This window comes from Phacochoerus africanus, chromosome 10, assembly GCF_016906955.1.
Source record: "Phacochoerus africanus isolate WHEZ1 chromosome 10, ROS_Pafr_v1, whole genome shotgun sequence".
NCBI lineage: Eukaryota > Metazoa > Chordata > Mammalia > Artiodactyla > Suidae > Phacochoerus > Phacochoerus africanus.
The window spans coordinates 130,910,016-131,012,594 of record NC_062553.1 but is presented as its reverse complement, the minus strand read 5'-3'; the positions used below and the strand labels follow the sequence as shown (position 1 = coordinate 131,012,594).

At 46.8% G+C, this 102,579-nt stretch overlaps 2 protein-coding genes across 2 annotated transcripts in view; both read right to left on the bottom strand.

Annotated features, from left to right (window-relative positions):
• LOC125137496 (broad substrate specificity ATP-binding cassette transporter ABCG2-like) overlaps nucleotides 1-30,383 on the bottom strand; it is a 62,067-nt gene extending 31,684 nt beyond the window's left edge. Inside the window, exons 1-9 of the mRNA XM_047798154.1 lie at nucleotides 30,094-30,383; nucleotides 20,753-20,974; nucleotides 17,939-17,998; nucleotides 16,902-17,016; nucleotides 15,931-16,083; nucleotides 12,591-12,748; nucleotides 6,482-6,633; nucleotides 3,417-3,521; nucleotides 1,823-2,073 (exon numbers count right to left, since the gene is read on the bottom strand). Coding sequence (XP_047654110.1) covers nucleotides 1,823-2,073; nucleotides 3,417-3,521; nucleotides 6,482-6,633; nucleotides 12,591-12,748; nucleotides 15,931-16,083; nucleotides 16,902-17,016; nucleotides 17,939-17,998; nucleotides 20,753-20,955 — 1,197 coding nt within the window. The 5' untranslated portion in view covers nucleotides 20,956-20,974; nucleotides 30,094-30,383. The remainder of the gene's footprint in view (nucleotides 1-1,822; nucleotides 2,074-3,416; nucleotides 3,522-6,481; nucleotides 6,634-12,590; nucleotides 12,749-15,930; nucleotides 16,084-16,901; nucleotides 17,017-17,938; nucleotides 17,999-20,752; nucleotides 20,975-30,093) is intronic.
• A 9,557-nt stretch (nucleotides 30,384-39,940) lies between these two features.
• LOC125137308 (broad substrate specificity ATP-binding cassette transporter ABCG2-like) lies at nucleotides 39,941-100,992 on the bottom strand. The gene is given in 17 exon segments (XM_047797954.1): nucleotides 39,941-40,144; nucleotides 42,174-42,256; nucleotides 43,122-43,211; nucleotides 45,566-45,720; nucleotides 47,481-47,605; nucleotides 48,909-48,998; nucleotides 50,649-50,731; nucleotides 55,547-55,674; nucleotides 55,677-55,796; nucleotides 57,138-57,242; nucleotides 60,199-60,350; nucleotides 66,312-66,469; nucleotides 69,649-69,801; nucleotides 70,621-70,735; nucleotides 71,658-71,717; nucleotides 78,195-78,416; nucleotides 100,974-100,992. Coding segments are annotated over 16 exon segments (1,968 nt in total). The 5' UTR covers nucleotides 78,398-78,416; nucleotides 100,974-100,992; the 3' UTR covers nucleotides 39,941-39,996.
• Between the last annotated feature and the right edge of the window lie 1,587 nt (nucleotides 100,993-102,579).

Below are 102,579 nucleotides of genomic sequence, written 5' to 3'. Positions count from 1 at the left end.
AAAGAGAGAAGAGTAATTTGCTTGCCACATGAAACTCATATTGCAGCATCCATGAATAAAGTTTCATCGGAACACAGCTATGCTCATTTTTTAATCAATTATTTACAGGCTGCTTTCTTGCCACAACTGCAGAAGCGACTACTTGAATCAAAGACCACATGACATGCAAAGCCTCAAGTATTTACTCTCTGACCCTTTGGAAAAGAGGTCTGCCCTCTCCTGCCTTAGCTGATTAAACCTTGTATCTCCCTGAGCGTCTGCCTGTGGGGGACACCTCTTCAGATGTGTCAGTACTGGAATGCCAGCTTAAGGCAGGAGTCCACTCTGCTGACCGCTGTTGCGGACTCCTCCTCAAGGTAGGTCTCTTGGCATTAAGACTTAAAAGGCAGCAGCACTGAGATGGGAAAACGACAGCATGTGCTGGTAAGAAGTCAGTAATATTTCCTTAGAGCCAACACCATGCCATCTTTTAGTACTGGGCAGAAATTCAATGCTAAGAAGATCAGGGGTGCCCTTCGTGGCTCATTGGTGAAGGAACCCAACTAGGATCCATGAGGATGTGGCGTTTGAGTCCCTGGCCTCGCCCAGTGGGTTAAGGATCTGGTGCTGCTGGTGAGGCCATGAACTCTGGTGTAGGCTGCAGATTCGGCTCAGATCTGGCGTGGCTGTGACGTAGGCCAGTGGCTACGGCTCTGATTCGACCCCTAGCCCAGGAACCTCCATATGCCGCGTGGGTGCAGCCCTAAAAAGCAAAACAAACAAAAAACCCAACAAATTAAAACCACCCCTCCCCCAAAATAACTGGCTACACCGATTTTTTTTTTTTTTTGGAAAGGATGGTCCAATGACGTGGGAGTACAAGGGTTCTGAATGGCCGAGGGCTTGAGAAAAATGGGAAAATCATAAAAGAGTCATCACCAACAACTATGAACAGAATCTACCAAAAAGACAAAGGACAGCACTTTTTCATCTTAGGAGAAGAGAACTCAAGTCTGCTTATCACCGTTGTGCTAACTCTACACCGTGCCAGGGGTCTAGTGCTCTCCCACGATTAGAGCCCCTCCCTGAGAAAGGTCCACTTTTCTAAGGAACAGCATGCCCAGGCAGGCTTTTCCTGCAGACGGTGGCTGCCTCTCCTGCCTTCGGGAGCGCCCAGTGGACCCCGAGCTGAACGCTTTGCTGCCTACGTGATGCAAGACGCAAACCAATCCCTTTCCCTTCTCTCGCTCTCCCTCTTCCTTCCTTTCTCTCTTCCTTTCTCCACCTTGCGGGTTATACTCTCTTCCTAGCCCCTTGACCATCTGACTTGCCCTGAATTTTATGCCTGTGGGAATCTGTCATCCGTCTCTCCTCATAAGGAACCACACTCCACAAGAACAGGGATCTTGCTTCCTCCCACTCATTCACTGCTGTACACAAGCTCCAAAATGCGGCATAAGATCGAGGACAACTTGGTGAACGCATCGGGAAATGAACGTGTGTAGAAAACCCACAATGTGGCTGAACAGTAACTAAATGCGTCAACATTTTTGAAAAAAACTTTTTTCTACAAAAACTATCTATTACACCATGTCTAAATCAACAACAACTCTGAATGAGAACTCAGACTTGAGTTCTCTTCTCCTAAGATGAAAAACCCACTCAGAAAAAAGTTCTCTGCAAGTGAAAACTAGGTGGGTTCCCCTTGTTTCTACATCCCCAGTGGAATGGGCATAACGAAGGAGCGTGGGTGGGAGGTAACCGCCCTCCTAAGATAGATGGCATCGGAACCTGGGTCCCACATGCACAGGTCACAGCATAACCGGAAGACCCCGCCGGGTACCTGGGCTACGGACGCCTGGGGATTACCCAGTAAGTTTTTGAATGAACGCCTGGAAATCCATCGGAGCTGATGACAGAAGGAGGTGGTGTAGGTGATCTCCTTGTACACCGAACTCTTCTTCTTTTTCCGACCCCCTGAGAACTGATCTAACTCAACTTTCGTGTCCTTGAAGAAGGAGGAGTTGGTATAAGACGCAGCAAGTTTTCCTATGAGGGGAGTATCTTTCTCGGCAGGCTCTTCGGGCTCTTGGGCTGCGGAACAGAAGTGGATGAAGAAGGGAAACGTCATTCACAACATAACGACTGATTTTGTCCATTTTTCTGTAACCCTCTTCTTAGATTCCTCCCTAGCACCATCATTCTAGGGCTTGAGCTATAAACTATTAGGAGAGCTGTGGCTCACTGCTTTACAAATCAGAAAAATACATTGGCTTACTTGCATAAGCTTGCACATACAGTAAACCCAGTGACCTTTGCCTAACTACACCATTTGAACCCTGATTCTTGTTTTTGGCCCGTGGCCCCCACAGCATGTATGGAAGTCCCTGGGCCAGAGACTGAATCTCAGCCGGAGCTCTGACCACCGATGCAGTTGCAGCAACACCAGATCCTTAACCCACTGCACCAGGCTGGGGATTGAACCGGTGCCTCCACAGACACGAGCCAGATCCACAGTGGGAACTCCAGACCCTAGTTCTTTTCAAATACACTTCTCATCATATGCAGTTATAACTCATAAGTAAAACCAAGACGACTCCAAAAAAATCTGGTCTTTGCTTTTCCAGCACGCAAATGCTCGACTGCCAACTTGCTCATTTCAGACCATTATACAGGTGGCCCTCTGTATCTGCGGGCATGGAACCCATGGATACCAAGGCCCTACTGGAAGGGACTTGGGCATCCTTGAAGTTTCTATCTGCAAGGAGGGTCCTAGGACCAATCCCCTGAGGATATCGTGGGGCCTCTGGGTAAATGAGGGACGTTTTTAAAAATGGCAACTCCCCTTGGAACTTGGAACTGACACTGTCACACAAATGCTCACTGACCAGTTAAATGAAAAACACGGCTCTCCCGGGGATGACAAGTTCTGTGGTGCCTGATGCCATGAGACTGAATGTTGGTGTGCCTCCAAAATGCACATGCTCAAACCCACTCCCCACTGGGACCGTATCTGAAAGCAAGGCCAGGCCTTGGAGGGATGATCAGGTCACGAGGGGGGAGCCCTCATGAGCTGGGTTAGTGCCCTTACGAAAGCGGAACCAGAGAGCGCCCTCCCCGCGCCCCCACGGGAGGAGGCAAAGAGACGGCTGCCCATCGATGACTCACAAGCAGGTCCCCAAAAGACACAGAATCTGCTGGACCTTGATCCTTGATCTTAGACCTCCAGCCTACAGAACTGTAAGAAATGCTTGCTGCTGAAACCAGCCAGTCCACGGTATTTTTGCAGTAGAGGCTGAATACAGGAGGACACGTGGGGCCAGAGGACGGCCGGCACTAACACAAATTCACGCAGCCTCGTCGGCAGGAGCTACCACGTTGCTAAACTTCAGCCAAAGCAACCGGGCAATACGCTGCGATTCACCCAACGGGCTCACCTCCATCGTCTCTGTCCGCTCTGTTTAACACCACAGCGGAGGAGTCGCCGTTAATGACGTCCAGGAAGAAGTCTGCGGGGTTGTTGTAGGGCTCACAGCTGTAACCTACAAAAGAAAGGAAGGCAGCTACACACACTTGACAGTCTTGGGCAGTACAGAGTCCGGAGGTGAGGGAGGTGTGCCCGGGAGAGACGGCATCCAACAGTTTCCCCCTCACCTTCCGGCCCTCGTCTCCCCTCACTAATTTACTTTGTCCTTTGATATAGTCCGTCATCAAATATTTCCACACTGCTCTGCCCTGGCAAAACAACAGACGCTGAGCCAACCTCGGACTCTCAGAAAGTCTTCCTCTGGTGCTTGGTCCTCACGCATCATAATCCGTGAGACCCGAAACAGCTGTCAGTACGCTCTGGTGCTTATCAGAAAGAACGTCTCCAAAATCGAAAGACAGGTCCAAGGAAAAAAGCAAGCTGAGGAGTTCCCATCGCGGTACAGCGGAAACAAATCGGACTAGGACCATGAGGTTGCCCGCTGGATCCCTGCCCTGGTTCAGACGGTTAAGGATCCGGCGTTGCCATGAGCTGTGCTGAAGGTCGCAGACTCGCCTTGGATCCCACGTTGCTGTGGCCGTGGCAGCAACAGCTCCGATTAGACCCCTAGCCTGGGAACCTCCACATGCCGTGGGTGCAGCTCTAAATAGGACAGAAGACCAAAAAGAAAAAAAAAAAGTTCGTTGGGGAAAAAAAAAAAAAAAAACTATAGCAAGACTACTGCTCCTTAAAGCAAGGCGATAAGCAGATCCGGCTAAGGCACAGCAGGACTGTGTTCGGGGGAGGCCTGGGCTAGTTCTGCTCTCCAAGTTCACCTGGGGACTGCCAGAATGCCAATACCCACTTTAGAATGACTGCTTCTGCCCCTACGAAATTCAGGTCCCAAATGATCATCTGCTGTTATGCTGCCCTAATTCCAACACAGTGAACACATCACCAGAACAGCCTTCTCAGGAGGACGGGGCTGGCCCAGCACAGCACAGCTGAATGCTTACTGGACTTGCTGCGGCGAGGTCACAGGGAAGGACAAATCTGACTCCCTGTTGGATCGGCTCCTTCTGTTTTACCCTTTCTGTTCTGCTGCATCTGCTACCAGTTAGGAATGTTGCCTCTAGCCTGCAATACACAGGACAGCCCTTCTCAGGGCTCTGACCTTTAAAGGTGTACCGTTTGCGATACAAGGTTGCAGAACCGAGAATAAATTCCTCTTGTCCCAGGTTTACGGGAACATCGTGCCCTGACCTAGTGGACAGCTGTAAGAACAGAGGATTCCAAAACCAAGACGTCGGCAACAGTTAACTAACCCCTCTCCTGCTAAAATCAGAGAAGCTTGAATCCCAGGCTGGGGAAGGTGGTTGCTCGGGACAGCCGGTGCACCATCCTCTCCTTCTGCTGGCTTTCCGAACAAAGCCACTCTTCCTTGCCTCGCCAACTCAGCTCTCAGTTTACTGGCCTGGCGTACGGCCAGGAGTATGAGCTGGGACTCAGCGACAACACGATCAGCTTGGCCTGACGTCTGACCTCCCCTGAACTCCCTAGACTCACGTGTACTTCGTAAATGAAGAAGTTTCATCTTAAATGATGGGGGAGAAAGCAATTGTTTTAAGATAAGGCACAAGTCTAAAGAAAGTTTTGTATTTCCTTTTGCTGTTGTTGTTTTGTTTTTGTTTTTGTTTCGCTTTTTAGGGCTGCACCTGCAGCATGTGGAAGTTCCCAGGCTAGGGGTCAAAGTGCAGCTACAGCTGCAGGCCTTCACCCCAAACACAGCAACATCAGATCCGAGCCGAGTCTGTGACCACAGATCATGGCAACACCGGATGCCCTGACCCACCGAGCGAGGTCCGGATCAAACTCACATCCTCATGGATACTAGTTGGGTTTGTTTCTGCGGCACCACAATGGGAACTCCCATTGCCGTTTAAATAGAATCAGGCAGAAGTTCCCATCGGGGCTCAGCAGAAACAAATCCAACTAGTATCCATGAGGATGTGAGTTCAATCCCTGGCCTTGCTCAGGATCCAAATTGCCATGAGCTTGTGGTGTAGGCCCGCTGCCACAGCTCCAATTTAAAACCTTGCCTGGGAACTTCCAAATGCGGCAGTTTCGAGTTAAAAAAGCAATAAGTAGGGAGTTCCCGTCGAGGCACAGTGGTTATGGAATCCAACTAAGAACCATGAGGTTACGGGTTCGATCCTTGGCCTTGCTCAGTGGGTTAAGGATCCGGCGCTGCCATGAGCTGCGGTGTGGGTCGCAGACACGACTCGGATCCTGTGTTGCTGTGGCTGTGGTGTAGGCTGGCGGCTACAGCTCTGATTCGACCCCTAGCGAGGGAACCTCCATATGCTGCGGGAGCGGCTCAAGAAAAGGCAAAAAGACCAAAAAAAAAAGGGGCAAAAAATAATACCAGTACTACTAATAAAATAATCCATAGAACCAGGCAGTCCGGAACTGACAGAAATGTTGGCCCATTGAAGTCAGACTTAGGACTAGCCACTATGTTGACAGGTAAATCACACACATCCTATGTCTGCAATCTAATTTTACTGGAAAATCAAGCAGCATCTTCTTGAACCCCCAACCAAGGTGGATCAACATCCCATGTAAGGGAAGAACCTGATAAAGCCTGATGGGTGTGGTCAAGAAGACAGAGAACTTGGGAACATTAGGCCTTTCTCAAAATATTCAACTGACAGATAACTGGCTCTGAGGCTAATATATGCACTGAACTGTTCCAGAAAGGTCACCAGAACCAGCAGCAGGGACAACGGATACAGACCCAGAAGAAACACACACACACACACACACACACACACACACACGCAGAAAAAGAGACCAAAATACCAAGCTGGCAGGGCAAGGTGAAGAACGACCCTAGCACCAAACCAGCCAAAGACATGCTGAAGTGGTGGAACCAAGCCCATCACTTCAAAGATAAACAGCACCTCCGTCGACCCCTTGTTCTCTCTCAGGAGCCTACGAAAGAAGGCTGCTACCGCACGAAAAAGTCAACCGTACCGATGGAGGCAAAGTATCCCAAGGCCTCCCGAGCAGGTCCATGGAACATGAGTCTTCCTGAGGCCAACAAGGTGAGGCTATCAAACAACTTAAAGATGGAGTAACGAGGCTGGTGAATGGAGAAGATGATGGTCCGTCCTTGTTTAGACATCCTACGTCAAACGTAAGAAGACGACAAGGCATTAAACCGCTGAAGCTTGCATTTCTCGGCAACACACTTAGTGGCCCTGCCTGTAGAGCATCGAGTGAGAAAAAATCGCTTTGCTTTTCCCACACTTCTCATCTCATGTGATCTCTCTGATAGTTAGGGAACCTTAAAATCAATGCTCTCATGAAAAGCTAGGGTTTCTAAAGTGAGTTCTATGGGCAGTCTACAATCAGCCAGAATATTCATCGGACATGCAGATCTGGAGTTCCCGTTGTGGCACAGCAGGAATGAACCCGACTAGTACCCATGAGGATGCAGGTTCAATCCCTGGCCTTGCTCGGTGGGTCAAGAATCTGGCATAAGCTGTGGTGTAGATTACAGTTACAGCTCGGGTCCGGTGTTGCTGTGGCTGGGGTGTAGGCTGGTAGCTGTGGCTCCCATTAGACCCCTAGCCTGGGAACCTCCATGTGCTGCAGGCACAACCCAAGAAAAACATAATTATAATTTTCTTATAATGCAGGAGTTCCCGTCGTGGCACAAAGGAAAAGAATCCGACTAGGACCCATGAGGTTGCACATTTGATCCCTGGCCTCGCTCAGTGGGTTAAGGATCTGGCGTTGCTGTGGCTGCGGTGTAGGCTGGCAGCTATAGCTTTGAATAGACCCCTAGCCTGGGAACCTCCATATGCTGCGGGTGCGACCCTAAAAAGAAAAAAAAAGTGCAGCTCCCTGGACAGTTTTCTCATACCTATTGGGTCGAGGGAATCCCTATATCTTTAACAAGCACCCAGGTCATTTGCAAGTACACTCAAGTTTGAAAACTTACTACGGATTAAATTGAAAATACGAGTCATATGTCCCATCCCCACTGATCATTTACTTAACTCTTCTGGATCTTTAGGAACTATTTTTCATTCTTCTGCCCTAATAATATAGTGAACATTACTTGGTACTCACTATATCTTTGCTAAATACTTTATAGAAAATTTATCGTGAAATAAATTTTCACCATATTGTTATAAGGCAGGGCCAATTATTATTACTTTTATATAACACGTAAGGCTTAGATAATGAAGCAGTGGCCCAAAGTATCAGAATTAGAAGGGGCAGGGCTGGGATTGGATCCCTGGGCTATTTCCATGGCCAAAATTACCTGCACACGGGAGTTACTACTTAATGGGGAGAAGAAACAAAGGCCGAAACTCACCGTTCAAAAGCTGTTATTTATGAAAACAGTTTATGAGAAGAATCACTTAAGCATTTTCTAATCACTTACTGTATCATGACCCTGGGTACACATTTGTTCTGTCTCCAAGATGACAGGCCAGTCGATCAATCATTTCCAAACAACGTGGAACAGAAGTAGCAATGTGGAACAGAATGTGCAAGCCAAACAGGACCTTATAACCCAGTCTGAAGATGATATAAGCAGCGTAGTAAGAGGCCAACAGGACTAAGCCAGGAAGAGAAAGGGCAGTGAAGGCGGGGGAAGATGGCAAAAACCGTGCGACCCAAGCTCGGCTCCCGAAACCACAGGTATTTCAGTGTCACTGCAGAGCTGAGGTGACATATAGAGGCAGGCACTGAGGGACTGCATCAAAAAACAGCCCCATCAGACTTCCCGTCGTGGCTTAGCAAAAAGGAATATGACTAGCATCCTGGAGGACGCAGGTTCAATCCCTGGCCTCGCTCAGTGGGTTAAGTATCCAGCGTTGCCGTGAGCTGTGCTGTAGGTGGCAGACTCGGCTCGGATCTTGCGTTGCTGTGGCCCTGACAAAGGCCAGAAGCTGTAGCTCTGATTCAACCCCTAGCCTGCGAACCTCCATATGCCACAGGTGCAGCCCTAAAATGCCAAAAAAAACCCAAAATATATGATGGATGTATTCTCTAACTGAAACTGAACCCCAGACTGATTACTTGACATCTTCACTTATACACGTGTACAACTGACATCTCAAGCATCTTCCCGTTTCTTCTTATCTGAGCAAACAGACTTGCTTGTGAGGGCAGGGCATCAGGGGATGCACGGTAATGATAAGGCCGGGGTGCCACATGGTTTGTCTGGCAGCTTTTTTTTTTTTTTTTTTCTTATGGTCGCAGCCCTGACATATGAAGTTCCCTGGTCAGGGATTGAATCTGAGCCACAGCTGCAGCAATGCCAGATCCCTTAACCTACAAAGGATCAAACCCCTGCCTCCACAGCAACCCGAGCCACTGCAGTCAAGATTCTTAACCCACAGTGTCACAGCAGGAACTCCATGTGGCAGCTTTTAAGAAATGGAAACAGGGGGTTACCCCAGAGGTGGTAGGCAGAGGGAATGGCCAGAGTGACTAGAGATTGATTACACTGAAGGATCATGTTATTTGACTCAGCAAGTAAGTAAACATATTGCGATAATGGGAGCCAAGTTTCTCACTATCTGAAAATTTAAAAACTTGCAGGGAGTGCCTATCAAGGCTCAGCGGTAACGAACCTGAGGATGCAGATTCAATCCCTTGCCCTGACCAGTGGGTTAAGTATTCAGCACTGCGATGAGCTGTGGTGTAGGTCGCAGACATAGCTCTGATCTGGAATTGCTGGCGCTGTCATGGTGGCTAGCAGCTGCAGCTACAATTCCACCCCTAGCCTGGGAACGTCCATATGCTGTGGATGTGGCCCAAAAAAGGGAAAAAAGAAAAGAAAAGAAAAGAAAAACATGGAAAGGATGAAGACTAAAAAAATCTCAAGTATTAGATCAGAATTGGAAATAGTATGACGTCACGAGCTCATGATTTTTATTTATTTATTTATTTTTTGTCTTTTTGCCATTTCTTGGGCCACTCCCACGGCATATGGAGGTTCCCAGGTTAAGGGTAGAATCAGAGCTGTAGCCACTGGCCTATGCCAGAGCCACAGAAACACGGGATCTGAGCCTCATCTGCAAACTACACCACAGCTCAAAGAAACACCGGATCCTTAACCCACTGAGCGAGGCCAGGGATCGAACCCGAAATCTCATGGTTCCTCGTCAGATTTGCTAACCACTCACGGAAACTCCCCATGTTTTTGTAATATATGTACTAACACAGCAATAGTTACAAATCCATTTACTTGTATCATTCTAGTCATATGCTATATATACACACACACACAAAATATATATTTATAGCAAACACATATTTCCAAATAAAATATAGATATGTATTTCTGTTATTTATGGTCACATACACATGTACTTCTTAGCTCTGTCTGCTGAGCGGCTCTAGAAGCACTGACACTCCTGTAGCAGTGAGCACACTTGAGTAACCAGATTTTGGTTTCTAAATCCTAACTACACCAGAAGGAACCAGGGGGCTCTGAGGAGAACATCTGACACAGGAAAAGCACAAAATGAGTCTGAATCATCTTGCTCACCATAAAGTAAAGACATGCCTGAGGAATAATTCCAAGCACGTCAAAAGGACACAAAAGCAGACCAAAGGGACACACGTGCTCTGTGCTCTGGCCAGATCGGGGTGAATTTAGTCATAAAAATAAATAACAACAACCCAAATTATAACCCTTGGAATAAAAGAAAAATACGAACAAATACAAATGAACAGAGAAGGAGGAGAACTCCTTTCCCCTAATACGGGTAGAAAGAATGACGTCAAGAGACAATCACCCCTTGGCAAGCAACACACGAGCAGCTGACAGTGGCCGGAGCTGTGAGTACCGGCCACCACTGGTGCATGGAGACTTGACAGGGAACAGGAGGTCTGATCATCTTCCCTGACAAACCACTGACCAACGACAAAGGGGACAACACTTATGTCACCGCAGACAAAGGCACCACACACCAACAGGACCGCTGATGAAGGTTCCCATCCGCCACGACGGGAGACGCCCGAATCAGGCAGCCCCTCGTGTCTCGCACTGAGAACACAGCCCCACTTCTGCGGTGTCCCTGCCAAGAGTCCATGGCCTGCGTCTGCACGTGAGGAAGCACTGGACGGGCCCGGCTTAAGGGCCTCCCTAGGAAATGTGCTGTCCACTGTGTGTGAGGACGTGACAGGTGGGGAAAGGGTACAGACCTGCTCAGGATGAGAAAAGATAGAGTGTTTCTGGAGAGACTCCTGAGCCAAAAGGAAAAAAAGGCACTTTCTGGGGCAGGTGGTGAGGTCTGACGGAGTTTACGGACCGGATGGTAGCAACGGCCCCAACGCCGACTCCCTGGCTGCCAGGCACGTGAGGTGGTAACGTGGGAACAGTGGCCAGGGCACCCAGGGATGACGGTACACGGTGTCAGAAAAAGACGATGTGCGGGAGGGCGGGGGGCAAAGAGAGTCAAAAGGCAGCAGCTGGGGAGTCAAGGTAGGGGGACGTGGGACTCCTGGGCATTCCTTTAACTGTTTTGTCAAAACCGTTGAAATTTTTTAAAAAGTGGCCCCAGAAAAGGCAAAAAGGACACAAAAAAAAGGGTTTTTAATAAATAAATAAATAAATAAATAAAAAGATGTCCACAACTTAGCTCTTGTGCTTTCTCCTATAACCACGTTTCGCCCACCATCCTCTTTCCTCATAAAAGTAAATGGCCCTCTTGATTCCACTCTTCCCTTTCTCAGGCCCCAAATCTTAGGCATGGGTTTTTCGGGTGTCGTCACACCCTGCATCCCACTCCGGAGCTAATCCTGTTGCTTCTACCTACGAAACGGAGAGAATCCACCCACCTCACACCACCACCCCAGTCGGAGCCGACGGCCTCACAGCTCAACGGAGCCAATTCAGACATCGCCTCCTCACCGCATCCCTGCCACTCACCCTCGCCCGATCACACAGCCTTTCCTCTAGACAGCTGCCAGTCCTTTGTTCTAAAAGGCTCTCAACTCTTTCCATGTCCCCCAGAGACCATCAAAGCCGTAGTTCTTACAGCGGCCCACGGTCGACAGAACCTGCCACTCTTAGTGCCACCTCAGGCACTATTCTACTATGGACGCAACTGAACTGCGTGCCCCCGAATTCAAGTTGAAGTCCTACCTCCCAGCACCTGAGAATACACTGCATTTGGCTATTAGGTCTTTTTTTTCTTTTTCTTTTTTTATTATACTTGATTTTGGAGATTGGGTCTTTCAACAGGTGATTATGGTTACATAAGGCCATGTGGGTGCCACCATCCAATAAGGATCACTGTCCTCATAAGAAGAGGAGAACTCGGGGAGTTCCCGCCGTGGCTCAGCGGAAGTGGATCTGATTAGGAACCATGAGGTTGTGGCTTTGATCCCTGGCCTTGCTTCCTGGGTTAAGGATCTGGTGTTTCCGAGAGCTGTGGTGTGGGTCGCAGATGCGGCTTGGATCCCGCGTTGCTGTGCCTCTGGCGTAGGCCGGTGGCTACAGTCTGATTAGACCCCTAGCCTGGGAACCAACCGCGGGAGGGGCTCAAGAAAAAATGCAAAAAGATGAAAAAAAAAAAGAATCTGGCATATTCATGAGCTGTGGTGTAGGCTGAAGATGTGGCTCTGATTTGATGTGCTGTGGCTGTGGCGTCAGCCAGCAGCTGTAGCTCTGACTGGACCCCTAGCCTAGAAACCTCCATATGCCACGGGTGCAGCCCTTAAAAACAAAAAAACAAAACAAACAACAAAAAAAGAGGAGAACAGGACACAGACACACCAAGGGAAAATGAAGCGAGGACACAGAGAGAAGACAGGCACCCACAAGCCAAGGAGAAAGGACTCAGAAGAACCAGCCCTGCCGATTTCCTGATCCTGGACTTCTAACCTCCAGGAATGTGAAAAGCCACATTTCTGTTTTAAGCCACCCAGTGTGTTTCATTTTTCATGAGCCACTTCTACTTGTTAGTTGACTGTTTCCCTCCAACAACGAAGGAGAAATTTGTGTCTGTCGTGCTTACTACTAGATCCCCTGCACTAAGAATAACACCTCGTACAGAGCAGGTGCACAGATACTGGATGCGTGAAAGAATCACAGTCGCAGAGCCTTTACCTCTTCAGGAGCAAAAGGACAGCATTTGCTGTACTGGAGTCTAAGCCAGTCGTGGGCTCGTCCAGGAACAAGATGGATGGGTCAGTAATAAGCTCCATTGCAATACTAGTCCGTTTTCTTTCTCCTCCAGACACACCACGGATAAACTGGGTTCCAACCTAAAGCACAAATATTATCGTTATGAACAGTAACAACCAGAGCCCCTACTGCTCGTGCAGCTCCTGACACGTGCCAACCCTAGCAAGGGCACTTTCTCTCATCAGCCTCGCTGAGTCTCAACAGCAAATAAATGACTATGTGGGAGAAGAGCTAAGGTTGCTCTTTAATTTGAAGAATACACCGAGCCTCAGCTCAGAGGTGGGAAGTGGTTAATCCCGATAGGAAACCCACGCTTTGAACAGCTCCGTATGTTTCTTATCCCATCAAATATTTAGTTTAAAGACAGTTAAGCTAGAGCACTAATAGATATGGTTCTGACATGGTGAAATCAAGACTAAAAAGGGAGATGGGGAGAGGAGACGAAAGCTGAAAGCATTTATTATAATTTGTTAGGTTCTCATACCCTCCCCATCACCCTCCCACTGCCCGCCACCCCCCCCCCCCCCCCCGCAAAAAAAAGTACGAAGTGTGGCTTGGCAGCTGAGAAAGTTCACTTTCGAAGGCAGCTATGCTAACCACTATGCCACTGACGCCAAGAACGTTCACTTGGCACAACATCACACTGGCACCTCTTAAACCACCAAAGCTTCCCTCATTGAACCCCCCCATACCCTAACTCACTGCAGAATTCCTCACTCACTCCTTCTGACAAATTCAGGAGGCAGAGTTTCTACGGGGCAACTGGCTGGGTGTTTCCAACGAGTCATGTCACTGTGTGGTGGGGGACCAGAAAGGCTTAGGGGGAGGTAAGAATTCTCCTTTTCTTCTTCTTTTTGGCCACACCCACAGCGTGCAGAAGCCCCCAGGCCAGCGACTGAACCCACACCACAGCAGCAACCCAAGCCACAGCAGTGACAACGCTGGATCCTTAACCCGCTGAGCCACCAGGGAATTCCCTAGGAAACAAGTCCTACATTAAGAGTCTGCAAAGAGCCATGAGCAAGTGCCACCCCTGCCCTTTACTGGGTGTTATAACACCTGAGCTGGCAGGGACGCTTGGGTCACAGCTGGGGAAATGCAAATAGATAGGACCTGGGCATAGCTGATAGCAAGACACCGTTAATTTGGTTAGTTGATAATGGTGCTGCGGAAATGCAGGCAAAGTTCTTTTCTTGAAGATGCAGAAGTAGGATCAAGAGCGACATAACATGATACGCCTAAGTTTCCTTAAAATGCTTCCGAAAAAATAAGCTGAGGCGATTACGAGGTAAGATGAACACCTGGGAAATCTAGTCGTTATAATTACTAAACGTTATTAGTAATCGTACCATTACATCAATTACCTGATGGTCACGTCATCACTATGTAAACAAAGACCAAATCTGTCTCCAGACGGAGTCTGTTCCTAGAGCTCTCATCTTTGGGCGCCACTGCCTGTGCTTAGTCATGCTGGCTCTGCACTGTTGGTGAAAGGCTGTTGCCTAAGGCCTGAAATATACAGGGCAGCCCATTCTCTAGACCTCGACCTTTAAAGGTATACCATTGTCACTCATACGGAGGAAAAAGCTGTGGGACAGAGAATAGCCTTTGGCTGGCTGGAGGATTATAGGAACACGGCGACCAGAGCCACAGGGACGGCTGCAAGAACAAAGGATTCTGGCACCAAGAGGGCTGCAACAACCAACCACACCTCGCCTCCTCTTTTAGTATAAAAGAAGCCTGAGTTCTTACTTGGGTGAGTTGGTGCTTTGGGACAAGAGTCCACCATCTTCTCCATTTGCTGGCTTTCCAAATAAAGTCACTCTCCCCGACCCCAACGACACATCTCTCAATTTACTGTCCTGTCATGCAGAGAGCCTTACAAGTTTGGACTCAGTAACAAGTAATCGGACCATTCTAATTGTTACGCTTAAATTTTAGTTAAAAGTTTAAAGATTTTGCAGTTCCTGTTGTGGCTCAGTGGGTTAAGAACCCGACTCGTATCCATGAGGATGTGGGTTCGATCCTTGGCTTCACTTAATGGGTTAAGGATCCAGTGCTGCCATAAGCTTCGGCATAGGTCACAGATGAGGCTCAGAAATGGCATTGCTGTGGCTGTGGTGTAGGCCTGAGGCTGCAGCTCCAATTCAACCCCTAGCCTGGGAACTCCCATATGCCAGAGGTGCAGCCCTAAAAAGAAAAAAAGAAAGCTAAAAAATTTTGGAGTTCCTGTTGTGAAACAGCAGAAATGAATCTGACTGGGAGACATGAGGTTGCTGGTTCAATCCCTGGCCTTACTCAACGGGTTAAGGATCTGGCACTGCCTTGAGCTGTGGTGTAGGTCATAGCCGAGACTTGGATCTGGCGTTGCTGTGGCTGTGGTGTTGGCTGGCAGCTACAGCTCCAATTAGACCCTAGCCTGGGAACCTCCACATGTTGCAACTGCGGCCCTTAAAAAAAAAAAAAAGCAGAAAAAAAATTAATGTATCATTTCAACTAATTAGAGAAAGACATTCTAATTCAATAATGCCCTTTAGCTTATTTTCCCCGGAAATCCACCCAAGGATCTTAGGACAATGACCCTCTGTCAGTAGAGAACGTTTTCTTAAATGCCTACTGGAAAAACAACATCAAATAAACCGAGCCAAGGCAAAGGAAACCTAATCACTCATAAGATGAAAATAAGTGGAAAACACTCGCATCTCAGAGTTATTCTTCCAAACAAAACAGGGCAAAACATACTTTACATTAAAGAATGTCAGAAAGTATCATATGAAGCATACAGAGCAGGAGCCCCCGGATGTTCACCATTTGTGAATGCCAGACGTACACCTCTCAAAAGTGATGGACCAAAGTCCCCTGGAGGAAGAGAAGCACAGCTAAAAGGGGAAAAGAAAACAGGAAGAAGGAAGGTTAGTGTGACGACACGACAGGAGGGGTGACGACACAACACGAGGCACGACAAACAGTCGGCGTGGGCGAGAAGCCAGAGCTTCATCACGTGGAAGGACCACGGATGCTTTGCCAAAGAACACTCACACGCTAGAGCACACGGCCACACTGCATTCCCAGGGTTCAATCATTCCTAGTTTTTTAAACTGGTTCACTTCCATCTTCAGGCTAGATAACCCATCGCTTTTCTCACGGTTCCAGAGAGCAGCCACTCGGGACCACGCATGTTCCAGAAAACCGCTGAAGAAGTTCCACTATCCACACAGGGCCCATTTGGCCAGCTATGACACTCTCCGTTGCTCTACATTACCTTGGAATCGGCCACTTTATCCAGACCCAACTCTTGAATGACCATGTTAATCCGCTCATTTTTTTCATGATTTGTCATGGTGGTCGGAAGCCGAAGAGCTGCCGAGAACTGTAAGTTTTCTCTCACTGTCAGCGTTCCCATCACGACGTCATCCTTAAAGCAAAACGGCATTTTCACAAGACTACATGCTCTGTAGTGCATGTACCTTATTCATAACAACAACATACCCCGAGTTCCCGGCCCGGCTCAGTGGTTCACGAACCGGACGGGTATCCATGAGGACGCAGGATCAATCCCTGGCCTCGCTCAGTGGGTTCACGATCCAATGTTACCGTGAGTTGTGGTCTAGGTTACAGACACAGCTCGGACATGGCTTTGCTGCGGCTGTGGTGGAGGCTGGCAACTGTAGCTCCGATTGGACCCCTAGCCTGACAGCTTCCATGTGCCATGGGTGCTGCCCTAAAAAGACCAAAAAAAAAAAAAAAGAAAGAAAATACCCAAGTTCTAGCTAATAACGAGCTTGCAATTAGACAATTCACAGTAACTCCAGGATGCAGACTGCTGCAAAGCCTGATGAAATCCTTCTCATTCCCAATCTGCTCGCCCAGAGAGAACACAGGGGATTCCCATCGCTACCTTTCCAGACTGTTTAACACAAAGGTCTGCCAAACACAGTTCTAAGCTCGAGGATGGAGAGAAGTGAAGTGAAGAAAAACAGAAAACAGTCATGTCCTTTAGAAATGATATGACAACAAGAATTGATATCATTGCCCTTACAGGAGTCATATTCCAGATTCTTTTCACTGAATACTGTGCTGAATCTTGTGGGGGATTATGAAAAGCTGACATAAAGAAAAGTTGTTTCTATGAGGATGTCCCACAGTCAATTAGAAACACACTCCCTTGTGAGCCAAGGCACTCGCCCAGTACAGAAACAGAGAAATCCATAATGTAAATCCACAAATGCTTACCTGTACCACGTAACCTGAGTTACATTTAAAATTGGCAGGTCGAGGTGCTCCATTGATCAAAACATCTCCAGATAATCCATGCGGATCTTTCCTTGCAGCTAAGACATCTAACAACCTGTTTAAAAAAAAATGCGTTGTTCCGGGTTTTTTTCCACCCAACCTGGGTTTTCGCTCTCAGCTCACCTGAATCCAAATTCTGCTCAAGTTAGAATATTAACTTTTCAAGACTCATATTGTTTTATGTATACATAAAGATATACAGCTCTTTCAAGGCTCACCTCTTTTTTCTTTCTTCTCTTTTCTTTTCTTTTTTTTAACTACATGCTACAGTAAAGCCCAAAAACGTGAACGCAGGCAAAGCGCTGCGGGTTGATCTGGCACGGAGCACCCACCTGCCTCCAGGCTGTGCGATATCCGGTACTGAGGTCCCGAGGCAGGCCCTGTGCCCCTCGGTCTAAGACACAAGCCCTCCCTTTCACCTCGGGCTCCGCCTCCCCACTCTCCATTGTGCCCCTTCCCTTCCCTGTCCACAGCACAAACCACGGCTGACAGCTGCATGCCAATCGCCTGATCACGTCCTGTTAGGAAGGCTGACCTAGCAAGACGTCCCCATCCTCAGGACAGAACCACAACCCAGCACAACTGCACGCTCCCCACCGCACCTAGACCTGGACCAGACGCCCAGGCAAAGCGCAACGAGCACCTGCTCACATAAAGCTGATCTTTAAAGGCACACGGAAACTCGGGGTGGGGAACAGGAAGGAGACCAAGAGCTCCAGAGCTCCAGTCATACAGTCAGTGAGCCACGGGGATGCGAGACACGGCGTGAGGAGCACGGGCAGCGATACTCCAGTAACTCTGTATCGGTACAGAGGGCTAGACGGACCACGGCGATCATTTCACCATGGCTGCCAATGTCGAATCACTGTGTGGCACACCTGCAACTAATGTAAGATTGCATGCCAACTCTAACTCCATTTTGAAAAGCCACACATTAAAACTACAGAGAGAAAGCTTACTTATACTGCTATACTCACGAAGATTTGCCTCCACCGGTGGGTCCCAGAATGGCATTGAGGCCAGGTTTCATGATCCCACTGCAAATGCAAAAACACACCAAGTTACTGACCCACTTTAAAAGCAATTCTATTATTTAGGGTGGGCCTTTAACACACTCAATGCAAACCGATGAAACTGCCGACAAGGGGGAGAAAAAAAGGCACCAATCAACTCTCAAAGGAAAAAGATACTCAATTGTTGGTTAACAGAAATCTAGCACACAAAAAATGTCAATCACTACTGAGGACTTAGAAGAAAAACGCCTTGGGTCTTAATTCCCTTCACTTCTTTTTTTTTTTTTGGTCTTTTTGTCTTTTTGCCTTTTCTAGGGCCACTCCTGCGGCAATGTGGAGGTTCCCAGGCTAGGGGTCGAATCGGAGCTGTAGTCACTGGCCTATGCCAGAGCCACAGCAACACGGGATCGGAGCCGCGTCTACGACCTACACCATAGCTCATGGCAACGCCGGATCCTTAACCCACTGAGCAAGGCCAGGGATCAAACCCACAATCTCATGGTTCCTAGTCGGATTCGTTAACCACTGCACCCCCACGGGAACTCCTCTTTCGCTTCTCTTCTACAACATTTAAATTGTTTTGGAAAAGGACACAAGAACTTTCAAGGTTCCTTGAGGTCGCAGACGCTGGCGAAGCCCTTTGCTCCCCTCACTCCTCCCTCGCAGTGTAAAGTGCAGAACAGTCCTGGGTGATGCCTGATGAGAATTAGCTTCACGCCACCTGATGTGCTACCTAAGCAGCATTCCCACTGCTCAAATCCAGTCACACAAGAAACAATATATCTGAAACAGAAATTCAGTGGCCGGGCGTTCCAGTCGGGGCTCAGCAGTAAGGAAGCCAACGAGTGCCCATGAGGATGTGGGTTCGATCCCTGGCTCTGCTCAGTGAGTTAAGGATCCTGGGTTGCTGGGGCTGTGGCACAGGCCAGCATCGATAGCTCTGATTCGACCCCTAGCCTGGGAACATCCATACGTCGCCGGTACAGCCCTAAATAGACAACATAAAAAAAAAAAAAAAGAAGAAACCCAATGGCTGGAAAAAAAGCACCTTGAGGCGATACAATTTTCTTTGTATCCCCAATTCTTCACCCACATCAAATTCTTAATCAAATTAGAAAAGTAAAACATATACCCTCAGGATAATCTTGTCTTCTTCCTTGTAAAGTATCAGAAAAAAATGGACTGGGACATTCTCGGTTTAGAACTAGTGGATGCCACTTTCTATTGGAGAGAGCCTTGAAGGATATATAACCATGGTGTACACAAAGTATGTTGCAAACAGATGAGCAGACGTTTGAGGGTAGTGAATATCCAGATAGAAGGGGGAGTCCCTGTCCTAGCGCAGCAGAAACGAATCTGACTAGTATCTGTGAGGATGCAGGTTCAATCCCTGGCCTCGCTCAGTGGGTTCAGAATCTGGCGTTGCTGTGAGCTGTGGTGTAAGTCACAGAGGCAGGTTGGATCCCCCGTGGCTGTGGCTGTGGTGTAGGCCAGCAGCTGCAGCTGCAATTTGACCTCTAGCCTACAAATCTCCATATGCTGTGGGTACGGCCCTAAAAAAATAAGCAAGTAAACAAACAAATAAATAAATAAGATAAATGAGAGCACCCTTTGCCCATCCTAGACAAACTCAGTTGAAACCAGCAAATAGGAAAAAGAAACACCACTGCCTACACCAGAAATGTGAGTAAGCAAGAAAAACAATCCCTGGCATCCTCTTAATTACTAAAATTTGAAATGATTACAAGATTTGACTGAGTTTTTATGAACCTAGAAATGCGTGTAAGAATGAACTCATCTGTTGCTGAAATGCATACCACTCAACCATAAAAACACTGTAAAGCCTTGAGCAGATGACACCTTTAGTGCTAGCAAGTTAATACGCTACTAGCTTTAAAACGTAAGCAAGACAGGAGTTCCCGTGATGGCTCAGGGGTTAACGAATCCAACCTAGGAACGAAGAGGTTGCGGGTTTGATCCCTGGCCTCGCTCAGCAGGTTAAGGCTCTGGCGTTGCAGTGAGCTGTGGTGTAGGTCGCAGACGAGGCTCAGATCCCGCATTGCTGTGGCCCTGGTGTAGGTTGGTGGCTATGGCTTGGATTAGACCCCTAGCCTGGGACCCTCCGTATGCCACGGAAGCAGCCCAAGAAATGGCAAAAAAGACAAAAAGAAAAAAAAAGTAAGCAAGACAAATATACCCTCGAGCAGTAATATATTCAATTTACTCAACCTGCACATATTTCAAATCATTTGCTGACTTCCATTTATCAGCAAAACATCTCAAGTGACCAGCACTTTTCTTCATTATTTGCTCCACAAATAACCTGGCAGCTTTTCAGAAAGGTCAGTCGATGCTAGTCTGGGCATATGCAGCAAAAGATAAAAGCTGTTCACCTCCCATTCCTCTCCTTATTCTCACACTCAGGGGTCCCTCTATCGCCCACGCCACCACCATGTGATGAGTCAGTTGCTGGATGACGGGAAGAAAAATCATAGTTTTGGACGGACTTGACTTCTATAAGACAACCGAGTGTATTACTTTGGGTCCTAAACTCTCTTCCGTCTCTTAGACGTGAGCTAAGCTCCAGTTGTCTTGCATGAACATACACCCAACATCTCATCCAACTGGTTCACTGCTTAGCTCGTTTAGCCAAAAGCAATGAAGAGCGTGCGTCTGTCTACCTGTGCAGACCGGTACCTTGCTTTGCACTAAGCAAAACCTGAGACGCGCACTGCACGACAATGAACCGGTTCCAGTAAAAGTTCATGGACGACGTACTTGATGTTCGTCAGTATTTCCTTCTCAACCGTTTTCCGACAAAAAAGAAAGCCACTCTTCACTTTCACTCGATAGCAGATGTTATGAAAGCTTAACACAGCTCCCCCAGCAGACGTCTTCAGGTCATGGGAGCTGGACCCCGGCAGGCCATTGGTGTTCCTTTTTGACATCGGGACTGAAACTTGGTAACTATTGGAGGACATCTGGAGTGTTTCTGCCTTTCTGTAGAGGGAAAAGCAACAGTAAGTTGACGGTCCAGGTAAATGAGCCTGCAAACAGCAGTTAACAATAAACTTAAAACAAGTTTGTTGAGAGTTCCCGTTGTGGCCCAGTGGAAACAAACCTGACCGCTACCCATGAGGATGTGGGTTCGATCCCTGGCATCAGTGGGGCGGGGATCTGGCCTTGCTGTGGCTGTGGTGTAGGCCAGCAGCTGTAGCACCAATTCGACCCCTAGCCTGGGAACCTCCACGTGCCGCAAAAAAGCAAAACAGAACAAGTCCATTTTGGCACAAACTTCCAGTTATAAAATAAGTAAGTCCTGGGGATATAACGCATAACATGGTGACTACAGCTAATGATACCGTATTATGTATTTGGAAGTTGCTAAGAGAGATCTTAAAAGTGCTCATCATAAAAAGAAAAAAACTAAAAACTGTGACTTTTGTGTGTGGTGGATGTTGACTAGACTTACTGTGGCGAACATTTCACAACATATAACATCATTATGTTGCAGTTCCTGTCGTGACGCAGTGGTTAACGAATCTGACTAGGGACCATGAGGTTGCAGGTTTGATCCTTGGCCTTGCTCAGTGGGTTAAGGATCTGGCGTTGCTGTGGTTCTGGCGTAGGCTGGTGGCTACAGCTCCGATTAGACCCCTAGCCTGGGAACTTCCATATGCTGTGGGATCGGCCCAAGAAAAGACAAAAAGACCAAAAAAAAAACCACATTATGTTATATACCTGAAATTAACACAATGTTATACGTCAATTATATCTCAATTTTTAAAAATTTTAAAGAGACATAAAAAACTTAATGCAAAATGCCTCATCAGTCACTTTTATATTGACTGCATGTTTAAGTAAAAATAGTATGGCTATACTGGATTCAGTGAACTACATTAAAAAAAACTTTAGAAGTTTCCATATTGTGGCTCACTAAGAACCCGCCATAGTGTCCGTGAGAATGTGAGTTCGATCCCTGGCCTCCCTCATTTGGTTAAGGATTGGTCCTGCCCCAAGCTGCAATGTAGGTCACAGATGGGGCTCAGATCCCGTATTGCCGTTTCTGTGGCATAAGCTGGCAGCTGCAGCTCTGATTCAACCCGTAGCCTGGAAACTTCCATGTGCCATAGGTTCAGCTGTAAAAAGAAAAGAATTTAAACAAGTCCATTTAAAACTGCAATAAAATAAACAGCTGCACTTCCAATGAACAGGTCATATCGCAGCAATAACAACAACCCTGGAACTTTTATTAGGGAGGCAGACACAACTCTGAATACATAAACTCCAATCAAATGGCAACAGAACATTGCATAATAGGGACGTTTACTTCTTAGATATAAAACTACTTAAAACTCATGAAGCAGGAAAAAATGGAGTGGAGTTAGATCTGACTTGAAAAGTATATTTTGATACAATTCAAGATCACGGACAGACCAAGTGACCACGAATACCCCGTTTTTTTTTGGGGGGGGGTTGTTGTTGTTGTTTTTGTTTGTTTTTTGTCTTTTTGCCATTTCTTGGGCCGCTCCCGCGGCATATGGAGGTTCCCAGGCTAGGGGTCTAATCGGAGCTGTAGCCACCAGCCACAGCCACAGCCACAGCAACTCGGGATCCGAGCCGCGTCTACAACCTACACCACAGCTCACAGCCACGCCGGAGCCTTAACCCTCTGAGCAAGGCCAGGGATCGAACCCGCAACCTCACGGTTCCTAGTCGGATTCGTTAACCACCGAGCCAGGACAGGAACTCCACTATGACCCTGTTTTTGTTTGACTCTATGACAGAATTACTACAAAAAGGGAATTGGCAAGGCAGTCAGGGACAAGAGAGATTTCTTTGAATTTAAAGCTCCAGATTTCGCATCCCTGGTGGCTATGTTCCTTCAATCCACTAAGAAGATAAACTCCAAAATCTTTGGAAAGACAAGATCATTTCCTTAATGGGTGAACAGATTTAAATTCTAGGAAGGTTTAGAATTATGTACAAAAATGAATAAGAAATCAAACCAGTAGTTAAGCAGTTAAATAATTTAAAACAAAAAGGGAGTATTAGGAGCTTCCCCTGTGGTACAACAGAATCTGTGGCATCTTGGTCTTGTTGGAACATGGGTTCAACCCCCAGCCCGACACAGTGGGTTTAGGATCCAGCACTGCTGCAGCTGCGGCTTAGGTTGTGACTGTGATTCAGCCCTGAACCCTGGCCCTGGAACTCTGTGGGGTGGCCAAAAATGGAAAAAAAAAAAGTGAGGTTAAATTTGAAATGAAGCTTAAAATATTTCATTTAACAAGTCGAAAGGCCCCTTTAAAGGATTTAGAGGAAGACCTTAAGGTGAATTTAACAGCTTGTGAAATAGGTTTGAAATGTGAAACATCCATAAACCCAGTTTTAATTTTTAAAAATCAAAATAACTTATAAAGAACTTTCTGCCTGTATCTGGTCCAAACCAATCATCCTCCTAAAATCAACTGTAGAAGCACACTATTAAAAGAACCAACTCTTGGAGTTCCCGTTGTGGCTCAGTGGGCTGTGAACCCAACTTCTATCCATGAGGACATGGGTTTGATCCCTGGCCCTACTCAGTGGGTTAAACATCTCGCCTTGCTGTAAACTGTGGGGTAGGTCACAGATGCAACTCTGATCTGGCGAGGCTGTGGCTGTGGCAAAGGCTGGCAGCTGCTGCTCTGATTCAACCCCTAACCTGGGAACCTCCATGTGTAGTGGGTGCGGCCCTAAAAAGCAAAAAAAAAAAAAAAAAGGAAGAAGTCCCTTAGTTTGAAATAAACAACAATAGCAACAAAAATGGTTTGGGACGCTACATTTGTAGTCTCAGTTTCTCCTCAGTGGGTCTTAGAGATGCTAATAAAAACATTAGATCATGAGTTCCCTTGCGGTGCAGTGGGTTAAGGATCCTGCACTGTTGCTCTGCGGCTCAGGTTGCTGCTGTGGTGTGGGTTTGATTCCTACCCTGGAAGCTTCCCATGCCGCAGCTGAGGCCAAAAAAAACGAACAACCCCCCCCCCCAGTTGGGTCAGCTGCTAACGAGATTGATTAATAGGGGAACAACAACAACAACAACAAAAACTGAGGGGAAAGGCTGGAGACTTCTTCTCGAAAAGATGGAATTTTTTTTCTTTTTTCTCTTTTTTCTTTTTAGGGCCTCACCAAGGCATGTGCCAAGGCCTAGGGGTTGAATCAGATCTATAGCTGCCAGCCATAGCCACAGCCACAGCAAAGAAGTCACTCTATTTACCCCAGTTTAAGGAACAGACATATTTAAAGGCTGCTAGAAAATTACACTGAGCTACCTGAGCAGCGATTGCCTGGGGCACCAACTGATCAAATTAAAAAATTGACAAAAGGGCCTGAGTTCCTTGGCTCAACCTCTCCTTGGGGACCCCAAAACCATTTATACAAAGATATATTAAGTGGATTTCCCCTTGTGGTTGCAGCTCGGACTCAACCCCTAGCCTGCGAACTAGGGGTGCAGCCCTGAAAAGACCAAAAAGTCAGCTAGCATGGGACTTCCCACTGTGGTGCAATGGGATTTGAAGGGTCTCTGCAGCACCAAGACGTGGGTTCAATACCTGGCTCCGCATAGTAGGTTAAGGGTCTGCTGTAACCTAAGAGCTGTGGTGTAGGTCTCAGATGTGGCTCAGATCTGGTGTTGCTGTAGCTGCAGCTCCAATTAGACCCCTAGCCTGGGGACCTCCAGATTCCTTGGATGTGGCCCTAAAAAGAAAAAAGACCAAAAAAAATTGTCTTTCCAGATGTTTGCTGACTTAAGACTGTAGAATTTTGCTAAGTTAAATTAAATAATTTATTAACTGTCTAGATCATTCCCAAATAAAATAACACTGAAACATTAAGTATTCATCGTAGGAATGTGCCCCGAGGGACTCCTGGGCACACAAGCCTTTCTGGGCCCCCCATTTCTTGTTTTTAGGGGCTAAGCTTCAGCCTCCACGACCTTCCCTGGGTTCCAAAGGGCAGGTTCAAACAGCTGCTAATCAGGGAAGGAGGGGATGCAGACAGAAAGGAGCAGCAGTCTGGAAACAATAGTGCAGGGTCCTGGTTCCCCCTCAAGGGATACACATAATGATGGAGGCATCAGGAACAGATGGAAATGAATACTTTCCAGCCCTTGCTTGTGATTCTCCCCTGCTTGATCGCACCCTGAATACAATTCGCACCACTGCTGAGAATTAAAGATCAGGCACCCTGAACACAATTGCCTGTGGGTTAAAGACTGCTAAACACCTGATGTTTTTCAGCAACTCTCCTCGTTGGTCCTAATCTCTGATCTACATGCCTTTCCTTTGTGGCATTATTCTAGGAAAGGTCAAGACTGAATCACCCGGAAGACCACCAGCAGGATCACAGGGAGCTCTCTCGATGCCAGCTTCCATGACCAAGATTCCCCCGAAGGAAAGGGGAGTGCATGTTTGTACCAACCTTGATTCTTATCTGATACCCTGATTGTCTCCTCTTAGACTATAACCCCCCCCCACCGCCCCCAGTTTTTCCCCAAGCTCAGAAGGGCATGGTTTTAGGGCATCAGCACTAGTGGACAGAGGCTGAGTTTCAGCAACAACGGCACACGGAAAATTTTTCTAGAAAAAAAAGCACACACTTTGAGTTCCCTGGTGGCCTAGTGGTTAAGGATCCAGCATTGTCACTGCTGTGGCGGCAGTTCAATCCCTGGCCTAGGAACTTCCACATCCCTCAGGTACAGTGGAAAAAAAAAAAACCACATATTTTTTAGAAATCATCAACAGTATTTGTGATTTTGCCAATCTATAGAATAATAACGTGAAAGACAATTTATAATTGCTTACTTCTTAGTTTTTACTAAAATTAAGGTTTTAAGAAGATAGGAATCCTTGGAGTTCCCATCATGGCGCAGCAGAAACAAATCTGACTAGGATCCATGAGGTTGTAGGTTGGATCCCTGGCCTCCCTCAGTGGGTTAAGGATCTGGCTTTGCTGTGAGCTGTGCTGTAGGTCACAGACGCAGCTTAGATCTGGCATTGCTGTGGCTATGGTGTAGGTTGGCAGCTATGACTTCGATTAGACCCCTAGCCTGGGAACCTCCATATGCCAAGGGTGGGACCCTAAAAAGACAAAAGATAAAAAAAAAAGATAGGAATTGTAGTTAATACATTAATTCTAGTTAACGCAATTGACACAACTACAGCTTGTAAGGCAAACATCTTTTATCAAAGGAAAAAGGAGAGAAAAAAAGAAAAAAAAGGAATAGGATAAAATAGCAAGTTACAAAAGCTTGGTTTGTGGAAACAGAACTTTGTGAAGAGTTCTGTACAGATTCAGGACTGGCTAAGATTAAATGATGTTTAATTGAGTAAATGAATTTCAGTATTAAAACTAAGCTAGGAATTCCCATTGTGGCTCAGCAGTAATGAACCTGACTAGTATCCATGAGGACACAGGTTCAATCCCTGGCCTTGATCAGTTGGTTAAGGATCGGTGTTGCTGTGAGCTCTGGTGTAGGTCTCCGACGAGGCTCTGATCTGGTGTGGCTGTGGCGTAGGCCAGAAGCTGCAACTCCAATTTGACCCCTAGCCTGGGAACTTTCATATGCCTCAGGTATGGCCCTAAAAAGACAAAAAAAAAAAAAAAAAAAAGTAAGCTAGCATGGGAGTTCCCACTGTGGTGCGATGGGATCCAAAGTGTCTCAGAAGCACCAAGACCTGGGTTCAACCCATGGTACCGCTTAGTGGGTTAAGGATCTTGTGTTGCCTGTGAGTTGTGGTGTAGGTCTCAGATGTGGCTGTGATCTGGTGTTCCTGTGACTGCAGCTCCAATTCCACCCCTAGGCTGGGAACTTCCACATGCCAAGGGAAAGGCCCTAAAAAAAAAAAAAATCCTAATTTCTTATTAGAGCCTGAATAAATAAAAATTAATGTGATCATTCTGTTTGTTTCATAAGCACTTAGGGTCATCATTTGAGAAAAACTGGGATCTTTTCAAATTCTAAGCCCATGGAGTTCCCATCTTAGCTCAGTGGTTAACGAATCTGACCAGGAACATGAGGTTTCAGGTTTGATCCCTGGCCTCCCTCAGTGGGTTAAGGATCTGGCTTTGCCGTGAGCTGTGGTGTAGGTCGCAGACAGGGCTCGGATCTCACTTTGCTGTGGCTGTGGTGTAGGCTGGCGGCAACAGCTCAGGTTCGACCCCTAGCCTGGGAACCTCCATCTGCCATGGGAGCAAGCGGCCCTAGAAAGACAAAAAGACAAAAACAAACAAATAAATACACAGTTAAATTCTAAACCCTGCCAACTGAATTCCTTTCTGATGAGAGACTGAACCCAAACTGATACTCTAATCTGGGCCTCTAGAGTGTTTCAAATTTAAGGTGTTGCTCATCTTGGTACAGAAGCATTTGCTAGGTCACAGGTCTATTAAACCTAAGAAGCTCGAGGGAACTCCTGCAACATACCTCGTACCCAGATCTGGACTTCTTCTAACAGCCTCTCAAAAAAAGGAACCGACGGTCTTGGAGAAATGGCTGGTTCCAGAGCTGGGGCATGGAAGACACAAAAAACGAACCTGGAGCATTTTGTAATACCAGGAAGTAAGGAAATGCCTTTTGGGGGTGGGGTGTCACTTTTTGGGTTTTTGGTTTTGTTTTTTTTTTAGGGCCGCACCCTCGGCGCATCGAAGTTCCTAGCCTAGGGGCTGAGTTGGAGCTGCAGCTGCCAGGCTATACCTCAGCCACAGCAGCACGGGATCCGAGCCATGTCTGTGGCCTATACCACAGCTCAGGGCAATGCTGGATCCTTAACCCACTGAGTGGGGCTAGGGATCGAACCCACAACCTCACGGATACTGGCTGGGTTCGTTATCGCTGAGCCACAACAGGAGCTCCCAGCAATTTTATTCTTGTTGAAAAATTCAAGCCCCTTGAATTTACCTCTGGGTTGGGGTGGCATTTTAGGAGCCAAGATAGAACACATCTTGCTGGGGGAGAGAAAAGATACAGATCTAAGTAGGAAACGAGAACACAACGAGTAGTTTGTAGCTTCAGGAAACAGCCAAGCCACAAGGATGGATCTCTACTGCAGCAACCAGGTGAGTCGGCGGGCCCTGGGGTGCTGGCTCTGTATCTGGGCGTGTGTAAACACTGCTCGGGTCTGCTCGCAGCTTCCATTCTCCATGGCAGCGGTGAACAGGCTGGCATGGCAGTAACACAACTATTCGATTTAGGTACGAATGAAATGCTACCAATGGATTTTTAACTACACTTAGCCTCCTGCTTTCCAGTGTTGGAAGCACACGTTTCGTTGGAGGTAACTATCACCTGAGGTCTTCTGGAAGGACATATAGCAGTACCTCCACATTATGAAACAGGACAAATGGATCAGAAAGGCTATAAATCAAAGTGGATGACAGTTTGCTGAACGCTTCACTTATGAGCCACATAAGAAACCCAAGTATTCTCAGCACACACTTAACACTCTGTGCTCTTACCCTGGCACTTTCGACTCGATGAATCAAACCAGATCCTTCCCATTCAAACTCCTATCGTCCCCAGTCCCAGGAAGAAACTGTCATCCAGAGGGATGAAGGGACTTCAGCAAAAACAGAAAATGAGGAGTTCCCGTCGTGGCACAGCGGAAACAAAGCCGACTAGAAACCATGAGTTTGCAGGTTCGGTCCCTGGCCTTGCTCAGCAGGTTAAGGATCCAGCGTTGCTGTGAGCTGTGGTGTAGGGCCGGCAGCTGTAGGTCCCATTTGACCCCTAGCCTGGAACCCCCATATGCCTCGAGTGTGGCCCTAAAAAGCAAAAAAAAAAAAAAAGTAGAAAATGAATAACGGCAGCGTTTATTAAAACCAAGTTAAGCCCAGACTCCCCTACTCCCTATCAACACACACACTCTCTTCACGTCTCTGCCTTTACAGTGAGCTGCTCTGTGAACAGGGAGGGAAAATGTGAGACAAATGGGATGGAGGGGGGAGGGAGAAGGAAAAAAAATTAAACTTCAATAAAGTTCAATGTGGTCTTTTTGCCCCAGCTATTTTTCATTTATTTTTGTGACTTCTCAGCCTCTTCCTCTACAAATACGAAACCCAGGTACAACCACGATGCAAAACAGTGTGGAGAGTCCTGGAGAACTAAATACAGAACTACCTTATAAGCCAGCAATCCCACTCCTGGGCGTATGTATGTTCGAAAAAAAACTTTAAGTCCAAAAGATACATGCACCCCGATGTTCACAGCACTGCTGTTCACAATAACCAAGACACAGAAACAACCCAAGGGTCCCTCAACAGATGAATGGATTAAAAAGACGTGGCACATTTATAAAGGGGAATACTATCCGCCATAAAGAGAAGAAGAATGGCACTTGCAGCCGCGTGGATGGACCCAGAGACTCTCTACTAAGTGAAGTAAGTCAGAAAGAGAAAGGCAAATACCATGTGGTCTCACTTACATGTGGAATCTAGAATACGGCACAAATGAACCTGTCTACACAACAGAGACAGACTCACAGACCCAGAGAACGAGGGCGGAGGGGGAGGGGCTGGGACAGAGGAGCGTTTGGGGTCAGTAGACGCAAACCATCGTTCTTAGCACGATAAACAACAAGGTCCTCCTGTCCAGCCCGGGGAACCCTGGCCCGTCTCCTGGGATAGACCATGACGGAAAAGGACAGAAAAGAAGAACGTGTGTGTACACCTGACTGAGTCCCTTTACTGCACAGCAGAGCCTGGAACGATAAAACTGTAAGTCAACTATAATTAAAAACAGAGGCAACTCCAGTCTCCCAGCCCCAGCCCCAGCCCCAGCCGCAGCCCCACAAGGTTCAGTGTGAGCATCAAATGAGACTGCAGGTAAAAGCAAGCCCCTTGCACACAGCAAGCACTTACCACGGTTAATGGCCATGTCCCCTTATTACTCTGCGGACCTGATCGCCTTGTCTTAATTCCAAACGAATACAGCATGGTGGCGGGACAAGGGTAAAATGAGACACTTTCTGCTCCCTTTCTAAGGATTCTACGGCCCCGGTAACTTCTCTCTCCCCTCTTTCCCCCTAGGGTCAGGTCCGGGTGGGGCTAGGGCCAGGCTGTGCAGGACAGGGAGACAGGGGACCTACCTCCCTTGCAAAGGTGTCCCACGTGGGGGTACCTCTCAGGCAGTCTTTCCTCTCTCCTTGTGAGACCCTCAGCTCAAGCGTCCTCCGAGGGCGATCACAGGGCTTGCTGCTCTCTAGAGACTCCCAATCTTATCCTCCGAGTTATGAACTCAGCGCCCCTGTAATCACAGAACTACCTAAAGCTACCTGCCCCAAACACTACCTTCCAGCCAATCACTGCTCTGAAGAGTAACCAGTCTTTTCAGCTGCAAGCCCAAGGGACTGAGATAGGGATCAGCATTGTCCACGGGGCTTCTGATCTTGCCAAGACTTCACCCCAGGCTGCTTGCCGAAAACAAAACTGCTTCCCTGAAATCAGGGTGAGGGCAGCGCCTCTGCTTTGCCCACACCCACCCACCCCAGTCTACACCCCAGAACACCCCCAACTTTCAATGCTACGGTTCTCTGTGTATTTCCTTTCTTTCTGCAAACAACCTAACTATGTGGCTCGGGACACGGTCTCCTAGTGAAGCAGAATACCTGCTTCCAAAACACTGGAGGGGGCGAGGGGACTATCATGAGAACGGGGAGTGAGTGGGAGTGGGTTTTTAGGGGAGAGGATCATGCACAGGTGACGGCTGAACAAACTGTCCACTCTGAATAGGTGTGAACTGTACAATACGTGAATCATAAGTCATGAAGCTGTTGTTGGGGAAAAACATGAGGCCCAAATCATCCAGACACTCTATCAATATTGGTGAACTGGGAACTGATTTTTTACGGGATAGACTTCAGCTTCCTATAGATCTAGATATCCTATCACCTCCAGAGAAGATGGCCATTCAGGTTCTTTAATTTGCACCAAAAGATCTCAACCCTCACCTCTCACCCCAGTAGGCAACACAGAATAAAACGTCCCGCTTGACAGAACCTTCACCTGCTGCCAAACTTCTGTCAAACACACCTGAGAGAAATACCGGGTGTCTGTCCAAAGAGCCCGAGGTCCACCCACTCCGCTACACAAATCTAGATTTCGTCCCCAGCAAGCCCCAAACCATCCAACGGCAGCCTCAGCAGCCAACAAGGGCCTCTCATAGGACACAGCGAGGAAAGCCACCACCACAGCAAGCTGTGCTAGAACACGTGCCACTGCATGGGCTATGGGGTGGGCACCCAGGAGGCCCTCCCACCGCCATTCTTCAGTCTCCTCTGCATCCTGCTGTGACGCCAGACTTTCCAGCAGAAGCAGGTGCTGGGAGAAGCTTCTCCAAGGACATGGTGTATTTCCTGCCTGAATTCTCCCCTTCCCTTTTTATCTTAGCCTCCAGGATGTAATTTAACCTGCTCCCCACATCCGTTCCAATGTGCTCCCCCACAGTGACTCTAGAGGTATTTTATTTTCCATTTCTTGAGACTTATGCTCGCCTCTAAGCTTCATGAATACTTAATAAATATAAATGCTGAGGAGTTCCCATTGCGGCTCAGGGGTAACAAACCCAACTAGTATTCATGACGATGAGGGTTCGATACCTGGCCCTGCCCAGTGGGTTAAGGATCCGGCATTGCTGTCGCTGTTGTGCAGGGATCTGACTCCTAGCCCGGGAACTTCCACATGCCACACATGTGATAAAATAAATAAATACATGCAGAAATCCGTTTTGGATGTAAGTGCATTTTAATACCGTTTGGATGCAAAAAAATAAATAAATAAAATAAGTGTTTTTCAAGGGAACTCTTGCTGAATGCCCAGGGTCTGGAACAAAGATGACCAATAAATATTTGCTACTATGAATCTTTTTTTTTTCTGAAAGTGGCATGAGCTTTTACATTTCTACTTTAAGCAAGAAATATAATGCGCCCTTTATAGGTATTTTTTAACTGTTTGCTAGATTTACAATCTAATTTCTTTTGTTATATATATTCCATTTAATTTTTATTTGATTTGATTTGATTTGATTTGATTGATTGTCTTTTTATGGCCTTACCTGCGGCACATGTAAGCGATGCCAGAAGGATGTTACTGGAATCTGGGTTCTTGTTCACCCAGCTGAAGAATGAACTCCTGGAACACACAGGCAGCAAGCAAGCAAAGTCTTTATTACAGGAAAGCAAATAGCTCCAGAGCTGCTGGGAGGGGGGAGAAGAGCCCCCCCCCCACCATTGTCCAATAGGGGGGTTTATGCCTAGAGGCCTAGGTGCGGTGGCCTGAGCTCGGGGGCATTCCCATTTAAAGTGTCCTCTTTTCCACAGAGGAACAGAGGAAACAGGCTCCTGGCTCAGGTCTCTGCCCTGGTCCTCTGGCCTTGGAAGCTCCCAGCTGACTCCCTGTAGCTCCGTAACTAGAGCCTCAGGCTTTGCTCTGTGTCTCCTCTGGTTCTCCTTTCCTTCTTCCTGGTCCCGATTATGATGTGGTTGCTTCTCTAAGGAGGTGCTGCCGGTCCTGATCAGGACCAAGAGCCAGTTTTTGGAGCTTTCTCTGTATATCTGGTGCTGACTGAGTTATAAATTTGTCTTTAACATGTGGAATCTGAAAAAAGGACACAATGACCTTCTTTGCAGAACAGATACCGACTCACAGACTTTGAAACACTTATGGTTTCCAAAGGAGACGGTTCGGAGAGTGGGGGGATGCGCTGGGGTTGTGGGATGGAAATCCTATAAAATTGGATTGTGATGATCATTGTACAACTATAAGAATAATAAATTCACTGAGTAATAACAAAAAAATGTTTGAAAAACAAAAAATAAATAAATTTGTCTTTAAGAATTATCTGGCCCTCCGCTGATTCTGGGTCCATTGGTGTTATGTTTTCTCAGTGCCTCTGAGTCTAAGAAAGTTCTCTCTTTCCCCTTGACAAACCTCCAACAGTTTGGAGCAGTGAACAGGCTTTACCCGTGGACCTTTAAGCCCCTCAACTATACAAGTAATAAAGTGATTTCTATGCCAACTGTCTTTACCCCCTCATCAGCAGACCAGTTAGGATCGCTCATAGGAACTGCCTGACCCCCTCTGGGGACTCTCCTTCGTTCCTCTTCTGATCTGCTTCTGGCATTTACAGCACACCAGTCATCTCCCCAGCTCTGAGCATCTCCTAAGACTTTTTTTCCACTTATACTCAATGTCTGGTCTAGCAATAACATGACGTCCTTTCAGGCTAACTCAGAGGACTGCGCGAGACCCTGAAAGACCTCAATACGTCTATCTGGGTCATCAGCAAACTTCCCCAAATCTGTTTTTATCTACCTTAAGTCCTGAAGCGAAAAAGGCACATGGACCCGTATTGGTCCCCATTCTCCGTTAGCTTCCTCCTGCAAAGGGAGCAAAGAGGGATAGAACTTTGGCACTGGAGCAGGCAGAGGAGGAGCCGTGGGCAGTACTGGAGGAGGCTGATTAACTTCGGGAGGGTCTGACCCAATCGGGCCAGGACATGGTGGGCATCCAGGTCCTGAGGGAGTTGGCAACACGCACTGAGGAAATCCACAAGCCTTCCTCAGTTCGGTGTCTTCCCTCGTTGCAAAGAAGATCTGAACATAAGGCACCTCTGAGCATTTCCCTTCTCGTCTACAAAACAGGTCTAATTGGAGAGCAGCATTATAATCTAGAGGGCCCTGAGACGGCCCTCGCTCCCCGTCCAACAGGTTATACGAGGGCCAGGCTTTCAGGCAAAAGAAAACAAAAATGTTTCTGTCCCAGAGTTCGAGAGTCAAAACTTTTCCGTCTTTCAAGGCACATGTCAGAAGAGTTGCTACTGAGCCATGCACCAGGCCCCAGGATGTGGCTCCCACCTGAAAAACAGACAAGACCGGCGTCCAGCACCTACTGTCCTTTCTCGGTTATGTGAGGGGTCCCCTCTCTTGTACGGAGCAACTAGGCATTAGTGGGGAAACGTCCCATCCGACCTCAGTTAATCCGACTGGGATTAACCACTACCAGTGGAGCTCGTCTCCCGCCGTCCCTGCCCATTGCCTGTCTCTGGACAGAGGTGAAGAAAACCCAGGCATACAGGCCCTGTCCTGAGTTTCCGAATCCTAAGATGCTCGTGCTGACATGCCCTCTGTTAATATCAGGGAAGCGCCTAAGCCACAGTTAAGGGGTAAATTGGATGAACCAGCTGTCGGTTTCTTCAGCCACGGAGAAAGTAACAAGCAAAATGCAAAGCTGACCATGCCCGGGCTCTGAGACGAAACCCTCGGCCTACGTTGGATGTATATTAGTTATCAACTCCTTCTCCCCCACAGGCATGGTCTCGACTTCTAGAGGTCTGTTTCCTCTGCCCCTACAGCTCCATTCAAGGTAATAGCAAAGGAAAAAGGATCGGACAAGTCGAGCCCCTTACAGGACTCCTAAGGAGATCGGGCATCCCTTGGGAAGAAGGCAACAGTGACCAAGCCAGCAGAGGGACAAGGCCGAAGTCTATGAGCGGTGGCATCAACTGGCCTAAAGCCCAAGGGGTGTGAACTGGCTAAAAACAGCGAGGGGTGGAAGACTGGAAGGAGGAGGTAATGGATGGACTTCTAATTCCAGGGAGCTCCCTAAACTTACAGAACTGGTGAGGACTTTTGTCTATGGAGCCCTTAATGGTTTTTTGTCTTTTGTTTTGCTTTTTCTTTTCCACAGGCCAAGTGGGCTCCTTGCGTCTTGTCCTCTCAGGGACGCCACTAAAAGATTTCCATCAAAATGTGGACCCCGGCCACTCTACTAACATCATTTACTGTAAAACGCTGGCTCCTAACACACTGTGGGAGGCAGGAAGGTGGAGTGAGAGGCTCTGGGGGGTCAGGGACGGCTACTTTAAATCCTTCATCTCCCTTTGAGAATTCACAAAACTACGTTTCTGCTTCTCACGTGTCTTCCAACAATCACGAAGCTGCAGCAATACCGTACCCTGCGATTCCGCAAATGCTTTCCCAAGAGTAGAGCACAGAGAGGAGATGGCGGGGTGGGGGGGACGGGAAGGAACGTTTGCCTCGGGACCTGCTCCGGCCGTCTCTGGCCGTCTCCCTCTCGGGACACCCCGTTTGGTGCCTCTTGGTGTATGGCCAGACGGTATCAACCCCCGACTGGACTCCTGGCCTGACTGGACTCCGGAGGGCTGCCTTTAAGCCATATGAGGTCGCCCAGGAGCTTAAACAGAACTGCAGGTCAGGACTTGGCCCTCGCTTCCTCGCTTCGTGCCCAGGACACGTCTCAGGTTCGCAAGCCCATTCACACGTTCCCCTCCTTTCAGAGGCAAACGAAACCGAATAAAGTAGAAAGTGCAGGCTTGCTGCTACTTACCTGGTGAGCGCTGGCGTATTGGCTTGGATCCCAGACGAGCCCCCAAAAAGATGATGCCAGAAAGATGTTACCAGAATCCAGGTTCCTGTTCACGCAGCCAAAGAATGAACTTTGCGAACACACAGGCAGAAAGCAAGCAACGTCTTTATTAAAGGAAAGCAAATGGCTCCCAGGGCTGCCGGGAGGGGGGAGAAGAGCCCCCACTCTCTATTGTCCTATGGGGGTTTTTATCTTTTAAAGATGGGAGGGAACCAACGTGGGGTCCATAAATATATGGTTTTCTCCCATTGGCCTTGTCCTAGACCACATTTATGGTCTGTGTCGGTCCTTGGCCAATAGGGATCTTAGGGGTGGAAATGCCCCGTAAGTCTCATGGCTTCTTTGCCCTTTTCTTGCTGTAAACTGAATCACGGGGGGTTAGGGGTTAACGTCCACCTGGGCCCCGAAGATACACTCCCTATAGTCAACAAGGCCTGTCGGGGTGTTACTCTCTGGACTCCTTAAGCCACAAATAGTAATCAATGGCCATATCAAAGAATGCACTGGAGCCCATGCTCCTACACTGGCTATCTGAGTTATGCATCTGTCTCAGAAGAATGTTTCCAGAATACTGAAAACAAGAGGAAAAAAAAAAAAAAGATTGCGCCAAAAATATTGTGCCCAGCCCACTTGTTTGATGTTTATGGCAACAGAGAGGCATTCTCAATTTTGTACAGATTCTAGGAACAATGAGGCATTTAGTGAGTCCTCCTTAAAAAACAAAAACAAAAACTACTTAACAAAAGAACATCTATCCCAAAAGCATTAAATCAAGAGAGAGAACTCGGGAAAGGGGAGTTCATATCTTAAAAGTACTGGCAAGGAGTACTGAAAATATTTAAATATACAAAATAAATACATTTATTATTTTAGGAAAAATGAAAGTTTATAGACTGGCTCCATAAAATTTATCATTAATTTTTAAAAGTGTTTGTTAGTGGAGAGTATATATTTGCTAATATCCTTAGCCTTCAGAAGAAGAGTCAAAGGCTACTGAAGAAAAACTGATGAATTAATAAAATAATCGCTTGCTTCATTTAAAACACTGACGTTGATATTCAAATTTACATTTGTAAATTATTTCAAAATATCTTTCAAACGGAAACCTGACATAAGCTCGATACAGCTCCGTTGATAAAATGATGCGTACCCCTTTATGGGTCGGACCAAAGTAGAGAATGGGACCAGAAAGAGTCATTAAACAAAACCATTAAAATTCACAAAATATCTTGTATAGCCAATGAGGAAGAGTGGGAGGGAAGCTACTGCGACCAAAGCAGGAAGGTAGTAGTAAAAGATTAAATACACAAATCAAAGGAACAGAACAGACCGTCTAGAAATAAAGTCAAACGTTTATGATCAGGAGTTCCTGTTGTGGCTCAGTGGTTAGCGAATCTGACTAGTAACCATGAGGCTGCAGGTTCAATCCCTGGCCTCGCTCAGTGGGTTAAGGATCCGGTGTTGCCGTGAGCTATGGTGGAGGTCGCAGATGCGTCTCGGATCTGGCGTGGCTGTAGCTGTGGTGTAGGCTGGCGGCTACAGCTCCAATTAGACTCCTAGCCTGGGAACCTCCATATGCTGCAGGTGCGGCCCTAGAAAAGACAAGACAAAAAAAAAATTGGGGCTTTACTGTTTTTTGGAAAGTATAATTTGTATGTAAAACACACATATTGTCCATATTGTATGTACACAGAGAACTTGTGACATAGTTCTTCCTGTGTAAGGAAGAGTATATCCAGGGAACTGTGAGTACGCCTGGGTTATGTAAAAAGAAGGAACTGTCCCGAGAACAGGAAAGACTCACTAACCCTGATGGTCACAGAAAATAATCAGGGAAAAAGAAGGTGTGACGATGTGTTACAAGAGCATGCGTTAATCCACTATCATAAAACAAGAAGAAAGCTCCTGAAAGCCCCAAGATGAAAACATCACACTGTGGCCCTGGACTGGCGCTGCAACAACACGGCAGGGCATCTGCAGATAACCCTCGCTATTCCAAGAAGACCCGGCAGCCCATCTACACTCGGCTTCTGCCGCCCCCTTAAGTCCTCCAACACCGGAAAGTATTTACTTTGAAAAAGGAAATAAATTGGAGTTCCCTGGTGGTCTAGCAGTTAAGGATCCGGCATTGTCACTGCTGCGGCTCGGGTCACTACTGTGGCACCAGTTCGATCCCTGGCCCCAGAAACCGCTGCATGCGGCAGTCATGGCCTAAATAAGTCAGTCAGGGAATCTGTTAAGTGGGGTCTCCTGAACCGCATCCTAGAACAATAAAGGAACGTGAACGGCAAAGCAGTGACATCTGGAAAAAGTGTACAGTTTAACAGTATGGCACCAATGTTGGAGTTCCTGTCCTAGCTCAGTGGTTAAAAAACTGGAGGAATACCCATGAGGACGAGGGTTCGATCCGTGGCCTTGCTCAGTGGGTTAAGGATCCAGCGTTGCCATGAGCTCTGGTGTAGGTCAGAGACACGGCTGAGATCCCATGTTGCTGTGGCTGTGGAGTAGGCCGGCAGCAGTAGCTCCAATTGGACTCCTAGCCTGGGAACCTCCATATGCCTCACGTGTGGCCCTAAACAGACAAAAGAGAAAACAAACAAACAACAGTAAGGTACCACTGTTAATTTTCCTAGTTTTGACATGTACAGGTGAAACACTCACATTAACGGAAGCGGGGCACAGGATATATGGGAACTTTGCACATGATTTTTACAATTCTTCTATAAATCTAAAATTATTCCAAAATGAATAGTTTATTAAAGGGTTGGGGAACTTCATAATTAAGGATGTGCCAATGTGCACAGCAACACAAAACGGAGCTGGGATGATGTTCTGATGGTAGCAACAGAGGGAAGTATACAAGTGTCATTTCAAAAATAACCCAGGAGTTCCCTGGTGGCTTAGCAGTTAAGGATCCAGCACCGTCACTGCTGTGGCTCAGGTTATTGCTGTGACACAGGGTCTATCCCTGGCCTGGGAACTTCTGCATGACACAGATGTGGTCAAAAATTTAAAAAAAGGAGTTCTTGCCTTGGCACGCTGCATTAAGAATCCAACTACAGTGGCTTGGATTGCTGCAGAAGTGTGGGTTCTAGACCCAGCCCAGAGCAGTAGGTCAAAGAATCTGGTGTTGCTGCCAGCTGCAGTGTGGGTCACAGCTGTGGCTCAGATCAGTCCCCGGCCTGGGAAGGTCCATATGTGAAAGGTGCGGCCATAAAGTTATAAGTAAATAAATAAATAACCCAGGGAGAAGGCAGGAAGCAGTTTTGGGAAGAGGAGCCTGAAGGGGGTTTCTATGCCCTGATAATGTCCTATTTCTTGACCTGGATTGGTGGCTGCACAGCTGTATTCCTTTTATAATTCACGGGACTGTACTTTTCCCTACATTACCCTTCAGTAAAAAGTTTAAAAACACTTCCCTATCACTGGTTAAAGGCTGGAATGAAGAGAAGTTGTATAAATCCATGAGATATAGATATGTATATAAAAACCTGTGTAGGGCCAGTTATAGCAGTTACTATATCCTAAGTCTCAAATTTGCAGAGCTGCGAAGGATCTAGGAAATGACCCAATCCTGCTGTGGACAGTGCTCTGGCCAGGTAGCCCTGGACATACTGCTGCAGTGGGGCTCGTGGAGCCCAGGGGTCTGTACTGGAGAAAAATTCCACAGGAGATTGCAACGCACACTGAGATCCAAACCACAGAACTTGGACAGAAGGTAAGTCGCCAGGTTTCCGGCCGTCGACACCTGTGCTCCAAACCCCCAGGGAGACCCCTAGATCTTGTAATTCTACTAAGGGAAACCTCAGGAAGTTCTAATGACCTCAAAACAGCTCATCAAAGGTTTCTCTATCATGGAGTTCCAATTGTGGCGCAATGGAAATGAATCCGACTAGGGTCCACGAGGATGTGGGTTCAATCCCTGGCCTCGCTTAGTCAGGAAACCAGAGTTGCCATGAGCTGTGTTGTAGGCTGACAGCTGTAGTTCCGATTCCACCCCCTAGCCTGGGAACCTCCATATGACACAGGTGCGGCCCCTAAAAAGCAAAAATCCATCATCAATAGAAATAAAAGCTAAAAAAACTTTTTGAAAAGCTTTTTCTAGCACAATGGCTTTTTCACTCCATAAACAACACTGGGCTTTTTCAACACGGTTTGGATTTCCCTCTTCTACAGCACCAGTGTACATGTTATTTATTAGATAATGGTAGAGTCATATAATAACAAACACTGAAGATGGAGGGCAACTTACTCATCCTTTGAAAGGTTAAGGAAACCAATGCCAGAGCTATGAGTAACCTGTCACACATCTACAGAACCCAGTTCTGCTCAGGTCAATCATTAAACTAGCTGTCTTCCCCGTGGTGGTCACTGGCGGACCAGGCGAGTGTGTCGGGCACAGTATCCCTACAGTTCAGGACCTGGCTTCTTGCACACGTAACCCGGTTCACCCCGATGTCTATAAACGCTCCCACGGACAATAATCCTTGCTGACCAGCAGTCTGGTGGCAAAGGGAAATGAAGACGGACAAAACGACGTCACTCGACATGGAAGTCAGAATGCTTTGTCTTTAATGGGGGGTGAGTGGTGTAACCTAGAAGGGAATTTAGGAGTATTTTTTGAGGAATAACAGTTTCAGGTAGGCGATCGTCAGGAAGATGACCATCATGCACGCCAAGGCCACGTGATTCTGCCACAGGCCCCAAGCGGAGAGACTGATGCCCTGGTTTTCCAAATACTCGGCGCCAGTACATCTGCAATTCAACACAGAAACAGGATGACTTTATCCTCAGCGTCTGACAAATTTCATTCCACGGATCACTGATCCCTAAAGAAGCCTAGGTAACCTAGAGCAACCCAGTCTTGAATAACCATCCCTTCATTTGCAGTGGAAAGCAGTCATCCAGTGCTTACAATTCTGCTGGATGCTACGAAGCAACCTGCATATAACAGTTGAGTTAATCCCTAAAACAACCCAAATTTAAGAGTTCCCTTTTGAGGCAGCAGATTAAGGACCTGGTGTTGTCACTGCAGTGGCTCGGGTCACTGCTGTAGCATGGGTTCGACTCTTGGCCCAAGAATTTCTGTGGTTGCAGCCATCCTCCCCGCCCCCCATTCAAAGATGAGGAGACTAATGCCAAACTCCTCTGTTTCCAAGTCTATGATGCCGCTCTCTTCAGAGGCCAGACACACTTACCAGGTCATTTTCACTTACTCCTAGTGGGGAAAGTCTCCATTTCAGCAAGTGACACCAAGGCCCTTCCTCATAGAGACGATCAGAGCTCACTCTTGAGAGAGCTTATTACCCACAAACCAGCCACAAAAGAAGACACAGGAGGAGAATTCCAAAACTAAGGAAAAGGGTAATGACGGGCTTCCTGCCAACGTTGTACAGACTGGAATGAGCCTCGGAGATGCTGTGCTGCAAGCGAACACTGGCAGGTCCAGCGACCAGGTAAGCCTTTGTGGGGGCTGGAGCAGAGCAGGATGGAGGAGCCCTGCCACAGTTTAGAAAAGTACCTGGGGAGTTCCTGTCATGGCTCAGCAGAAATGAATTTGACTAGTATCTGTGTGGACCCAGGTTCGATCCCTGGCCTCGCTCCGTGAGTTAAGGATCTGGCGTTGCTGTGAGCTGTGGTGTAGGCTGCAGATGTGGCTTGGATCTGGCATTGCTGTGGCTGTGGTGTAGGCCGACGGCTATAGCTCCTATTCCACCCCTAGCCTGGGAACTTCCATATGCCGTGGGTGCACCCCCACCCCCCAAAAAGAAAAGGACAGAAAGAGAAAAGCACCTGGCAGTAAAAATACTGGCACAAACACAATTATTGCCTGTACCATTTCTGTGTGACTCTTGGAATGCAGCAGTTCTCCAAAAAGGTTAGACCCAGATCAAAAGGAAGGGAGCGGAAAGGGGAAGAAACCTTCACCGAGGGTTTCTGGCCACACTTCAGACCAGCAGTTCTTCCTCCTACTAAGAACCCTCTCTCTCCAACTTGGGTGTTCACGAGCTTCAGGACACCAGCATTCTCTTTCCTCTCACTAATGAACTGTATCGAGAGCAAACCTCTAACAACGATCATTGAAAAGGAAAGCGATATTCAATTTTAAAACACTTCTAATTAAATCTGCAGTTTTTTGACAGTTTTATTGACATTACACAACAATTCCTGCTCAGCTCACTGAAATACGTGTTTCTCTTTAGAGGATACACCTTTCGAGAGGGAGTATTCCAAGTCTGCTTAAAAAAAAAAAAAAATGAAAAGAAACCGGCAGACTTTGATTTCGGGATGTCTCCTAAATGCTGGAGGAAGCGGCGAGAGCCAGGACTGTGGCAGGAAAACGCCCACTCCCTTTCCGCTCCCCGCTGCCCTTTCAGCTCTTATTTTTGGCCCGGGTCGGGCTCAGAGGCAGCCCTGAGATGAGGGACCCATGCCCCTCATACTATCCAGACAGTTCTGATCCTGTGCCGCCTTGCTGAAACACCGAAGCGGTTCATGCAAGCTCAAATGTTCGGAGATGTGAAAAATCAAACCTCCCATGCAAACAGCCAAAGGCCCTTTTAAAGGGCCCCCAACAAACAAGCCGCACCAAAGAAGCCTTTCAACAACTCAAATACGATCTTGCCCATAGCAGGGTACCCGGGAGGGACAGAGCACCTCCAGGTGCCTGCGAGCAGGATGGCTCCCTTCACAGACGAGACCATTTAGGCTCAGAGGCTCAGGGTCCCTGAAGAGACTTCGCAGCTCTAGGCAAACTCTTTTGCGACGCTGAGTGCAAACTTACATTGCGAAGCCACAGGTATTGTTTGTTGTGACGTTGAGTCCCGGGCAGAAGTTTTGTCCCAAAAACTCATTATGCTGCAAAGCCTGTAACACAAGGAGGAGCAGGGCAAGGAAAAGCGTTGGACATTTCAAAGGGTCTCCAAAGAATCATCCCCACCCTGTTTCCCGAGTTGCATCTTTGCTGCCATTTCTGAAAACAAACCAGGCTTGATGTCCACAGTCTTTGTCACACCAGAGCAACTCAAATGATTTTCCCTGGCGGTCAAGAAGCCTGGGCTTGGGATTGTGGCTTCTGGGACAAAAGGAGGAAAGCGTTTGGCCAGGAGAGGAGACCTCTGGCTAAATTATCCCGTAGCTCTTTCCTTCCCTCCCCAGTTTTAAAATCTCACACACACCCGTGATCATTAAAGCAATAGAGTGGCACTCAATGATCACTGCTATTTAGGGTAACAATCTTTTATTGTTCTTGTTTGTTCTCATCAAAACCAGTTCTAATTCTTGGGAGTTAGAAACTTAATCATCCTACCTTAAAGCGCAGTATTTTCTGGAGTGGATTAGCTTTCCAGAGCCAGCAGTGGCTGTGTTCTACAGGCTTTACTTTCCTTGCAATTTCCCTTTCAATTTAGACCACGTGCTCTAGGCTCCCGTCCTCTCAGGGTTCCCCTTACTGAACTGAAACACTGTTCTTTTTCTCTGCATCACGCAGTCAGTCTCTGGCCTTCGCTGTGGGTTTTCTTCAGCCCCCCCCCCCCCCCCCCCCAGCAGCAGGGTGACTGAGAACATCCTTGGTGATGATCGAGGTGACCCGAGGCTTGATGGGAAACTCCCCCTCATCCTCCCAGAGCTGGCCCGACTCCGAGCTAGGGACACGAGGGGCTTAGGCTTCATGCTGGTTGTCCCCAGCCTGGGAACAATGACCCCGCCACAGGGACAGACCAGGAGAACGTACCGAAAAGCCGTATCGAGGAATGCTGAAGTACTGTAACCACGAGAGCCAAGGCACGACCGTTTTCAGATTTACCAACAGCCCCGAAAAGATCTACAAGAAGAACATACCCAGACTCAGAACGCGAGCAGCGATTTCACGGGAATTCGAGCAGACGGCTTCCTCGGGTCCCCACAGCCTTGGTAACACGTCCACCAAGGCCGCCTCTTCCTTGAATTCCGTCCCCTACTCGGAAGACCTGCCCTCCCCTCCTTTTTTCCTTTGTTTGTTTGGCCACCGCACCAGCATTGCGGCGCTCCAGGTCAGGGGGCAGATCTGAGCCACCGTGGTGACCTAAGCCAGAGCTGTGGCAACACCGGATCCCTAACCCACTCTGCCAGGACGGGGACTGAACCTGCGTCCCAGCGCTCCTAAGATGCCACCGATCCCGATGCACCACTAGTGGGAACTCCTCCCCTCTCCTCTTGGAACCTGTTTCTCTCCCTAGACCTGAGGCTGTTCACACTTCTAAGGAAATGACAACCTATCTGCAGCGTGCACGCATTTGAGCGGCAGGTCCTTCACTGTCGAGGCTTCTGCTTTCTCTGTCACTGCACGCAAAGGAAGGTCACTAAGCACTGACGATTCCAATGATCCAACCATGGTATGTTCCACCAATAAACACACAGGAACATATCCCGAGCAGCTCATGCCCTGTTTCCACATTACAGTAATATTTCTTATTTACAAGGGCTTGCAGTCTGTCTCTGGATGACCTTGGGAACAATTTTGGGTTCAGGATGCATGCTTAAAATAACCCAAAGCCTGGAACTGGTACATAGCACAATGCGGTGGAGCATAGCATAAAACATGGTCAATCCCTTCAGGTAAAGCTACCGAGCAGCAGCACTGCGATGGAGACCCCAGGAAGGACGGCTCCAGCAAGAGATGGCGAGTGAGAAGAGAGTCATAGAAACTTCTAACTGGGCAGTTCCCATCGTGACTCAGCGGTGAGCTAACCTGACCTGCATCCATGAGAGTGAGGGTTCGATCCCTGGCCTTGCTCAGTGGGTTAAGGACCCAGCATTTCAGTGAGCTGTGGTGTAGGTCACAGACACAGCTCGAATCCTGCCTTGCTGGGGCCTTGGCATAGGCTGGCATCTACAGCTCTGATTTGAACCCTAGCCTGGGAACTTCCACATGCCCCAGGTGCAGCCCTAAAAAGACAAAATAAATGCATAAACATCTACATACAAACCTTAAATAACAACACATCAAAGCATCTAATATATCAAACGAAACATTTTTATATTTGAAGAACAACTGATTGAGGATATTACAGAAAATATACAAGTTTCCCACTTTCTCCGTAAGGCTTAGATGGGTAGTCTTCAAACTCAGAACTGGAAGAATTGACCTTCGGCAGCCGTTCGTGCAGCCTTTTCAAGACGTGGCCTCCTGTCTAGCAGGAAGGGCATGTGCATTAAGTCAACAGGCCACACCGGCCGGTTCGCGTGATGTTCGTGGGGAGATGTGGGAGCTGGCTGCCTTCACCTACTGATACATCTCTGTGTCTGCGAAATGTAGGGCCGAGTCAGGTTAGGGTCAGCAGCCACTGTAAGAAGCGAGCAGAAATAGATGGACACGAGGGAGTGTCAGGAACTCGGAAGGGAGGGGATCCAGAACGGACGTTTTTCAGGATCTTTAAAACACTCCTTTGCAAAACGTAAGAGGGACCCAAGGGAGACCAGGCTACATGCTGCTCTGTTCTCATGAACTTCTTTAGCTTCTTCCCTGGAGAGTCGTGGATCCAACCAGCGTGTCTCAGCTGCTGGTTAAACACGCCAGCAGTCCTTGCCCGCCAGCCCCAAGTCAGACAACGAACTTGTCATTTTTATGATTTTTTTACAATTTGAAAAATCAAAATTTTTCGAAGTTCCAGTGGATCAAGCTTTCACCATATGTGACCAAGAAGCATCTTTTTAAAGCTGATATGTAACAACACATTAACTAAGGTTGTAATAACCATATTAGAAGAGTGGCTGGAGTCCCAGTCGTGGCTCAGTGGTTAAGGAACCTCATTAGGAACCATGAGGATGTGGGTTCGATACCTGGCCCCACTCAGTGGGTTAAGTAAAGATCCAGTGATATTGAGAGCTGTGGCATAGGTGGAAGAGGCGGCTCAGCTCTGGCATTGCTGTGGCTGTGGTTTAGGCTGGCAGCTACAGCTCCAGTTCCACTCCTAGCCTAGGAACTTCCACAGGTGCGACCGTAAGAAGAAAAAAAGAAAAAGAAAAAACCAAAAAAGAACAAGCTAGTTCATTCTCTAATAACATAAGCTATCCTTCAATAGAAGTCCTCCTTAAAGTAAAGAGCCCAACATATAGAAACTTCAAAGCAGATTTTATATGACAGGTGAGAAACGTGGCGGGCGGGGATAGGTCTCAGGGAAGCAGGTTCCTACTCACCATCATGAACACAAAACAGATGGTCATGAGAAGTGTTGCCACGGAGACCACGCTCTGACCGGCTGCTATAGCCAGGGCCATGGAACTGGCCGAGTACGCCACCATCATCAGGGTAAACATCATGATGAAGAAGGACTCCACCACGGGCTTCAGGCCTTCGTCAGGAAGCAGACAGGCGGTTAATCCAGCTGTCCTCGTCACCGGCCACCAGGAGTGATTTATCGTGCGAGTAACACTCGGATACTAGAGAAACTAGCATCGGAACGACGACAAATCCCCTCTCTACACAACTACCGTGGCTCGTCAAGGTCACGGTGCCCCCCGGGGTAACTGTGCAAAGTTATGCACAGGTCTCCTTTTAGTCTCACTGCACACGCACGTTTCCATGGGACACTATCGGAATTATGACCAATTTCCGAGTGTCTGAGATGGAGAGCTGCAGGCGACACAACGGGCCTAAACTCTACTGCCTTCCTTCCTAAGAAGGAACCTGCCAAGAGCACATTCATTTCATCCAGACCTCATCCGTCGCTGACGGCCGTCACTGCGGTAGTCAAGATGCTGGGAAGACCCGGTGGACTTAAAATCTGGGCAGTGTGTCCACAACCCAAGCCTCCCAAGACAAATCACCCTGTAACTATGGGGCTGAGGAGGGGGTTAATCTTTTTTTTCTTTCTTTCTAGCGCCGCACTCTCTGCGTATGGAGGTGCCCAGACTAGGGGTCTAATCAGAGCTACAGCTGCCAGCCTATGCCACAGCTGTAGCAATGCCAGATCGGAGGCACATCTACAACCCACACTAAAGCGCAAGGCAACGCTGAATCCTTAACCACTGAGAGGCCAGGAATTGAACCCGCAACCTCATGCTTCCTAGTCGGATTCATTTCTGCTGCACCATGGCGGGCACTCTGGATGGAATTAAATTAAGTTTCATAAAACTGCTTCATAAACTAAAATGGGATAATATTATGGGTCACACAAAAAGCTGAAGATTTTGGAATAGCCATGAGAACACCAGTTAGGAGTCTGAGGATCTAGATTCTAGCTCTAATTCTTTATGACACGACTCTTATTTGTAAAACAGGAAGTATAAAGCTAAATAAGCAGTGCTCTGTCAAAAGCATTTATTTCATGCACATGTGCGTATCTCTGTGTGTATATGGGAGAGAGAAGGATGTGGAAATTCTGATGCAATGAGTCTGGGGTGTAGTCTAAACATGATGCATAAATCCTTCGATCTACATCTGTCAAACAAATATTTTTACTAAGCCAGGAAGCCTCAAAAGTCACTCTTTCACCATCTTTGTACACACACAAATAAAAATGTAAAACTAGACAAGTATTGAATATCCCAGCCCCTCCAACATAGTGTCAAATAGCATAATGAATCATTTCTGCATCTGTATACGACACATAATATCTCTTCTTATAAAATGTAGGGGGTTTTTTTCTTTGTTTTTTATCCTTTGCAAGGTGGCAACCACGGCACATGGAGGTTCCCAGGCCAGGGGTCCAACTGGAGCTGCAGCTGCCGGCCTACACCACAGCCACAAAAACATGGGATCTGAGCCGTGTCTGGGACCTACATCACAACTCACAGCAATGCCGGATCCTTAACCCACTGAACGAGGCCAGGGATCGAACCCACGTCCTCATGGATGCTAGTCAGATTTGTTAAGCACTGAGCCACGACGGCAACTCTGATATAAAATACAGTTTCATAAATAGATTAGAGAGTTACTTTGGGAAAAATCTGGACAACAATCTCCTTGGAGAACAGTTATTTCAGAGCATGCATAATGATAGACGCTTCTTCACCTCATGAGTTCATTTATGGATTTGAGAATCAAAGCATGCTTAGGAAAACCCCCTCATACCCAAGACTAGAGACACATACCTCTGGTCTTACTGCTTACCTAACAAGAAGTACGTTATACAGGTAAAGATAATGCTTGGTAACATCCTCATGGGTAGTAAATCCGATAACAGTTTTCCGAAGAAATAAGATGACACTCTGTAGTATCCACTGATGTATTCATGTCTAAAACCAAAAAGCCACATCATGCACCCCACGTTCGCTTATTAACAAGGCACAGAGCAGAAGATTAAACCACCTGCTACACAGATGTCTGCGGCTACCAAGGGTCGAACAAGCACAGCTCCCACAGCTGCGAGGTTACCCCACCACCTTCACCTCCGCCAGCAGCAGGCGCGACTTAGGCACGCGCGGCCGAGGGACCTCATTCCCCAGGGCCTGTGTCCTCCTCACTACAGACCCCTCTGGAAGTCCTCCCGTCTGCCCTCGGAGTGCCCACTCCGGACAGACAGTCTGCATCACCTCCCTCTCCTCCCACGTGGGCTCTCCTCCAAGGCCAGCGCGGCAGCAGCGGATCTCAGTGGCCACAGGGCCTTTCTTTCTCCCTGCTGCTTCTTTTTCTTTTATGGCCACACCTGCAGCACATGGCAGTGCCCGGGCTAGGGCTCAAATCAGAGCTGCAGCTGCTGACCTATGCCACACTCAGAACAACACCAGACCCTTAACCCACTGAGCGAGACCAGGGATCAAACCCCCATCCTCACAGAGACAATGCTGGGTCCTCAACCCCATGAACCACAACGGGAACTCCCCTCCTTCCAATGAAGGTGCTTATTCTCGAACCTCAAATGCAGCTTTGGACCCCTAACCTCTTTTCACTTCTTCCACTCTCAGGATAAAGACAAGAAAACGGCACTTCTGCCCATGATCACGCCTGCCAACCCTTCACGCCTGCCAACCCTACACCCCTGCTGGCTATCCAGGCCTATTTTCTTCTCTCCAAAGTTTGGGACCCCTCTTCTCCTGAGATCTTCCTCCTGTAGTTCCAAACTCTTCCACCAACAGCTTCATTTGCGTGGAATTATGCAAGAACCGGCCCAGCCCACCTCAGGTCAGGGCTGCCCTGTGGCTCCTTCCAGTCCTCTTGGCATTGAGGGCTGGGCTCATTCTACATTCTTGGTCAGCTTTACCTCCTCACCTTGAATTCACTGTTCAACCCACAACCCTCCCTCGACCAAGCCCTCAAACTTTGCCTTCTTCCTTGCTGAGAGCAAAAGGTCCTTTTCACCCTCTTTAGCGCCTGCCTCCTCGGCAGCACTTGGATTTGGGGGCTGTGCCCTCATCTTCACACTCCTTTTTCCCTTCCCATCAGGCCCCAGTGTGCTCCAGATTCACCCCACCCCCACCCCCCGCCCTTGGCTGCTCTGCCTCAGGCCACACCAGTCATTCCCAGGAGCCAAACCAAGGCCTGATTCTGCATGGGACCCGTCTGACCAACAGCCCCGTCCAGGAACAGAGACCCACTCACATAAAGAGTTTCTTCTCCACCACAAGGAGCTCCACGGCCGAGACGCTGCTGAAACACTGGTTGGTTGTCAGGAAGAAGAGCACCCCGGCTCTGCAGTGAGAGGAAGGGAAAAAAGCAATGCAGACAAACATGCTTAGATATTTTTCTACCTGCAAAACCACCCCCCACAAATGCCATCTGAACACAGTAAACAAATGACTGCTCTGGTTCAATCAGAGGGGGCTGTATGAGCCCCATCGGGTTTCTCTCCACTGGTGTCTCCAGAGTGGTACCCCTGGGACTCCACGAAGCACACTTGGAAATTCAAGGTCCTGCTTCGCTATGGTTTGAACTGCATTCTCCTGAAATTCCTGTGTGGACACCCTAACTCTCAATGCAATGGCCCTCAGAGACAGAGACTTTGGGAGGTTGTGAGGTCTGGACGAGGTCATGAGGGTGGGGCCCCCACAACAGATTAGGGCCCTTCAAAGACAAGAAAAGAGAGGTAAGAGAGCGCTCTCTGCCAGCAAGGACATGCAAGAAGGCACCAAATCAGAGTTCCCATTGTGGCTCAGTGGAAACGAACATGACTAGGCTCCATGGGGATGTCGGTTTGATCCCTGGCCTTGTTCAGTGGGTTAAGGATCTGGCACTGCCACAAGCGGTGGTGTAGGTTACAGACACGGCTCAGATCCTGAGTTGCTGTGGCTGTGGTTTAGGCCAGCACCTGCAGCTCCAATTCGACCCCAAGCCTGGGAACTTCCATATGTCACTGGTGCAGCCCAAAAGTGCAGGAAAAAACCCAAAAATCAAACAAACAAAAAACCCAAACAAAAATAATACAATAATCATTAGAGAAATGCAAATCAAAACCACAAGGAGAGATGGCTATTACATAGGTAAAAAAAAACAAAAAACAAAAAACCAACACGTATTGGTGAGGCTGCAGAGAACCTGAAACCCTGGGCACTGCTGGCAGAAATGCATGACGGTACAGCTGCTGCTGAAGACAACATGGCAGGTCCTCGCAAAATTAACACAAGTACCAAATGATCCAAACATTCCACGTCTGGGTATAATTCAAAAGAATTTAAAGCAGAGACGCAACCCGATATTTGCTCGTACACTCATGTTCATAACAGCACTGTTTTCGTAACAGCCAAAAGGTGCAAACGACCCAGGTGTCCGTGGACAGATAAACTGAGACACCCAAGGTGGTATGGCCATACGGTGGAGTATTACCCAGCCTTTAAAAAGAAATTCTGACACATGCTGCAACACGGATGATGCGAAGGGACATAAGCCAGTCACCAAAGAACAAATGCTCTGATGCCACTGATATGAGGTACCGAGAACAGTCAGCATCAGAGACAGAAGACAGTGGTGGTTTCCAGGGGCTGGGCAAAGGTGGAGGGCACGACTGCTGTTTGATGGGTACAGACATTCAGTCTGGAAGACGAAAAAAATTCTGGGGGCGGAGGGCGAGGTTTTTATGGCTGCATCATAATGTGAATGTGATTAATGCCACTGAACTGTACTCGAACCTGGCCAACAGGGGAAACCTTATGTTCTCTGTATTTTACTACTATATATATGTGTGTTTGTGAATATGGAAATTAACTCTTCCATCCAACTTTCAATTCGCTGACTAATCTGCAGTTTACCCTGTGCTTCTCTCAAATTCAAATTTGTAATGGATTTCCTTAAGCTTGAAAACAAAGTAATAGCACCTTCTCAAAATCAAGATCCAAATTGACTTACCTGTTCTGGATTCCTGAGGGATCATTTTTCAGATCATAGAAAATGGCACCTATAACCAGGCCCAGGATGATCGTCACAATTATCTTTTCAAAAAGAAAAAAAATGTTTTCAATTAAAGGTAAAAACTTAACATATTTATTACTAAAATACATCTGGCTACATAATAAATCTCTCCGTTGATATAGAGATCTTAAATGGCTTGGCCGTAGTTCTTGGGCAAAAATAAAATAATGTATGTTATGAGACTGCTTTTTAAATTAAAATAAAAATGATTACAGACGTTTCCGCTGTGCCTCAGAAGGTTATGAACTGGACTAGTGTCCATACGGATGCGGGTTTAATCCCTACCCTGCTCAGTGGGTTAAGGATCCAGTGTTGCCATAAGCTGCAGCAAAGGTTGCAGAAGTGGCTTGGATCCACTGTGGCTGTGGCTGTGGATGTGGCCAGGACCTGTAGCTCCAATTCAATCCCTAGCCTGGGAACTTCCATATTTCTCAGGTAAGGCCCTAAAAAAAATAATAAAAAAATAATTACCTGTGTGCTGGGGAGACTAACAGGAGAACAAAGCAGAAAAGCTAAAGATTCCGCCCAGGTTTTCCAGGCACTGCCAGTTCACGGTCCAGTTCAGGCTACTGGGCCTGGGAATGCCGTGTAACATGCAGAACAATGCAAGTACCTAGCAAGGTGGTTTAGGGGTAAAATAAAATCCAAGCGGTAAGAGTTCTGGCCTGAACTCTCAACCTTTGTCCTAGTGAACATGCAGAGTCTGACAGTTCAAGAGACTCCATAAAAACAAGATATCTTTACTCTTAACATGAAAATTAAATAAAAATCTTAAAAACACACATAAAAATTCCGACAATGAAATTGTGCACAATAAGGAAGCAGGGTAAGCTGGGATACGCCCATCTGACCTGGGGAGAGTTCATGTCTGCTCTGGAAAAGTGCACTGTCACCAAAGCATTCACAGAGCTGTCTCTAAGGGCACTCAGCGGCTTCCCTTACTCACCTTCCTGCCACTGCTTCTTGGGCAACCTCAGCCCAGAAAGCCTACCAGCCACAGCAGCACTGAGGGGCCAATTCCTAGCCACTCCTACCTACCTTTACTCACTCAGTCTGTTTGACGACGCCTAAGAGCCTGGATAAACATCACTGTCATTTTTAAGTTTGATAAAATGTTCCTTAAGGACACTTCACTTCCAGGGGCAAAATGCTAAGGGTTATGCAGAGTGTTAAGGGTTATGCTATAATTGATTGAAGAAAATTCTACTTATTGTACTTTTATTTTTCTTTTTCCTTTTAGGGCCTCCCCAACCGCATATGGAAGTTCCCAGGCTACGGGGTGAATCGGAACTACAGCTGCTGGCCTACACTACAGCTCACAGCAATGCCGGATCCTTAACCCAAGGGATTGACCCTGCAACCTCATGGTTCCTAGTCAGATTTGTTTCCCCTGAGCCACAACGGGAACTTCTACTTATTGTACTTTTTAATTAAATCTTATTAAATGTATTAAAAATAGAAGAAATGATAATCTAAAGAAAATAAACTATTCCACCAAGGTTCCCTGGAACCTTCAATGTGAAAAATAAATAAATTTTTTAAAAAGTCAGTACTGCATAGTGCAGTGGCATCAAGGTTTGAAGTAAGTTGTCAAGACATTTTGGCTGGAAGCCAACAAAATTGGAAAACAGGATCCTGATCTGCCAAGACTATTTGTGAAGACCAGCGTCTATAAATAATGTGATTTGAGGAGTTCCCATGTGGCTCAGTGGTCAATGAATCCAACTAGGAACCATGAGTTGCACGTTTGATCCCTGGCCTTGCTCAGTGGGTTAAGGATCCGGCGTTGCCATGAGCTATGGTGTAGGTCGGAGCTGTAGCTCTGATTTGATCCCTAGCCTGGGAACCTCCATATGCCGCGTGAGTGAGGCCCTAGAAAAAACAAAAAGAAAAAAGAATATGATTTGAGATGTCCTTAAAAATTGCCTTGCTAAAAAGACAGTCAGAAATTTGGAATAAAGAGTTTTCACCCTGGCATGTTTTAATTACCTTCCACATATACTATATACTTCATGTCAACAGATCAAGCTTCCAAATAAATAAAAACGACCCCATCAGCATGTGGGCAAGCTCACCTATACAAGCCTATACTTTCACACCGCATAACTCTGAATGTTCAGACATGAACATTGGCCACTCCATAAGCTTTGTTTCTTTTGTGTTCAAACTTAATAACTTACATTAAAAGACTGTCAGTTTTACCTTAGGAAGTTTCCTAAAGGTTTCAAAGTTCGAAAAATATTTCCAAAGTTTTCAAACATTATGACAAAATGATTAATCTCATAATTTTGTTGTTTTTATAAGGTGCATCTTCTTGTACTGAGGAAAAGAAAATAAACGGGGAAACTAAAGATTGCTCAATGGAGCAAGAAGACTCTTCTGTGAGTTCTGCACAGCTGGCTTCTCTGAATAGAGGGGACAAAAAGAAATTTCCCAAATATGTAATTCCATCTTTGTTCTAATGTCTTTATCAACATTTCTCGGAGCTCCCGTCATGCTGCAGCTGAAACGAATCCCACTAAGAACCATGAGGTTGCGGGTTCAATCCCTGGCCTCGCTCAGTGGATTAAGGATCCAGCGTTGCTGTGGCTGTGATGTAGGCCGGCAGCTGCAGCTCCAAATAGACACCTAGCCCAAGAAGCTCCAGATGCCGCAGGGGCAGCCATAAAAGCAAACAAATAAACAAACAAAAAACATTTCTCAAGATGAATTCTGAGGGATGGTTATGACTGCCTTTGAAAAAATGAATCCATGGTCAAATGGTGAACTATGCTAATGGGAACAATGAATCCCCAAGAGATATGACAGTGTTTCCCATCTGGTGTAAGATGACCTACGCAAGATTTATCAACACGAAGCCTTAAAAGATTTTAATAGCTCCACATTCCAACACTCAAAGAAGTAAAAGGCACACTCACAAAATTAAAAACATTAAAAGACCCGAAACCTGAAGCCAGTAAGCTATGGCCCCCAGGCCGATTTCTGTCAGTACATGAGGTAAAAACAATTTTTAAGTATTCTTCTAATGGTTGGGAAAAAGAGAGAAGAGTAATTGCTTGCCACATGAAACTCATATTGCAGCATCCATGAATAAAGTTTCATCGGAACACAGCTATGCTCATTTTTTAATCAATTATTTACAGCTTTCTTGCCACAACTGCAGAAGCGACTACTTGAATCAAAGACCACATGACATGCAAAGCCTCAAGTATTTACTCTCTGACCCTTTGGAAAAGAGGTCTGCCCTCTCCTGCCTTAGCTGATTAAACCTTGTATCTCCCTGAGCATCTGCCTGTGGGGGACACCTCTTCAGATGTGTCAGTACTGGAATGCCAGCTTAAGGCAGGAGTCCACTCTGCTGACCGCTGTTGCGGACTCCTCCTCAAGGTAGGTCTCTTGGCATTAAGACTTAAAAGGCAGCAGCACTGAGATGGGAAAACGACAGCAGTGTGCAAGAAGTCAGTAATATTTCCTTAGAGCCAACACCATGCCATCTTTTAGTACTGGGCAGAAATTCAATGCTAAGAAGATCAGGGGTGCCCTTTGTGGCTCATTGGTGAAGGAACCCAACTAGGATCCATGAGGATGTGTTTGAGTCCCTGGCCTCGCCCAGTGGGTTAAGGATCTGGTGCTGCTGGTGAGGCCATGAACTCTGGTGTAGGCTGCAGATTCGGCTCAGATCTGGCGTGGCTGTGGCTGTGACGTAGGCCAGTGGCTACGGCTCTGATTCGACCCCTAGCCCAGGAACCTCCATATGCCGCGTGGGTGCAGCCCTAAAAAGCAAAACAAACAAAAAACCCAACAAATTAAAACCACCCCCAAAATAACTGGCTACGCCGATTTTTTTTTTTTTTTGGAAAGGATGGTCCAATGACGTGGGAGTACAAGGGTTCTGAATGGCCGAGGGCTTGAGAAAAATGGGAAAATCATAAAAGAGTCATCACCAACAACTATGAACAGAATCTACCAAAAAGACAAAGGACAGCATTTTTCATCTTAGGAGAAGAGAACTCAAGTCTGCTTATCACCGTTGTGCTAACTCTACACCGTGCCAGGGGTCTAGTGCTCTCCCACGATTAGAGCCCCTCCCTGAGAAAGGTCCACTTTTCTAAGGAACAGCATGCCCAGGCAGGCTTTTCCTGCAGACGGTGGCTGCCTCTCCTGCCTTCGGGAGCGCCCGGTGGACCCCGAGCTGAACGCTTTGCTGCAAGACGCAAACCAATCCCTTTCCCTTCTCTCGCTCTCCCTCTTCCTTCCTTTCTCTCTTCCTTTCTCCACCTTGCGGGTTATACTCTCTTCCTAGCCCCTTGACCATCTGACTTGCCCTGAATTTTATGCCTGTGGGAATCTGTCATCCGTCTCTCCTCATAAGGAACCACACTCCACAAGAACAGGGATCTTGCTTCCTCCCACTCATTCACTGCTGTACACAAGCTCCAAAATGCGGCATAAGATCGAGGACAACTTGGTGAACGCATCGGGAAATGAACGTGTGTAGAAAACCCACAATGTGGCTGAACAGTAACTAAATGCGTCAACATTTTTGAAAAAAACTTTTTTCTAAAAAACTATCTATTACACCATGTCTAAATCAACAACAACTCTGAATGAGAACTCAGACTTGAGTTCTCTTCTCCTAAGATGAAAAACCCACTCAGAAAAAAGTTCTCTGCAAGTGAAAACTAGGTGGGTTCCCCTTGTTTCTACATCCCCAGTGGAATGGGCATAACGAAGGAGCGTGGGTGGGAGGTAACCGCCCTCCTAAGATAGATGGCATCGGAACCTGGGTCCCACATGCACAGGTCACAGCATAACCGGAAGACCCCGCCGGGTACCTGGGCTACGGACGCCTGGGGATTACCCAGTAAGTTTTTGAATGAACGCCTGGAAATCCATCGGAGCTGATGACAGAAGGAGGTGGTGTAGGTGATCTCCTTGTACACCGAACTCTTCTTCTTTTCCGACCCCCTGAGAACTGATCTAACTCAACTTTCGTGTCCTTGAAGAAGGAGGAGTTGGTATAAGACGCAGCAAGTTTTCCTATGAGGGGAGTATCTTTCTCGGCAGGCTCTTCGGGCTCTTGGGCTGCGGAACAGAAGTGGATGAAGAAGGGAAACGTCATTCACAACATAACGACTGATTTTGTCCATTTTTCTGTAACCCTCTTCTTAGATTCCTCCCTAGCACCATCATTCTAGGGCTTGAGCATAAACTATTAGGAGAGCTGTGCTCACTGCTTTACAAATCAGAAAAATACATTGGCTTACTTGCATAAGCTTGCACATACAGTAAACCCAGTGACCTTTGCCTAACTACACCATTTGAACCCTGATTCTTGTTTTTGGCCCGTGGCCCCCACAGCATGTATGGAAGTCCTGGGCCAGAGACTGAATCTCAGCCGGAGCTCTGACCACCGATGGCAGTTGCAGCAACACCAGATCCTTAACCCACTGCACCAGGCTGGGGATTGAACCGGTGCCTCCACAGACACGAGCCAGATCCACAGTGGGAACTCCAGACCCTAGTTCTTTTCAAATACACTTCTCATCATATGCAGTTATAACTCATAAGTAAAACCAAGACGACTCCAAAAAAATCTGGTCTTTGCTTTTCCAGCACGCAAATGCTCGACTGCCAACTTGCTCATTTCAGACCATTATACAGGTGGCCCTCTGTATCTGCGGACATGGAACCCATGGATACCAAGGCCCTACTGGAAGGGACTTGGGCATCCTTGAAGTTTCTATCTGCAAGGAGGGTCCTAGGACCAATCCCCTGAGGATACGTGGGGCCTCTGGGTAAATGAGGGACGTTTTTAAAAATGGCAACTCCCCTTGGAACTTTGGAACTGACACTGTCACACAAATGCTCACTGACCAGTTAAATGAAAAACACGGCTCTCCCGGGGATGACAAGTTCTGTGGTGCCTGATGCCATGAGACTGAATGTTGGTGTGCCTCCAAAATGCACATGCTCAAACCCACTCCCCACTGGGACCGTATCTGAAAGCAAGGCCAGGCCTTGGAGGGATGATCAGGTCACGAGGGGGGAGCCCTCATGAGCTGGGTTAGTGCCCTTACGAAAGCGGAACCAGAGAGCGCCCTCCCCGCGCCCCCACGGGAGGAGGCAAAGAGACGGCTGCCCATCGATGACTCACAAGCAGGTCCCCAAAAGACACAGAATCTGCTGGACCTTGATCCTTGATCTTAGACCTCCAGCCTACAGAACTGTAAGAAATGCTTGCTGCTGAAACCAGCCAGTCCACGGTATTTTTGCAGTAGAGGCTGAATACAGGAGGACACGTGGGGCCAGAGGACGGCCGGCACTAACACAAATTCACGCAGCCTCGTCGGCAGGAGCTACCACGTTGCTAAACTTCAGCCAAAGCAACCGGGCAATACGCTGCGATTCACCCAACGGGCTCACCTCCATCGTCTCTGTCCGCTCTGTTTAACACCACAGCGGAGGAGTCGCCGTTAATGACGTCCAGGAAGAAGTCTGCGGGGTTGTTGTAGGGCTCACAGCTGTAACCTACAAAAGAAAGGAAGGCAGCTACACACACTTGACAGTCTTGGGCAGTACAGAGTCCGGAGGTGAGGGAGGTGTGCCCGGGAGAGACGGCATCCAACAGTTTCCCCCTCACCTTCCGGCCCTCGTCTCCCCTCACTAATTTACTTTGTCCTTTGATATAGTCCGTCATCAAATATTTCCACACTGCTCTGCCCTGGCAAAACAACAGACGCTGAGCCAACCTCGGACTCTCAGAAAGTCTTCCTCTGGTGCTTGGTCCTCACGCATCATAATCCGTGAGACCCTGAAACAGCTGTCAGTACGCTCTGGTGCTTATCAGAAAGAACGTCTCCAAAATCGAAAGACAGGTCCAAGGAAAAAAGCAAGTTGAGGAGTTCCCATCGCGGTACAGCGGAAACAAATCGGACTAGGACCATGAGGTTGCCCGCTGGATCCCTGCCCTGGTTCAGACGGTTAAGGATCCGGCGTTGCCATGAGCTGTGCTGAAGGTCGCAGACTCGCCTTGGATCCCACGTTGCTGTGGCCGTGGCAGCAACAGCTCCGATTAGACCCCTAGCCTGGGAACCTCCACATGCCGTGGGTGCAGCTCTAAATAGGACAGAAGACCAAAAAGAAAAAAAAAAAGTTCGTTGGGGAAAAAAAAAAAAAAAACTATAGCAAGACTACTGCTCCTTAAAGCAAGGCGATCAAGCAGATCCGGCTAAGGCACAGCAGGACTGTGTTCAGGGGAGGCCTGGGCTAGTTCTGCTCTCCAAGTTCACCTGGGGACTGCCAGAATGCCAATACCCACTTTAGAATGACTGCTTCTGCCCCTACGAAATTCAGGTCCCAAATGATCATCTGCTGTTATGCTGCCCTAATTCCAACACAGTGAACACATCACCAGAACAGCCTTCTCAGGAGGACGGGGCTGGCCCAGCACAGCACAGCTGAATGCTTACTGGACTTGCTGCGGCGAGGTCACAGGGAAGGACAAATCTGACTCCCTGTTGGATCGGCTCCTTCTGTTTACCCTTTCTGTTCTGCTGCATCTGCTACCAGTTAGGAATGTTGCCTCTAGCCTGCAATACACAGGACAGCCGTTCTCAGGGCTCTGACCTTTAAAGGTGTACCGTTTGCGATACAAGGTTGCAGAACCGAGAATAAATTCCTCTTGTCCCAGGTTTACGGGAACATCGTGCCCTGACCTAGTGGACAGCTGTAAGAACAGAGGATTCCAAAACCAAGACGTCGGCAACAGTTAACTAACCCCTCTCCTGCTAAAATCAGAGAAGCTTGAATCCCAAGCTGGGGAAGGTGGTTGCTCGGGACAGCCGGTGCACCATCCTCTCCTTCTGCTGGCTTTCCGAACAAAGCCACTCTTCCTTGCCTCGCCAACTCAGCTCTCAGTTTACTGGCCTGGCGTACGGCCAGGAGTATGAGCTGGGACTCAGCGACAACACGATCAGCTTGGCCTGACGTCTGACCTCCCCTGAACTCCCTAGACTCACGTGTACTTCGTAAATGAAGAAGTTTCATCTTAAATGATGGGGGAGAAAGCAATTGTTTTAAGATAAGGCACAAGTCTAAAGAAAGTTTTGTATTTCCTTTTGCTGTTGTTGTTTTGTTTTTGTTTTTGTTTCGCTTTTTAGGGCTGCACCTGCAGCATGTGGAAGTTCCCAGGCTAGGGGTCAAAGTGCAGCTACAGCTGCAGGCCTTCACCCCAAACACAGCAACATCAGATCCGAGCCGAGTCTGTGACCACAGATCACGGCAACACTGGATCCCCCGACCCACCGAGCGAGGTCTGGATCAAACTCACATCCTCATGGATACTAGTTGGGTTTGTTTCTGCGGCACCACAATGGGAACTCCCATTGCCGTTTAAATAGAATCAGGCAGAAGTTCCCATCGGGGCTCAGCAGAAACAAATCCAACTAGTATCCATGAGGATGTGAGTTCAATCCCTGGCCTTGCTCAGGATCCAAATTGCCATGAGCTGTGGTGTAGGCCCGCTGCCACAGCTCCAATTTAAAACCTTGCCTGGGAACTTCCAAATGCGGCAGTTTCGAGTTAAAAAAGCAATAAGTAGGGAGTTCCCGTCGAGGCACAGTGGTTATGGAATCCAACTAAGAACCATGAGGTTACGGGTTCGATCCTTGGCCTTGCTCAGTGGGTTAAGGATCCGGCGCTGCCATGAGCTGCGGTGTGGGTCGCAGACACGACTCGGATCCTGTGTTGCTGTGGCTGTGGTGTAGGCCGGCGGCTACAGCTCTGATTCGACCCCTAGCGAGGGAACCTCCATATGCTGCGGGAGCGGTTCAAGAAAAGGCAAAAAGACAAAAAAAAAGGGCAAAAAATAATACCAGTACTAATAATAAAATAATCCATAGAACCAGGCAGTCCGGAACTGACAGAAATGTTGGCCCATTGAAGTCAGACTTAGGACTAGCCACTATGTTGACAGGTAAATCACACACATCCTATGTCTGCAATCTAATTTTACTGGAAAATCAAGCAGCATCTTCTTGAACCCCCAACCAAGGTGGATCAACATCCCATGTAAGGGAAGAACATGATAAAGCCTGATGGGTGTGGTCAAGAAGACAGAGAACTTGGGAACATTAGGCCTTTCTCAAAATATTCAACTGACAGATAACTGGCTCTGAGGCTAATATATGCACTGAACTGTTCCAGAAAGGTCACCAGAACCAGCAGCAGGGACAACGGATACAGACCCAGAAGAAACACACACACACACACACACACACACACACACACGCAGAAAAAGAGACCAAAATACCAAGCTGGCAGGGCAAGGTGAAGAACGACCCTAGCACCAAACCAGCCAAAGACATGCTGAAGTGGTGGAACCAAGCCCATCACTTCAAAGATAAACAGCACCTCCGTCGACCCCTTGTTCTCTCTCAGGAGCCTACGAAAGAAGGCTGCTACCGCACGAAAAAGTCAACCGTACCGATGGAGGCAAAGTATCCCAAGGCCTCCCGAGCAGGTCCATGGAACATGAGTCTTCCTGAGGCCAACAAGGTGAGGCTATCAAACAACTTAAAGATGGAGTAACGAGGCTGGTGAATGGAGAAGATGATGGTCCGTCCTTGTTTAGACATCCTACGTCAAACGTAAGAAGACGACAAGGCATTAAACCGCTGAAGCTTGCATTTCTCGGCAACACACTTAGTGGCCCTGCCTGTAGAGCATCGAGTGAGAAAAAATCGCTTTGCTTTTCCCACACTTCTCATCTCATGTGATCTCTCTGATAGTTAGGGAACCTTAAAATCAATGCTCTCATGAAAAGCTAGGGTTTCTAAAGTGAGTTCTATGGGCAGTCTACAATCAGCCAGAATATTCATCGGACATGCAGATCTGGAGTTCCCGTTGTGGCACAGCAGGAATGAACCCGACTAGTACCCATGAGGATGCAGGTTCAATCCCTGGCCTTGCTCGGTGGGTCAAGAATCTGGCATAAGCTGTGGTGTAGATTACAGTTACAGCTCGGGTCCGGTGTTGCTGTGGCTGGGGTGTAGGCTGGTAGCTGTGGCTCCCATTAGACCCCTAGCCTGGGAACCGCCATGTGCTGCAGGCACAACCCAAGAAAAACATAATTATAATTTTCTTATAATGCAGGAGTTCCCGTCGTGGCACAAAGGAAAAGAATCCGACTAGGACCCATGAGGTTGCACATTTGATCCCTGGCCTCGCTCAGTGGGTTAAGGATCTGGCGTTGCTGTGGCTGCGGTGTAGGCTGGCAGCTATAGCTTTGAATAGACCCCTAGCCTGGGAACCTCCATATGCTGCGGGTGCGGCCCCAAAAAGAAAAAAAAAGTGCAGCTCCCTGGACAGTTTTCTCATACCTATTGGGTCGAGGGAATCCCTATATCTTTAACAAGCACCCAGGTCATTTGCAAGTACACTCAAGTTTGAAAACTTACTACGGATTAAATTGAAAATACGAGTCATATGTCCCATCCCCACTGATCATTTACTTAACTCTTCTGGATCTTTAGGAACTATTTTTCATTCTTCTGCCCTAATAATATAGTGAACATTACTTGGTACTCACTATATCTTTGCTAAATACTTTATAGAAAATTTATCGTGAAATAAATTTTCACCATATTGTTATAAGGCAGGGCCAATTATTATTACTTTTATATAACACGTAAGGCTTAGATAATGAAGCAGTGGCCCAAAGTATCAGAATTAGAAGGGGCAGGGCTGGGATTGGATCCCTGGGCTATTTCCATGGCCAAAATTACCTTCACACAGGAGTTACTACTTAATGGGGAGAAGAAACAAAGGCCGAAACTCACCGTTCAAAAGCTGTTATTTATGAAAACAGTTTATGAGAAGAATCACTTAAGCATTTTCTAATCACTTACTGTATCATGACCCTGGGTACACATTTGTTCTGTCTCCAAGATGACAGGCCAGTCGATCAATCATTTCCAAACAACGTGGAACAGAAGTAGCAATGTGGAACAGAATGTGCAAGCCAAACAGGACCTTATAACCCAGTCTGAAGATGATATAAGCAGCGTAGTAAGAGGCCAACAGGACTCAGCCAGGAAGAGAAAGGGCAGTGGAGGCGGGGGAAGATGGCAAAAACCGTGCGACCCAAGCTCGGCTCCCGAAACCACAGGTATTTCAGTGTCACTGCAGAGCTGAGGTGACATATAGAGGCAGGCACTGAGGGACTGCATCAAAAAACAGCCCCATCAGACTTCCCGTCGTGGCTTAGCAAAAAGGAATATGACTAGCATCCTGGAGGACGCAGGTTCAATCCCTGGCCTCGCTCAGTGGGTTAAGTATCCAGCGTTGCCGTGAGCTGTGCTGTAGGTGGCAGACTCGGCTCGGATCTTGCGTTGCTGTGGCCCTGACAAAGGCCAGAAGCTGTAGCTCTGATTCAACCCCTAGCCTGCGAACCTCCATATGCCACAGGTGCAGCCCTAAAATGCCAAAAAAAACCCAAAATATATGATGGATGTATTCTCTAACTGAAACTGAACCCCAGACTGATTACTTGACATCTTCACTTATACACGTGTACAACTGACATCTCAAGCATCTTCCCGTTTCTTCTTATCTGAGCAAACAGACTTGCTTGTGAGGGCAGGGCATCAGGGGATGCACGGTAATGATAAGGCCGGGGTGCCACATGGTTTGTCTGGCAGCTTTTTTTTTTTTTTTTTTCTTATGGTCGCAGCCCTGACATATGAAGTTCCCTGGTCAGGGATTGAATCTGAGCCACAGCTGCAGCAATGCCAGATCCCTTAACCTACAAAGGATCAAACCCCTGCCTCCACAGCAACCCGAGCCACTGCAGTCAAGATTCTTAACCCACAGTGTCACAGCAGGAACTCCATGTGGCAGCTTTTAAGAAATGGAAACAGGGGGTTACCCCAGAGGTGGTAGGCAGAGGGAATGGCCAGAGTGACTAGAGATTGATTACACTGAAGGATCATGTTATTTGACTCAGCAAGTAAGTAAACATATTGCGATAATGGGAGCCAAGTTTCTCACTATCTGAAAATTTAAAAACTTGCAGGGAGTGCCTATCAAGGCTCAGCGGTAACGAACCTGAGGATGCAGATTCAATCCCTTGCCCTGACCAGTGGGTTAAGTATTCAGCACTGCGATGAGCTGTGGTGTAGGTCGCAGACATAGCTCTGATCTGGAATTGCTGGCGCTGTCATGGTGGCTAGCAGCTGCAGCTACAATTCGACCCCTAGCCTGGGAACGTCCATATGCTGTGGATGTGGCCCAAAAAAGGGAAAAAAGAAAAGAAAAGAAAAGAAAAACATGGAAAGGATGAAGACTAAAAAAATCTCAAGTATTAGATCAGAATTGGAAATAGTATGACGTCACGAGCTCATGATTTTTATTTATTTATTTATTTTTTGTCTTTTTGCCATTTCTTGGGCCACTCCCACGGCATATGGAGGTTCCCAGGTTAAGGGTAGAATCAGAGCTGTAGCCACTGGCCTATGCCAGAGCCACAGAAACACGGGATCTGAGCCTCATCTGCAAACTACACTACAGCTCAAAGAAACACCGGATCCTTAACCCACTGAGCGAGGCCAGGGATCGAACCCGAAATCTCATGGTTCCTCGTCAGATTTGCTAACCACTCACGGAAACTCCCCATGTTTTTGTAATATATGTACTAACACAGCAATAGTTACAAATCCATTTACTTGTATCATTCTAGTCATATGCTATATATACACACACACACAAAATATATATTTATAGCAAACACATATTTCCAAATAAAATATAGATATGTATTTCTGTTATTTATGGTCACATACACATGTACTTCTTAGCTCTGTCTGCTGAGCGGCTCTAGAAGCACTGACACTCCTGTAGCAGTGAGCACACTTGAGTAACCAGATTTTGGTTTCTAAATCCTAACTACACCAGAAGGAACCAGGGGGCTCTGAGGAGAACATCTGACACAGGAAAAGCACAAAATGAGTCTGAATCATCTTGCTCACCATAAAGTAAAGACATGCCTGAGGAATAATTCCAAGCACGTCAAAAGGACACAAAAGCAGACCAAAGGGACACACGTGCTCTGTGCTCTGGCCAGATCGGGGTGAATTTAGTCATAAAAATAAATAACAACAACCCAAATTATAACCCTTGGAATAAAAGAAAAATACGAACAAATACAAATGAACAGAGAAGGAGGAGAACTCCTTTCCCCTAATACGGGTAGAAAGAATGACGTCAAGAGACAATCACCCCTTGGCAAGCAACACACGAGCAGCTGACAGTGGCCGGAGCTGTGAGTACCGGCCACCACTGGTGCATGGAGACTTGACAGGGAACAGGAGGTCTGATCATCTTCCCTGACAAACCACTGACCAACGACAAAGGGGACAACACTTATGTCACCGCAGACAAAGGCACCACACACCAACAGGACCGCTGATGAAGGTTCCCATCCGCCACGACGGGAGACGCCCGAATCAGGCAGCCCCTCGTGTCTCGCACTGAGAACACAGCCCCACTTCTGCGGTGTCCCTGCCAAGAGTCCATGGCCTGCGTCTGCACGTGAGGAAGCACTGGACGGGCCCGGCTTAAGGGCCTCCCTAGGAAATGTGCTGTCCACTGTGTGTGAGGACGTGACAGGTGGGGAAAGGGTACAGACCTGCTCAGGATGAGAAAAGATAGAGTGTTTCTGGAGAGAATCCTGAGCCAAAAGGAAAAAAAGGCACTTTCTGGGGCAGGTGGTGAGGTCTGACGGAGTTTACGGACCGGATGGTAGCAACGGCCCCAACGCCGACTCCCTGGCTGCCAGGCACGTGAGGTGGTAACGTGGGAACAGCGGCCAGGGCACCCAGGGATGACGGTACACGGTGTCAGAAAAAGACGATGTGCGGGAGGGCGGGGGGCAAAGAGAGTCAAAAGGCAGCAGCTGGGGAGTCAAGGTAGGGGGACGTGGGACTCCTGGGCATTCCTTTAACTGTTTTGTCAAAACCGTTGAAATTTTTTAAAAAGTGGCCCCAGAAAAGGCAAAAACACACACACAAAAAAAAGGGTTTTTAATAAATAAATAAATAAATAAATAAAAAGATGTCCACAACTTAGCTCTTGTGCTTTCTCCTATAACCACGTTTCGCCCACCATCCTCTTTCCTCATAAAAGTAAATGGCCCTCTTGATTCCACTCTTCCCTTTCTCAGGCCCCAAATCTTAGGCATGGGTTTTTCGGGTGTCGTCACACCCTGCATCCCACTCCGGAGCTAATCCTGTTGCTTCTACCTACGAAACGGAGAGAATCCACCCACCTCACACCACCACCCCAGTCGGAGCCGACGGCCTCACAGCTCAACGGAGCCAATTCAGACATCGCCTCCTCACCGCATCCCTGCCACTCACCCTCGCCCGATCACACAGCCTTTCCTCTAGACAGCTGCCAGTCCTTTGTTCTAAAAGGCTCTCAACTCTTTCCATGTCCCCCAGAGACCATCAAAGCCGTAGTTCTTACAGCGGCCCACGGTCGACAGAACCTGCCACTCTTAGTGCCACCTCAGGCACTATTCTACTATGGACGCAACTGAACTGCGTGCCCCCGAATTCAAGTTGAAGTCCTACCTCCCAGCACCTGAGAATACACTGCATTTGGCTATTAGGTCTTTTTTTTCTTTTTCTTTTTTTATTATACTTGATTTTGGAGATTGGGTCTTTCAACAGGTAATTATGGTTACATAAGGCCATGTGGGTGCCACCATCCAATAAGGATCACTGTCCTCATAAGAAGAGGAGAACTCGGGGAGTTCCCGCCGTGGCTCAGCGGAAGTGGATCTGATTAGGAACCATGAGGTTGTGGCTTTGATCCCTGGCCTTGCTTCCTGGGTTAAGGATCTGGTGTTTCCGAGAGCTGTGGTGTGGGTCGCAGATGCGGCTTGGATCCCGCGTTGCTGTGCCTCTGGCGTAGGCCGGTGGCTACAGTCTGATTAGACCCCTAGCCTGGGAACCAACCGCGGGAGGGGCTCAAGAAAAAATGCAAAAAGATGAAAAAAAAAAAAAGAATCTGGCATATTCATGAGCTGTGGTGTAGGCTGAAGATGTGTCTCTGATTTGATGTGCTGTGGCTGTGGCGTCGGCCAGCAGCTGTAGCTCTGACTGGACCCCTAGCCTAGAAACCTCCATATGCCACGGGTGCAGCCCTTAAAAACAAAAAAAAAAACAAACAACAAAAAAAGAGGAGAACAGGACACAGACACACCAAGGGAAAATGAAGCGAGGACACAGAGAGAAGACAGGCACCCACAAGCCAAGGAGAAAGGACTCAGAAGAACCAGCCCTGCCGATTTCCTGATCCTGGACTTCTAACCTCCAGGAATGTGAAAAGCCACATTTCTGTTTTAAGCCACCCAGTGTGTTTCATTTTTCATGAGCCACTTCTACTTGTTAGTTGACTGTTTCCCTCCAACAACGAAGGAGAAATTTGTGTCTGTCGTGCTTACTACTAGATCCCCTGCACTAAGAATAACACCTCGTACAGAGCAGGTGCACAGATACTGGATGCGTGAAAGAATCACAGTCGCAGAGCCTTTACCTCTTCAGGAGCAAAAGGACAGCATTTGCTGTGCTGGAGTCTAAGCCAGTCGTGGGCTCGTCCAGGAACAAGATGGATGGGTCAGTAATAAGCTCCATTGCAATACTAGTCCGTTTTCTTTCTCCTCCAGACACACCACGGATAAACTGGGTTCCAACCTAAAGCACAAATATTATCGTTATGAACAGTAACAACCAGAGCCCCTACTGCTCGTGCAGCTCCTGACACGTGCCAACCCTAGCAAGGGCACTTTCTCTCATCAGCCTCGCTGAGTCTCAACAGCAAATAAATGACTATGTGGGAGAAGAGCTAAGGTTGCTCTTTAATTTGAAGAATACACCGAGCCTCAGCTCAGAGCTGGGAAGTGGTTAATCCCGATAGGAAACCCACGCTTTGAACAGCTCCGTATGTTTCTTATCCCATCAAATATTTAGTTTAAAGACAGTTAAGCTAGAGCACTAATAGATATGGTTCTGACATGGTGAAATCAAGACTAAAAAGGGAGATGGGGAGAGGAGACGAAAGCTGAAAGCATTTATTATAATTTGTTAGGTTCTCATACCCTCCCCATCACCCTCCCACTGCCCGCCCCCCCCCCCCCCCACCGCAAAAAAAAGTCCGAACTGTGGCTTGGCAGCTGAGAAAGTTCACTTTCGAAGGCAGCTATGCTAACCACTATGCCACTGACGCCAAGAACGTTCACTTGGCACAACATCACACTGGCACCTCTTAAACCACCAAAGCTTCCCTCATTGAACCCCCCCATACCCTAACTCACTGCAGAATTCCTCACTCACTCCTTCTGACAAATTCAGGAGGCAGAGTTTCTACGGGGCAACTGGCTGGGTGTTTCCAACGAGTCATGTCACTGTGTGGTGGGGGACCAGAAAGGCTTAGGGGGAGGTAAGAATTCTCCTTTTCTTCTTCTTTTTGGCCACACCCACAGCGTGCAGAAGTCCTCAGGCCAGAGACTGAACCCACACCACAGCAGCAACCCAAGCCACAGCAGTGACAACACTGGATCCTTAACCCGCTGAGCCACCAGGGAATTCCCTAGGAAACAAGTCCTACATTAAGAGTCTGCAAAGAGCCATGAGCAAGTGCCACCCCTGCCCTTTACTGGGTGTTATAACACCTGAGCTGGCAGGGACGCTTGGGTCACAGCTGGGGAAATGCAAATAGATAGGACCTGGGCATAGCTGATAGCAAGACACCGTTAATTTGGTTAGTTGATAATGGTGCTGCGGAAATGCAGGCAAAGTTCTTTTCTTGAAGATGCAGAAGTAGGATCAAGAGCGACATAACATGATACGCCTAAGTTTCCTTAAAATGCTTCCGAAAAAATAAGCTGAGGCGATTACGAGGTAAGATGAACACCTGGGAAATCTAGTCGTTATAATTACTAAACGTTATTAGTAATCGTACCATTACATCAATTACCTGATGGTCACGTCATCACTATGTAAACAAAGACCAAATCTGTCTCCAGACGGAGTCTGTTCCTAGAGCTCTCATCTTTGGGCGCCACTGCCTGTGCTTAGTCATGCTGGCTCTGCACTGTTGGTGAAAGGCTGTTGCCTAAGGCCTGAAATATACAGGGCAGCCCATTCTCTAGACCTCGACCTTTAAAGGTATACCATTGTCACTCATACGGAGGAAAAAGCTGTGGGACAGAGAATAGCCTTTGGCTGGCTGGAGGATTATAGGAACACGGCGACCAGAGCCACAGGGACGGCTGCAAGAACAAAGGATTCTGGCACCAAGAGGGCTGCAACAACCAACCACACCTCGACTCCTCTTTTAGTATAAAAGAAGCCTGAGTTCTTACTTGGGTGAGTTGGTGCTTTGGGACAAGAGTCCACCATCTTCTCCATTTGCTGGCTTTCCAAATAAAGTCACTCTCCCCGACCCCAACGACACATCTCTCAATTTACTGTCCTGTCATGCAGAGAGCCTTACAGGTTTGGACTCAGTAACAAGTAATCAGACCATTCTAATTGTTTCGCTTAAATTTTAGTTAAAAGTTTAAAGATTTTGCAGTTCCTGTTGTGGCTCAGTGGGTTAAGAACCCGACTCGTATCCATGAGGATGTGGGTTCGATCCTTGGCTTCACTTAATGGGTTAAGGATCCAGTGCTGCCATAAGCTTCGGCATAGGTCACAGATGAGGCTCAGAAATGGCATTGCTGTGGCTGTGGTGTAGGCCTGAGGCTGCAGCTCCGATTCAACCCCTAGCCTGGGAACTCCCATATGCCAGAGGTGCAGCCCTAAAAAGAAAAAAAGAAAGCTAAAAAATTTTGGAGTTCCTGTTGTGAAACAGCAGAAATGAATCTGACTGGGAGACATGAGGTTGCTGGTTCAATCCCTGGCCTTACTCAACGGGTTAAGGATCTGGCACTGCCTTGAGCTGTGGTGTAGGTCATAGCCGAGACTTGGATCTGGCGTTGCTGTGGCTGTGGTGTTGGCTGGCAGCTACAGCTCCAATTAGACCCTAGCCTGGGAACCTCCACATGTTGCAACTGCGGCCCTAAAAAAAAAAAAAAGCAGAAAAAAAATTAATGTATCATTTCAACTAATTAGAGAAAGACATTCTAATTCAATAATGCCCTTTAGCTTATTTTCCCCGGAAATCCACCCAAGGATCTTAGGACAATGACCCTCTGTCAGTAGAGAACGTTTTCTTAAATGCCTACTGGAAAAACAACATCAAATAAACCGAGCCAAGGCAAAGGAAACCTAATCACTCATAAGATGAAAATAAGTGGAAAACACTCGCATCTCAGAGTTATTCTTCCAAACAAAACAGGGCAAAACATACATTACATTAAAGAATGTCAGAAAGTATCATATGAAGCATACAGAGCAGGAGCCCCCGGATGTTCACCATTTGTGAATGCCAGACGTACACCTCTCAAAAGTGATGGACCAAAGTCCCCTGGAGGAAGAGAAGCACAGCTAAAAGGGGAAAAGAAAACAGGAAGAAGGAAGGTTAGTGTGACGACACGACAGGAGGGGTGACGACACGACACGAGGCACGACAAACAGTCGGCGTGGGCGAGAAGCCAGAGCTTCACCACGTGGAAGGACCACGGATGCTTTGCCAAAGAACACTCACACGCTAGAGCACACGGCCACACTGCATTCCCAGGGTTCAATCATTCCTAGTTTTTTAAACTGGTTCACTTCCATCTTCAGGCTAGATAACCCATCGCTTTTCTCACGGTTCCAGAGAGCAGCCACTCGGGACCACGCATGTTCCAGAAAACCGCTGAAGAAGTTCCACTATCCACACAGGGCCCATTTGGCCAGCTATGACACTCTCCGTTGCTCTACATTACCTTGGAATCGGCCACTTTATCCAGACCCAACTCTTGAATGACCATGTTAATCCGCTCATTTTTTTCATGATTTGTCATGGTGGTCGGAAGCCGAAGAGCTGCCGAGAACTGTAAGTTTTCTCTCACTGTCAGCGTTCCCATCACGACGTCATCCTTAAAGCAAAACGGCATTTTCACAAGACTACATGCTCTGTAGTGCATGTACCTTATTCATAACAACAACATACCCCGAGTTCCCGGCCCGGCTCAGTGGTTCACGAACCGGACGGGTATCCATGAGGACGCAGGATCAATCCCTGGCCTCGCTCAGTGGGTTCACGATCCAACGTTACCGTGAGTTGTGGTCTAGGTTACAGACACAGCTCGGACATGGCTTTGCTGCGGCTGTGGTGGAGGCTGGCAACTGTAGCTCCGATTGGACCCCTAGCCTGACAGCTTCCATGTGCCATGGGTGCGGCCCTAAAAAGACCAAAAAAAAAAAAAAAAGAAAGAAAATACCCAAGTTCTAGCTAATAACGAGCTTGCAATTAGACAATTCACAGTAACTCCAGGATGCAGACTGCTGCAAAGCCTGATGAAATCCTTCTCATTCCCAATCTGCTCGCCCAGAGAGAACACAGGGGATTCCCATCGCTACCTTTCCAGACTGTTTAACACAAAGGTCTGCCAAACACAGTTCTAAGCTCGAGGATGGAGAGAAGTGAAGTGAAGAAAAACAGAAAACAGTCATGTCCTTTAGAAATGATATGACAACAAGAATTGATATCATTGCCCTTACAGGAGTCATATTCCAGATTCTTTTCACTGAATACTGTGCTGAATCTTATGGGGCATTATGAAAGGCTGACATAAAGAAAAATTGTTTCTATGAGGATGTCCCACAGTCAATTAGAAACACACTCCCTTGTGAGCCAAGGCACTCGCCCAGTACAGAAACAGAGAAATCCATAATGTAAATCCACAAATGCTTACCTGTACCACGTAACCTGAGTTACATTTAAAATTGGCAGGTCGAGGTGCTCCATTGATCAAAACATCTCCAGATAATCCATGCGGATCTTTCCTTGCAGCTAAGACATCTAACAACCTGTTTAAAAAAAAATGCGTTGTTCCGGGTTTTTTTCCACCCAACCTGGGTTTTCGCTCTCAGCTCACCTGAATCCAAATTCTGCTCAAGTTAGAATATTAACTTTTCAAGACTCATATTGTTTTATGTATACATAAAGATATACAGCTCTTTCAAGGCTCACCTCTTTTTTCTTTCTTCTCTTTTCTTTTCTTTTTTTTAACTACATGCTACAGTAAAGCCCAAAAACGTGAACGCAGGCAAAGCGCTGCGGGCTGATCCGGACAGAGCACCCAACATGCCTCCAGGCTGTGCGATATCCGGTACTGAGGTCCCGAGGCAGGCCCTGTGCCCCTCGGTCTAAGACGCAAGCCCTCCCTTTCGCCTCGGGCTCCGCCTCCCCACTCTCCATTGTACCCCTTCCCTTCCCTGTCCACAGCACAAACCATGGCTGACAGCTGCATGCCAATCGCCTGATCACGTCCTGTTAGGAAGGCTGACCTAGAAAGACGTCCCCATCCTCAGGACAGAACCACAACCCAGCACAACTGCACGCTCCCCACCGCACCTAGACCTGGACCAGACGCCCAGGCAAAGCGCAACGAGCACCTGCTCACATAAAGCTGATCTTTAAAGGCACACGGAAACTCGGGGTGGGGAACAGGAAGGAGACCAAGAGCTACAGAGCTCCAGTTATACAGTCAGTGAGCCACGGGGATGCGAGACACGGCGTGAGGAGCACGGGCAGTGATACTCCAGTAACTCTGTATCGGTACAGAGGGCTAGACGGACCACGGCGATCATTTCACCATGGCTGCCAATGTCGAATCACTGTGTGGCACACCTGCAACTAATGTAAGATTGCATGCCAACTCTAACTCCATTTTGAAAAGCCACACATTAAAACTACAGAGAGAAAGCTTACTTATACTGCTATACTCACGAAGATTTGCCTCCACCGGTGGGTCCCAGAATGGCATTGAGGCCAGGTTTCATGATCCCACTGCAAATGCAAAAACACACCAAGTTACTGACCCACTTTAAAAGCAATTCTATTATTTAGGGTGGGCCTTTAACACACTCAATGAAAACCGATGAAACTGCCGACAAGGGGGAGAAAAAAAGGCACCAATCAACTCTCAAAGGAAAAAGATACTCAATTGTTGGTTAACAGAAATCTAGCACACAAAAAATGTCAATCACTACTGAGGACTTAGAAGAAAAACGCCTTGGGTCTTAATTCCTTTCACTTCTTTTTTTTTTTTTGGTCTTTTTGTCTTTTTGCCTTTTCTAGGGCCACTCCTGCGGCATGTGGAGGTTCCCAGGCTAGGGGTCGAATCGGAGCTGTAGTCACTGGCCTGTGCCAGAGCCACAGCAACACGGGATCGGAGCCGCATCTACGACCTACACCATAGCTCATGGCAACGCCGGATCCTTAACCCACTGAGCAAGGCCAGAGATCAAACCCACAATCTCATGGTTCCTAGTCGGATTCGTTAACCACTGCACCCCCACGGGAACTCCTCTTTCGCTTCTCTTCTACAACATTTAAATTGTTTTGGAAAAGGACACAAGAACTTTCAAGGTTCCTTGAGGTCGCAGACGCTGGCGAAGCCCTTTGCTCCCCTCACTCCTCCCTCGCAGTGTAAAGTGCAGAACAGTCCTGGGTGATGCCTGATGAGAATTAGCTTCACGCCACCTGATGTGCTACCTAAGCAGCATTCCCACTGCTCAAATCCAGTCACACAAGAAACAATATATCTGAAACAGAAATTCAGTGGCCGGGCGTTCCAGTCGGGGCTCAGCAGTAAGGAAGCCAACGAGTGCCCATGAGGATGTGGGTTTGATCCCTGGCTCTGCTCAGTGAGTTAAGGATCCTGGGTTGCTGGGGCTGTGGCACAGGCCAGCATCGATAGCTCTGATTCGACCCCTAGCCTGGGAACATCCATACGTCGCCGGTACAGCCCTAAATAGACAACATAAAAAAAAAAAAGAAGAAACCCAATGGCTGGAAAAAAAGCACCTTGAGGCGATACAATTTTCTTTGTATCCCCAATTCTTCACCCACATCAAATTCTTAATCAAATTAGAAAAGTAAAACATATACCCTCAGGATAATCTTGTCTTCTTCCTTGTAAAGTATCAGAAAAAAATGGACTGGGACATTCTCGGTTTAGAAGTAGTGGATGCCACTTTCTATTGGAGACAGGCTTGAAGGATATATAGACTAAGCAGACAATTGAGGGCAGTGAACATCCAGACAGAAAGGGGAGTTCCCGTTGTGGCTCAGTGGAAACGAATCTGACTAGTATCCGTGAGGATGCAGGTTCCATTCCTGGCCTCACTCTGTGGGTTCAGGATCTGGCATTGCTGTGAGCTGCAGTGTAGGTCACAGACACGGCTCAGATCCCGCGTTGCTGTGGCTCTGGTGTAGGCCAGCAGCTGCAGCTGCAATTTGACCTCTAGCCTACGAACCTCCATATGCTGTGGGTGCGGCCCTAAAAAGAAAAAAATTTAAGGCAGAGTTGACTGTGCTGAGACTCAAGAAGACGGCAAATACTTTGATCTGAGCGTAGAATGGTTGCTGGGTAGAATGGTTAAGGAGGATGGGCTGGACCAAAGAGAACGAAGGGCAGGCTCTGCAGTTATATCCGCCTGATGAAACCAAGGAATGCCAGGCCCTTTCAAAATCCTGGTTACCAAGTCCAGCCTCTCTTTGGAACTGGCAGGTAAGTCAAAGTTATTCCACGGAATTCCCGTGTGGTGCAGTGGGTTAAGGATCTGCTGTTTTCACTGCAGTGGCTTGGGTCACTGCTATGGCTCAGGTTCAATCCCTGGCCTGGGAACTTTGCCTCATATTGTGGGCATTGCCAGAAAAAAAGAAAAAAATTAGTCCACAGAGAAAACACTACCCATTCCAAATGGAAGGTTTAAAGTCAAAGGTTATTTCACTCTCAGATAATTCCTGCAGAAGCCAATTGCCATGATCACAGAATTGCCGTGAGTGATAAACTTTTCCATGTACCCCACTGTTTCCATCAGGAGGCCTCCACATATACTGACCACTGTGCGTGCACTGTCACAGCTGTGAAATGGCTGGTGCTAGGGTGACCTGTACTTTTCACTTTGCTCATCAGCTGGAGTGACTCTCACTGAAACACTGGACAAATAAATGAGTTCGGTAAACCAGGAACAAGCTGTAAAACAGACAAATCTCTTATTCTTTCAGTGACCTTCCCCCACAGATGTAAAAAGACATGCTAATGGTGAGTGAACGCTCAAGATGCATTTAGCCAAAGCGCGGGATGTACCTTCTTTATTAACAGCATTCAAGGAAGAGCTTCTGAAATAATGAGGAATAAGCTTGTTATCCACTAAGATATCATTGCCAGAAAACCATTCTAGGTTTCCAAAATACCTCCTCAAATCAAGACAAAGCAATCAGAAATGACTAACCCCAAACAGAATGTAAGTATTCTAAGACCAAGGGTTTTACAGATCCCTGAGCTGGGCTCCATGAGGCACTAAGCTCTAACACTACAGAAAACAACAATAATGTACAATCACCATGGCAACAGTTCCAGTTTGGAGCAGTGGCTAATTCTCCCTCCATTCATTCAACATGATTATCCAGTGTCTACTATGTCTAACAAGACATTCTTCTAGAACATGGGACAGAGCTGAGAATAAAATAAAGTCCTGGGCCTCAGAGGATTTTCATTCTTGTCTAGGGATCAGCAGTCTACAGCTGTCACCTGTTTTCTGTTTTCATAAACAAAGTGTTAGTGGAATGGAGCTTTACCCACTCCTCTACGGAATGTCTATGGCTGCTTTCATGCCGTAACAGCCGGCATGGGTAGTTGCAACACCAATGGTGGCCTCCAAAGCTGAACAGATTTACACAGGCCCTTCACAGAAAAAGTCTGCTGACCTTTGCTCTAGTCCATGTCAACAATTCCTTTGGTTCCCTACCCTACCCTATGCCCTACTCTCATCCCTTGATATCAGTTCCCCACCCTTATTTATTGCTTTACAGCATTTACTTGCAGCAAAGTCCCCCTCACTATCCTGTAAAACCTTTCCAATAAGAATTATGTCAGGGAGTTCCCTTGGTGGCTCATTAGGATAAGGACCCAGTGTTGTCACTGCTGTGGCACAAATCTGATCCCTGGCCCAGGAATTTCCACATGCCTCGGGTGTGGCCAAGAAAGAGAATTATGTCATCTTGCCTTACCTCCTACCCCAACAGCATGGAGCTCAGTGGACTACTGAGTATAGAACACACACAAAGAAACCCAGTGAAAGAAGTCACATCGCATGTATTACTTCTTAGTGGGTAATGGTTAATCCTTAGGTCTCGGTTTATAAAAGAGTTGTCAATGCCACTCTCAGTGCTCAGAGCACGGCCCCTCCCTACCTGCCCTACCCAATCCTGCCCTACCCACACGCACACAAACTTCATTTCCTTCCTCCCCACACCCCCGAACCTCGATTTAGGGTTGAGGACATGCGCGGTATCTCCTAATCCTTCTTCACAGTAGGATGACACAGTGAGGTACTCTAGTCCTAATCCCCCACTAGACTAGACGGTTTCTGAGGACAGAGGGCTTATCTGTGTCATCAGCATCTTGCACAATGTCAAGCACCTAGCAGACATTCAAAATTTGTGGAATAAATGAGTGTCAACATTTCTATAAATGACAAGCACTTCTGAGAAAACCCAAAGAAATGTTTTCAATAAAAACAAGTGTCAAGAAGTAGGAAAAACTTAGGGAAAAACAGGTATAGACTGACCGGAAAGAAAATCTGCATCCCCTACTTGTCACTTCATGTTCAAATATTAATACGACAGTCATTTCTATTAGCCTTCCCCTTCCCTCCTAAGGGGAGGGTGACAGAAGCGGGCAGAGGTGTCGCAATGCCGGCACCTGAGAACACAGGCTGCAAAGGGAGGTGGGAGGAAGAGAAGGCACAGCTGGAGCGACAGAAGACCATTTATGCTGAGGAATAAGAAAACTGATGGAGAAAGTCAAAGACAATGAGAATCAGGTTTTTCACTTTTTTCTCACTTTTTATGACCTTGGAAATGTGGAAAGAAGCTGAGAGTGTTAGAGCTACACTGGAGGACATAGTAATGAGAAGTCACGGGTTTTAATTTGTGTACACAGATAGATATAGAAAGTTCTAGATATACCGAAACACACATACCTTCCCTAGGTCTGTTCTCTGAGAAGCTATAATATCCTAATAGCAATGAACATTCCAAACACACAGATCTTGATTTGTAAAATACGACCCTCCACAAAAAAGAACAAAAGCTGATTCCAGGTCTGACACAGGGTAAGCACACAATCTGAACCTTCTTGCCATGCCAACAAAACATTCAAAGAATGAGAGACTATATCCAAAGAATGAGCTAAAAACGCAAACAAACAAAACTAACCAGAACTACCTTGAAAGTCTCCCACTGACAAAATCAGGACTAGAAGAGCATCAAGGTGGATAATGACCATAAGGTGCAACTGACAAAAGACAAACCCATGGGCCTACACTGGTAGAAATAAATGGGTAAGAATAAGAATCCCATTTCCCTCTGTGGGGAATAAAGAGATGATGAATCAAGTTTTTCCTTTTATTAGAGTACAAACAAGTACATATAGAAGAAATGGGTGAAAATTTTAAAAATCACCTTTTTAACTACCAAATCAGATGGTTACTGCTGTTTCGGGCAGGAGTCATCAATAGGGGTTAGTGCTAGTGGGTTGAAGTTTAATGAGAAAGAGGATTTTTTTTTTTTTTTGAGAAATAGGATTTTGGAATAATGGAATGTTAGAGTATCTCCCTTCATAATATTTATCAATTACAAAGGGGATGATGGTGACATTATACTAAAGAAGGCTGGCAGACCCCAACCTGAGCAGGTAATCAAGGTTAAGGGATGGGACAGAAAAACGATAGCATGGATGAGACTGAAGAGACACAACGTGCTGAGAAGCGTGGCTGAGCAGCGGCCCCCCAGGACCTGCCCCTATGTTCAGGCTGAGGCCACCCCTGGACTGCTCCCGGGCAATGACTGAGTGGTTATATAAGGGAGAGTCCCTGTCTCTAGAAATATTTACTGGAGGAGCATCATATGGGCTCCTGTTGATAATGGAGCATCATATGGGCAGCCTGTTCTCACATGGTCCAGAAAAATATCAACAGCAGTGAGCACATAAAGAAACAAAGTGACGGAGCTCCTGCTATAGCTCAGTGGGTTACAAACCCAACTAGTATCGATGAGGATGGAGGTTCGATTCCTGGCCTCACTCAGTGGGTTAAGGATCTAGCATTGCCATGAGTTTCAACGAAGGTTGCAGATAGGGCTTGGATCCAGTGTGGCTGTGGCTCTGATTTGACCTCTAGCCTGGGAACTTCCATATGCCTCAGTTGCACTCCTAAAAAAATAAACAAATAAATAAGATAAATGAGAGCACCCTTTGCCCATCCTAGACAAACTCAGTTGAAACCAGCAAATAGGAAAAAGAAACACCACTGCCTACACCAGAAATGTGAGTAAGCAAGAAAAACAATCCCTGGCATCCTCTTAATTACTAAAATTTGAAATGATTACAAGATTTGACTGAGTTTTTATGAACCTAGAAATGCGTGTAAGAATGAACTCATCTGTTGCTGAAATGCATACCACTCAACCATAAAAACACTGTAAAGCCTTGAGCAGATGACACCTTTAGTGTTAGCAAGTTAATACGCTACTAGCTTTAAAACGTAAGCAAGACAGGTCGGTGGCTATGGCTTGGATTAGACCCCTAGCCTGGGACCCTCCGTATGCCACGGAAGCAGCCCAAGAAATGGCAAAAAAGACAAAAAGAAAAAAAAAGTAAGCAAGACAAATATACCCTCGAGCAGTAATATATTCAATTTACTCAACCTGCACATATTTCAAATCATTTGCTGACTTCCATTTATCAGCAAAACATCTCAAGTGACCAGCACTTTTCTTCATTATTTGCTCCACAAATAACCTGGCAGCTTTTCAGAAAGGTCAGTCGATGCTAGTCTGGGCATATGCAGCAAAAGATAAAAGCTGTTCACCTCCCATTCCTCTCCTTATTCTCACACTCAGGGGTCCCTCTATCGCCCACGCCACCACCATGTGATGAGTCAGTTGCTGGATGACGGGAAGAAAAATCATAGTTTTGGACGGACTTGACTTCTATAAGACAACCGAGTGTATTACTTTGGGTCCTAAACTCTCTTCCGTCTCTTAGACGTGGGCTAAGCTCCAGTTGTCTTGCATGTACATACACCCAACATCTCATCCAACTGGTTCACTGCTTAGCTCGTTTAGCCAAAAGCAATGAAGAGCGTGCGTCTGTCTACCTGTGCAGACCGGTACCTTGCTTTGCACTAAGCAAAACCTGAGACGCGCACCGCACGACAATGAACCGGTTCCAGTAAAAGTTCATGGACGACGTACTTGATGTTCGTCAGTATTTCCTTCTCAACCGTTTTCCGACAAAAAAGAAAGCCACTCTTCACTTTCACTCGATAGCAGATGTTATGAAAGCTTAACACAGCTCCCCCAGCAGACGTCTTCAGGTCATTGGAGCTGGACCCCGGCAGGCCATTGGTGTTCCTTTTTGACATCGGGACTGAAACTTGGTAACTATTGGAGGACATCTGGAGTGTTTCTGCCTTTCTGTAGAGGGAAAAGCAACAGTAAGTTGACGGTCCAGGTAAATGAGCCTGCAAACAGCAGTTAACAATAAACTTAAAACAAGTTTGTTGAGAGTTCCCGTTGTGGCCCAGTGGAAACAAACCTGACCGCTACCCATGAGGATGTGGGTTCGATCCCTGGCATCAGTGGGGCGGGGATCTGGCCTTGCTGTGGCTGTGGTGTAGGCCAGCAGCTGTAGCACCAATTCGACCCCTAGCCTGGGAACCTCCACGTGCCGCAAAAAAGCAAAACAGAACAAGTCCATTTTGGCACAAACTTCCAGTTATAAAATAAGTAAGTCCTGGGGATATAACGCATAACATGGTGACTACAGCTAATGATACCGTATTATGTATTTGGAAGTTGCTAAGAGAGATCTTAAAAGTGCTCATCATAAAAAGAAAAAAACTAAAAACTGTGACTTTTGTGTGTGGTGGATGTTGACTAGACTTACTGTGGCGAACATTTCACAACATACAAAATCATTTTGGGGCAGAGCCTCCCTGTCTGCCCGCTTGCATTTCTTACAAGCATCCTATGTTAATAAATCTATGTCTCGCCTATCACTTTGGCTCTCCCTAAATTCCTTCTGCGCGGAGACATGAAGAACCTGGACCTCAGTGAGACCAGACACCAGGACAGAAAGAGATATATGATGAATTTTGCCAGCTCTTCATTTGAGAGAGCAACGAAAGAAGACAGAAAACATATTAGTGCTTCAAGAAGCCATAGCAGGAGTTCCCGTCGTGGCTCAGTGGTTAGCGAGTCTGACTAGGAACCATGAGGTTGCGGGTGTGATCCCTGGCCTTGCTCAGTGGGTTAAGGATCCGGCGTTGCTGTGAGGTGTGGTGTAGGTTGCAAACACGGCTCGGATCCCGAGTTGCTGTGGCTCTGGTTGTAGGCCAGCGGCTACAGCTCCGATTCAACCCCTAGCCTGGGAACCTCCATATGCTGCAGGAGCAGCCCAAGAAAATGGCAGAAAGACAAAGAAGAAGAAGAAGAAGCCATAGCTTCTGGCAGATGTTGCAAGAATGAATGAGCTCATTGACCTTTTTTTCTTTTTCTTTTTTGGAGACTTGTGTCAACTTTTGAGTGGTTTCCAATTGCACAATGAGCATCTGGACAGTTCTGACATCTTTATTACATTCTCTGAATTCTTAAAATGTTACCATTTTGTTCGAAGATGATTTCTTTCAAGATTAAAACAATTATTGAACTGCTCCAAAACTAAAATAAAATCATTATGTTATATACCTGAAATAACACAATGTTATATGCCAATTATATCTCAATTTAAAAAAAAATTTAAACAGACATCAAAAAATTTTAATGTAAAATGCCACATTAGTCATTTTTATACTGATTATATGTTTAAGTAAAAATATTATGGATATATTGGATCCAATGAACTAACTTAAGAAAACTTTTAGAAGTTCCCAAAATGTGGCTCAGTGGGTTAAGAACCCCACAGAGCATCCGTGAGAATGCGGGTTTGATTCCTGGCCTCCCTCCCTGGGTTGAGGATCTGGCCTTGCCCCAAGCCGAAGTGTAGGTTACTGACGGGGCTGGGATCTGGTGCTGTAGCTGTGCCATAGGCTCTCAGCTGCAGCTCTGATTCAACCTCTAGCCTGGGAACTTTCATATGCCACAGGTTTAGTTGTAAAAAAAAAAAAAAATTAAACAAGTCCATTTAAAACTGCAATGAAATAAACAGCTGCACTTCCAATGAACAGGCCGTGTTGCAGCAATAACAACAACCCTGGAACTTTTATTAGGGAGGCAGACACAACTCTGAATACATAAACTCCAATCAGATGGCAACAGAACATTGCATAATAGGGATGTTTACCTCTTAAATATAAAACTACTTAAAACTCATGAAGCAGGTGGAGTCAGATCTGACTTGAAAAGTATATTATGATACAACTCAAGATCACGGACAGACCAGGTAATCACGATGACCCCGTTTTTGTTTGCATCTATGACAGAGTTATTACAAAAAGGGACTTGGCCAGGCAGTCAGAGACAAGAGAGATTTCTTTGAATTTAAACTCTAGCCTTTTTTTTTTTTTTTGGTCTTTTTAGGGCCGCACCCTAGGCACATGGAGGTTCCCAGGCTAGGGGCTAATCAGACCTACAGCTGCTGGTCCACATCACAGCCACAGCATCTCGGGATCTGAGCCGTGTCTTCAACCTACACCACAGCTCATGGCAACGCCGGATCCTTAACCCACTGGAGCAAGGCCAGGGATCAAACCTGCAACCTCATGGATCCTGGTCAGGTTTGTTTCCATTGTGCCACAATGGGAACTCCCAAGAATCTTTTTTTTTTTTTTTAAATCCACAGATGAGTTTACTAGCAGTTTAAACAGATTAGGAAAGAATTAGTGAACTGAAACTACTATGTAGAGAACATCCAGATTGAAGAGTGTATGAAAATTATCACCATGGAAAAGAAACAAAAACAGTCCAGACTGAAAAGATTGGAAAAAAAATTGGCTTTTTTTAAACTACATAAAAGAGCTAAGAAACACAGGAAGCGTGATGAAAAAGGTCTGGCATACGTGTAAGTGGAGACCTGGGAGGGAGAAAAAAATGGAGCAGAATCAATATTTGAACAAATACCATTCCAAAACTGACAACAGTATCAAGCCACCGAATGAAGAAGCTCCAGGAACACCTAAACAGGACACAACACGAAAGCTACACCTGAGTGTATCAGAGTAGAAGTGCCCCAAACCAAAATAACTTATAATTGATTCTGTACCCCCAAACTTCTCTAGTATTATCGCATTTGAAACACTATTCAATTTTGGAAACTGCAAAAGCAGAAAACCTCTTAGAAAGTGGCACCCAGGAAGTTAAAAGAGCTTAGTTTTAATCTGTGAACATGAAGAATGATATTGAAATCCTACTCTCTTAGAGCAGTAAGAGAGAAGGCTCAAGGAACAAGTCATCCAGAGGCCTGATACTTTGACCTATGGAGCTTCCAGGCCAAGGATCAGATCTGAGCAGCTGTTGAGACCTACCCTGCAGCAGCAGCTGCAGCAGCAACACTGGATCCTTTCTTTTTTCTTTCTTTCTTTCTTTTTTTTTTTCCCCCCCGGTCTTTTTGCCTTTTCTAGGACCGCTCCCACGGCATATAGAGGTTCCCAGGCTAGGGGTCTAATCGGAACTGTAGCCGCCGACCTACGCCACAGCCACAGCAACATGGAATCCGAGCCGCGTCTGCGACCTACACCACAGCTCACAGCAATGCCGGATCCGGAACCCACTGAGCAAGGCCAGGGATCGAACCCACAAACTCATGGTTCCTAGTCAGATTCGTTAACCACTGCACCACGACGGGAACTCCAACACTGGATCCTTTAACCCACTGCGCCCAGCTGGGGATCGAACCTGCAGATTGAACCTGCATCCAGGTGCTGCAGAGACGCTGCTGATCCACTTCACCACCACAGGGATGCCTTGACTTTCTTAACTAAGCCAGCTTCCGTGTCTTCAAAGGCCAAACTCTGCTAGCCTGACCCGAGCAATCACTTCTCCTGCTGTGACTCCCTTTTGATACTGAGCCACTGAGGACACTTCCTAACCCTCCCCAAGGCTCATGAGGAGACTCGAATATGACACTGCTTGAATTGAAACAGGTCATTGGCTCAAGACAGACATCTATACAGACTTTGGGGGTATTTTCTGCTAAATATAAGGCACTCATTGGAATTAAAGTAGCCAAGAAAGATCATCCATGCCCACCCCTCCATCCATCCAAGACAGAGGGCTAAAACTCATAAACACAACCACGTTTTTAGAAACGTGCCACTGAGTAATTCTGAAATCCCACTCTCTTACAGCAGTGAGAGACGAGGTTCAAGGGACAAGTCATCCAGAGGCCCGACACCTTGACATACATGGTTTCCAGGCCAAGGATCAGATCTGTCACATTGCCTTCACCGTGACAGGATTTCAGTCTGTAATTCACACTGTAATTGTAATTCAATTGCTAGGAGGTGCTTGATTCCTGCCTAGAATTCTAATACTCTTGCTCAGAGAGACAGCAGGGCCTTAGAAGTTCATGTATCACAAAATCAAGAGGCTGAACAGGCACAACGAAGGTACACCACCCAGGTGAAGAACCACAAACTTTGTTTCATACCCGAGAAAACAAACTTATTTCTAACACCACTACGGAACAATAAATTACTACAAGATCAAAGAAAAGCCATATAGTAATGACTACAAAATGAAGAAAATACATCTCAGCACCCTGTTCACCTCAAAGCACTCAGCCTCTCCTTAAGACCACATCCTGGGTTTAGATGAGTCACTAAAGTAATCACCTCCAAGTAAATATTAATCTTGACCTAAGGTCAGAAGCTTTCTGCCCACTCAGGTTGCTTCAATTAGATTAGCATTATCTTTTTATATTACAAAACAACAACAACAACAACAACAAAACACCCAAACCACATCTAAATTCCTTCATAAGGAAAATCAACTTTCCACCTTGTGGCTGCTTCCCTGCTTCCAGAGCATCTGCTAGGTCACCTTCCGCGTCCTAGAACCATTTCAAAACCCTTTAGTCCTTTGATAAAAGAAGCATCCACATCATTACACAACTCACCTGCACTCTGTCCACTCTGTTAACTGGCCTGATTATCTTTTCACCAGCTGCAATACTCTTTCTGAACATGACTGAGGGGCTTGAACAATGAGATTCTTTCCCGCTTTCCAGCTGTTCTGCCTCTGTCACCTTTCGTCTCGTTGCTTTCTAACCAGTAAGGCCACATTTTTACTTTTTTGAAACGTTTGAACAATCTTCTTTCATAGATGCTGGTTATCTATCATAAGAATGATAACCTGCATTTAAAAATACTTTTGGGAGTTCCTGCCATGGCGCAGTGGTTAACGAATCCAACCAAGAACCATGAGGTGGCGGGTTTGATCCCTGGCCTCGCTCAGTGGGTCAAGGATCCGGCGTTGCCGTGAGCTGTGGTGTAGGTCACAGACGCGGCTCGGATCCCGTGTTGCTGTGGCTCTGGCGTAGGCCAGCGTCTACAGCTCCGACTGGACCCCTAGCCTGGGAACCTCCATATGCCGTGGGTGCCGCCCTAGAAAAGGCAAAAAGAAAAAAATAAAATAAAAAATAAAAATACCACTTTTGGAGTTCCCATTATGGCTCACTGGAACCCATCCTGACTAGGATCCAAGAAGATTTGGGTTTGATCCCTGGCCCCACTCGGTGGGTTAAGGATCCAGCGTTGCCATGAGCTGTGGTGTAGGTTGCATCTGGTGCTACTATGACTGTGGCATAAGCCGGCAGCTGTAGCTCCAATTGGATGCCTAGCCTGGGAACTTCCATATGCCTTGGGTGCAGCCGTGAAAAGAATAAATAAATAAATAAACAAACCACTTTTAGGAGTTCCCTGGTGGCCTAGCAGTAAGGACCTGGTGTTGTCATTGCTGTGCTTGGATCACTGTTGTAGTACGGGTTTCAATCCCTGGCCTGGAAACTTCTGCAAAAAACAATAAACCCAAAAAACACCACTTTTTTCTATTTCACTCTTTACCGTGCCTTAATCTGAGAGTCTACTATAAACGGAGTACATAGTACAATGAAAACTGCATGTAGGTAATAAAAGCACAGGAGTCAATTCCAAAGTCCTCAGCCAGGGACCTGTCCACAGCTGTAGGTACTGCAGCTGTTGGCAGAAGCCAGAGCCGCCCCAGGTCTAGAGTCTGGGCCTTGCTCTTCCGTTTTTTTCTCCAGGGCTAATAGAGCAGAGGGAGAGTCCGCCCTGCCTTGTGGCCCTGCCTTGTGGCCGTGAGGACGTGCAGTATAAGTGCATACGTCCTTCAGCTATTTCCTGTGATGCCAAGAGATCGCAATCCTGACAGGGAGTCAGGGTTCACAGGTCATGTCAGGCTTAAAAAGATCACTTCCGCTTGAGGGTGGGGGCATGGAGCAGAGCAGGGAGACCACCTGGAGGCTACTGTAATGTAAGAGCCAAGACGGGCTCCCTGTCTTCCTCCCAGCCTGCGACGGTGAACACAAGGCAAGCGCTCAGAAACTGCGAAGCAGACAACAGTACCTGGTTTCTAAGGAAGAGTGTATTCAGATCAATACTTGAGGCCAAGAACACCGCCGTCTGCAGCCCTCTCCTTTACCCGTAAGAAGGCAGGGCTAGGACGGTGCGGAAGGCCCAGGGCTCCAGCAGGCAGAAGACACCTTATTCCCACAGCAAGGTCACAGCCAGCAGAGGTTTTTCTAAGGATTCTCTGCGGTTTGACCACCTCCACCCACCCCACACCACCCCCAACCCCCGCAACCCCATCCAATCAGGGAAAAACAAGGGCAAGTATAGCGAGTCCAGCTTCAGGCCCAGGAAAAGTCACTGACATTTGCACCCACTGCACAATGATCTTTACACGCAGCACGCTCAAGAGGAAACTTCGAGAGGAGGAATGTTACCTGCCATTCCAGTAAACAAAGACTGCTGCCTATCATTCCAGTAAACAGGGATGGAGCCATCACCCCCTGCAGCCACAGCCCCACCCCCCAGGCCGAGGGGGAGCATACAGAAACGGGAGGCTTTCTGTGCTCCAGGTACCGGCCCCAGAGAGTTAGGATGCGTATCTAAGGAATAACGTTCAATGAGCCCAGATTCTTGCATCTTCTCCTATAGAGAAAAGCTCTAAAATCATTAACTGGAGGGGTCTGTTTTTGTGACGAGCAGTCATCTTTGATGTTCAACTACATTTTTTTTAACAAAAGCTCCCCTATACCCTGACTCCTCCCCTAACTCTTTGGAGCGGTTCCTCAGAGCGATCTGGGAGGCTGTCTCCCGGCTTAGGTCCTCAGTAAGGTCCCCAAATAAAATTGAACTTGCAGCTTTCAGGTTGTGTGTTTTCCTTCAGCCCACCGTTCTGGACATCAACAAAGGGACCCAGAGCCAACGTCTGTCCTCACTTGAACTCTACCAGGATCTGGAGCCATGGTACCAGCAGGGTCCCCTTGGGTCCCACTGCCTCCACAGAGGGTCCGGAAGAATTCAGCTGCATCTCTTCTGGTCTTGGATTTCCCGTTATTGGCTGATGATCCTAAGTTTTATTTGGTAGTGGGTAACGTCCTCACTGGAGGTGGAGGTTTTCCTTGAACTTAGTTTCTAGAAGCCGTACCTGGGTCACCCAGATGAACAACACTGGGAAGATTCTGCTCAGGAGAAAACCACTGGTGTGGAATCCTTCAAATTAGAGAAGCTTCTAAATTGGTAAATTTTTAGAGAGGTCTCATTATAAACAGGTATTTTATTTGTACCTATGAAAAGACCAAAGTAGAAGGTGGATACAAAAAAATATAACAGCTAAATTTATTTAGAACTCCCTTAGTTTAAAATAAATAAACAATAGCAACAAAAATGGTTTGGGACGCTGCATTTGTAGTCTCAGTTTCCCCTCAGTAGGTCTTAGAGATGCTAATAAAAACATTAGTTCATGAGTTCCCTTGCGGTGCAGTGGGTTAAGGATCCTGCACTGTCGCTCTGCGGCTCAGGTCGCTGCTGTGGTGTGGGTTTGAGCCCTGCTGCAGGTGAGGCCAAAAAAACAAACCCCCCAAAAAAAAAACCCATTAGATCAGTTGTCAATTAGGTTAATTAACAGGTGAACTAGAAAAAAAAAAACTAAGGGGAAAGTCTAGAGACTTCTTCCCAAAAGAGGGTAATTTTTATTTTCTTTTTGCATTTAGAAATTCCCAGGCTAGGGGCTGAATCAGAGCTACAGCTGCCACCCTGTGTATGCCACAAACACAGCAACGCTGGATCCCCAAAACACTGAGTGAAGCCAGGGGTTGAACCTGCATCCTCATGGATACTGGTCAGATTCATTTCCACTGTACCACTATGGGAACTCTCAAAAAGCCGGATATTTTAAAGAGACTTGTCCCACAAGGATAAAAATCTTTAGGTGGTTAAGAAATAGGATAGATAAAACAGATATTAATGGAGTTAAAACAAAAGTTTTGATACAATACTACCTAAGGTTGGATGGTCAAAGGGGGACCCTCTACAATTTCCCAATATTAAAGAACCGAAAACAAGTCCACCCTATTTACCCCAGTTTAAAGTACATACATACTTAAAGACTGCTAGGGAGTTCCCGTCATGGCTCAGTGGCTAATGAATAAGACTGGGAACCATGAGGTTGTGCGTTCGATCCCTGGCCTCGCTCAGTGGGTTAAGGATGTGGCGTTGCCATGAGCTGTGGTTTAGGTCGCAGACATGGCTCGGATCCCTCATTGTTGTGGCTGTGGTGTAGGCCGGCGGCTACAGCTCCAATTCAACCCCTAGCCTGGGATCCTGCATATGCCAAGGGAAAGGCCCTAGAAAAGGGAAAAAGACAAAAAAAAAAAAAAAAAGGCTGCTGGAAAATTTCACTGAGATACCTGAGCAGCAACTGCTTGGGGCAAGAGGCCAATTAATCAAATTAAAAAATTGAGAAAAGGTCCTGAATCCCTTGGCTTATTAACCACTCCTTGGGGACCCCAAAACCTTTTATGCAAAAGTACATTAAATGGAGGTCCCCTTGTGGTGCAGCGGAAACAAATGTGACCGGTATCCATGACAATGCCTGTTCAATCCCTGGCCTCACTCAATGGGTCAGGGATCCAGCATTGTTATGGCTGTGGCTGTGGTGTAGGCTGGCAGCTGCAGCTCCAATTCTACTCCTTGCCTGGGAACCTCCATATGCCTCGGGTGTGAAAAAAGGAAAAAAAGATTTCTCAGACTCCCTGTAACATCAAGATTAGTTGACGAGATCCCAACAGAGGCTAAAGTTAAAGGTATAACAGCTAATAGAATTGAGATGAAAATTTATAAAAATTGATATATTTGAATGGGTTTTATATAAGATGGTAACCTCTCTTTCACCAATTACATCATGGGATGAGCATGCGGTCTCACTGGGGAATGCTTCCCCTGCCTGGTATAAGACAGGGCACATAAATCTGCTCCTCGGGCAATAGTGACTAAACTTACCAAGGGATATCAATAGGGTTACCTGAGCCCACACAATAAGAAATAAAACTGGGAACTAATATTCAGGGGCCAATACAAACAATAATGGACATTTTTTGCCCCTAGGGTTAATCGGTTTAATTTACACTCAGAAAGAGGGACTTTGTTGAATGCCTTGTGCAAACTTCTGAAGGCATGATAAACTGAATCATAAAGTTCTAGAACATACAACTCTTGATTCCAGTGTAGTTGGAAATATTAATGATTTTTTAAAAAAGCAAATAAGGAGTTCCCATCGTGACGCAGTGGTTAAGGAATCCGACTAGGAACCATGAGGTTGAGGGTTCGATCCCTGGCCTTGCTCAGTGGGTTAAGGATCCAGCGTTGCTGTGAGCTGTGGTGTAGGTTGCAGACGCAGCTCGGATCCCATGTTGCTGTGGCTCTGGCATAGGCCGGTGGCTACAGCTCTGATTGGAGCCCTAGCCTGGGAACCTCCATATGCCAAGGGAGAGGGCAAAAGGCAAAAAAAAAAAAAAGCAAATTAAAGAAAATGTACTTGGACAAATCAATCTTCCAGTATCATTTAGATGGCAGACCAGTTCTCTGGGAAATTAAAAGCAACTGCCTTTGTCTTCCAAACCTCCACAAATCAGGTACAGAAATAGAGCCCATGAGGACCTGAGACTGAGACCAACTGGCTCAATCAGATAGAACCTGAACTGTCCTCTCCACAAGAGAGAAAAAGAGGCTTTTTAAAAACTCAATCTGCTACAAAGGCTCTCTCACCAAAGCTAATTCACAGCTTCCTTAAGGAATGAGCAAGGACAAATACCAATCTTAAAAGTCTTTTCTGGAGTTCCCGTCGTGGCGCAGTGGTTAACGAATCCGACTAGGAACCATGAGGTTGCGGGTTCGGTCCCTGCCCTTGCTCAGTGGGTCAAGGATCCGGCGTTGCCATGAGCTGTGGTGTAGGTTGCAGACGCGGCTCGGATCCCGCGTTGCTGTGGCTCTGGCGTAGGCCGGTGGCTACAGCTCCGATTCAACCCCTAGCCTGGGAACCTCCATATGCCACGGGAGCGGCCCAAGAAATAGCAACAACAACAAGACAAAAAAAAAAGTCTTTTCTGCAAATAGTGGAACGCTTCAGTCATCTGAACAAATAAATTTAAATGATTTCAAACATTATCTACAAACTAGTAAATTTATAACGTAATAGTTGATTCACAGCTGTTTTGAAATGAACGTATGAGAACTTTAGTTACATCTATGTGTACATTATACATATGATGCCTTTTTTTTTTTTTTTTTGCTTTTTAGGGCCGAATGTGCGACAATATGGAGATTCCCAGGCTAGGAGTCAAATCAGAGCTACAGCTGCCTGCCTACACCACAGCCACAGCAACGCAGGATCTAAGCCTTGTCTGTGACCTCACCACAGCTCACCGCAGCACTGGATCCTTAACCCACTGAACGAGGCCAGGGATCAAACCCACATCCTCATGATCCCAGCCAGGTTCGTTACCTCTGAACCACAATGGGAACTCCAACATACATTGTCTTAACTCCAGATATTATCAAAATTACACTGACAGTTTTAATTTAATAGAGCACTTAATTTAACTGACTTAAAAGTAAGCACCTACAAATTGAATACTCTTAAATATAATAAAAACTACCCCCCCCAAAAAAAACACCTAACCCCCAAAATTTCAAGCTCATGTGATCTGGGAAAATACCCAATATTAAATTAATATTTGGTATTAAAGTTTAAATTTGTTGGTTTACTTAATAGACATGTCTTACTTTTATTGACCTAGGTTTACTGAAAGTTAAATAGGTTACATTATCTTACACCATTCATCAAGAAAACTAGCTTGAAATGATGGCTGACTTGGTCTAAAGTCTCATGGAGTTTTCAAGAGTAATCTTAAACTGCAGTAACCATACTGGAGCCTTAGCCAGTTGCATCACAAAGGAATTCCTCATGAGTAATCTAAACACAATTGAAATTCAATGGATACAAATGGCAAGAACTTTGAGATAAATTGTTTAGGAACAATTATGTTTTATGGTATATCTATTTAAAAATAGTTTCTCTACCAAAACTTACAAACAACTCAACAAATAACCCAAACAGAAAAAAAAAACAACCAAACAACTCAAGTGAAAAATGGGCAGAAGACCTAAACAGACATTCCTCCAAAGAAGACATAGGGATAGCCAATAGGCACAAGAGGAAATGCTCAACATCACTAATTATTAGGGAAATGCAAATCAAAACTACAGTGAGGTACCACCTCACAGCAGAGAGAATGGCCATCATTAACAAGTCTATAAATAACAAAGGCTAGAGAAGAGAGATGGTGGAGAAAAGGAAACACAACTTCACTACTGGTGGGAATGTAAATGGTACAACCACTATAGGGAGGTCCCTCAGAAAACTAAATAAAGAACTACTATATGATCCAGCAATCCCACTCCTGGGCATATATCTGAACAAACTATAATTCAAAGAGATACATGCACCCCTACGTTTATAGCAGCACTATTCACAATAGCCAACACATGGAAACAACCTAAATGTCCATTAACAGATAAGAAGATGTGGTACGAATCCGACTAGGAACCATGAGGTTGAGAGTTCGATCCCTGGCCTCGCTCAGTGGGTTAAGGATCTAGCGAAGCTATGAGCTGTGGTGTATGTTACAGATGGGGCTTAGATCCCGAGATGCTGTGGCTGTGGCATGGACCTGCAGCTGTAGCTCCAATCCAACCTCTGGCCTGGGAAACTCCATATGCCCCAGATACAGCCCTAAAAAGCCCTAAAAAGACAAAAGAGGAGTTCCCGTCGTGGCTCAGTTAACGAGTCCAACTAGGAACCATGAGGTTGGGGGTTCCATCCCTGCCCTTCCTCAGTGGGTTAATGATTCGGCGTTGCCCTGAGCTGTGGTGTAGGTTGCAGATGCGACTCAGATCCCATGTTGCTATGGCTCTGGTTGTAGGCCAGTGGCTACAGCTCCGATTCGATGCCTAGCCTGGGAACCTCCATATACTGTGGGAGCGGCCCAAGAAATGGTAAAAAGACAAAAAAATTTAAAAATTAAAAAAAAATAAAATAAAAAGACAAAAGACCAAAAAAAATTAAAAATAAATAAAAAATAAAAATAGCTTCTCCAAATGTTTGGTGACTTAAGACTGTAGAGTTTTGCTAAGTTACATTAAATAATGGAAATTTATTAACTGTCTAGATCATTCCCAAATAAAATAACACTGAAACATTAAGTATTCATCGTAGGAATGTGCCCTGAGGGACTCCTGGGCACACAAGCCTTTCTGGGCCCCCCATTTCTTGTTTTTAGGGGCTAAGCTTCAGCCTCCACGACCTTCCCTGGGTTCCAAAGGGCAGGTTCAAACAGCTGCTAATCAGGGAAGGGAGGGGATGCAGACAGAAAGGAGGAGCAGTCTGGAAACAATAGTGCAGGGTCCTGGTTCCCCCTCAAGGGATACACATAATGATGGAGGCATCAGGAACAGTTGGAAATGAATACTTTCCAGCCCTTGCTTGTGATTCTCCCCTGCTTGATCGCACCCTGAACACCACTGCTGAGAATTAAAAATCAGGCACCCTGAACACAATTGCCTGTGGGTTAAAGACTGCTAAACACCTGATGTTTTTCAGCAACTCTCCTCGTTGGTCCTAATCTCTGATCTACATGCCTTTCCTTTGTGGCATTATTCTAGGAAAGGTCAAGACTGAATCACCCGGAAGACCACCAGCAGGATCACAGGGAGATCTCTCGATGCCAGCTTCCATGACCAAGATTCCCCCGAAGGAAAGGGGAGTGCATGTTTGTACCAACCTTGATTCTTATCTGATACCCTGATTGTCTCCTCTTAGACTATAAACCCCCCCCCCATTTTTTCCCCAAGCTCAGAAGGGCATGGTTTTAGGGCATCAGCACTAGTGGACAGAGGCTGAGTTTCAGCAACAATGACACATGGAAAATTTTTCTAGAAAAAAACCACATGTTTTGAGTTCCCTGGTGGCCTAGTGGTTAAGGATCCAGCATTGTCACTGCTGTGGCGGTGGTTCAATCCCTGGCCTAGGAACTTCCACATCCCTCAGGTACAGTGGAAAAAAAAAAAAAAGCACATGTTTTCTAGAGATCATCAAGAGTATTTGTGATTTTGCCAATCTATAGAATAATAACGTGAAAGACAATTTATAATTGCTTACTTCTTAGTTTTTACTAGAAATTAAGGTTTTAAGATGATAACATTAATTCTAGCTAACGCAATTGAGACAACTACGGCTGGTAAGGCAAACATCTTTTATCAAAGGAAAAAAGGTATAAGAAATAGAAATACATTTTGGAGTTCCTGTCGGGGGCAGTGATTAACGAATCCGACTAGGAACCATGAGGTTGTGGGTTGGATCCCTGCCCTTCCTCAGTGGGTTAAGGATCCAGCATTGTCCCCGAGTTGCTGTGGCTGTGGTGTAGGCCAGCGGCTACAGCTCCATTGGACCCCTATCCTGGGAACCTCCATATGCCGCAGGAGCGGCTCAAGAAAAGGCAAAAAGACAAAAAAAAGAAAGAAAGAAAGAAATAGAAATATATTTTGTTGAGAGAAAAGAATCATTTTGTCCTGGAGAGAGAAAAAGAAAAAAAAAAAAAAAAGCATAGGATACAATAGAAAGTTACAAAAGTTTGGTCTGTGGAAACAGAACCTTGTAAAGAGTTCTGTACAGATTCAGGACTGGCTAAGATTAAATGATGTTTAATTGAGTAAATGAATTTCAGTATTAAAACTAAGCTAGGAGTTCCCATTGTGACTCAGCAGTAATGAACCTGACTAGTATCCATGAGGACACAGGTTCAATCCCTGGCCTTGATCAGTTGGTTAAGGATCGGTGTTGCTGTGAGCTCTGGTGTAGGTCTCCGACGAGGCTCTGATCTGGTGTGGCTGTGGCGTAGGCCAGAAGCTGCAACTCCAATTTGACCCCTAGCCTGGGAACTTTCATATGCCTCAGGTATGGCCCTAAAAAGACAAAAAAAAAAAAAAAAAAAAAAGTAAGCTAGCATGGGAGTTCCCACTGTGGTGCGATGGGATCCAAAGTGTCTCAGAAGCACCAAGACCTGGGTTCAACCCATGGTACCGCTTAGTGGGTTAAGGATCTTGTGTTGCCTGTGAGTTGTGGTGTAGGTCTCAGATGTGGCTGTGATCTGGTGTTCCTGTGACTGCAGCTCCAATTCCACCCCTAGGCTGGGAACTTCCATATGCCAAGGGAAAGGCCCTAAAAAAAAAAAAAATCCTAATTTCTTATTAGAGCCTGAATAAATAAAAATTAATGTGATCATTCTGTTTGTTTCATAAGCACTTAGGGTCATCATTTGAGAAAAACTGGGATCTTTTCAAATTCTAAGCCCATGGAGTTCCCATCTTAGCTCAGTGGTTAACGAATCTGACCAGGAACATGAGGTTTCAGGTTTGATCCCTGGCCTCCCTCAGTGGGTTAAGGATCTGGCTTTGCCGTGAGCTGTGGTGTAGGTCGCAGACAGGGCTCGGATCTCACTTTGCTGTGGCTGTGGTGTAGGCTGGCGGCAACAGCTCAGGTTCGACCCCTAGCCTGGGAACCTCCATCTGCCATGGGAGCAAGCGGCCCTAGAAAGACAAAAAGACAAAAACAAACAAATAAATACACAGTTAAATTCTAAACCCTGCCAACTGAATTCCTTTCTGATGAGAGACTGAACCCAAACTGATACTCTAATCTGGGCCTCTAGAGTGTTTCAAATTTAAGGTGTTGCTCATCTTGGTACAGAAGCACTTGCTAGGTCACAGGTCTATTAAACCTAAGAAGCTCGAGGGAACTCCTGCAACATACCTCGTACCCAGATCTGGACTTCTTCTAACAGCCTCTCAAAAAAAGGAACCGACGGTCTTGGAGAAATGGCTGGTTCCAGAGCTGGGGCATGGAAGACACAAAAAACGAACCTGGAGCATTTTGTAATACCAGGAAGTAAGGAAATGCCTTTTGGGGGTGGGGTGTCACTTTTTGGGTTTTTGGTTTTGTTTTTTTTTTTAGGGCCGCACCCTCGGCGCATCGAAGTTCCTAGCCTAGGGGTTGAGTTGGAGCTGCAGCTGCCAGGCTATACCTCAGCCACAGCAGCACGGGATCCGAGCCATGTCTGTGGCCTATACCACAGCTCAGGGCAATGCTGGATCCTTAACCCACTGAGTGGGGCTAGGGATCGAACCCACAACCTCACGGATACTGGCTGGGTTCGTTATCGCTGAGCCACAACAGGAGCTCCCAGCAATTTTATTCTTGTTGAAAAATTCAAGCCCCTTGAATTTACCTCTGGGTTGGGGTGGCATTTTAGGAGCCAAGATAGAACACATCTTGCTGGGGGAGAGAAAAGATACAGATCTAAGTAGGAAACGAGAACACAACGAGTAGTTTGTAGCTTCAGGAAACAGCCAAGCCACAAGGATGGATCTCTACTGCAGCAACCAGGTGAGTCGGCGGGCCCTGGGGTGCTGGCTCTGTATCTGGGCCGGCCCTGGGGTGCTGGCTCTGTATCTGGGCGTGTGTAAACACTGCTCGGGTCTGCTCGCAGCTTCCATTCTCCATGGCAGCGGTGAACAGGCTGGCATGGCAGTAACACAACTATTCGATTTAGGTACGAATGAAATGCTACCAATGGATTTTTAACTACACTTAGCCTCCTGCTTTCCAGTGTCGGAAGCACACGTTTCGTTGGAAGTAACTATCACCTGAGGTCTTCTGGAAGGACATATAGCAGTACCTCCATGTTATGAAACAGGACAAATGGATCAGAAAGGCTATAAATCAAAGTGGATGACAGTTTGCTGAACGCTTCACTTATGAGCCACATAAGAAACCCAAGTATTCTCAGCACACACTTAACACTCTGTGCTCTTACCCTGGCACTTTCGACTCGATGAATCAAACCAGATCCTTCCCATTCAAACTCCTATCGTCCCCAGTCCCAGGAAGAAACTGTCATCCAGAGGGATGAAGGGACTTCAGCAAAAACAGAAAATGAGGAGTTCCCATCGTGGCACAGCGGAAGCAAAGCCGACTAGAAACCATGAGGTTGCAGGTTCAGTCCCTGGCCTTGCTCAGCAGGTTAAGGATCCAGTGTTGCTGTGAGCTGTGGTGTAGGCCGGCAGCTGTAGGTCCCATTTGACCCCTAGCCTGGGAACCCCCATATGCCTCGAGTGTGGCCCTAAAAAGCAAAAAAAAAAAAAAAAAAAGTAGAAAATGAAGAAACGGCAGCGTTTACTAAAACCAAGTTAAGCCCAGACTCCCCTACTCCCTATCAACACACACACTCTCTTCACGTCTCTGCCTTTACAGTGAGCTGCTCTGTGAACAGGGAGGGAAAATGTGAGACAAATGGGATGGAGGGGGGAGGGAGAAGGAAAAAAAATTAAACTTCAATAAAGTTCAATGTGGTCTTTTTGCCCCAGCTATTTTTCATTTATTTTTGTGACTTCTCAGCCTCTTCCTCTACAAATACGAAACCCAGGTACAACCACGATGCAAAACAGTGTGGAGAGTCCTGGAGAACTAAATACAGAACTACCTTATAAGCCAGCAATCCCACTCCTGGGCGTATGTATGTTCGAAAAAAAACTTTAAGTCCAAAAGGTACATGCACCCCGATGTTCACAGCACTGCTGTTCACAATAACCAAAACACAGAAACAACCCAAGGGTCCCTCAACAGATGAATGGATTAAAAAGACGTGGCACATTTATAAAGGGGAATACTATCGGCCATAAAGAGAGGAAGAATGGCACTTGCAGCCGCGTGGATGGACCCAGAGACTCTCTACTAAGTGAAGTAAGTCAGAAAGAGAAAGGCAAATACCATGTGGTCTCACTTACATGTGGAATCTAGAATACGGCACAAATGAACCTGTCTACACAACAGAGACAGACTCACAGACCGAGAGAACGAGGGCGGAGGGGGAGGGGCTGGGACAGAGGAGCGTTTGGGGTCAGTAGACGCAAACCATCGTTCTTAGCACAATAAACAACAAGGTCCTCCTGTCCAGCCCGGGGAACCCTGGCCCGTCTCCTGGGATAGACCATGACGGAAAAGGACAGAAAAGAAGAACGTGTGTGTACACCTGACTGAGTCCCTTTACTGCACAGCAGAGCCTGGAACGATAAAACTGTAAGTCAACTATAATTAAAAACAGAGGCAACTCCAGTCTCCCAGCCCCAGCCCCAGCCGCAGCCCCACCCCCACAAGGTTCAGTGTGAGCATCAAATGAGACTGCAGGTAAAAGCAAGCCCCTTGCACACAGCAAGCACTTACCACGGTTAATGGCCATGTCCCCTTATTACTCTGCGGACCTGATCGCCTTGTCTTAATTCCAAACGAATACGGCATGGTGGCGGGACAAGGGTAAAATGAGACACTTTCTGCTCCCTTTCTAAGGATTCTACGGCCCCGGTAACTTCTCTCTCCCCTCTTTCCCCCTAGGGTCAGGTCCGGGTGGGGCCAGGGCCAGGCTGTGCAGGACAGGGAGACAGGGGACCTACCTCCCTTGCAAAGGTGTCCCACGTGGGGGTACCTCTCAGGCAGTCTTTCCTCTCTCCTTGTGAGACCCTCAGCTCAAGCGTCCTCCGAGGGCGATCACAGGGCTTGCTGCTCTCTAGAGACTCCCAATCTTATCCTCCGAGTTATGAACTCAGCGCCCCTGTAATCACAGAACTACCTAAAGCTACCTGCCCCAAACACTACCTTCCAGCCAATCACTGCTCTGAAGAGTAACCAGTCTTTTCAGCTGCAAGCCCAAGGGACTGAGATAGGGATCAGCATTGTCCACGGGGCTTCTGATCTTGCCAAGACTTCACCCCAGGCTGCTTGCCGAAAACAAAACTGCTTCCCTAAAACAAAACTGCTTCCCTGAAATCAGGGTGAGGGCAGCGCCTCTGCTTTGCCCACACCCACCCACCCCAGTCTACACCCCAGAACACCCCCAACTTTCAATGCTATGGTTCTCTGTATATTTCCTTTCTTTCTGCAAACAACCTAACTATGTGGCTCGGGACACGGTCTCCTAGTGAAGCAGAATACCTGCTTCCAAAACACTGGAGGGGGCGAGGGGACTATCATGAGAACGGGGAGTGAGTGGGAGTGGGTTTTTAGGGGAGAGGATCATGCACAGGTGACGGCTGAACAAACTGTCCACTCTGAATAGGTGTGAACTGTACAATACGTGAATTGTAAGTCATGAAGCTGTTGTTGGGGAAAAATAGGAGGCCCAAATCATCCAGACACTCTATCAATATTGGTGAACTGGGAACTGATTTTTTACGGGATAGACTTCAGCTTCCTATAGATCTAGATATCCTATCACCTCCAGAGAAGATGGCCATTCAGGTTCTTTAATTTGCACCAAAAGATCTCAACCCTCACCTCTCACCCCAGTAGGCAACACAGAATAAAACGTCCCACTTGACAGAACCTTCACCTGCTGCCAAACTTCTGTCAAACACACCTGAGAGAAATACCGGGTGTCTGTCCAAAGAGCCCGAGGTCCACCCACTCCGCTACACAAATCTAGATTTCGTCCCCAGCAAGCCCCAAACCATCCAACGGCAGCCTCAGCAGCCAACAAGGGCCTCTCGTAGGACACAGCGAGGAAAGCCACCACCACAGCAAGCTGTGCTAGAACACGTGCCACTGCATGGGCTATGGGGTGGGCACCCAGGAGGCCCTCCCACCGCCATTCTTCAGTCTCCTCTGCATCCTGCTGTGACACCAGACTTTCCAGCAGAAGCAGGTGCTGGGAGAAGCTTCTCCAAGGACATGGTGTATTTCCTGCCTGAATTCTCCCCTTCCCTTTTTATCTTAGCCTCCAGGATGTAATTTAACCTGCTCCCCACATCCGTTCCAATGTGCTCCCCCACAGTGACTCTAGAGGTATTTTATTTTCCATTTCTTGAGACTTATGCTCGCCTCTAAGCTTCATGAATACTTAATAAATATAAATGCTGAGGAGTTCCCATTGCGGCTCAGGGGTAACAAACCCAACTAGTATTCATGACGATGAGGGTTCGATACCTGGCCCTGCCCAGTGGGTTAAGGATCCGGCATTGCTGTCGCTGTTGTGCAGGGATCTGACTCCTAGCCTGGGAACTTCCACATGCCACACATGTGATAAAATAAATAAATAAATGCAGAAATCCGTTTTGGATGTAAGTGCATTTTAATACCGTTTGGATGCAAAAAAATAAATAAATAAAATAAGTGTTTTTCAAGGGAACTCTTGCTGAATGCCCAGGGTCTGGAACAAAGATGACCAATAAAATATTTGTTACTATGAATATGCTTTTTTTTTCTGAAATTGGAATGAGCTTTTATAGTTCTACTATTTTTTTTTGTCTTTTGTCTTTTTGTTGTTGTTGTTGTTGCTATTTCTTGGGCCGCTCCCGCGGCATATGGAGGTTCCCAGGCTAGGGGTTGAATCGGAGCTGTAGCCACCGGCCTACTCCAGAGCCACAGCAACGCGGGATCCGAGCCGCATCTGCAACCTACACCACAGCTCATGGCAACGCCGGATCGTTAACCCACTGAGCAAGGGCAGGGACCGAACCCGCAACCTCATGGTTCCTAGTCGGATTGGTTAACCACTGCGCCACGACGACGGGAACTCCTATAGTTCTACTATTAAGCAAGAAATGTAATTCACCTATACCAGTATTTTTTAACTGTTTGCTAGATTTAAAATCTAATTTCTTTTGTCATATAGATTCTGTATTCTCATGTCTTCAGTATTATCTTAAATAAATATTGTAATAAGCCAGTTAATTTTTGTAGTTAGTTATTAAAAGTCAACTACCCACAGAAAAATTACAAAAGGGAGCTCAGTAACTTTAGCAAAACATCCAAAGTTGTGGACAAACTTTATGTCCTGGGGAGAAGAAAAAGACGTAGAATATATTGGTTAATCCCTTTAAAAGTATTAACATCAACAAATTTCTCTCCCACTTCCATCCTCAGTAAGTTTTTACCTTCCAATATCAACTGTAGCTTTATACAATCGGGAAAAAGCCAGAGTTTTACCAACCAGCTCTTTACATACACCCTACCAGACATGGAATCGGCTGCCCCAAGGCATTGTTTTCTGAAAAAGAGTCAAAATTTTCGGTCTGGGACGCCTAGACTGGGAACATCCATGTGCCACGGGTGCAGCCCTTAAAAAAAAAGACAAAGAGTCCAAAAAAAAAAAAAAGAATGTGTTATCTGGAGTTCCCTCTGTGGCACAAGGGGATCTGAGCACTGGGATGCAGGTTTGATCCCCTCCAGCACAGTGGGTTGTGAATCCTGTGTTGCTGCAGCTGCCGCTTAGGAAGCAAGTGCAGCTCAGATCCGATTCCTGAACCAGAACTCTGTGTGGCTCGTGGTGGCCAAGAAAAAGAACAAAAAATGAGAAGAAAAAAAAAATTTCAGTCTGTTTCAGACTCACTTTCAAGTGAAACTGGAAGGAACTAATGAAAACCTAATCATTTCAGTAGTACAGTTTCCTATTGTCCACCAAATGAACACGCAATACCCACGGACCTCTCAAGCCACACATATCCCAATCGGCTTTCACAATATACTTACTCAGCTTAATAACGGTTCAGTTCAACCAAGGGCTCCAATCTCAGGAACTCTTAAGCTCAGAGGCAGAGCACTAACAATCATTTATATAAACGCTGAGATGAGTCAGCGGGACCAAACATACCCTGCACTTACAACATCAAGCACCTGTGCTGTGCTCTCTAAACGGTGAAGACCTTTTCCAAAAACTCCCCGGCTGCTTTCCAGGCTGCCTCCGTCCAGCGTCTCCCCAGCCAGGGAGTCCGACCGCAGGGGACTCCCTCTCCGGTCTCACGCGCTTGGGACTCGGTCTGCACCGGCGCAGGACTCAGGACACAAACCGCGCCCGGGGCAAAGTCCGGCGGGGGCGACCCTCCCCGACCGGCGCCCACGGCCCAGCCCGAAGCCCAGCCCCCGCGCCCGCGCGCTCCCCGCACTCACAGGCGCAGCGGCCGGCCTGGGAAAGGGCCAGCTCCGCGTTACAATCACGGTCTAGGGCGGCGGCAGCAACCCGCGCGGTCGGGGCGGCGAGGGGCGAGCGCAGGGAGCCCCGACGCCGGCTTCACTTCGCGCGCTTCGGGCTGCGGGCGGTGAGTGCGCAGGACCGCGGCCCCTCCCTCGCGCCCCAGGTCCTCCGGGTCAGTGCCCGCAGGCCAGCGGAAGGCGTAGCGCCGCCTGCCCGAGGCGATAAGCGCCCGGCGCCCGGGCGGAGCGCATGCAAGTGTTGTGATCGGATCCAGCTGGGCGCTGAACCGGACTGTCTCCTACCCGCGGGGCCCGGGCCACAGAAAATGAGTATTCCCAGAGCATGCAGAGACAAAGCAAAAACTCCCGCCTCGAGAGCTTGTATGAAATGGACAGTGGCGATTAGCCCTGGAAACCCCAGGACGCTACCTGGGCTGATGAACACCTGGATGGATTGGGTCGCTGCTGGTGTTCCACGCCTCTAAGCACCAGGGGACGCTGACCCCAAGGGTTTTTTTCTGTAAATATTACTACGAACCGTGTGTCTCAATCTACCTATATGTATATTTTGTCTTTTTAGGGTCGCACCCGCAGCATATGGAGGTTCCCAGGTTAGGGGTCAAAAGGGAGCTGCAGCTGGTGGCCTACACCACAGCCACAGCAAGCCACCTTGCCTGTGATCTGCGCCACAGCTCACGGCAAGGCAGGATCCCTGATCTACTGAGCGAGACCAGGGATGGAACCTGCATCCTCGTGGATACTAGTCAGATTCGTTTCTGCTGGGCCACTCCAGGAACTCCACTATGTACAGGTTAAATGTGTTCTTCCCACTCTTGTAATAAGTACTTCTGTTTAGTACACTGATGTGTGGAAAAACTGGAAAGCGATTGTGCGGATTCATAAAAAGGGTTCCTAACCTCATCTTAATACTTTCTCAAGCTGATCATTGCTATCGAATTCTGTCTGAAAAATTCTGACTAAAGTCAGCATTTCATAAATGTATTGTAAAGAAATGAGTCATTTTAGCTTTTAAGTTAGCATTTACTTTGGGCTAATTATTTTCAAATGCTGTTTCCTCATTGAATGTTTGGGTATTTTAGGCAACAGACTATTAGGAAGGGTAGAATCTAGAGACAGCCTTCCTAATTTTATGGGTGAGTCATCGGGCCCAAAGGGGACCATTCTGCACAAGGTCAAAAGTTAGGAGGATAATGGGTGACTCACAGTTTCTCAGGCCACTCTGCTCTCTAGCTCATGACTTCTCTGAACAGAGTAACCGCCCAGTGTTTATAGAGCCTGGTTGTATTGGGACTCCCACAGAATGTATTCTTAATCTGGCACTTTTCCTTTCCCATTTAACTAAACTTCTTTTTCTCTCATTACATATTAAGAAAGAATAAAATGAAAATCACCTGTAATCAATCAGTCACGTACCTTTTGCTTTTAGGAGTTCCCGTTGTGGCTCAGTGGTTAGCAAACCCAACTAGCATCCATGAGGACGTGGGTTCGATCCCTGGGCTCACTCAGTGGGTTGAGCATCTGTCATTGCTGCGAGCTGTGAGGTAGATAGCAGACATGGCTCGGATTTCGAGTTGCTGTGGCTGCGGTGTAGGCCGGTGGCTACAGTTCTGTTTGGACCCCTAGCCTGGGAACCTCAATATGCTGTGGGTGCGGCCCTAAAAAGACAAAACAACAACAACAAAAATTTTCTTTTGGTGTTTTTATATGCACACACATTTTCTTAAAAAACAAAAACAGGCTTATATACAAAGTACAGAGATGAAAGTCATCTCTGCAGTCAGATAGGCTGTGTCTGAATCCTGGTTCTTCCAAACTCTGGAGATTTGAACTACTTATTAGTCTTTAGGTGGCTACTGGTAATAGGGGAAATCTTGCAAGGTAGTTACAATGATTAAATGAGATAATGTATATAGAAAGCACTGATGCTGTGTATAAAGTCATTATCATTGGTTAGCACTCAAAAGATGGTAGCTATTTTTTTGTAAAACTGCTATATTGCAAACATGGTTCCTTGTCACTCATTATCTTTCTAAAACTTTTTTTTTTGCTTTTTGCTTTTTAGGGCCACACTCACAGCATATGGAGGTTCCCAGGCTAGGGGATGAATCAGAGCTGTAGCTGTGGCCTACACCGCAGCCACAGCCACACCATATCTGAGCTGCATCTGCGACCTACACCCCAGCTCACGGCAACGCCAGATCCTTAACCCACTGAGCAAGGCCAGGGATTGAACCCGCCACCTCATGGTTACTAGTCGGATTCATTTCCGTTATGCCACAATGGGAACTCCTCTTTCTACAACTTTAATAGCTGAACAGTATTCAGTCATTTGTTATGTACCATAATTAGTTTAAACAATCTTCCTATTATTCACAAAACATCCTTGTATGAATGTCATTGCATATACCCAGATAAATTCCAGATAGGGAATTGCTGAGGCAAAAAGTACACTCATTTAAAAAAATGTAATACACAGAGCCAAATTTTCCACAAAAAATTTGTGCCAAATTAAGTGTTCAAACAATTTATTTTTTGTTTGTTTGTTTTTTGTCTTTTTGCCTTTTCTAGGGCCACTTCCCATGGCATATGGAGGTTCCCAGGCTAGGGGTCTAATGGGAGCTGTAGGTGCCGGCCTATGCCAGAGCCACAGCAACGCAAGATCTGAGCCACGTCTGCAACCTACACCACAGCTCATGGAAACACCAGATCCTTAACCCACTGAACAAGGCCAGGGATTGAACCCGCAACCTCATGGTTCCTAGTCAGATTCGTTAACCACTGCACCACGACAGGAACTCCATGTCCAAACAATTTAAAAGATGGCCTATTGAAAAAAAAATCATTATATAAAATACAGCTATAACGAAAAAAGAAAATAAAAATCATTACATAAAAAATAAAAATTAAAATAAAAGATGGCTTGTTCCCCTAATTCTCACAAATACTGGACAGAATACTTTTTTTCAATTTGATAACAAATGACCTATCAGTGTTTTATATTTCTTTGACTTAGCAGAGT